The sequence below is a fragment of the Haemaphysalis longicornis genome, unplaced genomic scaffold (assembly GCF_048455015.1).
Source record: "Haemaphysalis longicornis isolate Haplotype H1 unplaced genomic scaffold, Haemaphysalis longicornis Haplotype H1 scaffold_229, whole genome shotgun sequence".
Taxonomy (NCBI): domain Eukaryota; kingdom Metazoa; phylum Arthropoda; class Arachnida; order Ixodida; family Ixodidae; genus Haemaphysalis; species Haemaphysalis longicornis.
In genome coordinates, this window is record NW_027526305.1 from 141699 (window position 1) to 256698 (window position 115000).

At 47.6% G+C, this 115000-nt stretch overlaps 3 protein-coding genes across 5 annotated transcripts; 2 read left to right on the forward strand and 1 right to left on the reverse strand.

The window, feature by feature from the left end:
* Positions 1-25993: 25993 nt before the first annotated feature.
* Positions 25994-59511, reverse strand: LOC144172492 (uncharacterized). Its single transcript, XM_077701186.1, has 6 exons — positions 59380-59511; positions 52217-52294; positions 49937-50075; positions 45592-45724; positions 42272-42328; positions 25994-26203 (listed from the first exon to the last, which is right to left on the reverse strand). The coding sequence occupies exons 2-6, from the start codon at positions 52292-52294 to the stop codon at positions 26098-26100; spliced, it is 513 nt and encodes a 170-aa protein (XP_077557312.1). The 5' UTR covers positions 59380-59511; the 3' UTR covers positions 25994-26097.
* A 5939-nt stretch (positions 59512-65450) lies between these two features.
* Positions 65451-112901, forward strand: LOC144172488 (uncharacterized). Of its 3 annotated transcripts, XM_077701184.1 has the most exons (7): positions 65451-65644; positions 89912-90156; positions 98790-98921; positions 99566-99697; positions 101293-101442; positions 105314-105466; positions 112518-112901. In XM_077701184.1, the coding sequence occupies exons 3-7, from the start codon at positions 98835-98837 to the stop codon at positions 112701-112703; spliced, it is 708 nt and encodes a 235-aa protein (XP_077557310.1). In that variant the 5' UTR covers positions 65451-65644; positions 89912-90156; positions 98790-98834; the 3' UTR covers positions 112704-112901. The 3 variants fall into 3 exon arrangements, with proteins under 3 accessions (XP_077557310.1, XP_077557308.1, XP_077557309.1); XM_077701182.1 differs by lacking the exon at positions 89912-90156; XM_077701183.1 differs by lacking the exon at positions 89912-90156 and having other exon boundaries at positions 105317-105466.
* On the forward strand, positions 69418-70806 carry LOC144172491 (uncharacterized). Its single transcript, XM_077701185.1, has one exon. It carries the CDS (start codon positions 69478-69480, stop codon positions 70804-70806), a length of 1329 nt encoding a protein of 442 aa, XP_077557311.1. The 5' UTR covers positions 69418-69477.
* Positions 112902-115000: the final 2099 nt, after the last annotated feature.

Below are 115000 nucleotides of genomic sequence, written 5' to 3' on the forward strand. Positions count from 1 at the left end.
TGGTGTCGATATGGTCCATTGTTGAATAGCCTTTACGGAACCCTGCTTGTTTTTTAGGTGGACTGAAATCTAACGTGGCAGAAATTCTGATAGCGATTACCTCGGTAAATACCTTGTAGACGACTGACAGTAACTGATCGGCCTGTAATTTTCAAGTCCTTCATGTCGCCTTTCTTATGGATTAGGATGATGTTCCCGTTCTTCCAAGATTCCGGTACTATTGCGGTCATTAGGCATTGCGTATACAGGTTCGCCAGTTTTTCAAGTACAATTTCTCCGCCGTCCTTCAAGAGGTCTGCTGTTATCGTATCCTCACCAGGTGCTTCGCCCCTTTTCATTTCTTTCAAAGCCTTCCTTTGCCGAACGAGAAAGTAGTTCAGAGGGGATAGACATCCCACCAGTAACGACCGAAGAAGTAAGGAAGGCGAATACATAACTGCATCTAAATACATGATAGCTGAAATTTAAATGTACTCTCGGCATTAGCCTTTCCATGCGGTCAGGAACTCTATTTCCGAAAAAAAGCTTCACGAAAACTAGATGATTAGTTTACGAGATATATGCTATCACTGTCGCATCGACTAAAGAACGCCCACAACAAACGTTTTGCGGATGCGCTGGGTTTTCCCTTATGCCTGTGTGTGCGTGTCCGCGGGTGTGCGAGATTTGTTGAATTCGCCTTAGGAAGAACGCGCCAACCACCTATCTAAAAATAATATCTTCCTGGTTAGGCTGATCCAATCCTTCGTGGTGGGCCACATCGCCTACGTGGCCGCCTACCACGACTGCTTTCCATACGATCGAAATGAAATAAACGCACTCATACGAAAGGCCTACAACGTGGCACTCGGCCTGTTCGAACCGACAAGCACGGCGTTGTTCCTCCAGCTAGGCGTTCACAACACGGTGGAAGAAATCGCCGACAGGGCGTCGAACCGGAACAGGAACCGAACCGAAAACCGGAACCGAACCCGAATTTTTGCCCGGAACCGGAACTGAACCGGAACCGTATTTTTTCCGCCATTTTGGAACTGAACCCGAACCGGAACGAATCGAAGGAACCGTTCCGAACCGGTTCCGGGGCCTCAAAAATGTGATTTCTAATTTTCCATTTCGGTACCCTACCTTGCGTCTGAAGATATTTTGCCACTCGCCAGACAGAACCATGAACTATTTTGCGCAGTCTGCAGTTCCCAAGGCCCATAATGTTCTCTTCTAATTATTTCTTTCGATGAGACCGCCGCCTTCGCTGCCTTGTAGTCCACTTTGTTTTGGCTCTTGTACCTATAGATGCTTCTCTCTTGTCGAAACGTCGGACAAAAGTTGAAGTCAGCCTCATGAGTCCTGCCACAGTTTGGACAGCGCTTCTCAGTTGAAGTACAGGCCTTCAGCTCATGGTCGTCTCCACAGCGGGGGCAGCGCAATTTGCGCTTGCACGTTCCAGCGATATGACCGAAACGCTGACATCGCGTACACTGCACCGGCTTCTCTTCGTAGTCGTACACCTGGTGTCGAGTGTATCCCACGATGACATATTCAGGTCTCGTGTCAGTGTTGAAAATAATTTGCATGACCTCTGATGTCCCCATGCGTCGCGCCGATCGTGCTGGTGTTCTCAGCCGCACGCTCTCAAGTATTTCAATGTCAGTGATGCCCTGAGGTACTCCTCTGATAACTCCAACAGCGCAGCTTGCTGGGCGAGGTTCATAGGCACGCACGGGAATGTCCCCGATCGCTGTTATTTGCAGGAGGCGTTCAGTAGCGTCGGAATTCCTTGTGTCTATAGCCATGAAATTGAGCCTGTAATTTGGTCGCAGCTGCAGCACCCCATCCGGTGCCTTGCCTTCCAGGCTTTCTTTCAGTAACAGTGGATTAAAGCGAGTAATATTTTTTTTTTAATCCAGCGGCTTTAAGATCACAGTAAGCCCATGCTTTGGGGCACTTGCAGCTGCGTTGCCTGCCGCGACAGACAGAGATCTTTTAGATCCTCGACGTCGTTTGGGAGGCACAACAAGTTGAAACTCCTCGTTGGAGGGGAGTGTGCCGTCTTTAGCGTACTCATAGGTCATGGTGGTCGAAGACTCGGAAGAGATTGAGCATTGAAGAAACGCTCCACGCGTCGCGACACCACCAGAACCACAGAAGAGAGGCGAAGTCAGAACACCGATTTTGACTTCTCCGAGTTCCCGCCGCTACCACCTCAGACGCCTGGTCATGTTCCGCAAGTTCCAACCCCTCCCACCGCTCCTGCTGCCCCACGGCAGCAAGCCTGGACACGTGCCAGCCAAGACCGCATGAGCCGGCAGAGCGTGCAACCATCTACGAACTCTGGCTCATCAATACTCTTCCTCGTTGACGCCGTACGGTCAGTTCTAGCACCTTTCACGTCTCCTGTGACTCGTGCTATCCTTACTCTACTTGACACCATTACCCCCTTCCTTCGAAACTGGCTGCAACTTCTATTAGGAGTGCTATGGCGGTGCCGATGCAAACTCTTCGGAATCAGGCAACAGTGTTTCAGTGGAATGCCTGCGGACTATCATCTCGGTTGTCTGACTTTAGGCAACTCATTAATACACAGGTTCCCAGTCGTCGCCATTTCAGAATCCAGGCTGCGTCGGGATGTCCGCCTTTCAGGATACTCTCTGCATCGGTCTTTGACGAGCTCAGAAAACAGCAGAGTGCTCCTTGCAATTCGTAATGACTTAACTTTTCTAGTGAATAATGTTGAGCCAGATGACTCGAATGAGTATGTCGCGGCAACGGCGAAGCACAATCAGGTGGCTTCCACTGTAATCACAGGATACATTGCACCTAAGGCAAAGTTCAGCGTTAAGCGCCTGCAAGCCCTCTTGGACCCTACACCGCCGCTGCACTTGCTTACGGGGGACTTCAACGCGCACCATCCAGCTTGGGGCAGTGTTAAGACGACACCAAGGGGAAACCGTCTGCTCGATGTGGCCAGCCAAGCAGGACTATCAGTGCTCAACAGTGGTTGTCCCACGTTCTTTCGGGGCAGGGCTTCAAGCGTGTTAGATGTGACTATAGTGTCCACTTCTCTGCTGACTGTCGCATCCTGGTACCCAGACATTGAAAGCTTCGGCAGCGACCATATCCCGACGTACACCATGATTGAGGGAGTTCGCGGCGGTACCATCAAGCGGCCATTGTCGACTGTAAACTGGTCGACTTTCCGAGACATGCTGGAGGATAATGCTGCTGCATTGTCTACGAGCGAGGAGCTGGCGGAATCTATTGCCAGGGCCCAGTCACACTCAACACGGCGGAGCGTGGCACCAAAGGCGTGGGCACCAGTGGACGGAAAGTATGAACGCCTTCGCGCGATTAGCTGGAGAGCAGAGCGCCGTGCGAGAAAAAAAATTGCGCCAATCCACCCCGTGAATGTGGTTGGAAAGCAAAGCTGTAAACGGCACCCATAACGATTACCCCTGCGAGTACACCTAAGTTCACTCACATCGCTCTATAAATAGCAAAACCAGAGAGAAGTGAAATGCACTTAACCACACCATTTATTACTTCAAAGAGATATTCTTGCTAAGGTTAAATCAATGCAGGAAGCATGAAGGGTGTTTGGTTGAGTTGTATTGGTGTAGCACAAGAGTGGAGCGTTTTTTTATAAAATTAAAGTAAGCTCCAACCCGGTGTTAGACGATCTGTCTTCTCCGTCTGCGCCGCGGACGGAGGCGACTGGATTTGCGGCAGAGAAGGAGGAGGAGGAAGAAATACTTCTGTTCAGATTTCTGAACGGCCCAGAGTGCAGCCCTGGGGAGTAATTCCTTCTTGTGTGGGGCCCATATGCAGTCCGCGCGGCCTGTGTTCTGTCCACCCGCTCAAGCGGGGTAGGTAGAGAGGGCCTGGACAGCAGCATCTCCCATTGCTCTTGTTGGGTAGTTCACGGAAAGAGAGAAGGGTAATCAGGGCTAAAGTTGCACACCCCGATTACGAGGCGAAGTGTTCCTACTTCTGAGCAAAATTTGCATTCAGCGTCGTAGCGATTCGGATACATTAAGTGAAGACGCGTAGGCTGTGGGAAGGAGCCCGGTTTGTGTGAGCCGTACAGTAGTTTGTTGTTCTCTGGAAAGGTCAGGGTAAGGCGAAGGTACGGTCTGTCTCAGAAGGCGATAATGGTGGGTTATCTCCCTGAACGTGACAAGCTCCCTCGTGCAGCTCCATAGCACGAGAGGTAAAAGCGCAGGCTTGTTGGGTGGGCGTATTTGTTGCCCTCCATTGAAGCGTGAGGGGGTGTCCAGATGAGCTGAATGGAACCGTTTGGGGAGTGTTTTTTTAGCACCCGCATTGCAAGTCAGGACACCCAACCCTACTGGTAATTCTAGTAGGCTTGCTGGGAATCGATGACTACCGTCCGAACCCCTGGTTGAGCGAGAGCCAAGGTGATTGCTGCCTCTTCTGCTGCCGCCATTTCTCGGGTCCTAAGCGAGGTACACGCAAGTAGGTTGGTCCTGGAGGTAGCCACGATCATGGCGTATTACTGCCCTCAATGTTTGGAGGCGTCTGTGTAGGTAACTGCATGATCCACACCGAGGGTGGTGTTTAGCGCTTGAGCCCGTGCTTTTAGGTGACCCTCGTCATGTGAGGGGTTCATATTCATAGCAAAGGGAACATCTCTAGTTTTAGTCTCCAAGAGTCTGGGAATACGTCAATCGGAGTGACATTCTGGGCTGCCCAGCCAATCTGGTGAAGCATGCGGTTACCCATCGCAGTTCTGAGTCAGACCTTCTGGTTAGAAAGATGGCCTTCTATCAGCTCTTCCACCGTGTTGTGGAGCCTCGTGCTAAGCAGCCTCTGTGTGTACGCACTCATGAGAAAACCAATGACCTGCTCGACCCCTTTTCTAATCATTATATAAAGCATCTCTATGTCTTCCTTGTCGAGAAGACGACAGGGGGTTCACGTAAGTAACTCTCGAGAGGACACTTTAGGACTCGCTTCTTGGTTGCAACTCGCCTGATCATGTGTATGATTTGATTAATGCTGTTTTTGAGGCGCTGCAAGGAGACGTCACTCTTGGTTTTAGCCTCGAGATGTAGGCCCAGGATCTTGATGCTGAGGCTTGGAGTGATGGCCTGCCCATCAAGGAGTATTTGAATGTATGCCTTGGTTTGGCATGAGGGTGGACGAGAAGGAGCTGTGATTGTTTACGTGAACACTGGAGGCCACAGGCTTTAGATTGATTGATTGATTGTGGGGGTTTAACGCGCCGACGCAACGCAGGCGATGAGGCGCGCCGTAGTGGAGGGCTCCGGATTAATTTTGACCACCTGGGGATCTTTAAAGTGCGCCGAAATCTCGTACACACGGGCGTTTTTGCTTTTCGCCTCCATCAGAAAAGCGGCCGCCGCGGCCGGGAATCGAACCCGCGACCTCGTGCTCAGCAGCGCAACACAGGCTTTAGCACATTGGCGTACTGGAAGTGCAATGTCATGCATTGGTGTGAGCTTCCTTTAATTTTTGTAACTCTTAGCACATGAGCAAGGTGCGCACAGGGCCCCTGGACGGGCGTGAGCGGTCATGTGACGCTTTTACGTGGCATTCAGCGAGAACGCAGGGGGTAAACCCGTAGATGTGCTTGGTGGGTACACCACCTGTCGTCCCCGTCTTCGCGTGGGCTCGTAGCTAAATCGGTAAGACAACGGGCTCTCCGTTTGTTAGTCTAGTAGTTCCAGGTTCGATTCCCGGCGGTGCCGGTAAATTCTTTTAAAGCAAAGCTTTTTACCTCTACCCCCCAAGGGTTCTTTCGCGACCGTTGGTGTCACCAGAAAACTCCAGCGAACAAATAAAAGAATTCACTGGCACGCCGGGAATCGAACCTGGAACTAATAGACTAACAAAGCGAGAGCCCGTTGTCTTACCGATTTAGCTACGAGCCCACGCAAAGACTGGGAAGACAGGTGGTGTACTCGCCAAGCACATCTACGGGTTTACCCCCTGCGTTCTCGCTGAATGCCACGTGAAAGCGTCACGCGACCACTCACGCCCGTCTAGTGGCCCTGTGCGCACCTTTCTCATAGGATAAGAGTTGAAAAAATTAAAGGAAGCTCACACCAATGCATGGCATCTCACTTCTAGTACGCCAATGTGCTAAAGCCTGTGGCCTCCAGTGTTCACGTAAACACTTACAGCTCCTTGACGTCCGCCCTCACGCCAAACCAAGGAATACACACGGATGACCAGGCCGTCACTCCAAACCCCAGCATCAAGATCCTGGGCCTACATCTCGAGGCTAACACCAAGAGTGAAGTCTCCTTGCAGCGCCTCAAAAACAGCATTAATCAAATCATACACATGATCAGGCGAGTTGCCACCAAGAAGCAAGGCCTAAAGGAATCCGGTACCTTTCGATTAATTGAAGCTTTCGTCTTCTCGAGAGCTACTTACGTCAACCCCCTGTCTTATTATCGATAAGGAAGAAATAGAGATGTTTTATATAATGTTTAGAAAGGCGGCCGAGCAGGCCATTGGTCTTCTCATGAGTGCGTCCACACAGAGGCTGCTTAGCACGGGGCTCCACAACACGGTGGAAGAGCTGATAGAAGGCCATCTTTCTAACCAGAAGGTCCGACTCAGAACTGCGATGGGTAACCGCATGCTTCACCAGATTGGCTGGGCAGCCCAGAATGTCACTCCGCTTGACGTACACCCAGACTCTTGGCGACTAAAACTAAAGATGATCATTTTGCTTAGAAATATGAACTCCTCACATGACGAGGGTCACCGAAAAGCACGGGCTCAAGCGCTAAACACCACCCTCGGCGGAGATCATGCAGTTATCTACACAGACGCCTCAAAACATCGAGGGCAGCAATACGCCATCATCGCGGCTACCTCCAGAACCAACCTCCTTGCGTGTACCTCGCTTAGGACCCAAGAAATGACGGCAGCAGAAGAGGCAGCCACCATCTTGGCTCTCGCTCAACCAGGAGTTCGGAGGTTAGTGATCGATTCCCAGCAAGCCTACTGGAATTACCAGTAGGGTTGGGTGTCCTGACCTGGACTGCGCGTGTGAAAAAACCACTCCCCAAACGGTTCCATTCAGCTCGTCTGGACACCCGCTCACGCTTCAATGGAGGGCAACAAATACGCCCACCCAACAAGCCTGCGCTTTTACCTCCCGTGCTATGGAGCTGCACGAGGACAGTCACCCGCCTGTCACGTTCAGGGAGATAACCCAGCATTTTGCCTTCTGAGACCGACCGTACCTTCGCCTTACCCTGACCTTTCCAGAGAACAACAAACTACCCTACGGCTCATACAATCGGGGCTCCTTCCCACAGCCTACGCGTCTTCACTTAATGTATCCGAATCGCTACGACGCTGAATGTAAATTTTGCTCAGAAGTAGCAACACTCCGCCCCGTAATCGGGGTGTGCGACTTTAGCCCTGAGCACCCTCCTCTCTTTCCGTCAACTACCCAACAAGAGCAATGGGAGATGCTGCTGTCGAGGCCCTCTCTACCTACCCAGCTTCAGCGGGTGGACAGAACGCAGGCCGCGCGGACTGCATATGGGCCCCACAGAAGAAGGAATCACTCCCCAGGGCTGCACTCTGGGCCGTTCAGAAATCTGAACAGAAGTATTTCTCCCTCCTCCTCCTTCTCTGCCGCAAATCCCGTCGCCTCCGTCAGCGGCGCAGAGACGGAGAAGACAGATCGTCTAACACCGGGTTGGAGCTTACTTTAATTTTATAAAAAAAGTTTCCACTCTTGTTCTACACCAATACAACTCAACCAAACACCGTTCATGCTTCATGCATTCATTTAACCTTAACAAGAATATCTCTTTGAAGTAATAAATGGTGTGGTTAAGTGCATTTCACTTCTCTCTGGTTTTGCTATTTGTAGAGCGATGTGAGGGAATTTAAGTGACGTCGCATGGGTAGTCGTTATGGGTGCCGTTTACAGCTTTGCTTTCCAACCACATTCACGGGGTGGATTGGCGCGATTTTTTATTTGTTCGCTCTGGAGTTTTCTGGTGACACCAACGGTCGCGAAAGAACCCTTGGGGGGTAGAGGTAAAAAGCTTTGCTTTAAAACGAGCACTAAAAATTATCAGAAAAAAACACGCCTGCTTTTTTTCTTCGAACCCGTTTGAACCCGTTTGAACCGGTTCGAACCGGAACCGAATATTGCTCTGGAACTGAACCCAAACCGAACCCGAAAGGCGTGAACCCCAACCCGAACCGAACCCGAAAAAATTCCGGTTCGACACCCTCATCGCCGAAGCGCAACGAACGGCACAGTCAGAACGACTGTCTATAACCCAGGCGGGCCGTCGAATCCTGGCCAGCCTAGGGTATAACATCCAAGACAAGAACGAAAACCGAACCACCATACCACTGGACATACACCGTCAAATCAAGGTAGACCACCCAAGAACACCCAAGGCCACCAGGCGTAGCCAGGAATTTTTTTCGGGAAGGGGGGGGGGGGGCGGTCGAGCAAAATATGGGACGGGGAAATATGCAGTCTAGTAAAATACGTTGTTGGGCTAGTTGGTCAATCATTATTAACAGATGTATAGCGCAAAAAAATACGAAGGACAAAGAATGCACGAGGACGAAGGGCTAAGAAGGCAAGCGTACGTGCCTGACATTGAGCGTTGGAAGCCAGCAGAACGAGAAGGGGCGGGTTAAGCGAAGAACACGAGAAAGGGCCCGTATAAGTCCTCGTCCTCGTGCATTCTTTGTCCTTCGTCTTTTTTGTGCTATACATCTGTTAGAAATATGTAGGCAAGGCTTCTTGCACGTTGTTTTTCAAACGAAGCTTGAAATAACTGACTTTAACATGCGATTTGTGTATGCTGAACGCTAACAGCTTAGATAATGATGATGACAATGATGATCGCCCAAAATTCCCGTTCGCTGGTCTATGGGTAGGTCACGGGCGATTCGTTCGTCTGTAGAGCAGCGGTTATGCGGTCACGCGCTCGTGAGAGTGGTCATGAGTGTGCTCGTGAGTGGCGGGCGCTCCCCAAAGTTCGTCAGGCGGAAGTGGAGGCCAACACTGAATGTTTACTATTAAGATTAGCGTGTTTAGATTTTCCTTTAGAAAAGGGACTAATAAGTTTTCTTATCAGCTATGAAGTACAGTCGAGCACGATTTGAAGGTTATCGCGCCAGCATCGAGCGGCCAGGCTTGTCACCGTCCTACGGTTCCGTTTCGGAACCATGAAAATCAAGATTTCACACTCTTCTCCCCCTTGTTGGCTGTTCCATGATACAACAATGGCCCGCACGACTGACTTGCCACCCTTTGGGTTTCAGGCTTTACATTCGTTGTCATCAAGCACACACTTGGTTGCTTTTATCTACGCCGACGATAACGAAACTGTCATGGAGTATTTGCTAAAGCTGGTGTCCTCTCTGCTTCGTTTGAAAGAGTAGCTTTCCCGCGATGACCTTTGAATCACAGTGGACTGTACGTGCGGCACATTCGTATATTATGGCGGTGAAGCTAGCAAATGGGCGTCTTCGTCCTTAAGTAATCGCCTTTTTTTATTTTTTGTGCTAGTAACGAGAGTAGTAAACTTGCGCGTGACGGAACACCATATTGCACTGCTGTTGAATGTTGAGCTTGTTGCACGTCACTTAAATTTCATTACATTTCTATCTGTTAAATCGAAACAGACATAGCTTCAGTAAATTTCCGGTTAAGCAAATACAGAATCCTGATTCTAACCAAGAGGGAGGTCAAGGAAACAATGGAATAGTGCCAAAAAGACAAAGCTGCACAATAAAGAGAATTGTGTAGTTTTGTTGATGTGGAGGAAATACAAGATGGGCAGAGCAATATGCAACAGAAATTATGGAACTGCAGTAGTCAATGAAATGCGGTTTCGGTAGAAAAATAAACATATCAAGGATTGATAGTTGACTGAACAAAATACAGCGACATGCTCTGTAATGTGATTATGCTTTGTACCAGTGTAAAGACAAGGAATGACACGCTAAAGTCCAGACCACATCTATGCTTATATGAGGCTTTTCCTGCTGTTCAGCCATTTCTCGGCCGGGCTGTTCCGCCAGCGAAACAGCGGGACTGTTTCGATCGGCTCGCGGCAGATTCCCGGCGCTGCTCGGTGTATCCGGCGCGAAATGCAGCCGGGCTGTATATATTGACAGGTACAGCATCTGGAGCGGGCACCGGGATCAGACGTTGACGTAGCCCTTGTTTTCAGCTTTATATGAGCAAGAATGTCCTTAAAACTGCAGGTTCCGCGCCTGCAGGCGACTTGAGGTGGTTTTTCAGGCTATTTAAACCGCACCCCAGCCTGGCACGAAACATTTCGGGGGGGGGGGCACGGGCCTGGTGTTCCCACCCTGGCTACGCCCCTGAAGGCCACCCAAGGAACTGCGCTCGGGGAGAGCGAAAGCCCTCGTCAACCGCCCCGCAAGCGACGAGTAAGCAAGATACCTAGACGCCGCGGAATACCAGCACGAAGCCTTTGCGGTAACCGTCGTCAGAGAAACCACGGGAGAAACTACCGCGGCGGCGAGCACGGGATGCACAAAAGCAGCACACGCGGACAAGCCTCAAGGTGCCATCGGTCTGGCCATCGAGATTGCACGAGAGTAATCAGCGACTCCAGAATGGCAGTTCGAAACTTCGCCAAGGGCCGCATCTGTACAGCGGCGGCGCGGATACTACTTCACTTGCCACCAGCGAGCTCAAGGAAGATTAAATCATATGTATACCCGCACACAAAGGCGAGAATGTGTCCGGGACTAACACGAGCCACGAGACGGCATAAGTGGCCGCGCGAGCACTAACCCACCACGCCGCCGCCTTCAGCCAATCGGTGGAGTGGTTCTTCACAAAGGACCGCATGACCGACTGCGGTGAAATAACCAAGGCTTATCGATCAGCCCGCCGGACCTCCTCGGCTCCACAACCGGGTCCGAGCCCAGCAGAAGCCGTGACGCCAACTACAGATAGGATCGGTACGCACCCCTGCACTATTGCACCGCATGTACCCCGAGACGTACCCAACCGTCGAATGCCAAGTCTGTCGCAAGAGATGGGCCAACCTGGCGCACATCCTATGGTGTTGTACCAACCACCCCAGCGCATCTACATGATAAGCCATCCAGCCACATATCGAAGAAGCCGGACGGACTTACAACTACAACTATGGGCCGTCCAGCAGGTCCTGGGGGCGCTCGAAAGGCAGGGAGCTCGCGAGCCGGCAACGGCGAGCTCGAGTCCCTAGCATAGTAGCCACATCACCGCCAGTGCGACGAGAGGCCCACGTCGCAGCCCGCAAAACTGTCGTCTGCCGGTTTCAATAAACGTTAATTCAATAAATCAATTACTACGAACGAACTCAAGTTCCTTCCCGCCCCAACTGAAATCTGCTCAATCATGCACTTTTCCATTTCCATTCATAATTTAGGCGTGTTTACGCAAGTCCCCTTTATACCAGTAGGCGTGCTTACAGCATACAGAGTGACCGCCTGATTCGATACTGAAGACCGAATGAGCGACGCTTGAAGCGAGCAAATATTTATAACCGTATCTTCCGCCGTACATGAAGACCATTGCCTCCTCTGGGCCGGGCCCACCCAAAAGAGGCTGTTATGTCCCTGTGGACTTTTGCTTGTACCACGGGGATACACAAGAGAATGTAGACGCTCTAGCCTTCTTTACCGCCTTCCCCATCCCTGACTAGACCTCGAGTCCCCCCTTCCGAATAAAGAATTATAATAATAATAACAACCGTAGCGCCAACGCTCAGTAAGCTTTCACAGTGCTTTGCACACGGCACGAAAGAGTGTTTTGCACACGGCACGGCACGAAGCACACGCCGCACATACACTCTTTTCGGGTCGTGGAAGCCAGCACGCTGAATCTGAGAGAGAGGTGAAGGGGAAATCTCGGCTAGCGGCATGCGTCCGGAGAATCGAATCACCAGAAACCGGATCCAGCCGGTTCAAAAGCGTCAGAGAGTCTGGGGATTGTCACGAACTGTCGCAACATTCTCTGAGTGGTTCGTCGTTGATTTCTTGCAGCGCTCTCTTGAATGTAACTGGTCCCTTTTTAAAAATAAAATGCAGGAGTTAACCCACAAACACGTCCCCACCATTACCGTCAAACAAAAATCATCTTCCCCCTGGTTCAGCTCGTCACTTAAACGTCTGAGCAATAAAAAGAAAAGACTATTCCGGTCGGCTAAACGGTCTGATAGCCCACATGCTTGGGCCAAATATCGTGCGGCGGACAAGACGTTCACGGCGCAATCCCAAAAGGCTAAACGGTCGTTTTTTTCTACCACATTACCAGAAATGTTACGTAATAACCCAAAACGATTTTGGAAGACTATTAACCCTAACCACCCCACTTCGCTGTTGCTAACCGACGATCATAATCACCCTGTACCAGCACATGATGTCGCCGAAATTCTAAACAAAACCTTCAGCTCCGTCTTTACCAGAGAACCTGCGAGTGAGTTACCTGACACCCCTTTCTTCGACCACGACATCATGCCATCATTAGTGTTTGATCCTAATGGTATTTTGAAAGTTATAGAATCATTGTCACTATCATCTTCCTCTGGCCTCGACGGAATCAATTCAAAAATACTAAAAAACACAAAACATGTCTCAAGTATCATTTTGGCGCACATTTTTCAGCAGTCTCTTGTATGTGGTGTGGTGCCGCTGGACTGGAAGGTGGGCAGAGTTATCCCAGTGTCGAAAAAAGGTACTTCAAATTCCAATAATAACTACCGTCCCATTTTATTAACTTGTGTTTGTTCGAAAATCATGGAACATATAATCTACTCCCACATTGTAAAATTCCTAACTGCCAATAAATTTTTCCACCCTCACCAACATGGCATCCAGAAAGGGCTTTCCTGTGACAGGCAATTCGCGCTATTTGTGAATGATATCAGCCCTGGCATGGATACTAACTCACCGGTAGATGCCCTTTTCCTAGACTTTGAAAAAGCTTTTGATAAAGTTCCACACAAACGCTTGCTTTTAAAACTATCCCGCCTAAATTTAAACCTTCAGATTTTCGATTGGATCCGTGACTTTTTGACTAATCGCCAACAGTTTGTTTACGCCAACAACATTGCTTCAGATATGTCCCCCGTTATCTCCGGAGTTCCGCAGGGCACTGTTCTCGGCCCTCTGCTATTCTTGATTTACATTAATGACCTTCCTACTAACATTCAGTTAAATATCAGATTATTCGCTGATGATTGCGTTCTATACCGCTCTATACGTCATCCTTCCGATTCCGCAATCCTTCAGTCCGACCTACACCTCATTCAAACATGGTGCGAAACATGGTTAATGCGCCTGAACGTTAAAAAAACTGTACTCATCTCATTTCATCGCAAGCAGTCACACCAAACATTTACGTATTCCATTTGCGGTTCCGCAATTCTTTCTGTTAGCTCCTATAAATACCTAGGCATCAATCTAACTTCCGATCTTTCTTGGTCATCGCACATTTTGCATATTTCTAACAACACTAACCGTGCACTCGGCTACATTCGACGAAATTTAAAACTTGCTCCCCCTTCACTAAAGATCCAAGCTTACATTACACTAGTTCGGCCTAAGCTAGAGTACGCGTGCGCAATTTGGGACCCCTTTCAATCTAATCATACGTACACACTTGAAGCCGTTCAAAACCGTGCGATTAGATTCATCTACTCCGACTATTCACATCATACTAGCGTATCTGCCCTCAAACGCCGCGCCAACCTTAAAACATTAGCTTCACGACGAAAAACCTCTCGCCTTTGCCTCTTTCATAAACTAGCCATGCAAAAGCTGTTTATCCTCCAGCAGCCCGTACATCTGCCCACCTGCACTCATTCTTCGTGCAAACAGCCAAAGACTGGAACAGCTTGCCCACCGACGCCATCCAGCACTCCGACCCTACTAAAGTCAAGGATTTCATAGATCACCTTATTAACTGATGTATCTCCCCACCCATCATGTAATATCCCTGCTCGGGGCATTTGAGGTACAATAAATAAATAAATAAATAAATAAATAAATAAATAAATAAACTGCCCGCGGGCGAAAAGCCTTGGCTTCGCCGCACAGCAGAGCTGTTCGACGGTGCGCCCATCTTGCGGAACCGCGCACAGTGTCGCGACGCGCTGAATTGTACACCGCGGTGACACGGGCACTGCAATCGACATGAGGGGAGAGATTTGCAGCACAGTTTGGAGCTCTGACGTCATAATGTGACATGACAGCCTTCGGTGACGTCACTAGGTGGAGCTAAGTTTAAAGGGACACTGAAGTAACTTTGTGAAGATCCTCTTTTTGCTTGCACAGCGTAGATTGGCTCAAACAAACACACTGTATAGTTATTTTGTAAAGCCTGAAAGAAGAAAAATTAGCACGCACGGTTTGCGGCGGCCGCACCAACTAACAGTAGTGACGTCAATACAAGGCGCCAAGTGATTGGACGATGTCCAAGATTGGAATTCAAACCAGTTTCGGTTTCGGTTCTGTGAAACAACATGCTTGGTATCCGACGTTATTGTTGGATGGGCATTCGCGATATCTCAGTAATCGGAATACCGCGCTTCTGCCATGTTGTCGCCTGTAAAATGCTTCAGATAAGCCTATGGGACATCTTGAAGGTAGCGCACTTAAAACACGGACACTAGGGAAGAAACGACAAACTACAGCGCTTCCCTTCGTCGTCGTTTCTTCCCTAGTGTCCGTGTTTTAAGTGCACTACCTTCAAGATGTCCCATATGCATTACCAACTAGCCCAGTTGTCACTTCTTCTTCAGATAGGCCCACCAGCACGGCATGGAATCGTAATAATCACTAGCTGAGGCGTACGCAGTGGATGAACGCCCTCCGCGTCACCGCAGACGCTCAATCGCCATGCGCTTTTCCGCCATATTTGGAGCTTGCCTCGCTCATGCCTGCATCGTAAAAAGCGTGTTCGCACCAGGACAAGGGTCTGCTGATTCTGGCCTGTGCCCACTGCCCGCAAGCAGACGGTGCTTATGGCACCAGCACGCCAACGAGTACTCGCTAGCGCGTCAGTGTCAGTCTGCGCGCTTTCTGCGAACTCGCTCATAAAAATAGTGAATGCAATATAGAAAACATTGCATAAAAACAAAGAAATCAACTAAAAAAACATGCAGTATTGGGAATTCGAACTTGCGACTTCAAAACATACCTAGCGCTCTAGACCACTCGTCCACGAGCTAACGCTGCCAGAGTTCAAAATATAAAGTACATAATGTATGGTCAGTGATCATTTTTCTTAATTTTTATCACTTCAAGCACCTTAGCTGACTATTTCCTGTATAGCACTCGCTCAGTAAGCGTCCCCCCAATTCCGACAATATTTCATGACTAGCGACTGCTTTCCTTCGACGGAAAAGCGATCGCAGATGTGTAGTCGTGCTGCTTACCGCTGTGCTTGTTCACCCAGTGCAAAAAAAAGTGCTTCCAGCGCCCTGGCTTTACGCTGCACAATAAAATTTTCGGTTGATTTTATTTCCTTAGTACGTATATTAACTTCACTGACTTTTCTCCCGCCTTCAATTGGCCTTAGATTTTTCTACTAGCGTACCAGTCAGCGAAGCGTCGCATGTGCGCTTGTGTGGAGTAACTTGGATTAAATGAAAAGCTTGATAGTCTCCAAACTAACAAACTAAAGGCACGTTCTTCCTGGCACAAATGTGTCTCGGCTTAGTTTCTACTGAGTGAACCAATTGCGATGACTGGCGGCCGCCGGCCGACTAAACACTGGGCCGACTGCTTCTGTAGGAGGGTCGGTGAGCTGGGCGCAGTCAAGCCAAGCCAATTTTTTTTTATGACGTCATACGAAACGTCATAGAAACCGGCAAGAAGCAGGGAGGAGGACAGAATTTTCGAATTGATTTTTCTAGTCAATAAAGTCGCGTAAATGCTGCGAGAGCGGTCGAAACATGGCCTTGAGACTCCAGACTGAAATTTGCGCTAGTAATTCCGCAACGTTTACAAATCATTTCAGTGTCCCTTTAATGCCCTCAGGTTGACTTTTTTTGTATAACATCGACGCTGTGCAAAGAAGCATCGTTTGATTGGTAAAATGGGAAAAAAAATTTTTTTTTTACACGCATTCGAACAATACTGAAATATACTGACCCACGATTTCAACTTATGTTATGGTAGTTCATTTAGTATTTTGGAACATCACTTATTTCACAACATAACACAAACACAAAAAGCGGAGCAATGCCCTCGATAGCCGAGGTTGCTTTTTATCATTATTGTCGCAAGCTGTCATAACATCATAGTCATTCCCAGTAGCAGGCACCTTATGTTTTAACTGAGGGTTGCAGCTCCAGAGAAAGCAAAAAAGAAAAAAAAACGTTAGTATACCATAAAGAAAATAAATAGTAGTAGCATACAGTCTTCATTACTTTTATAAACAAAGTTAGAATTGCTTAGTAAAAGACAACACAAAACTGAAAAAAAAACTAGACTCTCTCAAGCCCCAAAAGTACACTTTTCTTGTAGTACGTACGCTTGCTCTGTCATGGAATTTCAGTTGCCTGACCTCTCCCTGAAATGGGTTCTGCCTAATTTAAAACGGCAATTGTTGGTATTTTGGCCAAGAAAATTTAGCTTACGTTGGCAAGGAAAATCTCAACATATGTTCGGGAATTCGCAAAGAGTCATTTGATAGACACCCAGTTCTACAGCTCCGCATAAAAACTTCGAAGTGATGCAAACATTCGTTATTATTTTAGTTTTTTTTTTTTGCGTTGCTTGCACAGAAATGGAACTCCTTACCAGGACTAATAGTTGAACGCACTAACATTTAAGAGGAAGCCTCCAAGTTTGAATAAGCTTCTTCAAAGGAAGAAATGGCAAGCCCCTGAAATGCAACCTGATGATGTAAAGAAAACAGTCTGGCCTATATGTTGGTACAACAGCTGGCCTGGATAGGTAGCGGCCGCAGGTTCAGCAATTTGATCACTTAAAAAAACTTAATTTCTGTAATGGAAGGGGACACCAGGTTACACTTCTGACAAGGCAGACGTAGAAAACGTAGAGCAGAGTCATGACTGAAATCTCAGTAAGGCGGTAAATCACAGCAAATTTGGCGTGGCTCGTATACTATTCCTCCTGTCTTCGTTTCTGCTTCACTAATAATTACCTCTTATTACACTAAACTCACAGCAGATTGAAGGTTGGTGGATGGGACGTGGGTGTTGTACATGTCCACAACTCATTATATTCAGGTAAGCTGTTGTTTTCTTCCTCAAAAGGCCTGGATATGCTTTTCTGTGTGGTACGCTTTGTCAGCAAAGACTGTCCCGATGGCAAGGATAGACACAAAACACAGAAGTCACAACTCATGGCTTCCACTCAAGATCGGTGGGACGAGTCATCTCGTGCCAACCACCTATGTTTTTCGTGCACAGGGGACGAGAAAGAGAGATGAGTGTGCTGTGCACTAAGGAGGAGGAACAGCAGTCAATGTTGTTGGGTTGACCACCAGGTGGGGGACCTTCTTAGTCCAGGAAGCCCTGGGTCTTGGTGGCCTGTCTCGCCCGGTCGACAGGCCACCATTTGACTATCCATTTGTCAGCAAGCTGTTCTCGATCGGCCAGCTCTGCCACGCCCAATAAGATTTTTCCCAGGACACGCCGACCTGCCTTAGTGTGACTCAGCCTCTGTTTTAGGACGATATAGTCTTTCTTGGGCTACTTAAACCCAGAAATTTTGGTCTGTCTGTATGTATGTCTGTGACTCGATTCAGCCTCCCGGCCAAAGTAAAACAGATATTGCGCAATAGTCTTATATACTCACAGCCAAATGTGAACGTCATAGCCCGGTTTATATGTTCATACTTGTCAACTTTATTGAACAAGAACACAACATTACGCAAATATAAACAGAAAATTAGTACACAAGGGATATTTACAGTGTTCCGTTATTAAAAAATTCATGGATGCTTGGTTTTTCGATAGCAAATGATATTCTACATCTACTGCAGAAAACCGCCGCCTGTTGTTGCCCGCGCCACACCTCCTGGCGGCATATGAAATTTCACGCGGCAACAGCAACGAAAGGTTCCACTAGATAGGTTCCACGTTCTGCTTGGAACGCACGTGGAGCACGGCCACGCGGTTCTTAAACCTTGAAGTCGGCCGCCTCGATTCACGCTCGTGAATGGAGGCGGCTATAAACCTTGAAGGAACCCGGCCTGTAGCAGTGGAACGCGGTAAATTCAAATCGCCTTGACCAAACCTTTAGTGTGTTTACCTTGGGATGAGCGCGACGGTACAGAAACAGCATGAGAGGTGAGCGGGAAAGCAAAGGGGGCATTTTCCTGGCAAATGTCTACAAAGACTATCGTCTTTTGACGACGTTTGCAACGAAAGGAGCAGATACGCGGCCAATTTTTTTGGCTGGATAGGTGGCCCTCAACTAGCTCGTCCAGTGTGCTGTGTAGAGCCATCTGCTGGAGCGTGTCCGCCGACGCACCCATGGGAACTCCGATGGCTTGTTTAAAGGAGCCATGAAGACAAAATACAAGTTGGGTTTATTAGAAATACTGTTTAGTCCCGATAACAATGATACCAATATCATCGCAATCTTCGAACAAATAACGGATATATTAAAGAAAACGTGTGAAGCAGTCGCGACCCCCTAGCCAATTTCCCGCAACTTTTCTATGACGTCACGGAACCTTGTTTGTGCGATTGGCGGCCGCCTAACTGACCTGTCGCGACGACACATGACTGGACGTCTGTAATGGGGCCTCTAATTCCATATGACCGCATCACTTGAAGGCTAACGTGAAGTTAACGCACTGAAAATTATGTTGTATTGTTGGCCCGTATGACGTCATTCTTGCTCATAACACGTCACTGTGGTGCAAAATTTGAAAGTTTTTAAATACTTCTTGCTTTTTTTCGCTAAAAAAACATCTTTCGTGGCTGTAATGGAGCTGAGTGAGATACTGAATCCTAGTTCTTTCAAATTAAACGAAGTTGTATTTTCTCTTCATGGCTCCTTTAAGCACTCCTCGAAACAGAAATCTGCACATGCTTCAATGGGTGGCAACCAGGTGGAGAGGGATGAAGGAGAACAACACTCTAGAGGCTGGTCCAAGCCTTTGTGGTGGCAAGAATAAAGTGTGCCACACCTTACCTCCTGATGAACAAGGGAGAAGAGAGCCAGGTGGACACAATAATACGCAAGGCAGTTAAAGGAGCCATGAAGAGAAAATACAACTTCGTTTAATTTGAAAGAACTAGGATTCAGTATCTCACTCAGCTCCATTACAGCCACGAAAGATGTTTTTTTTTAGCGAAAAAAAAGCAAGAATTATTTAAAAACTTTCAAATTTTGCACCACAGTGACGTGTTATGAGCAAGAATGATGTCATACGGGCCAACAATACAACATAATTTTCAGTGCGTTAACTTCACGTTAGCCTTCAAGTGATGCGGTCATATGGAACTAGAGGCCCCATTACAGACGTCCAGTCATGTGTCGTCGCGACAGGTCAGTTAGGCGGCCGCCAATCGCACAAACAAGGTTCCGTGACGTCATAGAAAAGTTGCGGGAAATTGGCTAGGGGGTCGCGACTGCTTCACACGTTTTCTTTAATATATCCGTTATTTGTTCGAAGATTGCGATGATATTGGTATCATTGTTATCGGGACTAAACAGTATTTCTAATAAACCCAACTTGTATTTTGTCTTCATATCTCCTTTAAGCTTGCGCTCAGACGTAGTGGCCTTGTTGTCTGCCAGGATGGTGAGCCCCAGAATCGTAACACTGGGTCCCGGAACGATGTCTTCGCCCTCTAGGACCAATGCCTTCCTTCTGTGTCTTGGGTGCCCGAGAGCGGTCAACGACCAGTTCAGACTTTTGAGGCGAACATCGCAGTCCACACTCCTTCGCGTATTTATCAACCACATCTGCGCCTGCTTGCAGCGTGTCTTGAATCCATCCTGAGGAGCCCGCCTTCGTCGTCCAAAGTGTAATGTCGTCGGCGTAGAGCGAGTGCCCCAAGCCTTCGACCACACCGAGCACCTTAGGCAGGCCCAAGAGTGCCATATTAAAGAGAGGTCAACTGCACTCAATTTTTTTTTTGCCCAAATTTGATTCAAATAAGTAGCCTATCCATTAAAATCACCATGGCGAAATACTAAGCTTCGTAAGCACAGAGCACACTAGGTGCCGTCGTTCAAAGTAGCTGCGTGGAGACGACGTTTGCACCTGGCGGAGAGTCGCCGAAACAAGTTCCGAGCGGCCTGTGACGGAGGTTGGGGAACCTGTCCCGTGGAGCTCGCGCTTCTCCGGCGACTTGCACGGATCTCCGCCGGGCGCAAGGACGCATTCGCCCGCGGTGGATCTGCTACACCAACGCGCTGTACTGCCGTCGCCATCACGTTTCAAACTAACCGCATAGGTAGCAATACTCGCTTTTTTTTTTCAGTGCAACATAAGAGATTAGAAACCTACAAACTATTCACTCGCTTGCAAACATTCTGGAGTTAGCAAAACTTTTTTTACGCGAAAATAATATTTCTACTAAAAAAATGGCGAGAAGCACACTTGCCTTACATTTGTCATTCCTATTGCATCTATCCCAGAAAAAAAGGATCTTTTGTAAGTTATTGACCACTTTGAATTCCGCGTCCAATATTTGCAATATTTGGGCTTGGCAAACGTACGCCACCTCCATCCTTTAGACCTGTTCAAAGTTTTGCGACGTAACTACAGTTGTACACGTGGGTATAAACGTTTGTGCGACTTATCCCTTTTTTGCGACTTTTGCCATGTGAACCAAAATGAGCCTTGCTCGTGGTAACAAATACATCCGAACAAATATCGGCCGTTGTCTTCACGAAGTGCGGAAGCTAATAAAACTGCTCCTCTCATATACAATAAATTTTATTTTTTAGATGCGGCGCATCTCTTGCTCTGAGGCATGTCCCTCCTGCGTCGTCGGCGTCCGTCCGCACGCCACCTGCGCATGCGCGACTCTCCTCCGTTCGTCTCTCCCACAGCTGTGCGCAACACTCTCACTCCGGCGCATTAGCATAACGACAGCTGGCGCGCTTCGTTGGCGCGCGCTTCGCTGCGTTAACAGCAGCTCCGGTGCGCATGTGCGCGCATGCGCGACTCTCTCCCGTGGTCTCCTCTCCTTCAAGCGCTGTGAATATAAAGCGGGTATCTCACCGCGGCGGTTCAGTCAGCACTGGCTCTCGTTCGACTTCGCGTAACTTTGTGGTCGCTAAAACACGTGTACTCTCTAATTTCGCGTATGTATGTGCATGAAGATGTAAAATTTCCCCCATCGTCCGCGTATGAGAACATCCGTATGTGATGGAAGGCATCCTACGCGTTCACAATACGTTTGACGCGATGTAGAGAATCAACCCAATGATTGAACCCCCAGATGCGCCGCATCACACCAGGGTTCCCTCGCGGGGAGATGGGGGCAATTTTTTTTTCAATTCTCAAATGAATTATTTACTTTTGTAAAGCCCTAGATTTAGTTTCCTTGAAAGTAAAATGTTTTTTACAGCACATGTCTCTGGTGAAAGTAGAAAACAGCGCTACATAGCTTTTTTCGTGTTTTTGTATCATTTAGCCGTGGAAGCTGGCATATAGTTTTAGATCCCTTTTACAATTCGATTCTCGATGTGCAGCAAGGCGTAAAATAGAGGGCTGATGTTCACGAAGCTGTTTGCATGCACCTAATGTATAGTAAAAATAGTGATTGATCTCCTCCCGCATGCGGTTTATTCCCTTCAAAGAGAGCGATGTGATAGCCGAGGCGTTGGCTAACCAAAGCTGCTCTTCGATATCGTTCGAGCAACGAGCTTTGTAAATCAGGGCCTGCTTTTTTACTCGCAATGCCAAAGATTGCTACAACGGCAGTTATTCTGATGGAAAAATAACTGTCGTATGGTCTACTTATTTTTCGATTGATAGCAACGCGATACTCCATTATCGTGGGAAAACGTATGGTAGTTCTTCTGTGGAAATAACAGTGCGAAACGCGAAACGCGACGCTACCACGCACATTTGAAGACGGCTCTGAGCGGCCGCCAGTTCTAGCGCGGCCGCTTCTGTTACATCACGTACGTCACGTCCGGCCGCCGGTAATGGCCACCTTTTCTATTCAGTTTCAGTTCCGAAAGCGCAAATGTCGTGAGCCGTTTGCGTCGCGCGCGCTCATGTTCGAAATGTAGTATTGTGCATTTCGCACTGTTTTTATGTGCACTATTAGGTGACATTATTTTTACTGAAATTTGAGTGCAGTTGGCCTTTAAGGAGAAGAGGCGACAGGACGGATCCGTGGGGTCCCCTTACATCCCAACACTATGGGCGGAGATACCTCTTCCCCCACTTTGATTCAAGCGCTGAGGCTGGTCAGGAAATGCCGCACGCGGTTGTACTCCCGCTCTCCACAGCCTGTGGCCTGAAGGTTAGCTGATATGCTAGCGTGGGAGGCGTTGTCAAACGCTCCCTTGAGGCCTAGCACCAAGATGGCTCCAGGCGATTGCTTTGTAGCTTGTTTCATGACCTCTTCCTTCAGTTGCAGCAGTATGCCCTGCGTGCCTCCGAGTCCGGCCTCCGATCAGTGATGTCCAGATGTTTTTGCAGCATATTCAACACCATACTTTCCATAACCTTGCCCACACAGGACGTGAGGGAGACAGACCGTAAGTTATCGATGTGCAGCGACTTCCCAGCCTTTACGATCAACCTGACTTCCGCCTCCTTCCAGCTGCTTGGCAACACGCCGCTTTCCCAGGCACTGTTCATGTGTCCAAGGAGCTCTTTTCTGGCTTTGTCGCTCAAGTTGCGGAGTCTGTAAGTAATAGTGTCAGGCCCTGGGGAACAGCGTCTATTATTTTTAGAAATGGCCGTTCGTAATTCAGAGTCAACGAAAGGCCTGTCCAAGACCTCACTGGAGGTGCCTTTTCTGGTGGCATGACCGCCCTGCTTTAGAACCTGTGGGGGCGGCGGCACGCACGGTTCCGGAGTTCCTGCCTACAAACCACCTACGAACTTTTTGATTCCTGCTCACACCCTGCTCTATTGTTTGTTCACTATACCTGCACCCCCTTCTAGCTCTCATAACGTGTGCCTGGATGCGACACACTGAAAACTAATTTGACCATAAAAATTTGGTTTCCGATTTTCTAAAGCAGTTTTTAGTGGAACATTGTCATGTGAACATACGAAAAGTCCATGACCGGATATCCATAGAACAGGCATCTTGACAATGTAAAACCATACTGTGCCGGCACCGACGCCCGAACTGGGAGACGCTGGGGCACACTCAACACTTCTAATCAGACAGTGAACCTGTGGTTTGTTGCGACCGGGAAGGACGACACAACCGAGCCGAGCTCCGTCGCCTCCGTCATACGTGTGGTAGCGTGGTATGAAGCGAGTGGCCAGCCGCTGTTGCAGCCGTGAAGAAGTCCATATGCCGTAGGCTAACATAACTGTTTACTTCATAGTGAGAGGTGAGCTGAAGCCAAAGAACAATGCCCCGACGGGCGAGGTTGCAGTACAGGACTCGAGCAGAGTGACAGCATTGATTCACTGCTCAAACAGGAATGAAAAGACAGCGCTTAGGCGGGGCCTATTTATACCCAAAGCGCTAACGGTAAAAACAGCGTTCCCTCTAGATTGTGCACACGCCACGAATGTCACAGACACACGCTCTTTCCAGAGTTCGTGAGCAGTCGGTAGTAGCGGCGCACGCTCTGTCCGAGAGAGGGGAGAGAGGACAACTCTGCTGCGAATGCGGGGCTCTCGTGTCCTTGGGGCGCGTCTCGACGTGCCTGTTGCGTCGGCACGCCATCGAATGTTGATCGCGCCGAAAGATAGGCACCAGAGATCCTGGGCTTGTCGAGACGTGAAAGCGTGAGTCACCGACACGGGAGGGCTTACCTGAGGGCGCACGTAGTGGAGGCTTCGCCGCACAGCCGAGGAGTGTTGCAGGAAAGTACGGCGGCGGGCCGAATCGTAACAGGTTGCATACACTACCAGATGACATGGTACTTTTGGCCGAGTCAGACCTCTCATTTTTATGCACACTAGTGGTCAACTTCCTCACATTTTCCGGCCTAGCCTGAGAAACAGCACTACTTTTGGTTGGGTAATGCAGGCCAAGAACATTACGAGATATAGGTTACAAATCCAGCAATACACAACGCGTTCTGCCGCTGAAATTTCATACTGTAAGTAACTACAGAGAGTCACTAAGGTGAGACATATGGAATGGCGTGAATACCATTCGACAGTTTTAGCTGACCATTTTTCAAGGCCCGCTCCTCTCCGATAGCAACCGGGAGCGCCATTGCTCATGCGTGTCGCTGGATCCGGTTGCGCCGCCAATACAGGAGCGGACCGTCGAAAACGGTCAGCTAAAATTCTCCATTATATAGTTGTATCCGCACTGGCTATGCAGTGGCATGTGCCCTAGAATAGGATTCCCAAGATCCTAAAAATGGCCTTTGAACCTTCACAGGCTTCCAACTATGAGACCACTAGGTGAGTTATCTACCGTATTTACTCGCGTAATGAACCCACTTTTTTCGGCAATTTTCGGCAAAATTCGGCACAAATTCGGGGGGAGGGTTGATTAATAGGAAAAAATTGCAAGAGATTTTTAAAAGTTGAAATTTCATAAAGTAAAGTTGCTAAGAGAAGCGCTGTCAGAGCTTTGCCATTTTCGTAAAAACACGCAGGTAATTAGGTAATCAAATTTCTTTTTTATTCCGAACATGCTAGTCATGGAGCTGTCCTCCTCACTGAAGTCGCTTGCGGCTTCACATTTATTGTCGGCCCACAGCGCACCGTCTTCCGGGGTCAAGGCACTCCAAAATATATTTTCCGACACCGGGAAACTTCCCCTCTATGGGCCCAAGAAACACACGGCGATCCCTGTTCGCCCAAAAACCTCTGGTTTTAACCTGTAGCGTACACGCACTGGGTCAACGCTGAAGCGCTGCGCAGTCTCCATGTGCATCAACGCATGCTCCACCACCTTCAGCTTAAAACCGGCTGTGTAGATCATGTACTGGCCCATCGTATGGCACGCATTAGGAGCACAAAAAAAGGTCGCAACACAGCAGAGCAACAAAACCACGGAGCGTAATGGCAACGTCGAGGAACAGCAAGAAGTGCCAAGAACAGAGGAGTGCGGTGTATGTGTAGTGCTTTGTTTGCACGCCGCCAAAACCAGCTAGAACAGCAAAAAGCCGGGAAAGAGTTCTGAGTACGTTTCGTGCTTTGTTCGCACACTGCGACGTTTCTATGGCGCAAGGTTTGCTTTGCGTTCAGCAGGTGGCGCTCCGCAAGCACACAATTTTTAAATTGCGAGCCACAGCATTGCATTCGCGCTCACGTCTCCGGCTACTGTTGAGATTTTTTTGTTGGAATGCGTTTTTAGCATTTCTGCGCGTTCTGTAGCGTGGTATCAAGTTACTACGATCGTCTACGGCATCAGCCACTATGCTGAGACAGAAGCATATTCCCGCTGCATTTTTTATTCAATGTGACAAAAAAAGTAAATTCTCAAGAAGAAAAGTTGGGGGAGGGTTCATTACGCGATAAATACGGTATAATACTAAGAACACTCCAGCTGCTTTGGCTTGAGTGCTTTGGCATGCGTCTTTTGCTCTTCTTTTTTTTTTTTTTGGGGGGGGGGGGGGGGGTGGTGTCTGTGGTCTGCACTGTGGGTGGTCCACTTTATGTACCGTGCTGGCCGGGGCTACATTGACGAAGACTCACCCCCCGCCCCCCCTCTCCTCCCCCCCAAAAACAAAAATCTGAGCCAGAAAGCAGGCAGTAGTTCATAGGTATTTAGACTCAACAACAGTGACCGGTACTGGGCAGACCTCGTTGCTGGTGCCAGGCTGCTGCTGACACAAAAGCAGCAATGGGCGAGTCGTTTACTGTGGTACAACAAGGGACGACATCAACCAAAGAGCGTCAGGTTTTAATAAATAAAAAGGAAACAAGAGATGAAGGAAGGCTGCGTTTTCCCCCGATGTCAAGACTGTGCCTGCAGAGGCGGGTGAGACCTAAGGCTTGTACATCTGGCGCAGGTGACCCAGCACAGTGCCCATGGGATCGGCCCGGAAGTGTGGATGCTCGGTGACGGCCTCCAGGCGCTTCATGTCCTTCTCCCTGCACAGAGGGGCAGCCACGCATATCATGTGACGCACTGCTCCAGTTTCCCTTGAAGCCAAGCACATTCTACATGGTGCGGTTTGGCTTCTGCGAATGTGGTGGGACGAACATTCGCACTTGCGAAGTTCACAATGCCTGGAAATGCCGTCTACATGGCCTGCGAACGTCGCGATATTCACATTTCAGAGGCACATTTTTTGCGGACCAAATTAAATCTGCCACAAGCAAAGCTTGTTGTGATTCTAGAAAAATCGGTTTTGTTGAACTTTCTGGGCAAGCTGTTGCAGACTGTCGTGCAGTAAATATAAGTTTACTTGCGGTTTTATACAACAATCGCCAATAATTTACCAATATACGTACACACAGCAGAGAAGACAAACATGGCAAGCAACCCTGGGTTCGCTTGTTGTGCGTGCCTAGCACATTTTGGTGTACCTCGGACCATAGCCTCGGACGGTTCTTCTTGGATTCTTCAGTACTTCTTGCCTGCTGTGATGTCTGCAACTTGCGCAGATACCGATTAAGCATTTGTTCGAAACGGCGCGCGACATCATGTTGTGAACGCACGGGCGTTTGTTTTGGTGCACCTGAGCTTATGCTGCGCTTATACAAACAAAGCCATTTGGTTGCTAAGCATACAAATGGTGTTGCTGTGGCGTTCACCTAGCTATGTTCCTATTGGCCAAGGTCCGGCCCCCCTGAGTGTGGGGCTCGCGGGGATACTCGATCGCTCCAAACATTTGGCACTTTGCTGCAACAATGAAAAAAGGTCATTCGCCGCACGAGTGGCTCCGCCTCTACAAATTTGCGTGTGGAATGGGCTTAACAAGGCAGAAAGGCTGCACTTTTTTTTCACATGCAAATATCCATGCCTCTTGACGCTCAGCAGAGGTTAAGCAATTACTTTTTCCTGAAAACCAGGGCTGAGCTTGTTGGCAATAGCTTGATTACAGGCCAGAAATATTTTTTTTGGCCTTAACCAGAAGATAACAAAACAATGGTTGCTTTAAAAGGGGAAACAGCACCTGAAACATGGAAAATCCCCCCAAAAAAACATTAAAAAACAAACGTGCTTGCATTATCTAGATAATTATTTTCTCTGTATCAATACTTAAGAGCCTATAAACAAACCAAAGAATATATTTACAAGGCCTGTGTGGCCTCGAAATGGCGCACTATTGCCAATGTCAAGGCGAACTTTGAACTGCTGACATTTCAGCTTCCAAATCGCTGCCAGCAGCCGCCATCTTGACCTAGCTTCAAACATTAATTCTGTTTCTTTCAATCGCAAGATTCCATCACCCCCAGGCCCTCCTTTTCCCACAATGTGGTTCTAAGCTGTCACTGGTGAAAGCGCACCCATCATGAGTGTGACTGTGAGAAGGAATGTGAAATTGCTATAGGCTGTGGTGCCAATTATCGTCTTGCTGGCATGTTTTGGACTTCTCACATAATATCTTTGCAATCGTAGGCTTAATATTTCTTTTTGTTCCTCTCCAGCTACGTTATCATTATACTTTGGGACAACTTTCTGTGGCAATGGAGAGAAAGCTACAAGGGAGAAGCTCACTACTCTGTGTTACTGCGCCAAAGTTGTTCCCGACTGATTTCAGTTTAAGTTTTGGCGTGACAGAAACGCATTTGCTACAGTCCATTTCTTCGTCTAAGCTCTGTGGTTGAGTGTGCTAAACCCCGATCACTGAGCATGCAGACATATTGACGTCTCCTTCCCCATGCTTCATTTGTTTGTAAACGCAAGAAAACACTGGCTGGCGAACTTGGACCGACCGTGGACAACACCGCCCAACTTGTACCGCCCATAACGCAAATTTTGTCAGCGCTGCAGTTTTGAGGGCATGCACTGATTTGTAAACTGTTCTGAAGCTGCAAACTGGGCAGCACGATTGACATGGGAAGCGTGCTTGCATATACACAGCACGGGCACGTTACACCGAAAGAGCAGCCCGCACACACGCTTATGCACATGCTCGCAGAGGCCGGCAAGCTGGCTAACCAAATGAATTTCGTAAACAGCGGAGAGTCCCGGTTGCATCAGTCTCACTTGAGCGTACACATCGCAAACCACTAGCTTTGTTTGTCTTGACAGCTTTTGCTTCTCAAGCTCCTTAAAAATCCTATCTGGAGAATGAAGTGGCAAGCTATTGGAGGGAAAGAAAGGTGCTGTCGACAACGCTAGTGGCAAAGAACGCAACCAAAAAAAAAAAAAAAAAAAAAAACGGAAATTTAAAAATGATGCGCTCAGTTTCACATATTCTGCCTATTAATTTAGTTCCATTATCAATCCAAGGTTAAAAAAAAAACAAGGAAGTATATATTTTCCAATTGCTTTGGTTACAGGCAGCCCATTATTTCTGTTGAACTACTTCCAGTGGCGCAGCTAAATGGCATGGTTCGGCTCTGTAGCCTTGACTGCACTGCCACACAAAGTTGTCCCCAAGTATAGAGACCGGAACTTTAGGCAAAATGCCTATTCTTCCCTTCAGACTGATCAATCATAGAAGCATGAACTAAGGGAAGGGGAGCATTCTAAGCAATAGTTTATCGTGCCTATACATGCCTATTTTGACTATATGGGCTTTTTAAAAAGTGCCTGTTTTGACTGCAAGGGCCTATATAGCTTTTTTAACAACTAAAAAGGCCTTTCTTGTATTATATATGCCTTTTTTTTTGTTTTTTGAGTCGATGTTCTGCAAGAACTATTCTCACTCTAGAAGACCGCAACTGGGTGTTCTATGTGTGTTGTTTGTCGGATGTTGTTGGCCTTCAATTTGTGTTGTTTGTCGGATGCTGTTTGCGAGAAAAATCCGCGAGCCATGCCAAACATGCTGAGAAACGCAAATCAGGCGCGAGCCACCGCAACCTCGACCTCGCCAAATCGGCCGAGTCGCTAGAGGCCCGTAATCAGCGACACCACAGCCAACCTCACCGACGACACCCCTTTCCACACCAGCTGCTTTGTTCTATGTCCTTCTGATGCGCTGTGTCCGCAGACCAATGGCGAAAACTTTTGCCGATGAGCCCTATCCATTGCTAACACAGTAAAAAGCAAGCAAAGGAGAAAATGAACGCGACACAGCCGTGCACACGTTACTCAAGGTCAAAGACGCCTCCAAGGAGAAAACCATGCACCAATCTGACACACCACAGTTTCAAGGTGACGCCACAAACACGTGCCCATTCATCCGTCCATCTCGGATACACCGCCGCCCAGCCAAATGCAGCACACGTAGGACAAAGAAGGAACAAAAAACGGAGCTCATAGGAATGAGCATCTGGGAACTTTTCAGGTACTGTGATCATGACAGCTGTCGTTTGCTGTGCCGGGTAACCTTGAAGGGCATTTGGAAACTTAGCAATAAGGAAATTAGTGGCAACAAATCTTGCGTGCTGTCTAATATTGATAATTAATGTAAGAACAGAGTTAATGAACGGTGTTATATTTCCGCAGATTCACCAGTTGTTGGCTTCTGCAAAACAGAGTATTCCAGTAACCTGTACGTAATTATTTCCCTTCCCTGTACTATCCATGGGGTTCATCGGTGTTGTGAAGAGCTGAGGAGGTCGTTCTGCCCTGTCAACGAATAAATACCTTGAGTTGAGATCTTTGTTCAAGGAGCAGTTGTCTTTCAAGCAGCAGTTACCAAATGTGCCTCTTCCACCAGAGCCCATTGTTAGCACTAAAAAACTCTGCTAAGGGAGGAAAAATTACGACAAAAACCCTCACTTGCGGTATTAACCCTTTGAGGGTCGAATTTTTTCGCCAAATGCGACCCCCCAGGGTCGATTTTTTTTATTGCTGATTTAAATTCTTCGGATGAATCTATTACGAGAAAAAAATATCGTAATTTTTTTAGGGTGACCATAAAGTGACAAAAAAAATCATTTGTGTTGTTACATACATGTGGTTCATTCATGAGTAACACAAGAAAACTTCTAAATAAAAACGAGAGAGTAACAAGCCGGCACCTTTTGAGTGGATCGAAATCAGATAGACATCAGTTTCGCGGGTGCAAAAAGTGGGAGGCTTCCGGAGGATGATACCAAAACCAGCCGCTGTACGCGCGGCTAGATGCGTGAGCGATAGACGGCGCACCGCTCCTATAAAATACAAAAAACGGAGAAAACAGCCTCATCAGTTTCGCAGGCGACCTTAGTCTGTGGCGGGCGCAAGAAGCGAGAGGCGACCGGGCGCCTGGTGGGCGGTACCCAGCGCACCCCCTCGTTAGCGGATACGCAAGCGATAGCCTGAAGTAAGTACGAATCGAGCCTACACTGCCTAAACTTGAGATTTGGGCACCTATATATACCTAAACGGCAATTTTCATTGCCTATTCTAGGCGCCTAAAACCTCGATTTTCCGTGCCTAAAGTTCCGGTCTCTAGTGATCACACACAATGCCGGAAACTAAGCTCTAGACAACAAAGGCATGCTCAGTAAACAAAGTGAAGCTAGAAACTACTGCTGCAGTGCGCTAACAATTGCATAGACTCTTCAAGGGACCTATTCAAGCAGAAACTTGCCCTGTGCAAGCGACCGAGCGGTAGTTCCAAGCGACCTAGCCAGATTCCATACACGCAGTCGCTGTAAATGAAATTGCAAATTTACACCTTAATATAGGTTGCAATTTGGCTTGGTTTGTGTGCAGTTTGGTTACACAATCAAACCCCATGATAATGAAATGCTAAGACTACGAAATTCTTGCGGCAACGAAATATTTTCAGATCCCCAGCGAATGCCCACAGAAGCCCACATAATTCATCTCTCTCGACAAGGAAATGTTTTTGGGCTCATGAGAACTTTGGTTCGCATGTTCTACCTGCCTAAGACCAGCAGTACCCAAAAAGTGCTCAAATGCATTTTAAGCAGACCCAAACTGCATGAACTTTTGTCACACGGCCCTTGTGTGGCTGTCACCATTTTTGTTCACAAAATCGGTGATTGAGTTAGTGCCTGGCAGCCACACAGCAGGCAGTGGTGGAGGCAGCCCTGCCACGACACCGCCAGGGGGCGACGCAATCCTATCCTCCGTAATGGCATGGGCTTATGAGCTAGCGCTGAACAGCTCACAAGTGTTTGTTGTGTGTGGGGGTGCGTATGCGCTGTGTATGGCTATCTGCATGTTTGCTTTTGATAGGATGCCTCCACCAGCCCAAAAGCGGAAGTTTCTGTCGCTACATTGTAAGGCTGGCTCAGGTGGAAGAGGGAGGATAGCGCCAACAAGTTTGTGATCGTGTGAAGCTTGCTCTGTACTATTTTGAAAAGCAAGGCTGCCACTCTTGGTTTTCCGAATGTCAACAAAACGGTGCTCACTCTATTTTGCGACCTGCCTGCCAACAAAGTGCCGCTGTCTCACAAAGTGCTTCAGCAGAAGACACTAGACTGCACTTGTAGTATCACTAGAGAACCTTCCGGGAAAGGGAAAATAGAGGAGAACGTATCAGAAAGTTAAGCCCTTATGACGGCTGGCCTCCGAAATCCCACGAAGGAAACAACTCCAAGAACGCCAACGCCAACAAAAGCCATATGACATCAAACGACACCGTTTCGAATCACAGCCTATGCCCGGCTGGTCCGGATTCCTGGTGCCACCAAAATGCCACGACTGAAAAAGGTGAGTCCCCACAAAAGCACCGCTGCAACTTGCCACCTCATGCGTGCAAAGCCCTGTGCCCCATCTATGAACGTCTCTCAGACATGTTGTGTCGTCACTTTAGGCAGAGGGGGAAAAGTGCAGAAGAACGAGCCACCACTCCGTGACGCTGAAGCAGCGCCATGCATCCCTCTCCACTGTGGAAGCTGCTGTGACCAAAGCAACGATAAGGTTAAGCGGAGCCATTGAGAGATGATGTCTGCTGCTCCCCCAAGAGCTCAACCTGAAGTGTTCCACACGGATGGCTGAAAAGGAAAAGCACCAGAAACCTGAATTGACTTGCAAGCGGGTGGCGGCTGAAAATGTCCAGTGGACCGTGAAACAGCAACACACCAATGTTGGTAGGCAGTCGGACAACGTCCCCGCCAGTTATTGCCTGTTAACCACTGAGGCAGAAACATTGCTCGCTCCTCATTGCTCCTCATTGCAGAAACATTGCTCCTCAATTTAAGTTGAGCCCTCTTAGTGAACTTCCAAGGCTCACAAGAGGGTTCAACTTAAATCGAGGACGACCCAGTGAGCAATGGAATGGAAGATGACAGGTGTAACATTAAGGGACAAGAAGAGGGCAGAGTGGGTCAGGGAACAAACGCGTGTTAAGGACATATTGGTAGAAATTAAGAAGAAGAAATGGGTGTGGGCAGGGCATCTAATGTGAAGGCAAGATAACCATTGGTCATTAACTGTTTCATTACCGCACCTATTCAAATCGATCACCGGTGCCGATTTCTACATGCTGTAGTCATCTGTGTGTCGAAATCGGCAATTCAAACAGTCAGCGTGTGTGTTTTCGCGAAAGGGGACGCGGCTGCAGCACTTGACAAAAAAGCTGCCACTGGTGGTTGTGCTGCATTACCACCAATTTTTATCGAAGGGCTCCTAGCAAGTCAAATACCAAATTATGTTGTCAGCTTTGTAATTTTACAGCATTGAGGAGAGATAATTGCCTGAAAATGACACCAACTATTCACTAGTGAGCTTTGGTTCAGAGAAAGAAAAGCTCTATTCCACTGAGGCTCCTCTGAAGGTCCCTCGCGTGTCTGACAAGTCGACCTGCCACTTTCGGCTAGGTTCCAGTAGTTTCGGTTTCATTATAAATTTATATTTGGCGCTACTACACAGTTACCCAACTTCAAGCCGATTCCCCAAGGCACCTCCGTCGCCCACTACTGCTCATCAAAAAATGCATGCCGCTCGCAATTCCACCTTCACCCATGCCTTACTTCTGCAATAACTGCTTCAGATGAAAATCTAAAGATAACACCAAGTCGTCAAATATCAGTTCAGACAAGAAGAGCGCTTCCAACACCACCAGCTGTTCACCAGCCAGTTTTGTTTCCGTAAGAGGGCATTTCCGGAGGTCTAGTGTCACTTCGTAGTAGAACTGTCTATGATGACAAGGTCTCCAGCAAGCCTGATATTGTTTCTTTTTGAAAATGATAGGTGGTAGTCTACTACTCGTAAGAGTGGTAGAGTACCATCTACCTAATGGCTAATGAGTGGCTAATGATACTCTACCACTCGTAAGCTACCATGTGAAGACTGATTCAGTGAGCTGTCAATTGATAGAAGCGCTCCCGTTGGTGCTTTACTAACTCATTGGGCACCCTAGTCATGTTAATACAGTAATACCTCGTTACAAGAGACATTGTTTCAAGAGACACTTGGCTATAAGAGACATTCGAATGAAGACTGGATAGTTTTTTTATGTTCGCCATGTTAGCAACATCGCACATAAGAGACCTTGGCTACTAGAGACACGTTCCTTGGTTCCCTTGAGTGTTTCTTGCAACGAGGTTTTGCTGTAGACATTCTCTATTGAGCACATAAAAATGGTGAATAACTGGCACTAATTGCTTCTGGAACTAGTACTTGACTTTAACAAGAGAGAATCGGGTACGTGCAATCAGCAAAAGACTAGATGAGGGTATATGGTTTCAACACAGGGTTCATACAGCAGGCTTCAAAAGCAAAAATTTTTAAGCAGCAAGAAATACATTTTCAAGGACCCCATGTGATGTTTTATCTGGGAATACTTCTACCTTTTTCATTACAATGCAAAATTTTTTGATTGCGCAACATTTAGATAGGTGTTAACCAATTTGGGAAAGCTCCTTTAGCTTTACTTTTTATTTCTTCGCGTGTCTTAACGGGTTTTTATTTTTTCTTGCTGTTTTTCTCAGGCTGTTCGATTTCAAACCATAGGCAATGTTGCCTGCATCTCCTGCATTATCAGCAAAGGTTTCAGCTGCAAAGATTAAATCAGAAACTGCTGCCGCAAGCTTTGCCTTTGTTTTTCTCATGTTGCCAATCTCCTCCTCAACCTTTTCAACTGTCTTACTCCTGCAACTGCTCTTTTTCTGAGATTTCAGATTTAGGAATATCAATTCTCTTCGACATACATATCATTAGCAAACCCATCAAGCAGGACAAGGTAACGGTAGCATTTTTCCATCTCCTGTTGCATGGATGAAATAAACGCAAGAAAAAAACGGCCCAACACCACAGCATGACACGTAAGTGCACGTCTCACCACTTTGCAATCTGAGAGGATTTTATTGAAGAGGTCATTTGTGTGCAATTACAAACTTTAGTAGGAGCGAGATGTTACCACCTTTAACATCCACAAAATCTCTGAATGCGCCACCAATTCATGCGACTTGAGCACAAGACTGTGCTGGGACCACATGGACGGATCGGGCACTCATGCACAGCACCAGGTACTTTTTAACCCTTTCACTGTCACTGACGTACCGGTACGTTCTCCATTGTGAATTCAAAAATTCGTGCCATAGTGCAAAACTGGCGTGCTTGGACTGTTCGCGCCATCTGTCGAATCTTTCTAGTAGCTGATATTTTCACTCGCAAGCTCTCTCTATGAGTGTATATTAAAGAGTACGGAGCAACCGCGCCCACCTTTCGTTGCTTCCTCCACAGTCGCTCTGCGCGCTGTGCTCTGCCAGGATTAGTGACCAGGCGGCACGCGTGCGATTATTGTTGTTAGGCTTGTTGTTAGGCTTGTAGGGTTGTTGTTAGGCTTGTGCGAATATTCGGGCGCTTCGAATATTCGAACGAATATTACAGTATTCAAATTCGCTTCGACTCGAATTTAAAATTTCCGATATTTCGAAGTATTCGAGATGAACGAATATCAAAACTTCGTTCAAGTTTCGGTTTCGTTAGGCAAGCCGCAGTGCCATCGACATCAGTCCTACATCTCGACTACATGTGGAGCCAAGACAAGCTAAGCCACATTCAAAGCGTTGTCGCTTCGTCGCAGCCTTCGCGCATGTTCGGCAGGGTAGTCGAGACTCCTGTTTCCTTGTTTCAAACAATGAAATTGTTCCCACTGCAACAATGGGAAAAATTTTGGCTCTCGCGAACGGGCCTGCGCGGCCCGGCGGATGATACAAACGAGCCGGCGAGGCGCCCGACTGACGAATGAGCGAGAGACGGTGACGTACGGGCTCTTTCTCCAGGAACGGCCGAGCTGTTGTTTTCTGTTCGTGAAAACGCGCCGCGGACTCCACAGGCGCGCTGACGCCGCCGCGAAACCACCTGCACGCTGCCGGCCGGCCGCGGCAACCAGGCGGCACCTTCGGTAGCGAAGTGGTGCAGGGCGCTCGAGCCACCGCTTCTAACCGCTACTTAAGATACCGCTCAAAACACACACGAAGTTTCTGGTGCGGTAAACGAGCTAACAATGGGGGCGAAAATGGTGCTATAAAAAATCATCCGCGCCGCGAGTGAAAGCGCCTATGAAATATCTGCCGGGGTGCTAAGCCTAAACGTCTCCTGTGGAGCCAGCCAGCTGTCTCGAGCGCTTCGAAACTGCCGCCCTGAGGTGCACGCCTTCCCATTGGCGCCAGGCTCCTCCCACTGCCACGCGCGTCATTTTCTGACAGAGGCACAGGCGACCGCGAGCGCGGAATCGCCGAGGCGGGCGTTAAAATCGCGCGCGCAACGCCGACGCGCATGAATCGCGTGCAAAAACGCTCCTGTAGTGAGCTTGGGCACCGCGAGTGAATAGACGAAAGTCCAGAAATTACTGCTTGGCGACATGGAGGTTAAGAACAAGCAGAAAAACGTCACGGATTTCTCCATGCGAAAGTAAGAAAAGAATTAAACGAAAACTTTTTTCAGTGCTCAATTTCTTGGTCTGTATTGGTTCATACGAATTTCGGATGATACGAATATTTTTCACGGTCCCGCAATATTCGTATCATCGAGATTTTACTGTAGAACTTTTTTACCGGAATGTCTCAGTGACACCTGACAGCTATTCGAATTCGCTTCGAAAGTATTCGACCCCTAGGACTATTCGCTTCGAATTCGCTTCGAACTAAAATATCACTATTCGCACAAGCCTAGTTGTTGTGCCATTCGCAATGGGTTTAACTAATAACAAAATGTATAAAATAACGCTTGCTTTTTAACTCTCTCCTTACGACGCCACAGGCTATCGGACACGGAGTTCCAATGGTTTCAAACGTCTCGCGCAAGCTAAAAACTGCGCCTTGCAGACAACTAAAACCACCTGGCGCATTATTGGCAACTCCTTTTTCGTCTTCATCATCGTTTGTTCACATTTCACGTGCAGAGACGGCGTCAAGAGTGAAGTTTGCACCCGCGATAGCGGCGAGTTGCGCGAAAATGGCGGCCCCTTCGTGGCGCGCTCGGCAAAAGCGGACAGCTGTGGCAGGGACTTTGGCAGCTGCAGCCGCTGCTTTTTCTCACCCCAGCAGCAGTCATGACTCCAGCAATGGTGTGGGTTCGTCAGACTTTGGACGCTCCCATTCAACGGCCTCAGACTTCAACAGGTGCTGGGGGTAAGGTTCGTTTTTGACTTCGTGCTGTATGTATATACAAAACATGCTTCTAATCTTATGACTGCAGTTTTACTTTCATGCGTAGGGTCTGGACAACGTGCGGCAGGGGTATTTTGACAAATGCACCGCGCCATATAGCGTTATCACCTTCAAGATAGCCTGGCGCTCATGTCAGATTAGCGCAGCAGCGCACCGCGCACCGCTTCTCAAGAGTGCTCGATTTTTTTTTCTTGTTTTTTACCAGTCAAGCGATAAAAACTTTGTGTGAAAGGACAAACAAGTATGCTTGGATGCATACTTCCTCACCCGTAACTTCTGGCGTCCCGCAAGGATCCGTTCTTGGGCCGTTACTGTTCCTAATCTACATTAATGACTTACCTAATAACATTTCCTCTAACATAAAGTTGTTCGCTGATGACTGTGTGATCTACCGTGAAATTAAAAACCCTGCTGACCAACTTACTCTGCAGCTTGATCTTGATAACATTTCTTCTTGGTGTAATACCTGGCTAATGAACCTTAACATTTCTAAATGTAAGATTATGAGAGTTTCACGTCGAACCTGCGATATTTCTTCTGACTATGTACTGAACAATTCTTCTCTCAGCAAAGTTACCTCTTACAAATATCTTGGTGTTACAATTTCTGACGACCTTTCCTGGCAGACTCACATTGACAATATAAAAAATAACGCTAACCGTACGCTCGGCTACTTACGACGTAACTTCTCTCTTGCACCGATGCAGTTGAAACTTCTTCTTTATAAAACGTTAGTCAGGCCTAAGCTCGAATATTCGTCATCTGTATGGGATCCACGGTTAACATTCATGCCATAAGCTTAGAATCCATTCAAAATCGCGCCGCACGCTTCATTTTGTCAAATCACTCACGTATGGCAAGCGTAACTCACATGAAATCAACTTTGAATTTACCCAGCTTATCACATCGCCGAAAAATTTCACGCCTGTGCCTCTTCCACAAGATTTATCATTCTATGCCTTCGCTAAGTAGCTCGCTATTTTCGCCGCCATCCTACATTTCATCCCGCAGCGATCACCACTTCAAAGTTGGAATTCCAAGCAGCCGGACAAATCTTCATTTCAACTCATTCGTGCCCACTACAAGCTCGGATTGGAACCACCTCCCTGCTTCCATCGCAACAATCATCGACACTATTAACTTCAAGATGACCTTACACGCGTACCAGTTTTGATGTTGCTCCATTTTGTTCTATTATTTCTAAAACATTTTTCACCACTCCTCTCTGTAATACATTGCCTTGAGAGTAAATAAATAAATAAATATTTTAGAGAGATCGACTTACTCTCGAGTGGATTCATGGAGTGGCGCAGCCCTCAGGGCCGATAGGTTGGTGAGCCCGGAAAATTCCAAAACTTGGTGTACAGCGTTGATGTATATATGATTCATAGCTTAGGAACATAGAAACAACTTGTATATCTTAGAATCCCTAAAATAATTTTTAGGCTCAATACAATTGCCTATATGTATTGTGTGTATACTTGTTTGGGCATTTTTTTCTGTTTATTTGACCACCAAACTGTAAATGTTTGTCTTTCCCAAAACTGCTGTTATGCGTTTCAAAGATCAATCTAGAAGCTACAATTTCATGCATAGCAATGCTAAATATCTCCAGTAGCTCAAGAGAAAAAAATGTTTTGTGGAAGCAGTCAAAATCAGCCATTTTGCCACCGTAATGAAAGAGTTCAAATGAAAAAACATAACTTAGGTGATATTTATTTATATCTTTCTCGGTTTTTCTTTTTAATACGGCAGCAGCCGCAAGCACTTGAGTACGACTTCAACTTTCTGCCAACAGATGACAGGCTTGCCAGCCTGAACTGTGCTAGCCCCTGTTTGCCCCCAACCACGGACCAGCTTTCGATACGCGGGGCCGACGGGGAGTTTCGCAACTCGCTGCTATCGCGGGTTCAAAGTTCATCCTCGATACCATCTCCGCGCGTGAAATGTAAACAAACCATAATGAAATTGAAAAAGGAGTGGCCAATAAATATGCCAAATGGCGTTAGTAACTCTGTCGTACTCACACTGTTGTGCTCACACATTGACCAATGAGCGAGCGCCACAGGACACTGTGGAGTTAAAGCTAGACTCTGTCTCTCATGGAAAAATATGTTTTTTTTGGCAATGCACCGAGGCAGGCAACTGGCAAAGGAATGTGGCCCATTTCTCTGCTGCAGCTCAAGCCCGGGAAAAGGTGCCAAGCAACACTACGGAGAAAGAAGTGGCTGGGATGCTGGACACTGGGACCAAGCAGTGCACTGGTGCCAACTTCTCAGACAGCAGCCCTTTTTTAGGGAGCTAAGCAGAAGAGAGAATGCGCGCTTTTTTGCACGTTGCCCCTCCTTTAAATCTCCCAATGTTCATCCCCTATCCGTGCGGATAGCAGATCGCGTCGAAACAGCCACAAAACACACACATTATGCCTTTTGTAGGATCTCATAACCATGAACGGGGCCCCTGCTCATGACAACTTTGGCTGAGCAGTCAAATTTAAGGGGGGACGTGGCTTTCAAAATCAACTTTTTTATTTCTTCGTGGATTTTGATGAAAATTGGAACAGCAACTGGAAATGCTTCCGTGATAACACCATAAAAATTTCAAACTAATATTTTGAAAACTTTTTTATGTATTAAATTTTCTTTCTGTTCCGCTTGTACCGAGCTTGAGCGGCTTATAAAACATGATAGAAAACTTGCTCGAAGTGCTTTGCATTCCCAAATGAATGGACGAGGTCGTGACAGTTTTAGAATTTATTTTTTACAACACAATGTTTTTTAGTTTTCATTTTTTTAGAGGTTAATGTGCAATAGGCATGTCGACTGTGAACGATTATTTGAATAAAAAAATCACAAAAAACAAATCTGGAAAACCAAAAGTGTCACGACCTGAACTGTTCATCAAGGAATGTAATGCAAGAAACGGAATCAAAATAGACCCAGCGGTCACAAAGAAATTCCTGGTACAAGCGACACAGGTGGCAAAAAAAATTGTTTTGAGAAAACGGCTTCCGAAGTTGCAACATAGGTTTCACTTATCAAAAGTCGTCACGGTTGTAGCCTTTCATGTCCTTTTGAACATGGGACTTCTGGAATGCCTTTCCTTGAAATTGGAGTGCCTTTTACAGCCTTTTTCTTTCCAGAAAACATCATTTTCAGCTCCTTTGTGAAGAGTACATACCCCACTTTGCAGACCAAACGAAGGGGGAGATGGGTTTCAATGGGCTTTCAATGCAAAGTAGGTTAGCTGGTTGGCTGTATCGCACTGGACAACCTCCTTTTGCAGTGTTGTCACCATGGCAACAAGTTAAGCATTTTTTTTACTTAAATTTGAACATTTTTGGCTTTTTTTTATGTTTTATCATTGTGCCTGGCACAGCAACTTAGTACCCATACGTGCAGGTGTTCATGGCCAAAAGTTACCATACCACAAGGATGAAAATGAGCTACTTTGAAGCTTCGTAGAGTATTCTGCATAACTCCCAACTTCAATGCAAGAGCATATTTTTTTACTACTTTTGACATTCAAGGCATCCAATATTTCTTGCAGCTAAGCCAGTATGCCCTAAGCAATGGTATCAATAATTTCACTAAAAAATCACTGTTAAATGCTGCAACAGTAACGTACATTTTTAATGCAGAGAACATATTTTTATTCCTATATTACTAACTCAAACCTGTTTGCATGAAAATTACAAGTGCACGGGAAACGTTGCGCAAGAAAGGCGATATGGCTCGCGCGCATTGCAGCGCACGCTTACCGCGACATATCGAACTTTGATTATACCTGATATGGCTGGTCAGGTCGCTTTTAAGATTAAATCTAACGTCGCAGGCATTAATTACAACTACTGGCGTTCAATCGTAACCGGTTGCCCAGTCATGTGCTGCTCCAATGCGCGTCGGCAATGCCGTGCGCGCCGCAGCGTTTGACGCGTCGACCGTTTCTTTCTCAAGGCTAGCGAGCCCACAGTCAAAACACAGCAATAACTAAGCGTGTAAACATCGCAAACCCGACTAAAAGTTCACTTCACGAACCGCTATCGCAAGCACGCACACCGCGTCACCCTCCGGGGTCTGGCGACGGTCACGCGCACCACGAAGCGTTCGATGACCTCCTCCTTTCGAGCCACACAACTTCCCGTAATCTGGCTCGTTATCTCCGGCATTCCCACCGCGATAACGTCCGTGTTGAATACCATAGATTGAACAGAAACTCAGCCGAGCGAAGCGGCGAAAATGAACTCGAACCGCTCGCTACGCAGCTCAGGCGGCCGCCATCTTGCGTTGCGCCCGTGACATCCAATCAGGAGGGTCGTTGTTCTGCGCCCCGACCGGAGGACTAATAGCGCTTCAGCATCTATTTCTAGCTTCGTTTGTGCGTCGTTTCTTTTCTGCCGTTTGTGCGTTTGTGAATGAACGAAGATAAAAGAGACGAGCGGAACCGGAAAGACGATCGCTCGGCCGATCTAACCATATCAAAATGGCTGCGCCCGGTGGCACCGTTGCGGAGATAGAGCGCTCCGAAAATTGCCGTTTTTTCGCCCTTTTGTGCTGATAGTTTGTCACCGCACCTGACAAAAGTATTTTTTTATGCCACTTTGCGACGCTTTTCAGCCTAAAAACTTTGCAGACGCATAGAATAGGAAACATAGAAGCCGAATATGTGGGTTTCAAAAAAACGATGTTTTGGTCATTTTTCCGAAGTTGAAAGCCGCGTCCCCCCTTAATTGAACTCCTAAAACTGGCATGTAGGGCGGAAATTTGCCTTCAGTGGAAACATTAGCTAACCAAGAGACACGACTAGGGGTAGGGAAAGACCATTAGTATGATGAAAAGATGAGCAGAAAAATCTGGGGGGGGGGGGGGCAAAGAATTGGGTTTGGACATCGTAGGACAGGAGCGGACAGGTCAATGGGAGAGGCCATCATTCTGCAGTGGACATGGGCTGATGGTAATGATGATGAGGTGAAGACATTTTTTCTTCTTGGCAAAGATTAAAATTCTTCACACGCGTTTGTTTACCTTGCGACAAAAGGAGGAGGCCGCAATGCAAGCACCTCGCAACAACTTATTTGGGTGAAGTGAGAACTGTTGACTGACAAAAACTGTGCATCTTTCATCATCAAAATGCAACACATTACTCCAAAACAACTGCCACTTCCTGAACTGGCTAGTTTAGAAAGTCCTGGAGTCTGCATCAGCGGTAACAAACTTGCAGCACAGCGAAATCCTGCTGCAGAAAAGTTGCTGCTGGGTGTTGAATACACATATGGCACACGAATGCAGCAGGCAACATCACACAATGCAGCCAAAATCATTTTTAAAGGCATAGCACTTCTACATGCCCATAGTAGCGAAGAAAAATCCTTCCCATTACGACTGCAACAAACACACCCATTTGGCACTCAAAGGTTCTTTCTTCCACACCCTTCTGCGTGCAAAACCCACACAAAAAATATGCCCAAGCCAAGCGTCTTGCGTAATGCGCAAGAGAGCGAGAGGACGAATTAACAGGAGCACTCACAGCAGTTTCTTGTTCACCTCGAAGCTCTGGGATGCACGAGGCTTCCGTCTCGTCTTCCTGAAAAGCCGCCAAGACAATTGACGCGTCACAAACAACTCTTCCAAGGGGAGCACAAGAAAGTAAAGACTCTCAAATTAGGGGCCTCGTAGCACGCGTGTGAAGGGGATGCCGGCAAAGAGAGGAGGAAGAGAACCCTTCTCACTGTCTCTTCACCTCTGGTACCTCCCACCTGACTCATGGTTGCGAAGGAGTCGGTGTGGAGAAGTGGAGGAATATAAATTCCACGGTTCTTCCCTGATGTGATGCTATTAGAGAGGTTTAGTGCAGCGTATGCTGCTCTATGCAAAAAGTTGGAGTAGGCTATTACATTGTGTCATTCGCACTCCGCGTGCACCGTACGCAACGTTAGTTTTGCATTGAACGGCTGCAGGGCAAACGTACATTATTTCAGCAAAATAACATGTGTACGCCATGAAATTTGCGCATCCCTGGTTTTACAAATTTCAGCAAGTAGCACGACGGTCATCCCCAATTTCGCTTTTTGGTAAGCAGTAATTTGCGATTTACACAACGAGTTTCTTGCTCCTGCATTATTAGGGGGGCACATAGGTCTTTGATTAAAAACTTCATTTTTACAGTTGTGATGATGAAAATTGGGGGGCATATGTAGTTTTTCATTCTGACTGTAGATATAAAATCTGTTTTTGTGTAAAATGACCAAATGCAAATTTATTCAGATTTTTATAGTCAAACCCCGGGATAATGAAATCCCGCGGGTACGAAATTCCCGCGGCAACGAAATACTTTTGCATCCCCGGCGAACGTCCATAGACGTCCATGTATTTTATATCTCACGGCAACGAAACAATTTTGGAAACTGATCCCGCGTTAACGAAATTCGGTGCAAGTTCAGTCGGCATTTTATCTACCCATTGGAGGTTAACTGTGTTCAAAAAGTGCTCAAATGCATTTTTTTTTGTACTCAAAGGGCGTAAACTTCTGCCACAGCACGCTTGCATGGCCGCCGTCATATTTGTTTACAAAAGACCGTGCAGCCGGCGGCCGTGGTCCATAGCCGTGGAGGCAGCCTCGCAGCGGCACCACCGACACATGGTGACTCAAGTCGCGGCTTTGGCTTGGGCTACGCTAGCCCACTACCGCTAAACAGCGCGCATGCGTTTGTTGTTTGTGTGCGGCGATTGGCATGTTTGCTCTCAGTAAGATGCTTTCGCCAGCCCAAAAGTGGAGGTTTTTATCGCTACGAGATAATGCAGCCATCATTGCCCAAGTCAGTGGCCAAAGTGGAGGAAGGGAGTATAAAGGGAGGATAGCGCCGATGAGTTTGGAAACGCCTGCAGCTAGCTCAACCATTTTGAAAAGCAAGGATCTCACCAGTTCTCAACAGCGCACGTGCGCAAGACAAAACAGTGACGAATGTGGCCTTTCTGGACGTCAACAAAGCGGTGCTCACTTAGTTTTCTAAAATGTATTGGTGCAACGAGGTGCCACTCTGTCTAGCAAAGTTCGTAAACAGAAAAAGCTGGGCTTCGCTTGCATGATCGAACATAATCGGTGCCGAGGGCCAGGGCAAAAAATTTGCAGAGAAGGTGAACCCACGGAATGTTTTGGATGCGTTTGACACGATCTCGTTGTTCTTGGGCGCGGACGACGACTAGCAATGAACCACTTGTACAGTGAGAGCTGAACTGTGACGTTGGCTGCAAGGTAAGGCTCACGAAGTAATATAACCGACTTTAGAAAATACATTTTTGGTTTGTGGCCAATTTTCCGGTCGTTTCATTCTCGCGGCAACGAAATTCCCGCAAAAGCGAATTTTCTGGCTTTCCCCGGCGGTTTCATTATTGCGGGGTTCGACTGTATTTGGTTTTGTGACAGCTTTTGTAAAAAACTGCCGGAGGGATGCAGCTGGACAGGGTACCACTGAACTGTGCACAAATGAAGGAGTGCAATAAGACTAACGTCATCGTTCTGTCTGGTCTGTAGCAGAAGTTATAACCATTTGAAGTTTGGGCCTGGAAAGCAAAACCTGTTTTTTTTTCCCCACCTTCCAAGCCCAAACTTCAAACGGTTGTAACTCTACGCCTCTACGCTCCACCGTTCCTGCAGAGGTCCCCCTCCCAGATGCAGCATGATGCCAGGATACTGTGTTTGTGCTGCGGTTCGTGCGTGGTGGTCCCGGTCACAGTGGCGAAACTTCTCTTCTATATCCTCTTTATCTCTCTATTCTTCCTCTCTACTCTATTCCATTCTCCCTCACTATATTCCCACCCTCCCCCAGACTGGGGTTGAAGGCCGATGAACCACCTATTGGGTTCAATAATATCCCCAGTCCATTTCTTTTCATTTTTCCTCTATGACCGAATCATTCATTCACTCACACAACCCAGAATTGAGCGATCCGATGAGCGATTTGGTCCACGGTGAAAAGTAGTTTGTTGCTAGTTGCTCCACGTGGTTAGCGCTTTAAAGAAACTGCCCGAAAGTGCTTCCAATCTGCCGGCTTGTGCGTGCCAGTGATGACTGAAAATTCCGAGGAGCGCAACGAAGCCACCACCAGTGTCAGAATTTCCGGACACCATTGCCGGATCAACGGTTGGCGAGTTTGTGAGTGTGGATGATGGTGTCCCATCCCTGGGAGAGTTGCTACATTGCCAACAGCGTACTGAGCACAAGTGAAAGCGGGTGCAACGAGGAAAGCAACAACGATCCTTTGACCACAACCTCCGAAGTGATTGGTGCACTCGCGCTAGTCCGACACAGGTGCACTCGCACTAGTCTAACGCTTCTTTGCAAATGTGAAAGGTTGCGCCCTCAGCTGCCCACGCCCTTAAAAAATGCGGAGATGTGTGTACTGTCTCGGGGAGTGAGGTTGTTCTAGCAGAAGATTATTTTGTGCGAGAGTAAGGCAGTCTCACCAATAAAGTGTGTTTATAAATGCTATGTGCTTTCCCGACGTCCAGCTCCTTAGCTTGCTTACGTCCAATCATCCCCTATATCGAACTGACAGGTGTTTTTTTCGCGAGTTCGATATAACCGGGTTTGACTGTATCTGCGACAATTCTTTCAAATGAGCAAACCGAATGACACGGCCCCGTTTCCTGCGCCAAGTGTCCACTGAAGAGTCAGTCCGATCATTTGCTTCTTCGATGCGTGCAGTAATGCTAAAGAGTGGCCTGCTTTTACCTGTGCAGCGCCTGTACCCTACCCAACAGCCATGCTGTTCATTCACCTGTTCCGCCGTCCAACGCTGCCCCTGCGGGACCAAAACAGTAAACTCAGCCCGAGGGAAGGACACTCACCCAGGCTTGAGGGCCGTCCGGTCCTTGAGAGTGGGCAATGCATCCAGCAGGTGCTTCATGTCCAACGACTTGGGAACGGGGGCCTTCTTGCGACGCCGGCCCTTGCTCTTCACCACCTTGCCCGCTTCAAGCTCTGCACAGTGCAACATGGCACCGCCAACTTGGCATTCAAAAAATTCACAAACTTTTGGGGTTGCATGCACCAAAGCTACACCTTGGCTATGAGGTGTGCTGTAGTGGAAGGCTCCAGATTAATTTTGACCCCTGGGGATCTTTAATATGTGCCGAAATCTCAACACACAGGCATTTTTGCCTTTCGCCCTTATCGGAAAAGTAGCCATTGTGGCTGGGATCAAACCTGCGTCATTAAGGCACCGCAGCGCCACAACAAAGCAACTGAGCCATCACTTGTGTTACGTAGCGGCACGACGCCCTTGAACAGCAGGCTCCTTGTACAAAACTACACAGCAGCACAAAAATTGGAGCAACATCGAGCCTGTGCAATATTGCGGTATTCACAGCCGTGGCATGAGCCCTGCTACCTGTCTTCTTGATTTTGTGCTCCACAAAAGTGCAACCACAATTTCGGCTCTGATATCTAAAGAAAAAGGTTTCAAGCCAAGCGAATGTGCAAGCCCCTGCTGAAGATGTCTTTGCTAAACACTCATTGCAGGCGACAGGTCATCCTTTCATTAACAGTGTTCTCGCAGCACGAAGGTGTGAATTGCACGCACCAACATCAACAGACTCAAAGACAAACATTTAGTTTATGGTCCGCTATTGCTACCGCATGCGAACTCGATGCAAGATACAGGCTCACTGCACAAGCCCTGGCGGTCTGATCTCAAGGATGAGCCTTCCTGTTTAGGGTACAGTGTAACCAACACATAACAATAACGAACAGTCATCCAAGTCACTGTTCTAGACAATAAATGTAACGATCGTGTTAGGCAGAAAAAAAAATCCTTCGCTGAAGATTTGCAGCTGCACAGACTAAGCAGTGGGCACGTCTGCCGCCTCAGCACAACCCCCAGGAACGCCCTCCAGATGGGAGAAAAGCCTGTGCATCCCCCGTACCTCTGGCTGTTTTTTGTTTGCAATAACTGGCAGGTTTCGCACCACTGAAACCCAACGTTTTAATTTTGGTGATTATCAGCAGCTTAGAATAATCCCATTCATCCAACTATGGTGATGGTGTGCCGAGGTTTGTTTTCGTCCAGAAGGCACCGCCCCTCTTAGCTCCTGGGCCAGCTGGCACGAGGAACAGTCGCAACGTTTCTTGACTGGCTATGCCAGGTAGAAGGAAGCAGTGGTCAACATTTTCTCACAGCTGGACATATAAAAGGTCCCCCACAAATAACGAGCATGGTCACACAATGGTGCAACTTCTCTCAAATTTAAAAAACGTACCACGAGCATATCTGCCTATGACACCACACCACATATGTTGCATTTGACTCCAAACCATGGAGTCAAAGTCTGCTGATGCTGTCAGGCTGATTTGTTAGAACCAGTAATTAGAAAAATCAGAATTTTAGCGGTGTGTCATCATTCAAAAATTTCAAATACTGAAGTGAATAACACAATATCCAGTTCAGCTTCAAATCGAACAGGACTATTAAAAATTTTCAAACAAATTTTTGCAGTATTTCAAAGTTCGACAACACAAAGGGACACCGTCTCAATAAAATCTGGAAGCGTAAAATTGTGCTTAGATGAAAACAAGAAATGCTCAACTATAACACATATAAATGTATTCTTTGCAAAGAGTTAGAACAAGTTCTTCACTGGATATATCGTACTCTGAGTGCGTACGATCGACCAATGAAAATTGCTACTGGTGTTGCGCTTTCCCGCAATGCTCCAATGACGTGTGGCTAAACAGCAAGAGAAACGTGCTTTTGGAAAGTGCCTCATATCTCGTTGGCATTGGGCGGACTCAGCCTTCATGCTTCTATTTGCAGATGCATCATGATAACTGGACCCGCTCAAGCTATTCCCATCTAGATAAGAAAGATAAGAAGAAAGATAAGAAAGATAAGACTAGATAAGAAAGACGAGCTACATACTGTAACAGTTCCCAAGTATCCGATTTTCTAAACAAATGATGCCCAAAGATGATTTTTTGTAAATCTGTAATGTTCCTTTTGTTTCTACACAGGATATCAGAAAAATGAAGTTGTCAAGCTCCCCGCTCCTAGACACTGAAAAAAGGCTTTCTTGACAAGAGAGCACTGACACTGCCCCCGTGGCGAAGCAGGCTTGGGGACATTGTTTATTGCTGTGATCGCACACGCTGCCACTTCTGCCCTCAAATCTTTTTAAACATTTATAGCAGGCATGAAATGCCCTTTTGGTGTGCGCGTGTAGGAACATTCCCAGCGCAAATGCTTTAAAAAAAATTTCATGCGTTGCAAGTACTGAGAATAGGACACACGAGCAAGTGCAAAGCGGGGATATACAACCACGCCATGAGGGCATGCTGGTGAGACATGCTACTCCTTTTAACTTTGTTGATGATTCATAAATTACATGGGGCAACTTTCACCTCATAGGGTGACCTCAACCTCAAGTGTATCAGTACTAGTGGAGTAAGAGCATGCATTATGACAAACTGCAAATAATACTTTTCTCTTTAAAGGGGCCATGCAGACAAAACACAAGTTTGGTTCATTCGAAAGAGTGCCTCGTTGGAATCATACTGACACCACTTTTAAAGGAGCACTTCGCTCAAATAAGCTATATAATTAGGAAAAAAGGGAATGGCCATGCAACCCGACAGCTCATTTCCTGCAACAGAACCTATGATGTCACATCCCCAGCTGTGCGATTGGCTGAGGCCTGCAAAAGAAAACGCAAATTAGGCAGGGCTTACAAGCTTGCCAAAGCCGCCATTTGCGCTTAAATGTAATGCATATTCATCTTACAGCAGCAACACAAAGAAAAAGTTACGAAAGCACACGTATACATAGCATTACTGATGCGCACTCCTGTTGGTACTGGGCGCACTATGCTCTTTTTAGCTGCACAGCAGTCCGCTGCTTTGGAGTTGTCTCACGTGACACTGGCCGATTTTCGTAAGCGACATTATCTGACGTGACCCTGTTTTTCGAACATACCCCACGTTTCATGAAGCGATTAGTTTCTACCGTAACAAAAACAAGCCAGGAGCAAATACAGTCAAAACAAAGCAATGGCAGACAACATCCGTGGCTGGCTATGGTAGCACCATCTGGAATGACTGACTGTAAGCAAGTCTGCAGAGCCTAATGACTGGAAGTTCGTTTGAATACCCGCCCTCATGACATCATGGCAGACGTCATGAAAACACACGATTTGGAAGGAGAATCAAAATTTTAACCTACATTGATGAATTTCTCAGTGAATAAAGCATCGTTCGTGGCCGGACAAGCTTTGGGGGCACTTATAAAACACGAAATCTTTTGAATACAACAAACTTGTATTTTGTCTGCATGACCCCTTTAAAACAACATAAATGGCAGTTCCATGAACTTTCATGTCACCTCTAGGGGAAAAAACTCGAGGTATGGGGGAATGCAGCACACGAAAACTTAGCCTGATTTTTAAAATCCTGCCAGCATGCCTTTGTGGTATCGTCCCCACTATGTACTTGCTTGCAGGCGCCTTTCCTGGTACTAATCAACGCACATATTTGTGTTTCAAAAGACATTTGCATTGCAAATGTCCCCATACCCATGCACAAGAATGCAGGGTCTGCGAAGGACACTTCATACTAATGCGAACATATAAAAATAGTTGAGACCAAAATTGGAACACGTGTGGGATAAAAAAAACCTGCACGGTCGGCAAATTAGCTTCTCAAGTGCCGCGGTGACTATTCTGTCTTGTCACGAAAGCTTTATCTCAGTGTCTGCGAGAATGAAGCTAGTAAAGTTCATCGGTTTGCCTACGCCTTAAAAAAAAAAAAAAAAAAAAAGGAACAGGACAGGTTTAAAAAACATAAACTTTGCACATCACTTGATCAGAAAAACCGGGGATTCGGGGACTATGTCAGTACCCAGATAGGATAGTCAGCACAGTGCACCAGGCACAAGTGCACTAAATTTCCAGGTGTCGTACACCCTCTCATGCCTGTACCAGCAAAACAACGCTGCCCCATTTCCTTGCACAGAGCTCATTCGAACAACCCTGGCTAGTGGCAGAGGCGACGGCGCCCAGTTTGGGGATGCCTTCCCGAAAGTAACAGCAGGCAGCCTGCCGAAACAGCGACAGACAATGGGAGTAGTGGTGTCTGGCTTAAATTCTACTGAGAGTAAACCCACAGCACTTGGCGTGCATTGTACAACATTGTGCAAGCGAATACTTTTGAGCAGGGCATGGTGGCGTATCTGCCGCTTCTCCTTCTTGGTCATCGTCTCCCCAGCAGCAGCCTTGGGGGCCATCTTCTCCGCTGCAGCGCCAAGCAGTTTGGACAGGTCAGCAGCCGCCTCGTCTCCCATCACCTGCGGGGCATTACGCCAACATGGCGATGTCAATGAGTCAACCATTAGGGGCCACACTTGCAGTGGCATTTTTTTAACCCCACCTCCACCCCACAAGCAAAGCCTCACTGTCATGCTTGAAACAACAACAATTACAACAAAAAAACAGTACAGTGGTGCCTCGAGAACAAGGCTCCCCCCTTACTGCTAGCGTACAAAATGTACAGCATTTTGTGCTCCATGCCATTCTTTGAGATAGCACCTTTACATTTACCGGGAAGAAATATACATTTATTTGGCTGACGATTACGATACTCCCTCTTGCAAAATGTGTGTGCAGGGCAAACTGCCGTCTCACGGGTAATGGCATGCACCTGCTGCGTCTCACGAAGTGATCGCCACATCAGCAAACGCACGAAGGTGCGCAACATAATCTGGCGTTGTCTCAGAGCATGTTGCCACATGGACCATGTCTCGTGCCTTTTGCCATACTTTCCTCCTCCGCTTTCCTGCTCACTCTATCTTCGGTGGCCTCTACGTTTGCTCGGTTATTTCATCGGTGGTCACCGCCAAAAAGAATGTCTCGCACTGTCTCAGCATACCGACCTCCCGCTAAGACTTTTGCCACACCTAGCTACTCCCCTTTCCTGCTCATTGAATCAAGTCTGGCTTCGGTGTCCCCTTTGTCCGGTTGGTTACGACGTGGGACGGCGGTGCCGTGAAACCGCAGGAGCGGGCGCTTAAGTGCTGCACACTAAACAAGTTTTCAAACACTCCTGGCTACTTTAGGTGTGCCCATAGTCGCAACAATGTCCAGTCTAAGAACTGCTAGCATAAGTGGTTAGGGATCTACCCTTTCATCTATTTCACCTGCGTCTCCCGATTGGAGCCAAACATTTTCCTGCACCCACGCAAGGAAGCCCCCGTGAAAGGTTCTGCTCCCAACAAGGGTGAGCAGGAGGAAGGACCCTTTGAGGACAGCGTTGCCAGCGTAAGCGGCAGTGATGTGATTGATTGATTGTAAGCGTTTAACGAGCCGATGCAACGCAGGCGATGAGGCGCGCCGTAGTGGAGGGCTCCGGATCAATTTTGACCACCTGGGGATCCTTAACGTGCGCCGAAATCTCGTACACACGGGCGTTTTTGCTTTTCACCTCCATCAGAAAAGTGGCCGCCGCCGCCACCGTAAGCGGCAGTGGCTTTTCTACCTAGCATTGGAGAATGTAACCACCACACATGGGACCACTGAAAGCGAGGCCCTGTCAATGCTCGTTGTGCCTAGCCACTTCGAGCTTGGCAATGTGGAGTTGTGTGAAAATGACTTCCTTCTTGACCCGTGTTTCCTGCATGCCTTTAGGGACATGTGGAAGAGACGCAACAGGGCACCAAGGTGCGAATACTGAATGCTACCTTCCAGTTGTAAACACTGTCTAATTGTGTACAATTGGTAGGCCATGTCCCAAAGCTTCTTTTTTTCCCCTTCTGGCTTTTTTAACAATACAAGCGCATTAGAAAGTGCCTTTTCCCTCCCACCATCCTCCCTATGATATCGTAGGATCAGCTGTGATGATACACTAGCTAGTTTACAGGGCCAATCAACGAATGGCTAGGATATCACTGGTGCATGAACAAACAGTCGACACTGGCAGCGAAATGGGTGCAAATGAATATTTTTGAGGATGAGGAAGCGGTGAAGCCCATCGCAAACCGGCGTGACATCATTACGGTAGTTCGTGAAGTGGGTGCGAACAGCAGAAGTCACTAAGGCAAAACCATTTTTTTTTTTGTTCCCACCTTTCAAGCCGAAACTTCAAACAGTCATGACTTCTGCTACAGACCAGATAGAACGGTACTGTTAGTCTCATTGCACTCCTTCATTTGTGCAGTTCACTGGTACTTTGTCCAGCTGTGTCCCTCCAGCAGTTTTTTTACAAAGGGTGTCAAAAAATCAGATATAAAAATCCAAATAATTTTGAATACAGTCGTCTTACACACAAAAAAAATTTATATCTACAGTCAGAATGTAAAACTACTTATGTCCTCCAATTTGTATCACCATAACTGTAAAAATAAACTTTTTGATCAAAGACCCATGTGCCCCTTTAAATGGCTCGATGTACCATGACACTACAGCAGGTGGCAATGCATGCAGTACACCCTACCATGGGTTGGGCACCAGTGGCCTTGGCCGCTTCCGCATCTCGCCGCCCCTTGGCGTGCTTCAGTTTGACCCGGCCCATCTGCGCAGAGAGGTTGAAAGAAGATGGAGACTCTGCTGCAACATCACCAACGGAACAAAGTGCAACTGAGAAGGCACGCAAAATTGCTCACATTCGTCAAAATATGGTCTACGGGGCAGAAGCGCTGATTAGAGCAAAAAACAGCCCTTCCCTGACCGCGTGCTACCGCTTGTTGTGCCAGGACGCTGGCCGACAGTGGTCCCAGGCGAACTTGGTGAAACCGTATCAGACGCACTGAGGGCTATGCCCCAAAAGTCAGAAAAGCATCACACCATCCCCTTCACTTTTTTTTTTTTTTTCAAATTTATCCAAAGACCAACTCATCCTATTAAGAGGACGAAAAAAGAAAGCTCTTCCTGCACACCAATATGGGAAAAATAACGCCTTACACATTGGAAATGCCTGGCAAAAAATTACTTATTTCAAGTACCGCCGACGGGCGGGGGCATCACACAGAGGCAAGCAGAAAGGGCAGCCGTGAGCATTTGAAAAATACAAAGATGCCATAATACATTCCATATGAATGAAACTTACACGTATGACTAAATTAATGCATGCAAAATCCACACACCATATTAAAATATCAGTTAGGTAACAAAAAAAGACAAAAGCAATTATAATATTAGCGTTAACAAAAAAAAGGGCAAGCAATTAACAGTCAAACAAGTTGGCTAATATTTCTTTAGTTGGCATTACATGTTGAGCTAACAGTGCAGCTGTATAATGCCCATAAACACTGCTCTATAATACATACCTATATATAAACCTGCCTCCTTAACAGTGCGGCAAGGTGTACGGTGGCTGCCTTCGCATACACCAAAAACATCAGAAGAAATAACAAAGAAAAGATGCTTCAATTAAAAAGCAAATGTTAACTTCCACCTTAACAAATACAAGCTGGTTTGTCCACTCCACTTGCCCCCCTCCCCCCTCTTTTATTGCAGCTTTCAGCTTCCTGTCTGGGGTTGAAACCCTGGAATTTTTCCCAAGCTTCGGGCATCTGCAGCCACCACGGTGGGCTAGTATTTCTCAGATGGAGCGGAAAATGAGAAGGTCCGTGCGAAGCGATTTTGGCGCAGGTTAAAGATCCTCGGGTGGTCTAGGTTTATCTGCAGTCCTCCACTAAAGCGCGACACAATCCTTAGCTGTAGCTCCAGCACATAAAACCTCATTTCTTACAGGCCTCAGCCCTACTACAATCCAAGTTGAGCTGAGCACAGCATTACTCAGTAGCGATTCAGGAACAAACTGTAGGTTAGCCGAGAAAAGGAACAATGTGACAAATCAGTTTAGGGGAAAACGCTGGGGTCGCGCGAGGCGCCAAAAAATGCAATCTTTGTTGTCCCTAAACAGTGGTGCCATGAAGATGCCGAACTAAGCGTAAAATTTCAACCGTTCAACAGAACGTAAAATGGACAAGGAGGGACTCAGTTGCAGAGGGGCCACAAATGAAAAAATGATGCACCATGAATACTCACAATAGTCACATCGGTTTGCTACAGCAACAGCGAGCATGATGGAAAGAAATGTAGCTTCAAGTTTAAAGGAGCCATGAAGAGAAAACACAAGTTTGGTTCATTCAAAAGATTGTCTCGTTAGAATCATACTGACACCACTTTTAACGTAAACTTCGCTCAAATAAGCTACATAATTAGGAAAAACGGGAATGGTCATGCAACCCACCAGCTCATTTCCCGCAACAGAACCTGTGATGCCACATGAGCTAAGCTCTGCGATTGGCAGAGGCTGGCAGAAGCAGACGCAAATTAGGTAGAGCTTACAAACTAGACGAACGAGCGATTTGTGCTTAAATTTAGGGCACATTCTTTACAAAGCAATAAGAATGATGGGACAAACAGTGGAAGTTACGAAAGCACATGTAAACATAGAAGTACTGATGCGTTCTGCTGTTCGTACTGCGCACAGCATGCTTTGGTTTAGCTGCACAGCACTACGGGGCTTGGGGTTGTCTCAGACGACACTGGCCGATTGACGCAAGCAACGGTGTCTTACGTGACCCCATTTGTCGAGCGAGCACTGTTTCAGGGAACGAATATTTTCTCCCAGAACAAAAACAAGCCAGGTTTAAATGCGGGCAAAAACAAACCAAACGCTTGCCACGGTATGGTGGCGCCATCTAGGTTACGGAACGTAAAGAAACGCGGGAAAAAACCAACACCGCTGTACAGGGTGGAGACAACCTTTGAACGGTCCCGTGCCGCCGCAGTTGGGCCAACGGGCTCAACGCGTTATTCTTTTCGTTTCCCACGAGACCTAGCAACGCGAAACAGACAATATGATTCAAACTTCTTCAGTAAACCGCGTTGCGGCGATAATTTTAGCGCGGTTTTGACACAATGACTTGCTTCGGCGGCGAGCGAGCAACCGAACATGGCGGCGCCAGCGTTACGTGTCTCTACCCTGTACGGCGGATGCGTGAATGAAGGTACTCTAGGCTGCAGAGCGGTCGGTTCCTGTGATGTCACTTGGGACCACGAAAACGCACGATTGAGCGGGAAAATCAAAATTTTAACCTAAATCGTTTAATTTCTCAGTGAATAAAGCACCGTTTGTATCCGGACAAGCGCTGGGGGCACTATAAAACACGAAATCTTTCGAATAAAACCAACTTGCATTTTCTCTTCATGGCTCCTTTAAGTCATGAGGTGTTGTGAGCCAAGGTCGATGCACTGACACATGCTTGGAGCATGGCGCTTCTTATGTGCACGCATGGGCGTCCGGAAGGGGGGGCAAGGGGGGGCAACTGCCCCCCCTTGGAAATTCGGATATTTTTATGCACTACAAAAAAGCTGCACATGTAGCTTGGTTGGCCCATAATTAAAATAACTTTGCCCTGAAGGACGGAAAAGAGAGAGAACGACATCGACATTCTCTCCTTTGTCCCGTCCTTTAGCCCAAAGTCTTTAATTATGTACTACGTGAACCAACTAGCGCAACAATCCACGCTACTAAAATGATTAGCACACTCAAGTCCTGCGTATCCGTATGGAACGCCTTTCAGGACTGCGGTCAACATTTCACTTTAGACACTGACTAACATTGCCGGTCATGTGAAGGCAGTGAAACAGACTGCCTGTGCTGGCTATTGAAGATAGCGTACAATTCTGAAAGGTTTAACGTTTTTTTTTTTTTTTTTTTCTCTAAACTCTAGATTTATGCAGTCTTACCGCAAGAACTTTAGTTTTCGGACAAAGTTGCAGCTATATCTAGCAAAAAATCTTCTCCGCTACACCTAGTAGGGAGAGTGTAACATCCTCCCGTGCCGTCCCATCACCTTGTACACACTTTCCTTCGAAATTGCGAAATGTCGGCACCACCCAAGCCCCGAAACAAAACCTATAAATCAGCCCCTTAAAACGCTCGTACGCCTGCACTGCATTGAAAGCCAGGGAGGCGAGTAGTATCTTTATTGCGTGAGCCATTTCAACAGACTTCATCACACATGTCATCTCGCAATTTGCCCAGAAACCGAGGCGTCTGCAGCTGCTATTCAAGGAAGATTGACGGAGTGCAGTTCGATGTATGTGAATGTATTGTACTGTGTGTTGGTGATCAGTTGGCGTGAGTCGAGAACCCTCACGCAGCGAGACTGGACACTGTTTACAAGTGACAGTAACTTTTCGCATTTTCTTTATTAACTTTATTTCTTTGTTCGGTAATAAAATCCGATGTATATCCTCCAAGTCTGGTTCTAATTCGCTGTTTGTACGTTTTGTAACCACAAATAACGCCTTTTTGGAGCTATGCAACCGTACCCCCCCCCCCCCCCCCCCCAATGGATGCCCCCCCTTGTAAAAAGTTCTGCGGACGCCCTTGTGTGCACGTAACAACACAACTGTGCTTCGTTCGGAGGAGCCTTCGTGCGAGTTTGTTTTGGGAAGCCTGAGAGCTGCAACATGCTTTGTTTGCAGCTTTGGCCAAGCAGAACCCTCACAGACATTAACACGCACTCAGGTGAGAGGCGAAGTTTCTGTCTCAACTGTAAGAGCCAGGAGTCACACAGCTCACGGTTCATTCAAAGAAACAAGAGAATGGAACACTGGGGCTGCTAGGAGTTCATGCTTGCAGAAGCCTACACAGTGTCCTCTTCATTAAACTGCTCCTTCAGTCACACACCTGAGGGCGGTCGTTTAAAAAGCGTGCGGCCCGAATGAATCGTAAAAAGAATACGAGCCACTTTTTCGACACAGGCTTGGATGCAGGATTACAAGGCTGCAAAGTGACCCAAATGTAACCGAATGTAAAATTATAACTTTCTTACATTTTCATAGATTAACGAATAACAAAACACGAGCACATGACCTGCAGATTTCCTAACTAATCAGCAAGTAGAAGTTCCACTGGGCCCACTTGCCCGTACCCTCAAAGGTGTAATTACAGCTGCAGGCCTTCAGTAGCATCACCCTTCTGAAAACTAGCAATGATGCTCTTAAAAATTCAAAATTCTGGTTCTACACACCGAGGCGACATCTGGGCTAAAAGATGCACCCTAGTGAAGGGCTACAAATTAATTTAGACCGCCTGGGGATGTTTAATTAACATGTTCTGAAATCTCTGCACACAGCCATTTCCCAGAACTACAAAAATTTGCTAGCTTGGTAGCCCGCCAAGAAGCAGCCTTAGCGCTTGCCCTGGAAGCCTTCTGCGACAGCAAAAACATGACCGTGAAAGTGAACACCACAGACGCCACTTTACTATGCATTTCTTGACAAATTCGGGGTGTCCCCAAGTAAACTATGAGCGGGGGCTTCACAGAGCAGGTGTGTATGGCTGATGGAAGGGCTTTTTTGTCAAAAGGAAGCCCCACACACGAAAAACGAAGCAAATCACCGAGACACTTTTTACAGGTGAATTCTCTGTCATACCTGCTATCTCCGAAGACTTGCGCATTGGTCCAAACTAAGATGTCGGTTGTTCTGTACGCATGGCAGTTCACATTAGGGGATGTACGAGAACGTGTGGGGGCTATGTTTGGCCACAATAGAGACGGCCGTTTTTAAGTGAACATTAATAATGTCCGCACCCAACTGAAGTTAAATGCCAGCAAGAATATTATCCAATGTGAGCGTTGGTGAAAATGCTGAGCAACATGCTGCCTTGGAAACGTTGAGAAAGCTACCAATGTGGCCTGCACAGCATAAAAAACTCGTGGAAGCTTGCACTCACGCACAAGACTTGAATGGCGAAGCTGCTGTAGGTGATCATCGACGAAGACTACAAAGTTGAGTTTCAGTACTGTTGTTGTGTCGTGGTTGATGTTGGCGGAATGGCATTTCAATGACCTTACGTTGAGCAAGGCCAGGGTGAGCTCTTCATTTTGGTTGACATTTTTGTACGTTACTCTGCAAGCGCGACTTATCGTCTCCAGCTGATGCTTTGCACGCTGAGCCTCTCGAAGTGTGGCCTCTTCCTTGGCCGTGCGAACTATCCGCGGCCGGGCCATGTGGAGTCAATGATCCCCTACAGCAGCTTCGACATTCAAGTTGCGGCGCTTGTACGGCACAGAGAGCATGCGCACAATAACATGAGGACGAACGAACGAGGGCATAGGCTATGACGTGCCTTTCTCGTTTCGAGAAAGTGTTGCCACGATGCGGTGAACACTGGAGTGTTTTTGTGGACAATGTTGGCCAACCTCCCTAAGTGGGTATGCTTGGCTTGACGAATGTGTGCTTGAGGCATGCGGCGACCACTGAGATTTTTTTTTTTTTAGGCCAATATTATTAGCCAATTGCTTAGCTTGACAAATGTGCCCTCGAGGCATGCATGCACGAGCACTTGGCATTTTCTTTGTATTTTTCACTGCGGACACAATACAGAAACGATTTTCTCAGCAGCTTCCCTGTTAAAACATGCAACTGCCCTCTGGAGGACTTTAATACATTGCTTGCTTGCATGTGACGTTACTACAGCTCTTTCTGGAATACTGTTCTCAGCTTTCCCAGTGCTGCTGGAGATAAAAGCGGCATATAACTTCGCAATCGTCCACCGGGCAACCAGTGCTCCAACATGGCCACTACAGTGACGTCACTGCAAGCTATATGCTCTTATACCGATTCTCGCAATCTCAAGCTCTGTGACGCTCAGGGATCTTGGAGCTGTAACACAGCCACTGTTCAGGCATTTCCTGATTTGCTTCACGTTTTCTTCAAACATGTCCTCCAGAAGAAGAAAACAACTAGCAGAAGAGACTTACGCTGCTCAGCTATGCAGCAGTTCTAAAGCAAACTGTTTGCAAAGCTAATGATGTTATAAAAAGGATCCAACTTCTTCCGAAATGCGCAGTATGGAGCATCCTGTTGCGATATGGCTATTAAACTAGGGGCACTTAATTTCCAAGCTTGCAGTTTGATGAATGTGGGATTACATTTTTGACTGGACATTCCATGACAGTTCTTTACAAAGAGCATAACCCGTTTCAAGGAATCGGGCTATGTATTCACTTCGACACATCAAATGTGGTTGTCATGCTAGCGTGACATGGTCAGCATTCATCTCACATTTTTGGTTCACGTACACAACTATCCGAGATCCTGCAGATTAAAAATTTTTGCTTCAATGCCGCGTATATATTTAAGCAGGCGAAGCAAAAATCTTGTATTAGCAACGACGGCATGGCACGAACTACGTGTGCCACAATAAATCGGAATCATTTTTAGAAGTACAAAGAAAGAAAGAACACAGAAAACTAGCCTAGGCGCTACGGGATTATGGTACTTTTCCCTCGTGGGTAATGTAAAGATCATGACTATGAAGAAGACAGCGCTAACCGTACCTAAAAACTTTCTACGCCAAGGAGTTTCAGTCGAAACGCGTACTACATGCACAAATAGCCATGTAGTGTTGATAACGGTTTGTGCTAATACATCGCTCCCACAGCGAGAACTGCCGCCACATGCTAGAAAGACAATTTTCAGCAACGAATGTAACTTTGCAACACGTGGTAAGCGTAACGCGAAGCGAATGATAGCGAGAGTGATCCAATCCTGATAACTCTACTTCGCAAACAACACAATTATAACGCGTTGCATCGCCCTCGGTGAAACCACCGATGCAATACTCACGTCTTTTCTAAAGCATTAACGTAGCACTACAAACTACTAGAGCACTGTAGTAGAACTGGTAGAACACATCCGAAACAGTGATTGTGTTGTGTTGTGCTTCGAACGTGCTTCAAGAACAAGGTTGCCTACATGGTTACCTAGTTGCCGCTGAGTCGCCACACGGCGAGGGCACGTTTCATAATGTGACCATTTTATTTTAAATTTTGCAAAACGTTTGCCATTTAAGCAATGCAGGTCAATAATCAGTGGCATTGGAGCTATTTTTTCCCCTGGGGGAGCGAGAAATGTGCTATCATATGCACAATCATAGTCAACATCATTATTGTTATTATTATTGTTATGCATCCATGTTGTTATGTAATATCGTGATCATTTATTTTCTTTGAGTATTGGCGGTGAGATGTTTGAGTGGCGCCCCCTGGATCTGACGTCAGCTTAGGGACCCGCTCCGCTGTCGCCTGCTACACTCGCCCCGCTGCTACACCCGCGCCGCGGTCGTCCGGTTCTGACTGGCAGCGGTCCCTTTGCTAGAAATCGCCCGCTTTGATGCTTTGGTGCTTTAAAAAGCGTGTTTTCAATCAGATTCTGACGGCTCTGAATAATTTCAAGCTTTGTCCCGCACAATTTTGCAATACACGAGGAGAGAGAGAACGACTTTCAGAGAGCATCGCTCAGACAATCGTGTGTAACCCGCCCTCGTCCTATCTAGCGTATTTGCGAGTTTCAGCGCTCAGAGCTCCTCAATAAGTATTCAAAATGCGTATGCTTCCCTTAACTATTTCTGAGATGCTCTTTTGAAGACTCAACAGTCTAATGCTACGCATCAAGCAGCGGGTCGCACAGCAGGAAATAAAACGGGTGTTTTCTCTTTCTTTCGTTGTTGTTAGATGAACGTTTTTTTTTTTTTTTTCTGTGCCCAATGCATTCATTTTTCTGCACCGTCCTAAACGTACTAGGAGGTTTGGGGATGTTTGCGAGGCTCACAAAGTTCGTCTCAATATTCAATGCAATAAGATCTGTGCTACGGCGCAGATAACGTTGTCCACAGTACTCGAAGGCGGCTTTTGTGCACCTAATTTCTATCGAACCATCGATATCGTAACGAACTCGATCTCAACCCGAAAAGTTATGACATGATTACGGTGTTGAAAACTTGATATACTTGCTAACTAACGCAATAGATAGTATACATGCCAATTTTCAGTATAACACAATTCGAAACCAATGAATATGTCCAGACAGCTCTTTATTGTTTTCCAACCCATTTAGTCGCAAAGAACAAATCCTGGCCTACTCGGGATGACGTTCGGTGAATTGAAGAATGAATCTTACTCTCTCGTCTTGGACTGAGGAGCCTGCCCACTAACCAGCTCGATTTTACTATTAAAGTTTTCTTCTCCTCCTGGTCCTCCCCCTCTTGAGTGCAGTTTTGCTATAACGCCTATCTGAATATTGGGATGATATGGCTGTGGTAAATGTACCGAAATATCCCTCCAAATCTGAACAAACATAGCCTTACTGTATGTTTGCCTTACAGGTTACTCGTTTTGCTCAATAAGCCTGCATACTGGTTAGAAGCCTGGTATAAAACCAGCACGCGCCTATACACACAGCAGGTTATTTGGAAATCAACCTACATTATTTGTGCCCCATAGTGCATGTCGGCACACTTTCATGCCGTGACAACGTAAAGTGACTTGATACAATAGTTTCGAGTGTTAGGCAAGATTGCCAAATCTGTTTTACCTTACATACGAATAGCTGGAATCGTAATGCCTTCTGCCAAAGCCGACAGCCCCGAAGGCCTGGAATTTGTTTTGGTCTTCCATTTTCGCTGTTGTCGGTTGTCAGCCTGCGGCTGTTACCTTTGTTCGAAGACTGCTGAACACAGAGGCTGACGCCTAGCTCCGACTCTTCGCGCTCCGCACAGGACCAGCTTCGCAGCAATGCATGGGCGACGCCGGCAATGTTTTTTTTCCGGAGCAGTATCAAAAACTATACTTAAAATCACGCCTTGAGCTAGTTTACGCTGTTTTAAATCTTTTGTTACGAAAAAAAAGTTGCGCATTCGCGAGATCTGCTGCGGACAAGCACAAAATCTCAACCGCGCGCAAAGAAACAGCACAGAGAGCGAGCCCGAGTGAAGCAGACGACAAATGCGAGAATCCCTAAGCCGACGTCACGGAGGCGCGCTCCGCAGCGCCGCCCGTGGTCGCGCTCACCGCCAATTGTGCTGGGGCTGTGCAGTGGGGATACAACGAATAGTACATAAGTAATCACAATCAACAAACCAAAGTAAAACCAAAACACATCCAGTCAAATCTTCATTCAACATCACATATGCTGGGGAGCAGAGTAAAAAAAAAATCGAAGTCTCTTTTCTTGAGAGAAAGATGGTTAAAACGCGAAGCTCTCTCCCGCGCTGCTTGAGTTAAAATGACAGTCTAAAATCCAGACCGCTTGCAATTGGACTGTGTCGAAATGGCACAACGGCATAGACGTCGGGTTCATAACTCGAGACACTGGTTCGATTTTGAACACGGGAAGCGTTTTTCTCTTGTACTCGATGTGCCTTAGCTTATCATTCTCATCGTTTTGCGAAGCCCATTAAAGGAGCCATGAAGAGAAAATGCAAGTTGGTTTTATTCGAAAAATTTCGTGTTTTATAGTGCCCCCAGCGCTTGTCCGGATACAAACGGTGCTTTATTCACTGAGAAATTAAACGATTTAGGTTAAAATTTTGATTTTCCCGCTCAATCGTGCGTTTTCGTGGTCCCAAGTGACATCACAGGAACCGACCGCTCTGCAGCCTAGAGTACCTTCATTCACGCATCCGCCGTACAGGGTAGAGACACGTAACGCTGGCGCCGCCATGTTCGGTTGCTCGCTCGCCGCCGAAGCAAGTCATTGTGTCAAAACCGCGCTAAAATTATCGCCGCAACGCGGTTTACTGCAGAAGTTTGAATCATATTGTCCGTTTCGCGTTGCTAGGTCTCGTGGGAAACAAAAAGAATAACGCGTTGAGCCCGTTGGCCCAATTGCGGCGGCACGGGACCGTTCAAAGGTTGTCTCCACCCTGTACAGCGATGTTGGTTTGTTCCCGCGTTTCTTTACGTTCCGTAACCTAGATGGCGCCACCATACCGTGGCAAGCGTTTGGTTTGTTTTTGCCCGCATTTAAACCTGGCTTGTTTTTGTTCTGGGAGAAAATATTCGTTCCCTGAAACAGTGCTCGCTCGACAAATGGGGTCACGTAAGACACCGTTGCTTGCGTCAATCGGCCAGTGTCGTCTGAGACAACCCCAAGCCCCGTAGTGCTGTGCAGCTAAACCAAGCATGCTGTGCGCAGTACGAACAGCAGAACGCATCAGTACTTCTGTGTTTACATGTGCTTTCGTAACTTCCACTGTTTGTCCCATCATTCTTATTGCTTTGTAAAGAATGTGCCCTAAATTTAAGCGCAAATCGCTCGTTCGTCTAGTTTGTAAGCTCTACCTAATTTGCGTCTGCTTCTGCCAGCCTCCGCCAATCGCAGAGCTTAGCTCATGTTTGGCCACAGCGTTTGGCCACACGGAAGACGCCATCAATAAGACACAGAAAGCTTCGCTTCAAAAGGCCAGTTAGTGACTTCGCGGTGACTGTGCCTTCTACACGAGGCAACGGTAGCACGAATGATTCCATGCCTTTTTAAATGCGAATGCATTTCTTAGTCGGGGGTTGTCGTGCTCCGTCGGCGTGCGCCCGCAGGTGTTATCTCTCCGCGCTCCTCCTCGCCCCTAGCAACAGCTGTGGCGCGCCTAGCAACCGGAGCAGGTGGTAGCTCGGGCGGGAGTGGCGGAGGGCAAGGGGAGAGGAGGAGCGCGCTCGGGCGTGTGAGGGCGCTCGCATCGCGGAGCTCGGGCGGAGTAGCGGAGAGTGAGTGGAGAGGAGGAGCGCGCTCGGGCGTGTGAGGGCGCTCGCATCGCGGAGCTCGGCGGGCTCTCTCTCCTCTCCGCTCGCTGCGCTCGGAATCTATATAATGCAGTGGAGCGCGCGCCTGGCGCCTTGATAGCGATTCTTCATTAAGTACGCCATTAATAATAATTACTCGCACCGCACTCATCGGTGAACCCATGCATTCGCATTTCCGCACGATCCCCTTCGGGGAGGTGGGGGGATTTTTTATTCATCAATGCAAAATAGCAGTGTGCATATAATTATATGGAAAAATAAAAGTTAGCTCAAGAAATACACACTCCCTGCACATTTATGCATATGCATGCCTCCTAACCGCGAACATACTACGTGACAAGCAGTTATGCTATGCGTTAAAATGTACTTGTGAGGTCAGTTCAATGAATTTGTCTTGTTCACTTTGATATCTGAGGTATTCTAAATTGAATTACAGTTTTATTATTACAGTACGTGCACGGAATCCTTCGTTCTAATTCTGTACTGATCACTTCTGATTGTCTGGGGTGCCAGTTTATCATAAAAATTCCAGCGGTATGATACCGCCGCATTCATATTTAATATCCCTGTAGACAACTTGTTAGGGTGTGGGGAATTATGCGATTATGCGATAGGGTGTGGGGAAGCCGATTAGGGAACCGAGATTTCCTAAGAAACCTGACCTGTTACGCGCAAAGATGTATTGGTCATACTCTCCAGTAAAGATGGCTAGTAGCATACTAGTAAGAGCCCGATACAAAGGGCAAAGACAATATGCCATCCATCCTTTTGACTGATACCACAGCATCGAATATTTGAGACTGTAGATTAGCTTATAATATCAAGGCCTTTCAACTATATATTTGCTGAAGACCGGGAACGTTGAAATAAAGGCGAAAAATGTTCAGTGAGTGACCAGCGCCACCGGGATCATAACTAAATATTGTTTGATCCTGACTTTTGCCTTCTGCAAGTAAACCCAACCTTCCCGGAGCCGTCTGGGGTTCAGCAGAAGTCTTGAGGTGCCCCTTAATTGGGGGAGCCATGCTACCCCAATCAAGGGGCACCTCCCTTTCGGGCGCCCCGGCCACTAATAGCTCCAAAGTTTTATACAATGCTGCACAATCACCGACCAGCGATTGACCATCAGGGATGAGCGATCGACCCGAACAATGCCACGTTGACGCGCTGATCTACCTCATGAGACCTCAAGCAGAAGACATCTTCAATACTTTCAGGCCGACCACAAGGTAGGGCTTCGAGGACTACTTTTTTTCCTTGGCGATACATCATCTACCAACGGGAAAAATTCCACAAAGGATTCCAGTTATAGATGGTGAGTCCATCGAAAATGTAGCGGCAACCCTGCATGTGCTTCAGTGTCCCTTTAATTAAAGTAAACATTGCGGGATTACTAGCGCAAATTGTAGTCCAGAGTCCATAGGCCATGTTTCGACCACTCTGAGCGCGTTTACGCAAATTTATTCAGTAGAAATATCAATTCTAAAATGCTGTCCTCCTCTCTGCACCCTCGCCCATTTTCTGTGGGGTTTTCGTGTGACGTCAGGAGGAGATGAGCTGGCAATTGGCTGCGCTACTGCACGGCTCGCCGACCTTCCGACAGTCAATCGGCCGCCGACGGGTCGTCGCAATTCGCTCGCTCAGTTGAAACTAAGCCACAACACGTTTGTGAATGGAAGAGTGCGCCTTTCTTTATTTTGTTAGTTTGTGCACTGTATCAATCTCCGAGTCCGGGTCGCGTTTGTGTGGCCACACAAACGCTGCACAAGTGCACATGTCACGCTTCGCTGACTGGTACGCTATAGTAGTAGGAAAATCTAAGGCCACTTGAAGGCGGGAGAAGAGTCAGCGAAGTCAATATAGAAATAAAATCAACTGAAACTTATACCATACAGCGCAAAACTAGGGAGCAGGAAGCACTTTTCTTTGCGCTCGGCGAAGAAGCACAGCCGCAAGATACCCCGCTGCCAAGTACTGACGACGGCTACCCAAGCGACGCCTCCATGGACGCCGAGGACGCCGCCACTCGTGGGAAGGATGGTGCATTCAATGAGTTCGCGGCCAAGAGCGCTGCGGACGCTGACGCGAAGAACCTGGAGGGTATTGCCTTGACTGGGCCCACAGCCAGGAAAAAGCGCCCAGCCAGGAAAAAGCGCCACAGCCAGGAAAAAGACGAACATTCACGTCGGAGACAGGAGGCCGCCAAAGCCCCCCTCGTGACGAGATTTATGTGTGCCCAAGAACGGGGCGAACGCCTCATCCCGCATTGACCTACGCTAGCGGACGCACACCCGCGCATTTGTCATATGTCCGAGGTAAGCGGCATGCGGTCTAGTTTTTCCAAATGGCTGTACGTTTAGAAGCTGCTATTAACGTTGCCACGGTTAATGTGCGAGGCCTGGCAGCGAGACGGAAGCAATGCCAGCTTAGTAGGCTGTTCGCAGACCGAGAACTGGATATAATTTCGGTGCAAGAAACTAAAGTGGAAAGCCAGGAAATGACAGACCGCGTGTTGAAGCCTTTTAGAGCAAATTTTAATGTGTGTGTCTCGCACGCCGTGGGAACATTGGCTGGGTGCGCCCTTTTTATCAGGCGATCACTTGGGATTGTTGAGCAGACCGTTGTAGCTGATTCGAGTGGCCGCTATGTGTACTCCGACTTTTCATTTTGCGATATTGAATGGAGAGTTATATGCATTTATCCACCGAACGGACAGGGTAAGCGGGAGACTTTTTTTACAAACTATTAGTAAGCACCGGTTGAGTGCGAAAGGGTTGTTATCTTGCTTGGGGATTTCAACTGTGTGTGCATGACAGAGGACAGAGCAGCCCACGAGCGTGTTAGAGAAAAAAGCGCCGAATGCTTAATGGACATAACTTCAAAATATTGTTTGGATGACGTAGCATTCTGTACGACTAGAGATCCAATCTGGTTTACACATTTTCAAAGTGCCAGTCACGCGAGGCTGGATAGAGTGTACATATCAAGTGAACTTGTGCCACTGTGTGACAGTTATAAGGTCGAGGCCTTGTCCTACAGCGATAATTGCCTTGCGGCGTTCTGTCTGGGAAACAAACAGAAAACCAAAATTGGAAGTTGTGGAAATTAAATAGCCGGGTACTTAAAGATGAACCTTTTACAGCTAGGGTCAGTGAACTGTTTACTAATATGCACAGTGATGCACAGACGAGCTGGGGAGTCAAGTGGGACCTTTTTAAAGAACAAGTTAAAATAGGTGCAGTCGTAAGAAGCCCAATTATCAATAAACAGAGAAGAGAGAAGGAAAAAGAACTTCGCCAACAGTTAAGGACTCTATTGTTAGAAGAAAGCGCAAACGCCGGCGAGTTTAAGCAAGAAATAAGAGACAAAAAATAAACTAGAAGTCATCGATACTGAGCGTTACAGGGGAGCTATCGTGCGAGCACGGGCACATAAGATGTGGTTCGGTGAAATGCCTACAAAGCGTGCGTTGTCTGATGAAAAACGTTACGCGCAGAAAAACGAAATCAGGGAAATACGGTACAAAAATGGTGTTACGGCCCAAAAAGAAACGATTGAGCGGGCGTCGAGTATTACACTGAGCTGTTAGACAGGCACATTCCAATGAACGATGGCTTTGCTGATGAATTTTTATCGCTTATGCCCAAGTTAGAACCAGAGCTTTGTGAAATAATGGAAGCACCAATTAGTGTGTGGGAATTAGAAAATGCAATAGATGATCTGAACACCTGTAAGTCACTCGGGCCAGACGGTTTAAGCGCGGAATTTTACAAGGCTTTCAAAAGGGAGGTAGCGGTATCTTTATATGAAGTAGTATTGGTAGAGGCTTACAAACTACATGTTCTCCCGCAGTCTTTTAAGGAGACACGAGGGACAAAGGCTCTCTTAACTTTTCTGTCTGACACGGGACTAACCGATGTTCTTTAAACTTGGGATCCTCAGATTTTTTCTCCTAGTGCTGTAAAATTTTCTACGTTCCGAACTGATTTTATTTTCTTCTCACTCTTATTCATTGTTGGTGCGCACTTCTTCCCCTCTTTTTTTTTTTCACCTCATTATGTTCCCCCCCATCTGAAGTAGCAAGCCCCGACGTTTTTGGGGCTAACCTCTTTAGTATTCATTAAAGTTTTCTATGTCTCTCTCATCATCTTGATACCGAAGTGTGAAGATGCAGTAAAACTGCTGTCCGTAAAGTCGTATAGGCCAATTAGTCTAGCCAACGTTGACTACAAAATTTACATGAAAGTCTTAGCTAGACGGTTGCAAAACGTAATTCAGTTTTTGGTAGGACCGCATCAAACTTGCGGTATTAAGCATCGCACGATAAGTACCAATGTGCACGTCGCCAGAAGTGTGTTAGAGTGCTGTGATGCCTTCTCAGGTCGTGTGGCGATGGTGCAACTCGACCTTCAGAAGGCTTTTGACCGGGTGTCCCATGACATACTTTTCAGAATCTTAGAATACGCGAATGTTGGGTCTGTTATCTTGGATGGTATAAAGATGGCGTATGCCGGATGCAAGGCGAGCATAATTGTTAACAAAAATTTAAGTGAAGGTATAAATGTTGGTTGTTCGGTCAGGCAAGGTTGTCCGTTATCGCCTCTTTTTTTTTGCGTTGTATCTCGAGCCTTTCTGTTTAAAAATAATCAAGCATGAACGAATACGGGGGTTTGCATTACAGAACACTTAAGTAAAACTGCTCGCATACGCAGATGATATAGCGGTTTTCTACCGCGATCAAAAGAGCATAAGCGAAACAGTTTAGGTGGTTAAGTCCTTTTGTGAAAAATCTAGGGCTGCAATTAACTGGGATAAATTTTCGGGATTTTGGCATTTGGAATTTGGAACTGGTGCTCAACCCCTGCCTTTTTTTAATGCATACAATGGACCACGGCACCAACAAAATATCTAGGGGTGCCTCTGGAGCATTATAGGGATAGCCGAGACTACTGGAGTAACGAGACCGAAAAGTTGAGAGACAAAACCAGAAACTGGCAAGGGCGCAATTTTTCTATGTTTGCCCGTGCCACTATCTGCAACCTTTTTTTGTTAGCCAAAGTGTGGTACGTGCTGCAAGTGTTGTGTATGTCACGTGCTAATGTCCAAAAAATCCACAGAGTATTTGCGGTTTTGATTTGGTCTTCCAGCTGGGAAAAAACCAGTCGCTCTAACATTTTTCGCCCAGTCAAAAGGGAGGACTTGGTCTTTGTGATTTATTTTTACGACAAGTTGTCGCAAGGTTTTGTTTTGTGCGGGATCAAAAAGACGCCTTCTTGCGCACTGTAATTCAAGTGCGGTTGAAAAATGTGCTGCCTGACTTTGTTGTGTCTTCAAGTGATATTTTTTGCAGGGGGGTGAAAGGATATTTGCGAGAAGTGGCTCTGTCTGTTGAATTCTTGAAGGTACGGTTTTCTTTCCACTACCGGTGTAGTGTTTCCAGGAAGCACCTGTACAAAGATTTAGTGGATGTTTGTTTACCCGTACCAGGTCGTTATACGGTGCGGGCACAGGGCTTCATGTTTTAAGGAGGGTGAAAAGTATGCCTGTGAAGCTTGAAATGAAGTCCCTTTTTTAAAACTACACAGTGAAACACTTCCCGTAGATACTTGGTTAGCAGAAAGAGGTATTTTTGTGCCGTGGACAACCGACTGCAGACTGTGCAAAAAGCCGGAAACTATTAATCACGTCTTCATCGACTGTTGGGACCCAGTGTTCCACTGGGACGTTCTCCAACGTACGTTAAAGAAAGACTTACCCATAACGCCACGTGGAATTCTGTTCCTACCCGAAAAAAATGAGGGCGGTGTGCCGTACGATTTGATCATGCTCCTCAGCCTTCATAGTATATGGAGGACGAGAATGGCGGTGAGGAATGCGGATATAAATGCCTGGCCTGTCAGGGAAAATTTCATTGAAAGCGTACAGTATATACGGGAAGTGTTTCGGGCTGAGGATGATCCCCCTGAGTGGTTGCCTGTGCTTGACAATTTAGTGTGTCTTAGAAAGTTTAAAAGCCACGTAGTCAGCCAAGTAGGGTTGACGGATCATTACAATATGACATGATGTGTGATGTACTGTGGAAATGTCAAAGCAGGCAATAAAAAAAAAGCACAGAAGAAGACGCCGTTCCGAACGGCCATGTTTTTCTATGATCTCTGCTGGGAACAGCGCATCGGCCTTGTGCCGAGGTTCTACTTCGTCCGGAACTGACATGGATAACTACAAGATCATTCTTCCCCGTCTCCCAACCGGTAATGTTGTCCTGAACACCGTTTTCCTGCACGCGGACTTGAAAGGCCGTCCATACCGTGCTCCCGACTTTAGGGATGCCCTGGCTCGCGTGATAAACCTTCGTGACGTAGTGTGCATTGGTCAATACCAAATGAGTCACGTGTGGATGCTTACTTGCGCCTCGAGCGTCGTAAAGCACAAGTTAGTTCAGCTTGAGCACATCACCGTCAAGGGACTCAAGTGTATGGTGTTTGACCCGGACACAAGGAACATCAAAATGAAGCTACTTTGGGTGCCGCGTCACATGGAGAACCGTCGGATTACAGAAGCTCTTGAGCCGTTTGGGACTACCCAATCCGTCGTCCGCGAAATGTGGCGGTGTCCAGGTATGGACCACATGGAAACTGGAGCTCGGGAAGTGTCCCTTATACTTAAGGACGGCGTCTCTGTCGCAGAGGTGCCGCATATGATGGACATTTATGGAAGCCAGTGCCTTGTTCTGATTCCTGGTCGGCCACCTCTTTGTCTGCGTTGCAGCAGGATTGGACATGTGCGGAGACAGTGCCGAACACCCCGGTGCAGCGAGTGTAGGCGATATGGTCACACCGCTGAGAGATGCGTCATGACATACGCTGACAAGCTCCGCCAAGGTCAGGAACCATCGACCGATGAGGACCTCTCCGCCCATGTAATGGACGTCACGGAGGTCGTTGATGCGACAGGGGAGATTAGCCAGTCGATGCGGTCGGAAAACATGACGGCTGTGCCCACGGCTCCTTCAGCAGGAGAAAACAAAGATATGTGTCCACCTCCAGTGTCCCCAGATTGTGAGCAGGATGGGGGCCCCCATCACAGCCAGTCTAAGGCAACGTCATGCGACCAGCAGCAGGAGGAGCAAATGGACACACATCTACTGCCTCCAAATGACGCGGTGGTTGACGACCACACTGTAGTGCCCCTTCCGGCAAGCGATAGCGATCGCAGCGACATGTATTCTGGGGATGTTGAAGCTGACGATGTTTCATACCCATCGTGGGCGGATGCCTCGGTACTGCCTGAGGACGTTTCGGGTGCCAGCAGTGGACCGACGAAGAGACCAGCTCCAGCTGACAGCGAAAACAAACCATCCAGTGCCGACAAAAAGCAGGCGTCCACTGTTTTGGACCATGCTGACACGGCCACCGGGGTTAGTGGAGGCGTGCCGCTGGCCGGCTCCAAGAAGCAAGTTAAAGGGACACTGAAGTGAATTTGTCAAGCTCCCGTTTTTGCTTGCACTGCGTAGACTGGCTCAAATTAGCACACTTTTCATCGTTTATCCGGTTGACAAATCGGTAATTATTTTACAAAGCGCGAAAGAAGAAAAACTACCATGCGCGGTTTGCGGCGGCCGCACCAACTAAGGCTGTGACGTTGAGAGGAGGGGCGCCGTGATTGGACGATGCCCAAGGTTAGCAATCACACAAGTTTCGGTTTCGGTTTCGGTTCTGTAAAACATAACCAATGGCTTTGTTGGATGGGCATTCTCAATATCTCAGTAATCATCGTACCGCGCTTCTGCCATGTTGTCGGCTGTAAAATGCACAAGATAAGCCTCCCAGGACGGCTTGTAGTCGTAGCATTCACTAGCCTAGACCTACGCAGTGCATGAACGCCCTCCGCGTACCCGCAGACGCCCAAATGCCATGCGCTTTTCCCCCATATTTGGAGCTTGCCTCCCTCATGCCTGTATTGTAAAAAGCGTGTTCGCACCAGGCCAAGGGTCTGTTCATTCTGGCCTGTGCCCACTCCCTGCAAGCAGTCGGTGCTTATGGCAACAGCACGCCAACGAGAACTCGCTAGCGCGCCAGTGCCAGCCTGCGCGCGTTTTGTGCACTAGTTTGTGTAGCCATGAACGTTGCGGCCCCAAAAAAGGTGAACTCAATATAGAAAACATCGGCGGAAAACAAAAAAGTTAACTTACAAAAAAAAAAAAAGCACGTACCCGCGGGGATTCGAACTCGTGACCCGCAAAACATTTGGGGTGAATTTCTAGTGCCCCAGACAGCTAGGCCACGGAGCTTTTTTTTTTTTTTTTTTTTAAACAAAACCAGGTTTATTTACATCATAAATATGTACAGGGCAAGGCACAGGGCAAATATGTACTGGGGGAAGACACACTACTATACATGCTGCTGCCTTTGTTACATTGTTGATGCCACTTTCCTGACTGGCGTGTTACGCTGTTCAATAGAAATCACACTCATACGCTATAGAGATCACATTTACGGGTAAAAAAGGAAAAAGGGGGAGTTGTGTTTCGTTTCAGCCTAGCCTGTTGCTGGCTTCATATCAACTTAAAGCGTTCCAGCTCCTTTGTTTTAAAAGCTACCGTCGCACGGCAGCAGCGCGCAAGGGCTTGTCCTAGTTCTGAGTCTGAGTCGGGTGCCCCGAGCGCGCTGACGGTCCACTCCATCTTGTGGACGAAATGCCTCCACGCTGGCTTCGGGGTGGGGGTACACTCCACCGCGTCCACTCGCGCACGCCACAGTGCGTGTAGGCCAAGGGTAATGACGCATTCGCACAGCTCCGAGTGTTCTATCGGTACGTCCAGGTAACGGAGACCTGTCCAGTCAATGTCCCAGTGGACGCCCAGAAAACACTGCACCTCGTCCCAGAAATAACGTGCAGTGTTGCATTCTAGGAACACATGCTCCGCCGTCTCCAACCTCCCGCACAGGAAGCAGCCCGCACCGCGCGGCAGAAAGAAGCCACGTTCTTCCTGTCGTGATCCCACCGGTAGCACCCCGAAGTGGAAACGGCAGAAAAAGTTTTTCGTCCCAGTCGGAATCGGCAGGCACATGATTCGCTTTAGTACGCCCCGCTTAGCCGCCTCGACTGGTGGCTGTCGGTACAGGGGTGGGGGAAGGAGCTTTGCGAGAAGGTCGCGGTATAGCCGGCGGGGCCTAACTGCTAGGAGGTAGTCCCATGAAAACTGCTGTTCCAGTAGGGCGATGGCGCCAGCGATTTCTCTATAGAAAGGGGCGGCTCGCGCGCCATGGTGCAGTTGGACAGTTGTGACCTGCCACTTTGATATGTGGGCAGAGCCGATTGACTGGAGTGCTCCACGGAGAAAAGGGTCGGACTGGTCTCGGAAATATATAAAACGTTGGACTGTCAGCTTAATCTCCACGTGGACCAGACCTAGGCCGCCGGCATCTAGTCCCCAAAAGAGATTTGTGCGTCTCATAGGCTCGTACGAGGAGCGCCAGACGAAGACCGCCCATTGTCGGTGCAACTTGTTCACCGATTTCTTGTCAATGGAGGTGACTCGCGCCGAGTATAGGGTAGCCGGGTACACTACGACGTTGCAGATGTGTGCTCTGGCGACCAAGGCGATGTGGCGTGTTCTCCATGGTTGCAACTTGGACAGCTAGGCCACGGAGCGGGGCGGGAATGCTTTGCTAATACAGGTATATATTGTACAACCGGTTTACACTTTTTTTTAGTTTTGGCATTTCAAGCCGCTTAGGTGACTATTTGTTGTACTGCGATCGTGCAGTAAGCGTCGCCCGAGTTTCCATAGTAGCTCACGTCTAGCAATTGCATTTCGTAGACGGAAAAGCGTTCGCAGATGCGTAGTCGTGCTGCTGACCGCTGTGCTTGTTCGCCCAGCGCAAAAAAGTGCTTCCCGCGCCCTAGTTTTACGCTGTACGGTAAAAATATCAGTTGATTTTATTTGCTTAGTACCTATATTGACTTCGCTGACTCTTCTCCCGCCTTCAAGAGGCCTTATATTTTCCTACTGGCGTACCAGTCAGCGAAGCGTCGCATGTGCAGCGCTTGTGTGAAGCGACCTTGACTTGGAGCTAGATACAGTGTACAAACAAACCAAGTAAAGAAAGGCACATTCTTCCATTTACAAACGTGTCCTGGCTTCGTTTCAACTAAGCGAACGAATTGCGACCAAGCAATTTTTTTTTAACCTCCTTGATTGCGACGACCCGCCGGCGGCCGGCGGACGAAACGCTGGGCCGACTGACTCTGTCGGCCGGGGAGCCGTGCACTAGCGCAGCCATGGCGCAGCCAATTGCCAGCTCATCCCCTCCTGACGTCACACGAAAACGCCACAGAAAATGGGCGAGCGTAAAGAGAGGAGGACAGCGTTTTCGAATTAGTTTTTCTACTAAATAAAATCGCGTAAACGCGCCTAGAGTGGTCGAAACATGGCCTGGGGACTCCGGACTACAATTTGCGCTAGTAATCCCGCAATGTTTACATATCACTTCAGTGTCCCTTTAAGCCTCAATCGTCCAAGGCTGGACGCAAGGGTGGTTCAGCTGGAGGAGGAATTACGTAAGCTGCTCCAACGGGATGGCAAGTGTCACGGCATTGCACGCTGCCACACTTAATGTGAGAGGACTCAGGAACAGGAGAAAACAGTATCAGCTCTTACGTCTCCTTAAACGGATGGACGTAAGCATCGCCGCTATTCAGGAGACAAAGCTTTGCGGTGATGAGGACACAGCGGCCGCATTAGAGCCCTTTTTAGAGCATTATAGTCAGGGGTTTATGCAGAATTTCGATTTTGGGGGGGTGTCGGTGGGATGTTTGGGGGGGTGTTGTATAAATCCTTAGGCAGGGTGCTTGTGGTTGTGGAATCTTTTTGGGGGGGTGTCGCAGTCCTTCTGGGGGGGTGTTGGGGGGGTGTTAGGGGGGTGTGTATAAATCCCTGATTATAGTGCATGCGTCACTCATTCCGCAGGCTTGTCTGGCGGATGTTTCCTCTTCATCAGCAAGCAAGTAGGGTTTTCTTGTCTCTCCTGCACTGTAGATAATTCAGGGCGTTTGATTTGCTGTGACCTTGTCCTTGGGGGTGTTTAATGGCGTATCATTTGCCTCTATGCACCAGTTAATTGTCGAGAACGTGATACCTTTTTCTTGTTGCTGGGGCAGTTCCTTCGAACACAACAAAAGCTTCTCTTTATGGGCGATTTCAACTGTGTCTGCAGTGAGCATGATCGTTCTAGGCCAGCTGCGCGCTATGACCGCAGTGCAGCCACACTGGCCGATTTAGTGCATGAGCATGGTCTTGTTGATGTCGGTCAGATGAAAGGAAGTGCAGTGCACTTTACTCATTTTCAGTGCAGTTCAAATGCCCGCCTTGACAAGATATATATATATATATATATATATATATATATATATATATATATATATATATATATATATATATATATATATATATATATATATATATATATATATATATATATATATATATATATATATATATATATATATATATCAGCAGAGGAAGTTTCTGGCGTTTCGGACTATAATGTACGTCCACTATTTTTTACTGACCACTGTATGGTCTCAATCTACTTCGGTAGGTCAAGACCACGTAACAAGCCCACTCAATGGGATCTGTGGAAACTTAATACCTCTCTACTGGCTGACCAAATTTTTTGCAAAAGGGTATCTGATTGCTTACAGCATATTCTAACAGCTCCCGAACTATCTCTTTATCAGAAATGGGATCTCTTTAAACAGGAAATTAGGAATGACGCAATAAAGGAGTCAGCTCGGCTTTCGTTTTTTAAACGCTTTCATGTACGTGAACTTTCCCGTACATTGGTGGCGCTTCACGAACTGGAAGCAGTCAATGCGGGATCAACTTTCGAAGAAATTGGGATTGTTAAAGGACAATTGCAAAAATATGTAACTGAAAAGTATCATGGTGCCTTAATTCGGTCCAGAACTGAAAGGTTCTTTGATAGTTATCCTTTTCGCCGGTGTCTTAGTGATGAGCGCCAATCCGCACTTGCGAAGGAGATAATTAAAATTTATTATAACGGTGTTAGGTATACTGAAGCTAATGAAATAGTCAGTGCTTTCCACGCACATTACAGCACGTTATTTGGGGGGTCCAGTATTAATACTCGGCAATTAAAGTTCCATTCCCTCATTGACTTACTTCCCAGGCTTACAGAGGACGAGTGCGTGATGGTGTCAGGGCCTATTACACTGGAGGAAGTTAAGGATGCCATCTCCGCACTTAAGACTAACAAGACCCCAGGGCCAGATGGCCTTGGTGGGGAGTTCTATCAAAAGTTTTCTAGTATCCTTGCTCCAGTTCTCTTGGACGTATTTACGGCTGCCTATGAACATAATATCTTGCCGCCAACCTTTTATTCAGGACACACGGTGCTAATCCCCAAAACTGCGGATGCAGAAAAACTAAGGTATGTAGAGGGTTACCGACCAATCTCCCTCTGCAACGTTGACTACAAAATTTTTGCAAAAATTTTATCTAGGCGCCTTCAATTTGTAATCACTAGTTTAGTGGGGTCCCACCAAACTTGCGGTATTCGGGGCAGGAGTATTCACACAAATATTCATATCAGTGCGTGTCCGATTCGGTAGATCAGGTGGCCCTAATACAAATTGACCTTGCAAAAGCGTTTGATCGGGTTTCTCATGATTTCTTATTCGCACTTCTGGCAGCAGTCAACTTAGGCGATGTGTTATATAACTGCATCAAGCTGTGCTATGATCGGTGCAGTACACAGCTTATCGTCAATCGTATTCTGTCTGAGCCGATTGCGATCAAGTCGTCTGTCAGACAAGGCTGCCCCCTGTCACCGTTGCTGTTTGCATTGTACCTCGAGCCTCTTTGTCTCAGCATTCAGCAGAGTCAAAAAGTGAAAGGTTTTTGCTTACAATCGTGCGAAGTTAAGGTGCTTGCTTATGCAGATGATATAGCGTATTTTTGCGCTGACAAAAGGAGTGTCCAGGAAGCCCTTACAGTGACTAAGCAGTTCTGCGATGTGTCTGGAGCGGATGTTAATATGGAAAAAACTAAGGGATTTTGGATCGGACAATGGGGAACAAAACCATCCAGATTCGCTGGTATTATTTGGGATAGCGCCCCACTTCAGTACCTCGGCGTGCCGTTACATCAAATACGGAACACAGGGCCTCATTGGTCATCAGCGCTCACGCAAGTTAAGCGTGCATCGCAGGCATGGAATGGCCGAGACCTCTCTGTGTTTGCACGTGCAAGAGTGTGTAACGTCTTCCTTGCCACAAAGCTCCTTTACGTGCTTCAAGTGCTTCATTGTGCGCGAGCAAAAGAAGTCTCCATGGGGATTTCTCAAAGAGGTCGTGGAGTCATTTAACTTTCTTACCGCGCGGTTTTCCTTGGAATATCTGTTCAGCATGTCAACGAAAACTATGACGAACACTCTTATTGAAAGTCTATTCCCGGTGCCTGTTTATCGCCAGCCTTACTTAGGCCACCAGAAAAGCAATGTTTTAAAACGCGTAATGAGCATGTGTATCCCGCCAAATGCAAAAACATTTTTCTTCAAGCTTCATTCTTCCACACTCCCAGTTAAGACATGGCTACGCGAAAAAGGAATGTCTATTCCTTGGTCGGACAATTGTCGTCTCTGTAATTAACCAGAGACAATTGATCATTGTTTTGTGTTGTGCCGGGACGCTGTGTTCTTCTGGGACGTTTTGCAGCGGACACTAAAAAAGGACATTGACATCACCCCGTACACCATTCGCTTCCTGCCATTTGAAGATGTTAATCGGGTGCCATATGACGTTTTCGTTCTCCTAGGATTGTTTAGCTTGTGGAAGTGCCGCATGACTGATCGGCATGCGGAACCCCCTAGGCCGACCAAGTGCATCTTTCGGGAACAGGCGGCGTTGGTGCTGAGCGTTTATGCTGCACAGAGTGATCCACCAGAGTGGCTGCCCCTTTTGGATGCGTGCGTTTGCTTGAGTTTTGATCTTTGTTCGACTGATGTCCTTGCCCTTTGCTGTCTGTTAGTGTTTATATTGTGTGTTAAGTGTCTTGTCTTTTGAAGTTTTATAAAATTTCCATGCATTAAAGGAAAAAAAAAAAGCAGCACGACCACACATCTGCGAACGCCTTTCCGTCTCTAAAGCGCTGGGATGATTGTTTTGCGAGTCGCCGGTTCGAATCCCCGAAGGTAAATAGTTTTTTTTTGCTAGTTGATCTTTTTGTTTACGGCCGATGTTTTCAAAATTGAGTTCACCATTATTGGGCCATAACGTTCACTGCTCCATGAGCAAGTTCGCAGGACGCGCGCAGACTGACACTGACGCGCTAGCGAGGTCTCGTTGGCGTGCTGTTGCCGCAAGCACCGACTACTTGTGGGCAGTGGGCACAGGCCAGAATCAGCAGACCCTTGGCCTGGTGCGAACACCCTTTTTACGATAGAGGCATGAGTGAGGCAACCTCCTAATATGCGGGAAAAGCTCATGGCATTTGAGCGTCTGCGGTGACGCGGAGGGCGTTTATCCACTGCGTAGGCCTCGGATAGTGATTGCTACGATTCCAAGCCGTCCTGGGAGGCTTATCTCAGTCATTTTACAGCCGAAAACAGGGCAGAAGCGTGGTACGACGCTTACTGAAATATGGAGAATGCCCATCCAACGACGCCTTCGGATGTCAAGCGTGTTGTTTTACAGAACCGAAACCGAAACTTGTTTGAATGCTAACCTTGGACATCGTCCAATCAAGGCGCATCTCCTCCCGTCGTCACAGCCTTTAGTTGGTGCGGCCGCCACAGACCGCGCATGGCAGTTTTTCTTCTTTCCTGCTTTATGAAATAATTACCGACTTATCAACCGGATAAACGATGTAAAGTGTGGTAATTTGAGCCAGTCTACGCAGTGCAAGCAAAACCGGGAGCTTGACAAATTCACTTCAGTGTCCCTTTAAGAGAAAAAAGTTCACTAACTGTAAGCAGGTTAGGTTTGTAAAAAAACTGGTGCTGTGTGATCCATTCTTTCAAGGTTTTCTATGCGACATACCGCTCCCTTTTCTAAAACCACTAATTTTCTAAATTCGACTTCGTTGTGGCACCTCAAATCAATAAATAGTAATGGAGATGTACTCACGTACGGGGACGAAACTTGGAGGCTCACTAAAAGGGTTCACCTTAAATTGAGGACGACTCAGCGAGCAATGGAAGGGAAGATGATAGGTGTAACGTTAATGGAAAAGAAGAGGGCGGAGTGGGTCAGGGCACAAGCGCGTGTTTAGACATATTAGTTGAAATTAAGAAGAAATGGGTGCGGGCAGGGCATGTAATGCGAAGGGAAGATAACCGATGGTCATTAAGCATAACAGAGTGGATCCCTAGAGGAGACAAGCGTGGAAGGGGGTGGCAGAAAGTTGCATGGGAAGACGAGATCAGGAAGTTGGCGGGGTAAATTGGTCGCAGTTAGCACAGGACCAGAATAATTGGAGATCCATAGAAGAGGCGTTCGCCCTGCAGTGGACTTAGATAGGATGATGATGATGATGATGATGATGATGATGGTGATGAATGGAAATTGAACAGAATTAAATAGTGGTACAGTTGTACTTTCAGCCAGTTTGGCTCCGAATTTCTTATTCTGTACAGAACTGCAATTGATCTTGTTATGCTTGCGTAGATCTTGTACACATGAGGTGTCCAGGTTGAGTTGTTGAAGAAAATGCCAAGAAACTTATGTGTACATGTATATATACTTGAACAATCGCACTATTCTGATATTTAATATTATAATTTGATAATTGTCGGTTTTGCTGCTGCTCTTGCCTTGTGTAGAGGGCTGCCCTTCCCTCGCGTAGAAGGCACAGCCACCGTGAAGTCACTAACTGGCCTTTTAAAGCGAAGCTTTGTAGGCCTCAATTATGGCGCCGTTCGTCGCGCCAAACGCCAATGATGATTATACGCGAAGACACATCAAGCGCCTAAAAAAAACTCTTCCTGTGTTCGGAATCCAACCTGCCGGGTCTCTCGCGCTATGAAGCCGATTGTCTCTCCGATTGCGACATTCCGACATGGTCGACGCTGTCGGGGTTTTCGACTTTAACTATAACTCGATCGGGCAGAATGGGACAAAGCTTTCAATTTTACTATCTTTCTCTTCAGAAAAGGTATTTGATTTTTTACTCTGCTCCCCAGGATATGTGATGTTGAATAAATATTTGATTGCGTAGGATTTGGTTTTAGGCTGGTGGGTTGATTGTGATTACTTACGGATACTACTCATTGTAGCGCCACTGTACAGCCCCTGAAGAAATAATAAAACAAAATAAATGATGATGATATTTTAATAAGAAAACAATAATAATAATAATAATAATTATTATTATTATTATCATTATCATTATTATTATTATTATTATTATTATTATTATTATTATTATTATTATTATTATTATTATTATTATTATTATTATTATTATTACCACTCGTGGCATTGTTGGGTAGTTATCTAGATAACCGGTTCAGTTTCGTTAGCGTTAACGGGCAGACGTCTGCTCTGTACAGATCAACAAGCGGTGTGCCTCAAGGCTCCGTGTTGGGGCCTCTCTTGTTCTCCATTTTTGTTAATGATGTGTCAGCCGCAATTAAGATGTCTTCTTTCCTTCTTTACGCTGACGACATTAAAATATTCAGACGGATTGAGTCCATTATTGACTGCATTGCCCTGGAGCAAGATATATCCTCATTTTCCAAGTGGTGCTCAGACAATAGATTAAATCATAACTCTACAAAAACAAAGGTCATGTCTTATAGCAGGAAAACGAACCGCACTTTATTTTGCTACAGTATTAACGGCGGTTACTTGTCTAGAGTTGAAGAGATCAGAGACCTCGGCGTGCTTTTCGACAGTGCCTTAACTTTCTCACCTCATGTCACTCAACTTACTAGGCGGGCGCTACGCTCTCTGGGAGCTGTATGCAGGTTTTCTCGAGAATTCCGGTTTCCCTCTTCATTCCTAAAACTATTCAGAACGCTTTGTATTCCGCAACTAGAATATGCTTCTGTCGTTTGGAATGGAACCTGTAGTTCCAACTGTCAACGTATAGAGCGTTTACAAACCAAATTTTCATCAATATTTAGGCATCGTTTTCCTTCGGAGCCTATCCCTATAACTGTTTCTCTAAGTTCCCGGCGGACCCACTCAGACCTTCTTTTCATGTACAAATTGCTTCATGGTATTATTTTACGCCCGGAACTACTTGAATCAATCAGTTTTCGCGTTCCACAAAAAGCTACAAGGCTCGCCCACCCTTTTAAAGCAGCTGGAGCTCTCAGCACACGTTCTCCTCTTCAAAGGATGCAGCATCTGCATAATGTTCACTCCGAGAAGCTCGATATCTTTCAGCGTCCTCTTCGGGAGTTTTTGGCCGGGTTGTCAGCTCTGACACACTAGGTTCATCTTGGCAGTGCTCTTTTTCTTCACTTATCGTCCTGACGTGTGCATTGACTTCACCGAGCTTGTTCTTGTTCCTGGTTATTCGTGTATTGTGCTGATACTGCGACTGTAATTATCGTAGAATTTTTCTTTTTCTGCCGTTTTTATCATTAAAAGTTACCATATTCACTTCATGCGTCCATTTGAAACTGAAAATGTACGCTTCCCAAATCTTTTAAAAACTTTCTTCTTTTCCCTCACCCTTCCGTATAGTTACGCTTATTGTAAGATGTTTTCTTGCAATTGACCAGACATTCCAGTTTCTATTGATTGTGTAATGTTGCCTAAAATTACACTATGGTATTTTTATTCTTCTTTGAAGTTGTAGTTTCTTCTTATTTTTTGCTCACTCACTGTTCTTTTGCCAGCTGTTGATGCATTTCATTGCTGTCTTATACCTTTTCTGTGCGCCAGCACGACTTGATTGTGTAAAGTCGGTTGGATTGCACTATTTTATTTCTAATCTTCTTTGCCGTTTTTTGTAGGTCTTTCTTTCTTTTTTTTTTTTGCTCACTGAGTGTTTATTAGCAAATTGTTGATGTACTACAGTGCTGCATTTTCCCCTCTGAGTGCTCCAGCACGAAGGCCTCCGCTGTTCCTGGGCACTATAATAAACATTGATTGATTTATTGATTGATTAAAGAGTTCAAAATAAGTTCCTCTTTATCTTCAAGCACCGCTTCCGTCATGTGCAAGAAGACGCTAACGGCAGTGTGCCTTTTCTGAAAAGTCTTCCTTCCCTTCGGTGTCGACGAATGCGAGCTGATATTATCTTTCTTTATAAACTTCTTCATGGGGATATTTTGTGTGACGACTTGGTTACATTTATCAATGTCAACTTGCCGAACAAACTTTTCCGAACATTTCGAACTTTTAGAACAGATGCTTTAAGTAGAAGACGCTCGTCCATCTGCAGAATACAATGTGCATATAATGAATATTCTGATCGTCTTGATATATTCCAGAGCTTTTTTTCTTTGTTCTCAAACGACTTGAAAACTGTTGTAGCTTAAGTGCCTTTATGTCATTGCAAATTTATGTGCCGTATTTATTTTAGGAAAATCATGTTCTTGTTTGTTTGTTTTTCACATTTCCTGGTTTTGCGTTGCTTGAATTTCTGTAGGTTTGAGTGCCAGTGCTTGTAATGCTGAACTTCTTTCAAAGTTGAAACTTCCGAACATTTTGTTATAAAACCTTCGTTTTATGCGTATAACTTATCTTTGTCATGTTCAGGGAGTATTTCCTGTTTTTCACGTGCCTTGAACATTTCGCTGTCCGAGTGTCATGGCTTGCAACGCTAGGTCTCCTGTTTCTTTTCTTTTCTTTTTTTTTTGCTGTTTTGCTTTCTGAGATTACTGTAACTATCTTTACTTTATTGTTTCTTTCATGCATACGGTTTTGTGCGTTGTGTTGTCTTGATTTTAGTTTGTTTTTATGTATGTTTTGTATATGGTGTACCAGTACCAAGACCCTAGGGTTGTTCCTGGGCACCGAAAATAAAGGTTGATTGATTGGTTGATTGGTTGATTATTATTATTATTATTATTATTATTATTATTATTATTATTATTATTATTATTATTAATATTATTATTATTATTATTATTATTATTATTATTATTATTATTATTAATTTTATGCGTATTTGTGGTAGCATATTTTTCACTCCCCACATAGAAAATTGTTCCTTCGCAACTGCTGAACGGTTCAAAGTTTGTAGTGGAATGATATGTAGGAAGGCAGTGCTGTATGTCATTGGAAAGGTTTCCGGGTGTTGAAGAAATGCTTCCCCGCAATAGCTGCCTCGAGGTCTTTTGCTCGAGATGGTTATGCCAAAATAGCTTTGACTGTGCAAGCGACGTCCTGCACATATTGAAGATTTCTTTCCTGCCTTCATGGCGTCATAAGGTATTCGAGGGGAACAATTGGACTAGCGTGGTCAATTTCCACAGTGGTTTTCCAGAGGCCAAATGGCTCGCCCGTGAAGTCAATCTCAGTGACAACACGGGTGCCTTTATTCGTAGCATACGTGTGCGTAGAAACACATTCTGGATTGTGCACAGTGTTGGTATAAAAAGACAGTGAACTTCGTCACAGTAAAATGCGCCAGATTTATTCAAGCTGTCGAACCCCGTTACCTTAATTTATCGCTGGCTTAAAATCTCCATTTGGCCGCTTCTTGTTACAGCCTATGCAATTTCAATCTTGTTCTTTTCTTTCTGTTTTGCATCAAGATTGGTAATTTGCTTACAATTTTTAACTGCGAAGAATTTACGATCTGATTTTCGATTTTTATTTATTTATTTATTTTTTATTTAAGATTCCTTATAAGCCCACGTTATGGGGCATAGAGTAAGGGGTAGCACATAATATCAACAGAGTTAGCCCACAAAATATAGACACAGGCAGGCAAAATTAACAGCAGATAACAGATAACAGTCTGCATCACACATACACACAAACGCACACAAACACACACACGCACACACACACACACACGCACAAACACACACACGCACGAACGTGCGCACACATGAAACACACTTACCCACGCACACATGCACGCACGCAAACACACCCACAGACACACACACAGACACACACACACAAACACACACACACACGCACGCGCGCACACACGCACACACGCACGCACAGACCCACACAAACGCACGCACGCACGCCAGCACGCACACACACACAAACACACAAACCCACACACACAGACACACACACACGCACGCACATGCGCACGCACGCGCTCGCGCACACGCACGTACTCGCACGCACGCACGCACACGCACATACACGCGCACAGACGCACACGCAAACACGCACACGCAAACACGCACACGCACGCACCAAAACACACACACGGTTACACTCCCAGAAACACACACACATACACACACACGTACGCATGCCCGCACGCACGTAGACACACATACAAACACACACACACACACACACACACGCAAGCACGCACGCAAAAACTCACACAGACACACACAGACACACCCACACACACAGACACACACACGCACACGCACGCACGCACACGCACAAGCACACGAACACGCACACACATGCACGCGCGCCCACGCACGCACACGCACTCGCTGACACGCCCACGCACAAACGCACTCACACGCACACAAACACAAAGACACGCACACAAACACAAAGACACGCACACAAACACACACCCGTGCGCACGCACGCACGCACGCACGCACGCACACAAGCACACGCACAGACTCTCATGTACACACACACACACACACGCACCAACCCACACACACGAGCACGCACGCACGCAAACATACAGACAGACAGACACACAGACACACACACAACACACACACGCAAACACACACAGGCACGCACGCATGCAAAAACGCAGACACACACCGACGCATACAAACAGACATGCACACAGGCACACACACGCACGCGCACACGCACGCACGCACTCACACGCACACGTACGCGCGCACACGCTCGCACAGGCGCGCGCATAGACACACACGCGCTCACATACACGCGCTCACACACGCGCGCGCTCGCACGCGCTCACACACACGCGCGCACGCATGCGCACGCGCACGCGCACACACACAAATCCACACACAGACACACACACACGCACGCGCGCACGAACGCACACACGCACACACAAACACGAGCACGCACGCACGCATGCAAACACACACACAGACACACACAAAGACACACAAACACAGACACACACACGCAAACGCGCACACGCACGCGCTCACACGCACGCACGCACGCACGTACACACACACAAACACACACACACGCACGCACGTGTGCAAGCACACAGACACACACACAGACACGCACATACACACACAAACAGGCACACACACGCACGCACGCACACGCACGCACACGCACATGCACGTACGCACACACACGCACACGCACACATGAACACACGCACGCACGCACGCACACACGCACACACAAACACGCGCACGCACGCATGTAAACACACACACAGACACACACAAAGACACACAAACACAGACAAACACACACGCAAACGCGCACACGCACGCGCACACACGCACACACACAAACACACACACACGCACGCACGTGTGCAAACACACAGACACACACAGACACACACAAACAGGCACACACACGCACGAACGCATACGCACGCACACGCACATGCCCGTACGCCCACACACGCACACGCACACATGAACACACGCATACATACACACACGCACACACGCACGCGCACGCGCACACACGCACAAAAAATGGAACATGCGCGTGAGCCTCGAAACATGAAGTCACGTTAACAGAAATTTGATGTGATTACCCCACATATGTCTACATATAATAAAAAAGAAACAGTAACGTACCAGCCTATGCGGCTGGTCCGACATAGAGCGTCTAGCGAGGTCCACTGTCCTGCCAAAGACTGAATATGCCATAAATGGGGTAGTAGTAGTCATTTTTAGCAGTTTGCCGGTGAAGACGTGAGCTGAAGAACAGAGCAGAAGCAGGTTTTCTGGGCGTCACAGCGATGACAGCTTCGTCCAAATGGGAAGCTTCGTACCCCGTCGAGTCAATGACCCTGGTTTTGAAGGTCGGCATGCGGGAGGACACGAGACTATTATCCCTGGGCGACAATTTCGGAAATCTTCACGGCCATCGCTATAAAGCCCACCTACCGGAGCCTTCGAAGTCCAACTAAAAACCCCTGGAATATCCGGTCTACCAAGGCTTAATGTCAAGCTCAACGGCCGAGAAGGCGTGGAAGACGTTTGCGTCCTATCTTGTCTGTGCTCAGCTCTACTTTGCAAACCAGCTATCACCCTACATGCTTTGTTCCCGTCTCGTACGCTCTCAGTTTCACCATCGTCCTTAGACAAACTGAAACAGGAGCAACAACGCGACGACCTTTTCCGTCAGTTGGCCGAGCTGGCGCGAACTCCAACACTAGCCTAACCGGGAGATGCCGGTTCAGCCGACGAAGTTTTTAAAAAGCCTTGGCAACGTTTCGGCTTTGAGCTCTTCTCTATTGGAGAAACACGGTGGCATACCGTCAGCCATTGCTACTCGCTGACCAAGCTCATGAGTCTGACTGGACGTACAGTTGGTCAATCATTGCAAGTCTGTTTTCGGAAGACATGGAATCTCTAAGGTAGTGGTCAGTGACAGTGGGCCACAATCTTGAAATGAACCCGACTCTCCGCCTGTAGCTTTCGCCAAGGAATACGCCTCCAATCATGTGACACTGAGTGTTCAATACCCGCAAAGCAACGGGCTCGAGGAAACAGCTCATAAAGTGACCAAGAGTTCCCTTGAAAAGACGGGCAATCTCCTCAAGGCGCTCTTGGCGTACAGGAGAAGCCCGCTCACGAACGGCTACCCTTCCGCTGAACTACTGATGGATAGAAGACTCCGAGCTACCACGCCAGCTGCCGTTAGTTGCTTAGTCCGCTAACTCCCGGCGAGAGACGGGCTCAGGATATGCGAGGCTGACAGTATAAAGCACCAGCACCACTTCGATGCTAGGCACAGGGTACGAGACTGTACAGACTTAATCCCTGATCCTGACACCTGGATCGGCAACATAGAGAAATCAGAAACTTCTCAAGGGCATGCTAAGGATCCAAGGTACCACGACAACACGTCTGTTCGGCGCAGCAGGACTCATCCCGTTGCAAGGCCTCAGAGTGCAAGCGAGTAGCAGTGGCAAGAGACCGCCATGCGGTATTCCCGAAGCGCAGTCAGTGACCACTTCACAGCAAAGTGGTTGATGCATATTCTCGTCATCGTGGTTTTCGCCGTGTTCATTTCTCGAGATGGGAGTCTGTGGGGCAATCCGCTGCGCTGACACGTACACAGCCCTGGGCGTGTTAATACAAGAAAGCTCCGCTACTCCGCGCCTCCACCATGCACCTGTCGCCATGCGCGCTGCGGCGGGTGTGCGTCCATTCCAGCAAACTTTGAATTGGGCATTAACCAGCTCTATTCACGCGGAAGAATTAGCACCAATACACACAACTGGACACTCCTCCAGAGATTGCACTTATTATGAACTTCGTGTTCACAACACGTAGCACATTTATTTACAAATGTCCGCGCTGCAATTACATGATCGTCACCCGGCAAGCAGATAGAGCGAAAGCTTTTCTCAGTGAAATATAAGCTCCACTCAGGTCCTGCACTCTACCCGGGAGAAAAAATTCTACAATTAATTAGAAAGGGACGCAAAAATATGCTTCGAGTACCCCCAAGCTCTTGATAGAGTTGCAAATTCGAAAGCAATAATGCGTGCTCTCGTACGGCATGATGACGAACGGATGTGATGGTATTGATGGTCGTCATCGTATTTACGGACGTCCCGGACGTTTCCTGGGAACGCGAGAGATAGCGGACGTCGGCACGCCCGCGTTTGTCCTCCTCGGTTCGAAGATATTTCTAGCGACACAGGTGGCGGCAGGTGGTAGTGGCCCTGGAAAACACACGGATGTGCGCACCCAAGGCCTACCAGTTGGGGCCACGGTGGTGCATTTTCTACAGTGGCTGTAGTAGTTTTCATTTGAAAGGAAAACTGCAAATATTATTTATGTCATCATCATCATCATCACCACCACCACCAGCCTATCTACGCCCACTGCAGGGCAAAGGCCTCTCCCAATAATCTCCAACTACCCCGGTCCTGCGCTAACTGCGAACAATCCCTGCAAACTTCTTGATCTCATCTGCCCATCTAACTTTCTGCCGCCCCCTGCTACGCTTGCCTTGTCTAGGGATCCACTCTGTTACCCTTAATGACCAGCGGTTATCTTGCCTTCGCATTACATGCCCTGCCCACGTCCATTTCTTCTTAATTTCTACTAATATGTCCTTGACACGCGTTTGTTCCCTGACCCACTCCGCTCTCTTCTTGTCCCTTAATGTTACACCTATCGTCTTCAGTTCCATTGCTAGCTGAATCGTCCTCAATTTAAGTTGAGGCCTCTTAGTTAGTCTCCAAGTTTCTGGCCCGTAGGTGAGTACCGGTAAGATGCAGCTGTCATACATTTTCTTCTTCAGGGACAATGGTAGGCTGCTGTTCATTATCTGAGAATGCCTGCCGAATGCCTGCCGAATGCCTGCCGAATGCCTGGCCCATTCTGATCCTTCTAATTATCTCTGCATCATGGTTGGTATCCGGGGTCACAACTTGGCCTAAGTAGATATATTCACTTACCACTTCTACTGCCTCGCCACCTATCTCAAATCGTTGGGCTGTCCCGAGGTTATTGATCATTACTTTAGTTTTCTGCATATTAATTTTCAGGCCCATGGTTCTACATACTCTGTTTTTCCAGTGCGTTAAGCATGCTTTGTAATTCATCCCCCGAGTTACTTAGCAAGGCAATGTCATCAGCAAATCTGAGGTTACTGAGGTATTCTCCATTAACCCTTACTCCCACCTGTTCCCAATCTAATGTTCTGAATACTTCTTGTAAACATGCTGTGAATAACATTGGAGAGATTGTGTCTCCTTATCTGAAGCCCTTCCTTATAGGTATTTTACTGCTCTCCTTATGGAGGATGATTGTAGCTGTGGACCCATTGTAGATATCATCTAGTATTCTTACGTAATGCTCATCTACACCCTGGTTCCGTAATGCCTAAATGACTGCTGAGGTTTCGACCGAGTCAAATGCTTTCTCATAATCTATGAAGGCTATATACAGGGGTTCAGTATACTCAGCGCACTTGGCTATCACCTGACTGATCATGTGAATATGGTCTATTGTTGAATAGACTTTACGGAACCCTGCTTGTTCTTTAGGTTGACTGAAATCTAAGGTTGCAGAAATTCTGTTAGCGATTACCTCGGTAAGTACCTTGTAGACCACTGACAGTAAGCTGATCGGCCTGTAATTTTTCAAATCCTTCATGTCACCTTTCTTATGGATTAGGATGATGTTCGCGTTCTTCCAAGATTCCGGTACACTTGCGGTCATTAGGCATTGCGTATACAGGTTTGCCAGCTTTTCAAGTACAATTTCTCCGCCATCCTTCCAGAGGTCTGCTGTTATCTGATCCTCACCAGGTGCTTTGCCCCCTTTCATTTATCTGAAAGCCTTCCTTACTTCTTTGGTCGTTACTGGGGGGATGTCTATCTCCTCGGAACTATTTTCTCGTTCGGCATTATCCTGGATGTCGCGGCCTCTGTACAGATCCCTATAGAACTCCTCGGCTACTGTGACTATTTTACCCCAATTTGTGATGACATTGCCTTGCTTGTCTTTGCGTGCATACATCTGATTTTCCCCCACGCCAAGACGCCTCTTCACTTCTTTCAGGCTACCACCGTTCTTTACAGCGTATTCGACCCTCTCCATATTATACTTCCATATGTCAGCTGTCTTACGCTTGTTGATTAACTTCGAAAGCTCCGCTAGTTCTATTCTGTCAGCTGGGGTGGAGATTGTCATGGTTTGCCGTTTCCTAATTAGATCTTTCGTCTCCTGGGAACATTTACCACTATCCTGTCTAGCCATCGTGCTCCCGACTTCTACTGCACACTCCGTGATAATGCGTGTAAGGTTGTCGCTGGCGTCCTGAGTTGTAAACTCTGCTTCTTCGGCAAGAGCTGACTATCGGTTCTGAAGCGCGATCCTGAATTCTTCTACTTTACGTCTTACTGTAAAGCTCATTCATCGGCTTCTTTCGTACTAGCTTGTTACGGTCCCTCCTCAAATCTAGCCTAATTCTAGATCTTACCATACGATGGTCACTACACCTAACCCTTCCGTGCACTTCCACATCCACATCATTCATGTATTGATTGATATATTGACGTTTTGCCCGTGATATGCGTGATGTGTTGTTTTTGCTCAACAATGTTGGAATTAATTAACATCACAACCAAACTTACATATTTAAAAATGCCTTTAGATAGTTAGAAATGGCTTTGATCGAGGTAAAAGGGAGAACGTTCCCTCTTGGGCACGGACATATTTAGTAAAAGTCCTCATCATCGTCGCCGTCGTCGTCGCCATCGTGATCATTATCATCATCGTCAGAAAATGGCCAGCCTGGCGGGCGTGCTGGGCTCGTGAGTTCCCCTCGTGCGCTCGGGTCTCGTGGGCATCGCTGGCCCTCCCACCTGCTCGTTCGATGATCCAGAGCAGCGAGCTTCCCGACGCACCGACCGGGCGTCGAGGCCCCGTCCATCCCCGCCGACGTCGAGCACCTGCCCAACGCAGGAACGGACGGCCCCGTCCAGCCCCGCCGACGTCGAGCACCTGCCCAACGCAGGAACGGGGCGGTAAGTGCGTGTGATGCAGCGTGTCACGGTTCTCTCTTTGATTCGAAGATAAGTGGCCAGCTACCGCCAGCAAACCAGCTGCGTTCCATTAGCGCAGCGTCTCCTGTGTAGACGGGCTCTTCGGAATGGCTGGGCCGGCTGCGGATCGTGGGGTTTCTCTGGCGGTCGTGCCTATCGCTCCGGCGTAGCCGCGTAGGGTGCGCTTCCGTCAGTGCCTTTAGAATTCGGCTGGTGGATTTGGGAGAGAAGGTATGGGGACGCCGTGTTGATTCGGCGCGACGTTTCGGGCTGAAGCCCGTTCGACATGGTGCTAATTTGCCTGCGAATGCGCAGCTGCGGCGCCACTCACGCGACAAAACCACCCCTTTTCGTATCGGGAGCAACGATAATAGATCGTTGCGCCGCACGAGCGGTGCCGCAATTGCGAATTCGCAGGGAAATGCGCACCATGTAAACGGGTTGGACCGCTACAGCATCCACGCGTGTGAGGGGCTCGGGATTTAGTTGCCGTATGAGAAGCTTGCTCCGAAAATTCCCCTTCTCGGTAATGTGCAATTTTAGTGCCAACAACGCTGTGTTCATGCGGTCCATTTTTTTGTTATCCCATGGTTTAGTGGAAGACTTTCAAGGCGCGCGCAAAATTTGGGGGGCGGGGGAAGGGGGGGGGTCGGTGTCTTATCGGAAGCCATGTTGCTGGTTGTTGTTCACGTCAATGTATAAGCACTCGCCTGGAGCTCAGTTGCCACTCCTTCGGGAATTGTCTCCCCCCAAGATATTACCCTTTTCTTCCTTGCTACAAAAACCACCAGTGAATATTCTGCAGGTTCACAGAGACTCGCAGTGACGCCGGGGCAGTGATCTTACCCTGTCAATACATATAGATGGGTTGGCTGCGCACCACTCTGCGTCTAGATCTTAGGAAGTGCATAAAAAACGGGTATGCGCAGGATGGAAAGTTGGGCGAGTTGGCATTGCGACATGGTTTAGAAACAGCGCGGTATTATAAGATCGCAAAGCAAAAAAAAAAGCGCGCCAATCCACCCCGTGAATCTGGTTGGAAAGCAAAGCTGTAAACGGCACCCATAACGATTACCCATGCGACGTCAGTTTAATTCACTCACATCGCCCTACAAATAGTAAAACCAGAGAGAAGTGAAATGCACTTAACCACGCCATTTATTACTCCAAAGAGATATTTTTGGTAGGGTTAAGTCAATGCATGATGCATGGTGTTTGGTTGAGTTGTACTGTTGTAGCACAAGAGTGGAATCTTTTTTTATAAAATTAAAGTAAGCTCCAACCCGGTGTTAGACGATCTGACTTCTCCGTCTCTGCGCCACGGACGGAGGTGACGACTTTTGCGGCAGAGAAGGAGGAAGGAATACTTCTTGTCAGATTTCTGAACGGCCCAGAGTGCAGCCCCGGGGAGTGATTCCTTGTTCTGTGGGGCCCATATGCAGTCCGAGCGGCCTGTGTTCTGTCCACCCGCTGAAGCTGGGTAGGTAGAGATGGCCTGGACAGCAGCATCTCCCATTGCTCTTGTTGGATAGTTGACGGAAAGAGAGGAGGGTGCTCAGGGCTAAAGTCGCACACCCCGATTACGGGGTGGAGTGTTCCTACTTCTGAGCAAAATTTGCATTCAGCGTCGTAACGATTCGGATGCATGAAGTGAAGACGCGTAGGCTGTGAGAAGGAGCCCCTATGTTATGAGTCGTAGGGTAGTTTGTTGGTCTCTGGAAAGGTCAGAGTAAGGCGAAGGTACGGTCTGTCTCAGAAGGCGATAATGCTGGGTTATCTCCCTGAACGTGACAAGCGGGTGTCTGTCCTCGTGCAGCTCCATAGCACGGGAGGTAAAAGCGCAGGCTTGTTGGGTGGGCGTATTTGTTGCCCTCCATTGAAGCGTGTGGGGGTGTCCAGATCAGCTGAACGGAACAGTTTGGGGAGTGGTTTTTTAGCACGCGCAGTGCAGGTCAGGACACACAACCCGACTGGCAATTCCAGTAGGCTTGCTCGAAATCGGTGACTACCCTCCGAACCCCTGGTTGAGAGCCAAAGTTATGGCTGCCTCTACTGCTGCCGTCATTTCTTGGGTCCTAAGCGAGGTACACGCAAGGAGGTTGGTTCTGGAGGTAGCCATGATGATGGCGTATTGCTGCCCTCGATATTTGGAGCGTCTGTGTAGATAACTGCATAATCCCCACCGAGAGTCGTGTTTAGCGCTTGAGCCCGTGCTTTTCGGTGACCCTCGTCATGTGAGGAGTTCTTATTTCTAAGCAAAGGGAGCATCCTTAGTTTTAGTCACCAAGAGTCTGGGAGTACGTCAAGCGGAGTCACATTCTGGGCTGCCCAGCCAATCTGGTGAAGCATGCGGTTACCCACCGCAATTCTGAGTCTGACCTTCTGGTTTGAGAGATGGCCTTCTCTCAGCTCTTCCACCGTGTTGTGGAGCCCCGTGCTCACCAGCCTCTCTGTGGACGCACTCATGAGAAGACCAATGGCCTGCTCCACCGCCTTTCTATTCATTATATAAAGCATCTCTATGTCTTCCTTGTCGAGAAGACATGGGGTTGACGTAAGTAACTCTAGAGAGGACAAAAGCTTCAATTAATCGAAAGGTACCGGATTCCTTTAGGCCTCACTTCTTGGTGGCAACTCTCCTGATCATGTGTATGATTTGATCAATGCTGTTTTTGAGGCGCTGCAAGGAGACTTCACTCTTGGTGTTAGCCACGAGATGTAGGCCCAGGCTCTTGATGCTGGGGCTTGGAGTGATGGCTTGGCCATCAAGGAGTATTTGAATGTATTCCTTGATTTGGCGTTAGGGCGGACGACAAGGAGCTCGGATTTTTTACGTGAACACGGGAGGCCACAGGCTTTAGCACATTGGCGTACTAGAAGTGAGATGCCATGCATTAGTGCGAGCTTCCTTTAATTTCTGTAACTCTTAGCACACGAGGAAGGTGCGCACAGTGCCGCTAGATGGGCGTGAATGGTCACGTGACGCTTTCACGTGGCATTAAGAGGGAACGCAGTGGGCAAACCCGTAGATGTGCTTGGTGAGTACACCACCTGTCTTCCCTGTCTTCGCGTGGGCTCGTAGCTAAATCGGTAAGACAACGGGCTCTCGGTTTGTTAGTCCAGTAGTTCCAGGTTCAATTCCCGACGGTGCTAGTATATTCTTTTATTTGTTCGCTGGAGTTTTCTGGTGACACCAATGGTTGCGAAAGAATCCTTGGGGGGTAGAGGTAGAAAGCTTTGCTTTAAAACATAGGACGAGCGCTGGTTGTGTGTGGTTCTTTTATTTGTATTGTTATAATAGCGCGCTTTTTTAAAGCGGTATGCGCGTTGTTAAGGGAACTGGACACGCCTTTGTAAACGATTTTGTCTTCTAAGATCTGGAAACCATTTGCTGTTAGTAGCTCGCCCCTCAGCTTCGAGACAACCCAAACTATCGAAAATAACTGGCACTGTTATTTGTATATCAGGATGTGAATCAGCCCCGACTGAACACTCTAGATCGGTTTATCGGTGGTTGTAAGAATTCCAATCTCCGTGATGTAGCGCCAACATTTCCCGGAATCAGGCAGCAGAGGTGGTGCGGTGACCAGAGTTCACGCAACATCCAAATTTTCAGTTACCCCGTCACCCTCAATGTTGATGTCACATCCTCGCCGTGTTCTGGCATTCTGCGTATTTGTTTATAATTTTAATGATCCGCACCTCACACTGAATAGAAAGCTTTGCCCTCCCACGCCCCCCGAGTTTTTAATTACGAGTTTTATTTGCCCGTATCGCTGTCTTTCGAGTGGCTGCTGCTGGCTGCTGCTCGCTTGCCGAATGCACCGCTCGTGCCCGGCGGCTCCTCCTCACCCAGCGATCCTGTGGCGAGAAGGAGTGAGTGAGTGCGTGAAAGTCTTTTATTAACACAAGGAGGGCCCAGGGGCCGGAAGGGGGAGAAGGGCGAAAAGAGGAAGGGAGAGGTGGTCACGAGGTGATGCTCATTTGAAGATCCGGTTCTTGAACGCACAGATAGCGGTTGTAGACCCCGGCTAAACTACTTTTGCGAGGCCACTCTCAAGAGCGAAGCGCCCAAGGGTAGCAAGGAAATCGGGGTCGCTGAGTGTCGTGGGGGTATCTCGCTTGGATAGGGTAGGGCATTCAGCAGGATGGGGTACGGGGATTGGTACTCAGAGCAGTGCCAAATAAGGTGGGTCAGATTTGCTATTTTAGCTGTGTTGCAATATGGGCAGTAGGGCGCAGGATCGCCGGTCGGGTGATGCCATTTGCGTGTGATGTGGGGAGTCAATGCAGCGTTCGCGCTAAATTTATTAATAAAAACTTCAGCAGGACGAGTTAGGGATGGGGCGTTATGCAGGAAACCTACTGGAGTGGCAGCGGCAAGGCGGTTAGGGCTAGCCTGATGACTCGTGATCCAGCTGTTGCCTGAGGGAGAGCGGGGGAGCGGGGCTGTCAACCAGTGGAGGAGTTACTCGAAGACTCACTCTCCTGCGCTGCATCATGGGCAGCCTGGTTGCCGGAACCCTGAGTCATGTGTCCCGGTATCCACGCAAGACGTACACATTCAGCGCACATTTGTACACGATCGCATGTTGTCCATTCCACCCGTGTCGCACCGGCTAACGGAACAGTTAAAGCGATGATACAAGTTGCCGGAAGTAAAAACGCAGGTGGTCATATCCTTTCCTTCCCTTTGTAGCCGTAACGCTGCATTTCAGGTGTACGCGGATTTTCGTATAGAATTGGTAAGTAAGCTTATGCGAGATGACAAAATTCCGATCGTTTTCTAAGTTACGTAACTAAAATTATTATTTTACTATTGTAGTAAAATCGATATGGTCATGTATTTTCGCATTTACCACTTCGGACAAACGGGGGGTAATTTAAGGTACTCCGATATTACAACTACGTTTCTGTATAGCCTTCTCCACGACGCGTGTGTCTGCGGAACTGGGGATGCACTATCGTTCGCTGATATCTGTGAAGCTGAAGCAAAAAAAAAAAAAAAAAACCATTAACGCATAGGGGATGGTCATCGACGTACCCTTTTGTGTGCATGAGAGCGTGGGGTGGAGTCAATTGACGAAAGAGTACCCCTTCAGAAGCCTATGTTAAAAGTCCGGAGAGGTAGAAATGGTGGAGAGTAGGTCCCTATTTTTAATATTGTAAAATCGAGTGTACAGTAACATTCAAAACATGTAAAACTCGGTAAAAGTACCCGTGTCTCTTAAAGGCGAAATATTTTCTGGTATTTTGCGGCTGTAAGAACCCGAAATAGACAAGTCTTCCGACGCCATTAGAAATTGGAGGCAAAGAAAATTTCGCACGCCCTAAACCCCCAAATTTTAAACGGGACCAGGGGATAGAACATCTGGTACTCTTGCTGAGATAATTGAACTTTTTGGAAGTTGAAAGTAAAGTAATTTAGGTGAAAGAAAAACTAGGAAAATTTAAGGATGGATGGTAATAAAACCCAGGCAACAGCGGAATGTGAGTCCAGCGTGTATCCACGACGCCACTTCGGACGCAAGAGTTAGGCTCTCTAATGGTGGACCTTCTGAATACCGTACAGCCTTTGACACAAAAAACGTCGAACACCGGTACAGTCAGCGCCACGTATAATCAGTTTGACGTTGTTAGGCACGTCGCAAGGCTCAAAAGTACAAAACCACGCCATAAAGCACAATAGTGGCGTAACATATACCCACGGAAGTTAATTGGCCAGTGGTGGTGACAGCGTCCGTCAGGGGTTCACTGCGGTTCACAAATTCGTATTTGATGGAGACGTCAACACACCCACCCATAGCCGCGCAAGGGGATCCGCCACTGACAATGACGGGTACCCCTGTGGTGACTCAGTGCTTAAGGCACTGTGCTGCTGATCTCGTCAACGCCAATTTTACACCGCAAGCAGCGGCCGTTGTTCTGATGGCGGCAAAAAACTAAACCGCCTGCATGTGTCGAGATATCGGCTGTTACGATTGAGCCCGCCATTGGGCTTCATTTCAATACTCCTCGGCTGTGCGGCGAAGCCTCTACTACGTGCGCCTTTCAGACAAGCCCCACCGTGTCGGTGACTCATGTTTTCACGTCTCGACAAGCCCGGGTCAGACGCTTCGCTTTCGGCGCGTTTCAAACTTCGACGGTTACCGGCGAAGCACTTCTCAACGCGCTTCAAGGGCACAGAGGCCCCACGATCGCAGCGGAGTCCTCCTCTCTCCCCTCTCTCGGGCTCAGCGTGCGCTGCTGCTACCGACTGCTCACGAACTCTGGAGAGAGTGTTGTGTGTGTCTGTGACGTTCGTGGCGTGTGCACAATCTAGAGGGAACGCTGTTTTGACCGTTGACGCTTTTGGGTATAAATACGACCCCAGCAAGCGCTATGACCCATTCCTGTTTAAGCAGTGAATCATTGATGTCACTCTGCTCGAGTCCTGTACTGTTACCTCGCCCGTCGGAGCATGGTTCTTTGGCTTCGGCTCACCTCTCGCTATGAAGTAAACAGTTACGTTAGCCTACGGCTTCTGGACTTCACGGCTGCAACAGCGGCTGGCCGCTCGCTTCACACCATGCTACCACACGTATGTCGGAGGCGACGGAGCTCGGCTCGGGTGCGCCCACCCGGTCGCAACACCGCGCATGCTAAGTATCCCCAGAAGGTCAGGAGTAATCCGAAGGCTTCCACTATGGCGCGCCTGATAGCCCAGGTGTATCATCGGCGCGTCAAACTCATGAACGAAACAGACCAGAACAACTGCCGTCAGCTCACGACGTACTCAATTTCTATTTGGCTGCGACGTGAACACAACTTCATTCCCGCACGACAACTCGGCGCGATTTCGCCTGAGAAAATAATCGGTGAGTTCACCAACTCTGATTGCCTGCGACGTCGACGTACCCAGTCCAAGTAGAACTCTGAGGCTATCAATGTGCATCAATGGTTCTGCATTTGGATTAGGGGTTCTCGGGTATTTTTTTGTTTGGGGAGCGCGCGGGGAGCGCGCGGGGAGGGCGCGAGGGTAATTATTTTCCTTTATTACTTCGTTTCAAATGCTAGAGCATCGGGAAACTCGGTAGTCCGAAAATCACGCGTAGGACGTCGTTGCAAACACTTGGCAGAAAAAATGGGTACCAGCGGGTGAAAAAGATGACTGACGCATTTTGGAAAGGCTGAGGCGCTAAGGTAAACGCTCACAAGAAGATACGGGACCGAAAAAATGGCTTACGTATATGGCACAGGCTTAAATAAGGGCTTAAGTAAAAAAACGTTGAGAGAATCCTCGAACTAACCCCAGATTTGTCAGGGAAGCTCGTACTGAAGGCGGGCTGTCCCGTGAGCGACAAGGAGGCTCAAGCTTCGCCGGTCGCCCTGGAGCGGCGGCGGACACAACCAAAACGGCGGCCCCGATCGTCAACTAAAAACGCCCGCCAATAAATGTGTTCCTTCTTTTTTCCCGTGGCCAAAAGCCGGCGTCTTTGTCAACCGCTTGAGTTCGCTAATAAACGATTAAAATTTGTGTTCACGCCGAAGAGGCAACATCGGCCGCCCGAGGAGAAAGTGGCCGCAGGAAGCTCGGGATGTCATACATGAAGGGACCTGCAGATGGCCCTTTACCAGCAAACGGTTTATCTCATGCTCACACTGCTGCCCCTGAATGCGTCTCGTGCTCGTTCAAAGGCTCTACCCTGGGTACTTGGCTTTTCTACGGGGATAACAACAGGTAATGAATCGTCGGAGAAAAACTTTTATTACATTATGAGTACTGTACTTTGTGCGCGGGTTTTATACCTTTCCCAACTCGTAATTGGGACACCAAAAACAGAGGGAATCAGGATGGCACTCGTATATGCCTGTGTAACGAAACTCCGGGAAATATTCGGGAATCCTGGCTACTTGACTACATGCAAACAGGATGTTCGCAAAGAAATTAAGGTTGACAGAAAGATTCAAGAACGCTTGCAGCTAAAATCGGGTCGTCCTCGCAACATCAGGAGATTCACGCATTGCGTCCGTACTAATTAACATAACTGTAAGGTGATCCAGCCCAGATGTTTATGGCTTTTAACGGCGTGTACTGTACCAAAGCTTGCTTGTTATAGACAAGGATATGACTGAACCCAAGCGCCTAATGCAGACAACGCAACGCCAACTGAAATTCCGTTGAAGTGATGCAGCAGCGAAGTTCTAGACTCTTCACCCTTCGCTGTGTTTTTGCACAATAGCCATCTCCAGGGCAAAGCCAGGGTAAATGAAGGGCCCCTGTATGCATTTCTCACCCACCACTCTCCACGGTACAAATTCAGTTCACTCATACGAGCGTTTACTTGCTTGAAGCGTCAGTCTCGTGGCAGAGTTGAACCATGCCTGACCACTGTGCCTACCTCGTTTTCCATCGGTCCGGCCTGGTTAGAATCCGTCCAGTCTTTTCACGTATATTTGTGCGGAATGTTTACCTGGTTGTGCTCTCCAGAACTGGCAAACTGAAGAGCCAAAGATTTGCTGCGGCAGGTCCATCGAAAGTTGGGCCTGGAGCGGCCTGGTGCCTTTCTATGCTCACTGATGGCAGCACACTTTTTGGGGGAGTGGGCAACCTGGTACGATCGTCTTCGTCTCAGCCCACCGCCCTGACCGAGCTGCTGGACGTGAGGCCGGAGTCACAGATGGAGCAGGACATAGCCCTCCAGGGCCACTCAGGGCTCCTGCTGTCAGCCTCCAACATCAAGGCTGTCGAGGACTACCTGCCACAGGTAAAGGGACAGTTGCATGTGTTTGTTTATTTAAAAATGCTGTCTATCCCTTGTCCGGATTTTTGTAGGAAGGGCATAGGAAAAACACAATAAAAACACCCGTAAGTTATACATCAGTTAGGATACGCATTACATTGTTGCTGACCAAGTTGTAACAATTTCTAACAACGAAATTCTAACAAGTTCTAACCAAGTTCAAACAACGACGTTCTGACACAATAATTGTGCTGCATCCAAATGATTACAGTCTGAAAGAGTGAAAAAAAAAACAGTCTAAAAGAATCGATTTTTGCAAAGATGACTACAATAGCGCCATGTTAGGGTTCCGAGCGCAAATGTTCTTCAATAAGGAATGAAAATTAGGCTGTTCCATTACCTTATCTTTGCTGGGAAGAATGAGTGTTTGAAACATTCCGTGCGGAATGAGTATATGAATGAGTATACGTCCAGTCTTTTCACGTATATTTGTGCGGAATGTTTACCTGGTTGTGCTCTCCAGAACTGGCAAACTGAAGAGCCAAAGATTTGCTGCGGCAGGTCCATCGAAAGTTGGGCCTGGAGCGGCCTGGTGCCTTTCTATGCTCACTGATGGCAGCACACTTTTTGGGGGAGTGGGCAACCTGGTACGATCGTCTTCGTCTCAGCCCACCGCCCTGACCGAGCTGCTGGACGTGAGGCCGGAGTCACAGATGGAGCAGGACATAGCCCTCCAGGGCCACTCAGGGCTCCTGCTGTCAGCCTCCAACATCAAGGCTGTCGAGGACTACCTGCCACAGGTAAAGGGACAGTTGCATGTGTTTGTTTATTTAAAAATGCTGTCTATCCCTTGTCCGGATTTTTGTAGGAAGGGCATAGGAAAAACACAATAAAAACACCCGTAAGTTATACATCAGTTAGGATACGCATTACATTGTTGCTGACCAAGTTGTAACAATTTCTAACAACGAAATTCTAACAAGTTCTAACCAAGTTCAAACAACGACGTTCTGACACAATAATTGTGCGGCATCCAAATGATTACAGTCTGAAAGAGTGAAAAAAAAAACAGTCTAAAAGAATCGATTTTTGCAAAGATGACTACAATAGCGCCATGTTAGGGTTCCGAGCGCAAATGTTCTTCAATAAGGAATGAAAATTAGGCTGTTCCATTACCTTATCTTTGCTGGGAAGAATGAGTGTTTGAAACATTCCGTGCGGAATGAGTATATGAGAATTGCAGTATTTCGGGGTGCTGTTTACGCGTTGGTCTTGATAGTTGCGGGGGGTTTAAATTAGGCGTTTATGCACACTTCCGATAAAAATGCCATTTGGCAAGGTTTTCTTTGAGAGGTTTCATCTAGCGCTCTTCCTTTAGTGACCGAAGTGAGTGAGCATTCAAGGCGCCATTCCTGTAACCGATAAATGCTCCTCGACACCCTCCAACCTTTTCCGTTTGTTTTGCAGTTTCAGTGATATTACTGAGGTATGCAGCACAAGATAACTGAAGCTTTGGTCGAGCTGAAATTATCACACCATTACTTGTTCGGTATATTGAATATGAAGATGACCACTGCCTCAGACTATTTTCAGTTTTGTTTAAAGATCATTTATAACCGTGGTGGGGTGGATTTCAGTAATGCCGTCACATTCACAACTTTGACATTGCTGGTGCCGTCAACATTCCTTGTCTGCAACAATTTTGGCAAAATTCGCTATCGGGCAGTAATGGTTTCAGTTTCCCATTTAAGGCTGCGAAGTAATCTTTAGCTGGTCGCCTTTATTGGAATGAAAGGCAACCAGACCAAAATTACCTTCACGAAGAGAATAATTACCATGCCTCATTTTGAAAGGCTCTTTCTCTGTCAGCTCTTCATGCGCGCTGAGGTCACCCAGTACTTTCTTCCCTCACAAACTCTCCGCCGTTGTTCAGTAATGCCCTCGTATAGTACTAAGTGCCAGTGCCGGTTTCGCTCTTGGTATTTTCCTTGGGTGCCGTTGAGAAGCTTGCCTGCTTGGGAGGCGCATTTGTGTGTACGCATGTCATGACCGAAGGTTGTCGCTAGCTCCTCACATACTACTATCCCAAGGGGTGATGTGAGTACTTGCAGTACGTCGGCCCCGGTGCTTGTAACACATGCAGGTCGTAGCGCACCTCCCATTGGTGCGGTAGGGAAGAGGGACTGAGGTCCGCCCTATCGTGGGGAAGGTGGTCGACATAGGACGACACGCTGCCGCCCGTCTTGCAGAAAAAGAAATCGGGATCTCTGTCCATGCACGGGAGAGTAATCCGTTGCCAGTCTTCTATCGTAAGCGTTGGTCGGCCTGACCATGCCTTGATAAAAGCAGCTGGTCCTCAATTTTTTTTTACATTCCCCGCTTGCTGCGTTTGCAGCTCAAGGACCTGGAGGCCCAGCTTCGCCGTGAGCGTGCCAGCCTGGTGGAGTGGCTCTCCCTTCACAGGGAGAGGCGAATCACTCCAAGGGCTGAGCGAGAAGACCTCCAGCGCTCGCACTCGGGCCTCACTGCAGCCACGCTCCGTGAGGTATGCGGCATGGCCCCTTTCCCCCCCCCCCCCCCTTCTTCTTTCTCGTCCCTGCTTCACAGTCTGTGCCCAACAAGTACAGCAGTGATTTTTTTAACGCGATAGCGTTATTAGGCTCATTGTTCGATTTTCCCCGTGGCTCCTAGCCGTCCGCTATCAGCCGTGCTCATCAAGCGTCCACGGAAATACGTCAACGCTGCCACCCGGAAGCTACGACTGAGGGAGCAAGATTCGAGGGCTGGCATGAATCTGTAATATGGCGAAGGGGCAACTGAAGTATGTAAAGGAGGACAATGATACTGCGGCGGTGAGGGAAGGACACGCATTTTCAGCAGGTGCCGCACCTGCGCAGTAAAGTTCGTCCAGCGCCCAGTCGGTGATAGCATACTCGACACACACGTTTGCCAGCCGTGCCCGCAACTGGAGCCATAACACCAAAGCGTCTTTCCCCCAGAAGATAAAAAATGCAAATTTCCGATAATTCAGGTGCCGGAGCTACACTTCGACAACGAGGCGCACCGCAGTTGAAGGCTCCGGAATAATTTCCACTACTTAACGTGCAGCGAAATCTCGACACACCGGCGGTGTTGCAGTTCTGTGTGTACATCAGAAAAGCGGCTGCCACCGCCGGGAATCGAACACGCGTCCTTCAGCTCAGTGGCGCAGTGCCTTAGCCACCGAGCCACCCCGGCGTGTTTCCCGTCGCACTAATGCCGGCAGCAACATTGGGCCAACCAGCGAAAACAGGGACAAAGGATTAGTGCCAGTCTCTCAGAAATCAGGGAAGGCATTGATTACGAGCAGAAACGAAGTAAAATAAAACCCAATAATCAACATCATCATTATCAGCCTGGTTTCGCCCACTGCAGGACGAAGACTTCTCCCAAAGATCGAGTGCTAGCTAAGTCCTCCCTTCCCCCCAAATTTCCCCCTTTTACCATTCCCATTTCCTCCTCTACCCCATCAGATCACGCGTCAGATCATAAACACTTTGAGACACTGAAATTGACACCTTCTAGCTCAAACTGACCAACTTCCCGCCGCCGCAACCTTTGACGCTCACATCTCAATCCACAGAAGCGCAGAGGGCCTTTGTCTCTCCCGGGCCACGGAGATTAAAAGCCCTCGATGCTAGTCTTTGTCTCTTCGCTGTCCTTTAGTGCTTGTGAAGCATAGACCGCAACACAGAAACTGCATTCGGAAACGCTCCCTGGGAGTCGAAGTAACGCTATCGCGTCTTACATCTTAAGACCCAAACAAGGACTCTGCCCAAACGTAGATGTCGCTTGAACTTTTTATCTAAACGGTCACTGCTGTACGTTTCGGCTTAAGCTCCACATCCAATAGTTAAACGCCATCGTGAAAAGAACTGTGTGTCAAGTACGGGGCTGCCACGTGTGTATATAAGACACAGCTGAATGTTCAAGGCGAAGACTTCACGAGCACTTCCTCCCACCCTCCTTGTTTGATATCTGCCTTTAAGCGGTATGAGAACATGAAAATTGTTCGCAGGCAGCCAAAATTGTTTGGCTAGTTGCCTAGGTTGCTTCCTCCAGAGCCCGGCATAGTTTTTCAGGGCCTCTAATGGGTTTCAACTGGAGTTAAAACCCCCCGCCATCATTTTAGTGTCAGATGTGTGATTGCATTGGGTACGCTTAAGAATGGCAGTCGGGGTATATTTTATTTATTTATTTATTTATTTATTTATTTATTTATTTATTTATTTATTTATTTATTTATTTATTTATTTATTTATTTATTTATTTATTTATTTATTTATTTATTTATTTATTTATTTATTTATTTATTTATTTATTTATAATACTATGATCTTTGTTCAAGATCTTAACTGGGTGGGAGAAACATAATTTACATGAGTAACCTTCGCGGCAGAATACACACACAAACACACAAAATATATAGAAAACAGAAAAAGATGCATCATGTGAGCAGATGAGACTCGAAAGCAGATAGTGATTTTTCGGTTACCGCATTGTTAGAGAGGTTGTTCCAATCGACAATGGTTCTTGTGAAGTATTTGAAGCAGTTGTTGCGTGGGTTGAGTGGTGTGACTGTTAGTGGGTGTCGGCGCCTTGTATCGTAACCAGTTTAAAAGTGAGATGTTGGAGATGTCAACAGGATACTGTCCAGTTATTTGATATTTGACTATTTATACAGACACAGGTATTTTACTATTTGATAGAAAAATTTAAGACGTAGTATTCGATTCCTTTCAGATACTGAGGGCAGGTTGCTCTTATAGAGAAGTGCAGTTATAGATGTGCGCCCGTAAGAATTGTATATGAATCTTACAATTCATTGATACTGACTGAGCGTAAACCAGAAAGGGCACTTTGATTGGGAAACAAAAGGGCCCACGGCTGAGTTGGTCACATGGGCTGGTTATGTCACTGTAGTGATGTCTTGCAGTGGCTACGGAAAGGGAGAGTTGCTATTTCTCTCCTTTTGTCTGGCTATCTTAAGCTGTGTTGAAAAGCGCACTCTGTACTTCGCTCTCACCGACAGTTCCAGCAAGTGCTCTGCAATTGCATCTGTCCCTTCAACGCCCGCGGCTATTTTCTGTGTTATCATAGCCACCTCGATACAAGGATATAAAATATCCGCGGAACGTGGTTATCAATCTTCAATTTTAGGGACCTGCTCAGAGTACAAGAAGTCAAACAGGTTACCTTACCTGCGTGCAGAACGACGTGTTTTTTTTTTTTTATTTCTGTGCAAAAAAAGGCCCAATAGCTTTCGACTCCAACGGCTGCTTTGGCCTTGCGTCATGAAAGTAGCTCGGCCAGTACCAAGTGCGGCTTTATTTTTATATTTTAAAAGCAGAGATTCTGAAGGTGGCATAAAAGTGTTGTTTTTCTGCCTCCCGAACAGCCCTTCTGTGCTTTGTGAAAATGGCCAGAAAATTTGATGTTGGGTCGCTGTCTTTATTCCACTAGAACTGGTTATACGCCAGTGGCTCATCGTGCAGTCACCTGTGATCCACAAATTACTAGTCGGCCATCGACAACTCATTTACGATCATCCATACGCTGGTCATGCAACAGTGGGAGTAGGAGAAAGGGAGGGGGTTCGAGTGTCCCTGTGAGGAGGGAAGGGGGTTGCATAGCAGAGGAAGGATGGCAGAAACTGTCCTCTTTCGACGTGAATGGCAGTGGTAGAAGCATATACACGAAATTTTTCATCATCGTTTTCTGTGTGAGTGTCAGCCTCTCACTCATCTGCACATCTGGCAGGAATTAAAAGTGGCACTAAATTCACACTGCAGGGCGGCAACTCTCCCTTTCCTTCAAAATGAGAGCAGTAGAATTAAGCTCGAAGGCTTGGACCGTGTCAACAATTTGCAAAGCGAGTCCGTGTGGTGGCGCTGTTTTAACTTTGAGGGCAGCGTGGTTGCAGGGGTTGCAAGATACTTAAGACCGTGTTTTTACAGCGTTTAGAACGTCTGTCGATTCAAATAGTTCCGGCATTTCACTGAGTGAAGCTCAGCTCTTACAAGAGCGTTTTCAAGGACCTAGAAGTCACCTTTTATCCGTAGCGCGGCACTGGCATCTTGGGCGTGCTGTTCGCGCTACACAAAAAGACCTTCCTTTGGAGCAGCTGCCGCCAGGGACAGCAGTGGTCAGTGGGAAGAAGAGCGGCAGGCGACCGCGAAATGGCCAGTCATTCAAGGCAGGGACAGTGCGACGCCATACTATACCTCTTGGTCATCACTGCGGGGCCTTGTTGAGTCGCTGACCGCTAGTGCAAGGAGCTGCTGGAAAAGAATGGGCTGAAAGTATGAAAGCGCGTAAAGATGGCTGCTTCGACGTGGCTTTGAACATTCTTCGTTTCTCCCTCCCGTTATCGCCAGCAGCTGACGCAGCAGATGGAGGAGTGCGAGGTGCTGAAGCGGCAGAAGTTGCAGGAGTTCCCAACCCGGGCCCAAGATGGGTGGCTGACCCGGTACTCCACTCATGCGTTCCGAAGCGCAAGGCCCAGTTGGAAGAGGAACGGGACTGCGAAGGTAGGTGTGCGGGTTACCACACAGTTTACCGAACCACGTACGTCCGCGTTGTCGAAATTGTTTGTTTCGTACTTTAAAATACCTCTAGTTATTTCATCGCTTTTATTTGATATTACGGGAATCTAATCTAAATATATTTTTATTTTCTCATGTCGCTGTTGCGTTCTACATAAAAAAACTCGCGTTACATATTTATGAGCCCTTCCGATCTTCCCTTGTCCTGGCTAGTCTTTGTTGCTATTAATCACTCATTTCATTAGCAGTTGCTTTCCTTCTACTGATTTTCCGGCTTTGGAGACGAAAACATTGAATGCCCCATTCTGAGGAAATGCGTCGTAGTAGTAGTTGCACTACCGCCAAGAAAATGACCGCTGCTCCATCGAGTAAACAAAAGTAGAGATGTTATCCGATGGTATATGCGATCCCTGGTCTATATAGCAGCAGGCCAATACCCTACCTCTGCGCTCTCCATGCAGTGTGCCCGCGATGGAACAAAACCTGTAGTTGTTGTTCGTTTCTTCGTGCAACATGTCCCTTGAGGGATTGGGCAGGAATCGGGAGCTTTGATGAGCTAATGGGCCCGCTTAACAAAATTCACAAAATCAGAATTTGGAACTTGCTTACCCCATAACACGGGGATATCATTGCACGTGAATAGATTACGTGCATACCAGCAGCGCATAAGCGGGATTCTAGGGAAGCTGTGGCGGGTGCTAGACGGCTTCCTGCCGTAATTGAGGCTATAAGTCGAAGAAACGAAAGCGATGACAGAACGCAAGCATGGTGCAGTAGAAACAAAGCCGGTGGAAGGCGTTCGTTGCACAAGACAAAGACGAAAGAGAAGAAAAAGAAGCAAACACGATGTAGCAGTAAATAAGGTTCAAGGGACATTAAATAATAAAAACAAGGGGTCCTGTATCGATAGATTAAGGTGCGGTCTTGTGACAAGCAGCTGTTTAATAAGGCAGGAAACACCAGAAACGTGAAAACAGGCCACGATGCCCCGTACGCTCTGGGCAGTACGGTTTGTGACGTCACGAAAGTTGGGAACGGCCAGAGCTCATTGGATGGAGAAGCATTTATACGTAATAGGTTTCCGAAAAAAGAGTTCCTAAGGGGTTGAGAACGTGAAATAAATGTAATTCAAAGCTTTCTGTGGCCTTGCCGTATCTAAAAAAAAATCGCGCCAATCCACCCCGTGAATGTGGTTGGAAAGCAAAGCTGTAAACGGCACCCATAACGATTACCCCTGCGAGTACACCTAAGTTCACTCACATCGCTCTATAAATAGCAAAACCAGAGAGAAGTGAAATGCACTTAACCACATCATTTATTACTTCAAAGAGATATTCTTGCTAAGGTTAAATCAATGCAGGAAGCATGAACGGTGTTTGGTTGAGTTGTATTGGTGTAGCACAAGAGTGGAGCGTTTTTTTATACAATTAAAGTAAGCTCCAACCCGGTGTTAGACGATCTGTCTTCTCCGTCTGCGCCGCGGACGGAGGCGACTGGATTTGCGGCAGAGAAGGAGGAAGAGGAAGAAATACTTCTGTTCAGATTTCTGAACGGCCCAGAGTGCAGCCCTGGGGAGTAATTCCTTCTTGTGTGGGGTCCATATGCAGTCCGCGCGGCCTGTGTTCTGTCCACCCGGTCAAGCGGGGTAGGTAGAGAGGGCCTGGACAGCAGCATCTCCCATTGCTCTTGTTGGGTAGTTCACGGAAAGAGAGAAGGGTAATCAGGGCTAAAGTTGCACACCCCGATTACGAGGCGAAGTGTTCCTACTTCTGAGCAAAATTTGCATTCAGCGTCGTAGCGATTCGGATACATTAAGTGAAGACGCGTAGGCTGTGGGAAGGAGCCCGGTTTGTGTGAGCCGTACAGTAGTTTGTTGTTCTCTGGAAAGGTCAGGGTAAGGCGAAGGTACGGTCTGTCTCAGAAGGCGATAATGGTGGGTTATCTCCCTGAACGTGACAAGCTCCCTCGTGCAGCTCCATAGCACGAGAGGTAAAAGCGCAGGCTTGTTGGGTGGGCGTATTTGTTGGCCTCCATTGAAGCGTGAGGGGGTGTCCAGATGAGCTGAATGGAACCGTTTGGGGAGTGTTTTTTTAGCACCCGCATTGCAAGTCAGGACACCCAACCCTACTGGTAATTCTAGTAGGCTTGCTGGGAATCGATGACTACCGTCCGAACCCCTGGTTGAGCGAGAGCCAAGGTGATTGCTGCCTCTTCTGCTGCCGCCATTTCTCGGGTCCTAAGCGAGGTACACGCAAGGAGGTTGGTCCTGGAGGTAGCCACGATCATGGCGTATTACTGCCCTCGATGTTTGGAGGCGTCTGTGTAGGTAACGGCATGATCCACACCGAGGGTGGTGTTTAGCGCTTGAGCCCGTGCTTTTCGGTGACCCTCGTCATGTGAGGGGTTCATATTCATAGCAAAGGGAGCATCTCTAGTTTTAGTCTCCAAGAGTCTGGGAATACGTCAATCGGAGTGACATTCTGGGCTGCCCAGCCAATCTGGTGAAGCATGCGGTTACCCATCGCAGTTCTGAGTCAGACCTTCTGGTTAGAAAGATGGCCTTCTATCAGCTCTTCCACCGTGTTGTGGAGCCCCGTGCTAAGCAGCCTCTGTGTGTACGCACTCATGAGAAAACCAATGACCTGCTCGACCCCTTTTCTAATCATTATATAAAGCATCTCTATGTCTTCCTTGTCGAGAAGACGACAGGGGGTTCACGTAAGTAACTCTCGAGAGGACACTTTAGGACTCGCTTCTTGGTTGCAACTCGCCTGATCATGTGTATGATTTGATTAATGCTGTTTTTGAGGCGCTGCAAGGAGACATCACTCTTGGTTTTAGCCTCGAGATGTAGGCCCAGGATCTTGATGCTGAGGCTTGGAGTGATGGCCTGCCCATCAAGGAGTATTTGAATGTATGCCTTGGTTTGGCATGAGGGCGGGCGAGAAGGAGCTGTGATTGCAAACACTGGAGGCCACAGGCTTTAGCACATTGGCGTACTAGAAGTGCAATGTCATGCATTGGTGTGAGCTTCCTTTAATTTTTGTAACTCTTAGCACATGAGCAAGGTGCGCACAGGGCCGCTGGACGGGCGTGAGCGGTCATGTGACGCTTTTACGTGGCATTCAGCGAGAACGCAGGGGGTAAACCCGTAGATGTGCTTGGTGGGTACACCACCTGTCGTCCCTGTCTTCGCGTGGGCTCGTAGCTCTTGGACTGTTGGGGAGCGGTGTTCTTTTGGGACATCCTACAGCGAACACTCAAAAAAGATTTGCCTGTCGATGCTTACGGTATTAGGTTTTTGAATGTGGAGAATGAGGACGATGTGCCGCTTGACACAATTATGCTGTATGGACTACATAGCATCTGGAGAAACAGGATGGCGGTACGATACTCCGACCCAGATGCCAGGCTCATCAGACACTACTTCAAAGAGTCAATAGGTTCTTTTGTACAGATACAAAAACTGAGCCCTCTAAACCAGAGTGGCTACCCACAATTGAAGCATTGTTGGTAATGAAAGAGTATTGAAATCACCCCGCTTGCCCAAGAAGGGCTGCAGTTCTAGTGTTTGTATTGAGTGTACAGATTATCACTTACGTGTGTCTTTGTTTTGTCATCCTGTCAAAGAAGGCAATAAAGAAAAAAAAAAGGGCTCGTAGCTAAATCGGCAAGACAACGGGCTCTCGCTTTGTTAGTCTAGTAGATCCAGGTTCGATTCCCGGCGGTGCCAGTAAATTCTTTTATTTGTTCGCTGGAGTTTTCTGGTGACACCGACGGTCGCGAAAGAACCCTTGGGGGGTAGAGGTAAAAAGCTTTGCTTTAAAACACAGACTACAGTTTTTATACGCGGCGAGGCAGGCTGCGTCCCGCACTATTCAGTGATCCATTATGCTTCCAGTTTCGTTTTTGATGCGAAATTGATGAAGTCAATAAAACAGTGAGGCAGCGCTTAAAAGGAGACAGTAAATGAAGACACAGACACAAGCGCTGAACATCAACTGAGCTATATTTATCGGATCCGGAAATATAGGGGGAAAATATAATGCCGTCGCACTCGTGCACGAAAAAAGAAACACAAACAAATGTGCAAACTGCAAGCGCATCTGCTGAGGCATCCTTACTCCAAGCACTTGTTTAGATACCCACGTTTGTTGTACAAGGCTACCGAAGCGGTGCTCACGCAGTCAGTGCCACGCTGGGCTATCAGGTCTCGTAGATTTCAGGTGCGCGTGTATCGCGAAACCTCTTAAATAATTAGCGTGTTCTAAACGCGGGGAGCACTTAAAGGCCTTACAGTGCGTTGACAACTTGCTTCCTGTGCCGACGCTGAGGGAATACGCATGCTCTTTGAGGCGCTTGTTCAGGCATCGTCCGGTCTGCCCCATATCACCTCGTATACGACGCTGTAGCGGCAAGTGAAGCAGCAGCCCTTCGCGTGCTTTGTCACGCATTGCACCTTTGAGCACCCAGACGTGTTCACCTTTGCACACAAGCTTCCAACTTAGTTCGGGGCCAAGAGCACGGTCCGCACACCTGCTTTTCTAGCGACCTTTTTGGTCCGGTGGGATGCGTTGTGGATGTATGGAATGGCGTCGAGGTACTTCTTCCGCTTTTCTTCTATGCGTCTCGTGAGTCGAGCGGACTTTCTTCAGGAGTGCCTCGCTGATGCTCAGAATGAAGGCCTGTGGGTGGCCTGCCGACCACAACCGCTCCACTTGCGTGTCCAGGCTGCACTTCCTTCCACGAGAACAGGCTCGAACCACCGCGTTCAACAGTGCGGAGAGAGCAATTCCGTGCTTCGTAAACTTGGAATGGGCCGAGAAAAATGGCACAATCTCTGTTTTGCTTCTTTGTCTGGATGGAGTCCGTGCTTGCGTGCAGTTATCCTTTGAAGGCCGTAATAGTGCTGCCACCACAACTACACACAGCACGCGCCTCTGGAATTTTCTTGCCTATGATGGGGACAGTTGTTTTGTTGAAATCTCAGAGGTTGAACAGGAGTTTTAAGCGGCAAGGTCTCGTTTTGCGGCTTGGTGTTGTGCTTGCACACGTGTACTTGGATGACTGGGTATCCTCGGCCAATGCCAGCAGCGCTAAGACTTAACCGGATATTAGCTTCATACGGTGATTGAAATCAATAGCGCAGCTGACTAGCAGGATGCGAGACCCCAGTTTTCGCCAGCAAGTTTTCAAAAGCATTCAAGCATTCATTCTGTGCTCAACTATACTTAAATGCCTATACAGCAAATGGCAGCAAAATGACGTGCTTACAATGATTGCAGAAATCTTGACAGAATATGTATAGTTCGTATGTATTGTGAATGCCTCTATGCGAAGGCTGCTAAAATACCCTTTTCTCTACACTGAAGGCATCTGGGCATCCACGGTGCCTGATGCGCGTAGCAGCGCCCCCGTGACCCTCCGCGGGTGCCATTTGTTGCCGTCGCCTTAAGGGGCATCGCCTAATACAGGAGCAGCGAACTTCAAGAAATGGTCTTGCAAAAAAAAAAAAAAAAAAACTTAGTGCACCAAACAAGGAACACTTGAACAAGCAGTGGTAGCATTTCTTAAGGGGAAAAATGCAGGCCCAGAGACATCCATGCACTCGCGTGACTAAGCGGCGAACTGTGGCGCATGGACCGTAGTGCCAAGAAATGACAATGTTACATTGTGGAAAACATCCAAGTACCGACCTCCGTTGGTAAACAGGCGGCTTTTAGAGCAGTTGCCTATATTCTGAAGATGAAGACCCAAAACACCAACTGAACTATTTAATGCGTGGCGACTAGCGAACAGCGCCGATACAGGTAGCCGCACACTGCCGTGCTAGCAAGATGACAACTCGAGCGGGCTGAGTAACGTTCTCCACGGTGGCCCAGCACACACTGCCTGGCTCGAGGACGAGCGAGCATCTATAAACATAATTGCGAACTGTAAACAGACGTCCAAAATATTGCGCACGACCAACAAAATTACAAATACAAAACACTTTTCAAAGGCCCGTGATAGAAGCCGGTGAACGCTGTGCTGGAAAGAGGGCGGGAAATGGGTGAGTCCAGCTTACATGCGCAGTGGGTAACCGGATTATGCTGGTCATTGCAACCTCCGCGGGCGTGAACCATAGACCCCGAGGCCCCGCGCGACGGACAGACTCCGACTTATCGAAACTTTCTTGGTGAACCGGCTTCACCGCCACACACGGAACTTCCCCGCAATGCAGAAAACGTCGCCCGCTTAGCCCGCGCGAACAGGGTAATGACGAAGCACTTAACGCTGAATCATAACAGCAGTTATTTGGTGGTCTGCAGTTTCCCCCGATGAAGGGAAGCATAAAAATCGCGACCAGAAGACATAAGCCTATGTCGAGGCCCTCTGCTTTCCGCCTTGCGGGCATTTACTCTCGTGCGCATCGCAGTTGTAAAGGGGAATAAACAAGCCCAACAACCGGAAGGAAAATTGGGCTAGCTGAGTGCCGACTACTCTTGATGGAAAAAGCGCTCAAAACACGGTTGAAAAAACAGGCAGAGAACATCACACTAACTCGCAACTACTAGTTATTGGAAAACACACAAAAATATTGTGTCCGAAATATGAAGCAGTTCATTGAACCTGCTTCATATTTCTACTTCATATGAAGCAGAAATGTGAAGGGCTATAGAGTAGTTCCTTTGTGCTAATATAGCGGAGGGAGCGCTTCCACACTGACTCCTAATGTGGAATGCCTCTATCGATTCTCCGGTCTATCTGTCTCTATGTCTCGTCAAAATAGACGAATCACCATAAATGGTTGAGCGTGTAATGACGCTTCGCTATGTGTGAGCCATAATTGGAACCTGGATGCCATTGATGCCCTTGCGATAGCGTATTTACGCGTCTACCAGTTCGGGCCACGTAAACAGGGCCACATGCCAGCGCTAGCGGGTATGCATAACACACGTTACTCATGGCACAAAGGGCGAGCTGTGCTTGAGATCGCACCTTCGTTTTCTTGAATTTCTTAGGTAGCTGATTGAACACGTTGCCTCTTTAACAGCTGCCTGGAATCTCCTGGAGGCGGGAAGCAGCTCCCGGGACGTGTCCGCACCGTCATTGCCGGCGGAGCGGAGACACGTGCAGCAGCCACAGCGCTTCCTCACGACCACGCCACGCCAACCGCGTGCCCCATCCGGACTTCGGTGAATGGGACGCTGCCCGCAGCTTCCTGCTCCCGCTCCCGTAGCCCTACAACGTTCACAGGATGAACGAGAGCGACATGAACGACAAGGACGAGGACGAGAACGGGCCTCCAGTCAGGGGACACCGCAACGACACGAACGTCGAGAACATGATGCGTCGATGCAACGCATTTTCGTCCCTTCTGTCTTTGAGCGGAACTCAAGGGTCCATCAAAGCCGTTGCCAGCAGCCATGCCGCTGTTACAAAAGAAAAAAAATAAACGTAATCAAGGGCTTCCCAGCTACGTTGAATTATAGCTTCGTTGTCTCACTTTTTCTTGAACATGAGGTTGCCTAAGTAAGTATGGTTGGTTCACCTTGGCTTCAACAAGAGAATAAGCGAAGAAATTGCACTATTGAACAATTTTTGGGGCGACAAATCCACTTCCCTCCTTACAACCGCTGGACTACTAGGGGTATGGGCTGTTTAAATATAGTCATGTCATGGGCCAACCTCCCCAATGAACTTGGGAAGTCATACTGAGGCGGGTTGTCGGACAAAAATATTCCACGGGAACTATCTGAACCAGAATCGCTAGAGTTTTCTCTGCTACAATAGCGAGCAGGGTTCTAGCAGTGAGGCCGACGTCCTTAAATGAATAGAGGGCTCTTCGCCACGGCTGACTGTTCAGCGACGTCACTTCCTCAGAGCAGTGGGAGACCGTGCTGCTCAGTTCAAACCCGGACGTTCAACTCCGGGCCGTCCAGATGTCCGAAGACGCCGTCAGGGCGGGATGACTCCTTGCCGCCGTCTGAGGGGGGAAGAATGAAGAGGACTCCCATCTCACTTCTTCCCTTACCCCCGTCTGGGGCACAATAAAGTTATGCACTCACTCACTCACTCTGCGACGATGTTTCTTCCTCCCCTAGCGTACCTGAGGAGCACTAAAAAAATAGGCGCGTTTCAGAAAAGTAATTTTGGTTACGTTGCTACCAAGACCTCTTATGTTCACAGCTCCACTGCACGGGCACGCCCCTCTGACACGCGCAAGATAAGAGGCAGGCGGACATTTTAGCTGAAATTATTTTTTATCTCGGATATATTCCTTGGGAAAGACAAACACTAACCACGAGGAGAAAAACTAATGCTACCCCCTTAGGCCTTCGCTACCATTGTACACTTGCCGCACTTTGGCATTGTTTCGTACTTCCATGGTCAACTGCGCTCAGGCGATAAAGGAAGTTGCGGTCCATCCTAGGGAGACAGAGAGAGAATAAACTTTAATTAAATCAAGGAAATTCTTCAGAGAGGCGTCCTTATTCCAGGATGCCTTGAGCCTTGGCCCGCGTCGACAGCCCTTTCGATCAGGCACAGCTGATCTTCGAGGCCGGAGCTAGACAAGGCTCTCTCGCAAAGCTCCGTGGAAAGGTGGATGTCAGGGGGGTCTAGGGTAGACTTCTCGCAGCCGCCCACTATGTGTCTGAGAGTACCAGGCTCTCCCCAGAAGCGGCAAAGTGGAGAAAAGTGTGTTCAGTCAAAGAGGTGAAGTCTGGTGGGATGTGGGAAGGTGTTGACCTGGATAATCTTTCCTGGTCCCTCAGTAGCGATTTGTGGGGTGAAGAGTAGATTCTACGGGACAGCCTACAGTGCTGCGTACTTTCCTCGTATGTGACAACAGGATGCATGCACTCGTGCTCGGCTTCGGCTTCATCAGCGCTGGCTCGGCGGGTCAAATCTCGAGCCACGAGGTTGGCGATCTCGTTGCCGGGGATGCCGCTGTCAGCTGGTGCCCATACAATCCTGACTGAGACCAGTCAGGATTGTTGGTGGTTTCTGATTGATTAGTCGAAGTGCTGTGACGTGCAATCGACCGTTGGCAATGTTGCAGCACGCCCGCTGGGAATCTGCAGATTATAGCTTTGGCGTCGCTTTGGTTAAGCGCAAGTGATATCGCCGCTTCCTCGGCTTGGAGGGGGTTGTGTCCGGGGATTGAGATGCTGCACCTGTGCTGCTTATTTAAAACGACGGTGGCTGCCATGACTGCTCTTCCGGGGTAACAGGCTGCGTCTGTGTAGTCGGTGGATTGGGCATCTGCGTACAACCTAAATTTGTCCGGGCTTGGGCTTCTCTGCGGTCCTCGTGATGCACAGGGTGCATATTGCGTGGTAAGACGGGCACTATGAAGTGTTTTCTAATGGAGTGGGGTACGTTTCCAGTACGAAGAGGTGGGTGGCTGAGTGGGGCCGACACCACCAGGCGTGATAGGATGAACCTCCCCGTTTCGGTTGCTCCTAACCTTAATCTTTGGCTGGACAGGTGAGCCTCTATTAACTCCTCGGCCGAGTTGCAGATGCCAAGTCG

Excerpts from the sequence above, each read along its gene's own strand:
- LOC144172491 (XM_077701185.1), top strand. The coding sequence starts at position 69,478 with ATGATCTCTGCTGGGAACAGCGCATCGGCCTTGTGCCGAGGTTCTACT.
- LOC144172492 (XM_077701186.1), bottom strand. The coding sequence starts at position 52,294 with ATGGGCCGGGTCAAACTGAAGCACGCCAAGGGGCGGCGAGATGCGGAA. Across the intron at positions 45,725-49,936 it reads CCACCATGCCCTGCTCAAAA|AGCTTGAAGCGGGCAAGGTG; the intron begins GTATTCGCTTGC and ends TGCACTGTGCAG. Across the intron at positions 42,329-45,591 it reads CGGACGGCCCTCAAGCCTGG|GAAGACGAGACGGAAGCCTC; the intron begins GTGAGTGTCCTT and ends GCGGCTTTTCAG.
- LOC144172488 (XM_077701182.1), top strand. Across the intron at positions 99,698-101,292 it reads TCGAGGACTACCTGCCACAG|CTCAAGGACCTGGAGGCCCA; the intron begins GTAAAGGGACAG and ends CTGCGTTTGCAG. Across the intron at positions 101,443-105,313 it reads CTGCAGCCACGCTCCGTGAG|CAGCTGACGCAGCAGATGGA; the intron begins GTATGCGGCATG and ends CGTTATCGCCAG.